Below are 144,179 nucleotides of genomic sequence, written 5' to 3' on the forward strand. Positions count from 1 at the left end.
GTAATGGGGGGAGCAAATATGGTCAAACACATTACACACATGCATGAAATTATCACTTAAACACACGTTAGACTCACTAACCATCTTGGAACTGGCAGGTCTTTTTCTTTTTTAAATTAAACTTACAGTTTCTTAGTCCTTAATATGGTGAGTTTTTTTTTTTTTTAAATCTCTGTTGTGTTTATGTGTATGTGTTCAAGTAAGCATGCAGGTCAGAAGACAGCTTCCAGTGCTGGTCTTTTTGAGACATACAAACATACACATAAATAATCTTAAAAAAATAAATCTGGGCCGGGCGGTGGTGGCGCATGCCTTTAACCCCAGCACTCGGGAGGCAGAGCCAGGCGGATCTCTGTGAGTTCGAGGCCAGCCTGGGCTACCAAGTGAGTTCCAGGAAAGGCGCAAAGCTACACAGAGAAACCCTGTCTCAGAAAAACCAAAAAAAAAAAAAAAAATAAAATAAAATAAAAAAATAAAAAAATAAATAAATCTGGTTGCTGGAGAGATGGCTGGTTCCAGAAGACCTGGGTTCAGTTCCCAGCACCTGCATGGCAGTTTACAACTGTCTGTACATCCAGTTCCAGAGGATCTGTTATCCTCACACAGATATACATGCAGGCAAAACATCACTGCCCATAAAATAAATACATAAATAATAAATCTGGTCAGCATGAATGAATATAGCTTTATTTTAGTAAAGATATGACAAAATTATCCCAAGTTGTAAAGTTCATAAATGACAGTCATTTCAGAAAAACATGCACATGAAATGCACTTCAATGTTCTAAATATGTGTATTTACTCACCATTGCTTAACATGTAATATTAAATGGTACCAAGAACTGCACTTGGACGATACTCAGTACTGAACTAAACATATGTTTGCATCATTCAGAATTGTAATCCACCCACAAAAAATGCCTAAAAAGTAGCCAGCATCATCTTTCCCTTTAAATGTTAGGGCCACCTCTTTTGTAATTTTCATTTACCTTTACAACTAAAACTTTTCAAATGAAAGAATTATGCTAAATAAACCTACAGATTTTCCACAGGATTTACTTTTCTTCCACAGTATATATATTATATATATAAAATATATTATGTCTCTCCTGTAACCTTAGTCACACATGATTTCCTTTTTCCTTTGAGACACAGTCTCATGAATTCCTGGCTGACTTTGAGTTCACTACACATTCCAAGCATGGCCCTGAACTTCTGATCCTCTTGTCGCTACCTCTGAGTATTACAATTTCAGGCATATGGCATGGTGCTTGGTTGTGCAGTGCTGGAGAACAGACCCAGGGCTTCATGCATGCTAGGCAAACACTACCCACTGAGCTACATCTCCAGGCCCTCATAGAACTTTTTAAATGCAATTCTGATTTTTAAAAATTTTTTTTGGACTTTCTATGTTGTATTTAAAAAAGAAACAAAAAACAAGCACTTCTAAGTTTTCCTAGAAAATAAATGATCCACATGTAAAAATCATGTCTCAAATATTTTACACATTTACATTTCACTGCAAATCCTCTAAAATAGAGCTATATGCCACTTCTCTGGTAAGGCATCATCACAGTACATAAATAGCCCACCAGTAAAGTCTTTCCTAAATTAACATAGATTATATCATGACTTTGGATGACAGACATATTACTTTGCCAAAAGGTCTACTAGTATTATGTTTAAGGGGTTTTTGGAAAGAAATTATCTTATTGAGTTAGAAACAAATTAGCCTTTCTTGGTTTTGTGTCACATGATATCATAGTAGTGAAAAAAGTACGCTCTTGGGAAAATGTTGTCTAGTAAGTCTCCTCACCAGTGAGGGCTGGGGATGCAGCTGAGAAACAAGAGCACCTGTGTAGCACCCACAAGCTCTGGGTTTCACACCACACAAAAAAGTATAAATGTCCAGTTGCTGACCCAACTTTATATAATGACTAAATCACTTTTCTTAACATTTATGGGCTCTGCATCAGTATGAATTTCCTATCATATGAGAGATGAGTCCAAAATAAAAGATTTTCTACATTCCTTGGATATCTGAGGTTCTTTGCCTGTATACACTCCTAAAGTTATGAATCTGAAAGGCATTTCCACATTCTTTGTCTCTTTTGAGTATGTACTTTCTATCAGTTAAATTTGGAATAATGAGCAAGTATTTCCACACTCCTTGAATTCACAGTTTTCTTAGCCAGCAATTTACAGATGTCTATTAAATTCTGAACCATGAAGAAAGGTCTTTCCATGTCCTTATATCCAGTTTCCTCTCGTGAATATTCTCACTTTGACCAAGATATGAACCCAGGAAAGTCTTTCCACATTGCTTACACTTGTAGGGTTTTCTACTACCATGGACTAACATGGATAATGTAGCGAGTCTTCTGTTCCACCAGCCAGCTCCCAAATCACAACATAGAGACTTATTAATTATGAAAGCTCAGCTGATAGCTTAGGCTTGTTTCTAACTAGCTCTTATAACTTAAATTAATCCCTATCTTTTAATCTCCTTCCTGCCTCATGGCTTTATTGCCTCATCTCCGTAGAGGCCATCCTGCTTGCTTTCCATCTGGCTGGACTCCACCCTTCTTCTTCCCAGCATTCTCTCGACCTCAAAAATCCTGCCTAGCTATTGGCTGTTTAGCTTTTTATTAAACCAATCACAGTGACATATCTTCACACAGATAGTGGCTTGAGTTACAGATGAAGGCTTTCCCAAATCTCAGGCATAGATTTCCTACCAATGTGGACATTCTAATGCTGGGTAAGATTTGAGACACAAAAATAGGCTTTTCCAAGTGTTCTGCCTTAACTTGATTTCTCATCATTATAAATCTTCTGAAACTGATTGAGCTGAGCCATGAGTAGAATCTTTCCAACACTCTTTAAATTTATAAGATTGTTTACCAGTGTGAACTCCCTCATGTTTAATAACATCTGACTGCCAGCCGAAGGCTTTTCTACATTCATTGCATCCTTGGACTGTTGGACACTGTGAATTCTCTGATGTTTAATGAGGTGTGACTGCTGAATAAAGGTCTTCCCACACTCATTACATTCATAGGGCCTCTCACCAGTGTGAATCCTCTGATGCCGAGCAAGGTCTGAGGCAGAAGCAAATGCTTTCCAGCATTCCTGACATTTATAGGGCTTCTCACCGGTATGTAGTCTCTGGTGTCGCGTAAGTTCTGAACTGTATCTAAAGGCCTTTGGACATTCCTTGCACTGAAAACGTTTCTCCCTAATGTGAACTGTCTTAAGATCTGGGTCACTTGAATGCCAACTGAAGTCCTTGCCATTCTCTTTATATTCATTGGTTGTCTCGCCAGGTTGAAATTGAGTAAGTTCTGAACCACAAAGAATGGTCTCTGCATATTCCTTATCTTGCCAGAATTTCTCACCAGTATGAATTAAAGAATGCTGAGGATGTTCTAAACCAGAACTAAAGTCCTTGTCACCTCCATTGAATTCGTGTGATTTCTTACTATGACTTTTCTGATGTTGAGTTAGGTGTGCACCACGAGTGAAAGCTTTTCCACACTCCTTACATACATAAGGCTTTACACCGGTGTGAACTCTCTGATGGCGGCCAAGGTCTGATCTGCAAATAAACCCCTTCCCGCATTCCTTACACTTATAGGGCTTTTCACCAGTGTGAATCTTCTGATGGCGAGCCAGATCTGAGGGACAACGAAAGGCCTTCTCACAGTCCTTGCATTTAAAAAGTTTCTCCCTGTTATGAATTTTCTTAAGACTGCTGACAATGGAGCGCAGACTAAAGGCCTTGCCGCACTCTTTGCATTCGTATATTTTCTTACCAGCGTGAATAGTCTGGTACTGAGTAAGTTCTGAGTCTGGAAAAAACGTCTTCCCATTTTCCTTATCTTCAAAGAACTTCTCACCAATGTAAATTAACTGTCGTTGAGTATGATCTAAGGCAAAACTAAAAGAGTTCTTACATTCTTTACATTTATGCAACTTATCACCAGTATGAATTTTCCTGTGTTGACTTAATTGTGACCCACATGTGAAAGCTTTCCCACACTCCTTGCATACGTAAGGTTTTTCACCAGTGTGGATTCTCTGATGTTTAATGAGGTGTGACTGCTGAATAAAAGCCTTTCCACACTCATTACATTCATAGGGTTTCTCACCAGTGTGAATTCTCTCATGGCGAGTGAGGTCTGAGCCGCAACTGAAAGCCTTTCCACATTCCCTACACTGATAGGGCTTCTCACCAGTATGAATCCTGTGATGTCGAGTAAGGTCTGAGCTGTAATTAAAGTACTTTCCACACTCCTTACATTCGTAAGATTTCTCACCAGTATGAATCCGAACGTGGACACTGAGTAGTGAATGAAATCTAAAGGCTTTCCCACATTCCTTACATTTAAAAGGCTTTTCCCCAGTGTGAATTCTCTTGTGACCAGTAAGACTAGACCGAAAACTAAAAGCCTTGCCACATTCTTCACACTGAAATGTTTTCTTTCCAGTGTGAACTGCACGATACCGAGTAAGTTTAGAACCAGGAGGAAAGGTTTTCCCACATTTTTTATCTTCCTCGAGTTTCTCACCCATGTGAATTAACTGAAGCTGAGTGGGGTCTGAGGCAAAACTAAAGGATTTTTCAGATTTAAATTTATTTGGTTTCTCTTCTGTATTCAGTCTTGGGCACTGATTAAAAGCTGTGAGCTGATTCAAAGAGGGCAATTTTTCGTAGGTAAGTGCCATTTGCTTAAAGCATTCCTCTTGATTCTCCTTTTGGGTTGGAAGCTGAACTCTGCCTTCCCAATCAGCTCTAGGACACGAACCTTCAAGGCTGTGGTTTGCATCAGTTTCCATTACTTCCCACTGGGATAACTGTCTTGCACATGCGCTAGATTTTGGTAGAACCTTCAACTGCCACACAGAATCTATATCTGAAAGACAATAACATAAATATATACTGTTTTACTATCCATAAAGAAAAAAAAAGTCCTCAAAACAAAATCTGGACAATATTAAAAAGACAAAAAATAAACAGAAATTTCAGAGAGCTAATTTTAAAGAGGGGGGGTGTCTAGACAGGACTAAGATTTTATAAAAACCAGGGGCCAAGGAGCACAAACAGGATAATCAAGAATAAGAACAGTGTAACACAGCTCATTGTTTAGTTTCTCCTGTCTCCACTTGAATGATTCCACAGGCTGCTTCCTTCATGGCTTTTAAAAATGTATGCATTTATTTTGTGTGTATGATGTTTGCCTGCATGTATGTCTGTGGACCATGTGTGTGCCTGTACCCAAGGAGGGCAGAAGTTCAAGAGATCCCCTAGGATTGGAGTTAGGCAGCTGTGAGCCACCATGTGGGTGCTGGGAATCAAACCTGGGACCCCTTTAAGAGCAGCCATTGAACCACCTTTTCGGCCCCTTCATGGCTTTTTGTACAATAGGAGACACAAGCATACTCAGGCTGGCTCAGTCAAAAACAGATTTATTTTTAATTTATTATTATTATTATTACTGTGTATGGAGAGAATCAGAGACAGAGACAGACAGACAAACTGTGGGCACATGTGGCACTCATTGTATGTAGGTGTGACTGTAGGCATGCACATGCCGCTGCAGACATTTGGAAGTCCGTGTGTGTGTGTGTGTGTGTGTGTGTGTGTGTGTGTGTGTGTGTAACGAACATGCCACCGTAGACATGTTTAGGAGCCATTCTCCTCTCCCACCATGGGTTTCAGGGACTGGATGCCAGTCCTCAGAAATGCAGAGCAAGAAGCTCTTGTCCTGGTACATCATCCCCACAAGGCACCTGGCGGAGGAGTACTGGGTGACTGACGAAGGCCATCCTCGTCCACAGAGAAGGAAATGGAGAAGCAGACAAGCCGGGGCTTGTCCTGGCCATGCATTCTCCAGGTTGTCTCCCTTTGGCCCTAACCTCTTTGCAGGTAGTTCCTCTAAGTGGCCCAAACTGTTTTTTCTCACTATTCCAACATTTAACCACCAGCCTAACAGGTTCTTTTCATGCATGACGGACTATGCAAAACTTTGTGGGTATGTTCTTGTCACAGAGAATACAAGGTTTATTAATATGTCCTCTCTCTTAACACTAGTGAATCCGCGCTGACGTTAGAAAACTGGAAAACAAGGAAGGAGAAAGTAGATCAAGTGAGGTGATTCAAGAGGGCTGCATGGGTGGCCCATGAAGGAAGGAAATCTTTTCAAGTAGCTGAAATGAATGATACATTTGCAAGTTTTTAGAGGATGGGGGATTTATAAATCCCTAAATGGAAAAAGGTAAGGAGACAGCAAGAGATGGGAAGGCACTGGACCTGCGTCATTCACAGAAGAGCGGCCACTAGAGAGAAGGACGGCACTGCACCTGCTGTCACACGGGGACAGACGAGATGAAGGGTAGGAGCGGACTCTGAGCGAAGGTGATGCAGGAAAGGCCGCACATGCTTCGTGCTTTATCAGCCAGGGAAAGGATGCTCGGGACCGGTGTTAGAGCCGCCGCCACCTCCCTGCTGGATGACTGCCCACTCGCTGTTACTCACCTGGGCAAAAGCCTCTGGTCTCACTGCCCAAATCCACGTAGGCATCTTGCTCTTCTTCCAACACAGGGAGCACACGTGGTTGATAAATGCAAAGTCCTGCAGGTAAGATAAGAGATAGGAAGCAACCACACGAGTAAGAATTCCCAAGTTCTCATCTGGTGGGACAATCACAAGAGCCGCAAGAAAAAAGGACGCTCACTTCAGGAGGAGGAAGAACAGGGGTCCCCGTGATGACTGTCATCTTGCAGAAAACACAACCCATTTTCCCAGAAGAAACACAGGTCAGAAACCCCCTTGACATTTGAAAAACAAGTCAATACTTGACAATAAAGCACCCAGGAATGTCTAGGGTTAAACTGAGCCTTACCTACTGCGACAAGGTGGTTGTAGTTCTCCAACATCACATCTCTGTATAAATGCCTCTGTTCCAGATTTAGACACTCCCATTCTTCTGGAGAGAAATCTACAGCCACATCGCTGAACGTCATTACCTGCCATACAATTACCCCAATGTCAATGGTACAATTGAACAAATGATTTAGATGGAAGGGAAAAGCTGGCGAAGGGCAGAGCAGGGGATGAGATGACGGCGAGGCAAACCAGAGTTGGCAGTTTGTGGTACGGGGAGAAGGCAGTGGAACTGTGACCAATCAAGCTGAGTGCCACAGGCTCTTAAAAACTATTGCTCTGGGGACTGGAGAGATGGCTCAGTGGTCAGCAGTGCTTGCTGCACTTCTAAAGGACCTGAGCTTGGTTCTGAGCACCCATACTGGGCACCCATACTGCCCATAGCTCCAGGAAATCCGACACCCTCTTCTAGCCTCCACTGGCATCTATATACACATGATATTCACAGAAGTACACACACACACACACACACACACACACACACACACGTTAAAAAATAAATTGTAGAGCCTGGCGGTGGTGGTGCACGCCTTTAATCCCAGCACTTGGGAAGCAGAGGCAGGCAGATCTCTGCGAGTTCGAGGCCAGCCTGGTCTACAGAGTGAGATCCAGGATAGGCTCCAAAGCTACAAAGAGAAACCCAGTCTCAAAAAACAAAAAAATTAAAAAAAAAAAATTGTAAAAACAAACTACTGCTTGGTCACAGCATCCCTATAGGCTTCATATGAGGAACACCAGCACAAAAGGGTGGTAGCCCGAAGACATCCCAGGAGTTTATGGCAGACATCATGGAGAGAATACACCTGTTTGAAGTCCCAAACTCTAGATACATGTAAAACATGAGAAAATGCAGGTGTTTTATGGACTGTCCATTTTGTTGTTTGTTTTTAGTGTAGGGTACTTTTAGTGGAACTTCCTATCAGTTTAAATTGACAGAATTTAGGGATATATTTCCCAAGTCCTGTTTTTTTTTTTTTTTTTCTAAGCAGAGTGTGTTGTTCCATGTAAGCAACTGCCAATCAGCTAGCTGCTTGCTGATCCCCAGGTCTCTGCACACTCAGTGTTTCTGCCATGACCTCTAAATGCACTGGTAAGCGCCGTACACTGAGACGGGCCTCATCCTGACCGCAACGCTCCAGTCTGTACACAGAGCAAGTGCGAACGTTCATATGCCGACTCCTCCCGCCACCGTTCTGCCTATGGGTTTGAAGTGACACTCTAGGATGTCCTCTCTAGAGGCACTCCTCCTGATTAGATATTCTCTTAGGTCTAAAACACAAGGGCTGCTGACTGCCATGTGGGAGAGATAGCAGTCGAGGGGAGAGTGCCATGCAGGGAAGGCCCTAGACTGCTCCACAGCATCACTACCACCCGGAATTGACTTGGCTGAGTGTGTGATATTTTGTTTGTGCTCTATCTAACAAATAAGGCTTGCCTGGAGATCAGAGTGCGGAACCAGCCACTAGTTAACCATAGAGGCCGGGCAGTGGTGACACACACCTTTAATCCTAGCACTAGGGAGGTAGAGACAGTAATATAAGGCCAGCGGAGACAGGAGCTCGGCCTCTTTCAGGCTGAGGAGATGGCGAGGTAAGAGGTGGCTGTGGCTTTCTCCTTTGTCTCTCTGATCTTTCAGTGTTTACCCCAATATCTGGCTCCGGGTTTTTATTATTAAGACCAGTTAGGATGCTCACTATAGTTAAGTAGTTTGAGAACAAGGGACAAAAACATTCCTATGAGAAGAAATAATTATTTTTGAGAATACAAACTCACATGGGCCATGACTGAAAACTTGTGAATGTGACCAGTCCTCTTCTTGATTCCTATCGTTATGAAGGCAACTCCTAAGGAAACAGAGCACAGGGAAGAGAATCATGAGATGCCTGACTTTCCAGAGACCTTGCAAACGGATGAAAAAAAGACCACATTCTTCCCCGGAGGAAGGCAAGAGGGAGTGTGATGAAATGCTGGCCCTACCAAAAATCAAGAGAACCCCAACTAAAACAGGATGGAGTTATAATCGAATTAGTTGTGTCAAAAATCATTCCATAGCTGGGCAGTGGTGGTGCACACCTTTAACCCCAGTACTCAGGAGACAAAGGCAGGTGGATATCTGTGTTCCAGGTCAGCCTGGTCTACAGAGGTAGTTCTAGGACAGCCAGAGGCACACAGAGAAACCATGTCTCAAAAAACAAACAACAACAACAAAAATCATTCCATAGATCAGGATATAAGACAAAGTTATTCTAATTGAATCTAAATGTCTCCAATAACTCTACAAAGCTGGAGTTAGAAATCTTCAAAGGCAATGGAACTCTCCCTTCTGGAAGCCCATCAGAGCTACCTGGACTCCGCTGTGTGTCCAGGACAACGTCTCCCATTTTCACCGTGTCTAACAAACCTACTGAATCATTTTCATCTAGAGCATCTAAGAAGGGTCACACTGTAAAACTGAAGACAGTTTTGAGGCTCTCACAAGCCTCAGGAAACACCATGCAGTGGGACAAGTGTTATCAGGGCATCTGCAGAACCCAGCACACAGTCCAGCTCCACTGCCAGCCCCCATTAACCTCTAATCTCTGACACAGTCCTAACAAGTGTGCTCTACAGCCTGGGCCTCAGACCTCATCTCTGCAGAGAGAAATAACTGCTCTATTAAAACCTTATTTGTACTTTATATAAATGAGTATTTTGCCTGCATGAACATCAGTGCACCGCATGTGTGCCTGGTGCTCCCTGAGGCCAGGAGAGGGATAGGGAGACTTGAGACTAATTATTACACAGTTTGAAGGAGGAACAATTCGAATCCTGCATTCCTCCTGAAACCGTGTAGAGGAATCAGAAATACACAGAACCTGTGTGGACACTCCAGCAATGAGAAGAGGAGTGGGCCAAACACTGAACGCAAGATTCTAACAGAAATGATATGACACCTGGGTTTCTGTGAGTTCTAGGCCAGCCAGGACTCCATAGTCAGACACTGTCAAAAAGAAAAAAAAGGAAAGGAAAGGAAAGGAAAAAGGAAAGGAAAGGAAAGGAAAAAGGAAAGGAAAGGAAAGGAAAGGAAAGGAAAGGAAAGGAAAGGAAAGGAAAGGAAAGGAAAGGAAAGGAAAGGAAAGGAAAGGAAAGGAAAGGAAAGGAAAGGAAAAAAAGATGTAAGGGAGATTCAAGGTAGCAAAAGAAATACATTGTGAGACTGTTAAGTGTATACCAGTACCTAGCTGTCTAAATAAATATCATGAAAGGGCATGATGGCCTGGGGGAAATGGCACAAAAATCATCAATACCAAAACATTACCTAATAAAAGCATTAGATTAGAAAACATGAAGAGTGGATGCGCTGGAGAGGTGCCTGGGGGTTAAGAGCACTGTTGCTCTTGAGAAGACCTGCACCCACATGATGGTACACAGCATCCGTAATTCCAGTTCCTCTGTGAGGAACCAGACATGCTCGTGGTATACATTAACAGGCAAAATGCTCATGCACATAAAGTTATAAAAAATTTAAAAACCATGAAGAGTTGTTCTAAAAAGATCAACTGTCAGTAACAGAAAGGAAATTCAAGTTTTAATTAGACTTTTCCATCCTGAAAAACTTAAGGGTTTTTTTTTTTTTTAGCATATTTGTAGAAAAAGAAATGAGAGATTCAATGACTATCTAGCCAATCTATTATTCCTTTTAAATTAATAAATAACTTATTTTGGCTTTTTGAGACAGGGTTTCATTATGAAGCCCTGGCGGGCCTAGACCTTATTAAGTAGATCAGGCTAGCCTCAAACTCACAGAACTCACTTGTTCCTGCCTCCAGAGTACTGGGATCAAGGGCTGGTGCCACCACACTCAGCTCATCAATTTTTAAAGATACAAAGAGTAACCAGGAGTGGACATACCCCTGTAATCCAGAATTTAAGAGACTGAAGCAGGAGGATCACTATGGGCTCAAGGCCAGCCTGGGCTACTTAGGAAGATCCAGTCTTAAGGGGGGGGGGAAGCAAGCAAAAGGGGTGTGTGTGTGTGTGTGTGTGTGTGTGTGTGTATGTGTGTGTAATGCTATAAGAACTTTGAGAATATTCACAAAAGTCCTTTCTGAAAAAAAATACTAGAGGTCATACAGAAACAAACAGGAAAAAAAAATCAGCAAAATAACTGCAATGGACTGGATACATTTAAATGTGATTCTAAATAAAAAGCAAGGTGGGAGTTAGGGTGGCCAGCATCCTGAATGTCCAACACTGTGTGCTAGCCTCCTTTATTCAACAGAATGGACTTCTGAATGAGTAAGACACTGTGGGGTGGGAAATGTAATTCAGTGTGTGGCGTGCTTGCCCAGAATTCACCAAGTTCTTAGCACCGCCCAGAATAACTGCTGTTCTACCTCTCAGCTAACACTGACAGAGAAAAGCTTAGAGTGTTTCCACGGTCTTCAATTCTCTCCTCATTTTGTGTTGCCCCCACTTCAACTACCTTTTAACACTGAAATTGCTTTCATATTTGTTGCTAAGCAAGGCAGGGTAGACTGGGAGTTTTCCTACCCAGTCAGCCAACCACTGATTGGTTCTTTCTGCAAAAAGAGTAAACATGCCTTGTTATAATATTTGAACGAAGCACGCCCACAAGAACCCACGGCAGCGATCTTCATCTTTTTGAACACGTGCAGCATGACCCTGAACTGAGCATTCCTGGAAAGGGGTCTCATCGTTCCTTCATGAACTATGACCCCAGAGCACTTTCCTACAGGTATTCAAATAGGTTCCCAGGAGAGACTCACCACACTTTTCCAAGGAATAAGCCCAGCATTTTCCTCCATCTTCTGCAAATAAAGGTTTCTCTGCTTTAGAAAATGGTACTCTACTTGCAACTTTATTTAAGATTTTACTTTTAAAAATGTTTACGTGTATCTGGGGGAGGGGGTATGTAAACTTGAACGCTGGTAGCCAGAGGCCATTGGGCATCTCGGAGCCTCTGAACCTGGAGGAGATTGTGAGCCTCCTGAATGTGAGCTAGGAACTGAACTTAAGTCCTCTGCAAGAACAGAAAATGCTTTTAACCGCTGAACCATTTCTCCAGTTTTTATTTCCTTTTTTAAAAAAAGGATTTATGCGTGGCATGTGTGCAGTGTGTGTGCACATGAGTGCAGGTGCTGGGGCAGGAAGGTCCATGTAGCTGGAGTTACAAGCAAGAGCGGCCGACATCAGTGCTAAGAACCAAACTCAGATCCTCTGCAATAGTAGTGTGCACCCTGAAGTCCCGAGCCTCTCCTGTCCCCTTCTCCACTCTTATCCTAGTTGTATTTAGGCCATTTCGCTCGCCAAGATGTGAACTCACTTCCTTCAGTTCCACCCTCGCTTTTAGAAATTACAATGTCTATTATTAAACACAACGTTCATTCTTGGCGGTGCCAGGGCTGCGGCTCTATCCTGTTTACACACACTGTCGGGTACGTTTAAACTGTCCACTGAATATGACCATCGCTTTCCGGAAGCTCCGGTACGAACCCCAACTCTGCCAGCCCGGAACACCACCACATCCTCTTCAGAACTCCGCGCTCCGTAGGAAAGCCCTTCACCCCTGAACTCGATTTCCATGGACATTCTGATTCCAGGCCCTAAACTGACACTATGCCCCACACATCCTGACATCCCTAGGAATTCGGGTCTGAAGCCAATTGGGTCGGAACTCGAGGAAGTTCCTTGTTAACAGTGCACTCTGGGAAATGTAGTCCAACGCTGTATGGTCTTTAACAAAAGACTAGACCACAACTATCAATTTACAGGCCCTAGCTTTAAACTCCATTACTTCCATTGGCAGAGAACATCCCTCACACAACGCCAACAACTGATCACGAGAGCTTCAGAAATTTCAGGTCACGCAGAGACGGCCTACATACTGCTCTTCCTCAGCTATGCCAACGATGCCCCCTGCCATCTTAGGACAGCTATGGCCACGGGTGTGATGGCTCCTGGGAAATGTAGTCCACAGCCTAGGAAGCCAGAGAAACCGGCCTCTGAAAGATGGCCAATAAATGAGGGACACTGACAGACACATGGGTTCCTGCTACAAGATCTTGTAAAACAGCATCATGCTAGAGGTGAGGTTGGACTGTCTCTACTCCAGCTGGTTGACTCACTACCTCTTACCACACTAGCACCTGCCTGCGTTAGGATAAAAGATAGAAATGGTTTTAGTTGGTGCCCATCCCACGCGAAAATCCTATCTTGAACTCGGGTTTAGTATTCTCAAACAAACAGAAATACCTCAGTCCCATCTTCCAGGCAATCTTTTCAAAATTGTTGTTGTTTGTTTGTTAGTTTGTTTATTTATGTGTATGGGTTTTTTGCCTGTATGTGTGTCCATGCACGTGGACAGGGCATCAGATCCACTGGAACTGGGGTTACAGACAATTATGAGCCGCCATGAAGGTGGTGTGATTCAAACCTAGTTTGCAGGAGCAGCAAGTGTTCTTAACTGCTGAGCCATCTCTCCGTCCCCTTCAATTATCCTTAAAGCATTGTTTTAAAGGCCTGATCACGGTTACATTGTTATTACCTGGCATATTGATGCCATCCTTTTCTGCTTAAGTCCTCACAGAGGAGGAATGGTGACCAAAAGCTCACATCAATTAAAAGAGCAGGGCTTATAAGGAAGTCTTTTAGGCATTTCAGTGGTGTCAGGCCCTCAATTATGTCTGCGCTATGTATGGTTCTCATTTGGCTACTTCGATAAGAATCTCCTTCACTGTTTAGCCCCCCACCAGTCTCTTGTTCGAACTAGATTCCACCCAGTTTGGTGCAGTTATAATCCACCCGAGAGAGGATGGTGCAACACCTGGATTTTAATTGAGACACCAACAGATGTGCAGGGCGTGGTGGTAGTCTCCTATAACCCTGGCACTTAGAAAATGGAGATGTGAGGATCCAGGAGTTCAGAGCTGGACTCTGATCTATCCTGTTGGAGGCCAGCATAAGCTACAGACCATCTCAAAAACAAAAACCCCCACCTGACAACTGTGCCTGAGCTTGGATCTTTAATCATGTTACTATATATATATATATATATGTGTGTGTGTGTGTGTGTGTGTGTGTGTGTGTGTGTGTGTATGTACACAGTATATAGTTTGTATATGTATATACACATATATAGTTTATATTTATATACAGTTTATATATATACATATATATACACACACACACACACATTTTTATATATGAGGGCCCCCACCTGTAATCTCAGCACTGGCAGATAGTCTCTGGTCAGCATGGTTTGCACAGCAAGTTCTAGCCTAGCTAGGGCTACACAGAGAGGCCATGTCTCAAAAAGGAAAGGTGGGAGTGTTATAGCGTTAAAATTTCTGAATACTTCCGAGGAGGACAAGAGACGGCATTTTGCTTTCAAAGTCTGGATTACATGGCCGCCCATCGCTGTAGCTGCGCTCCCCCGTTCCTCCGCACTGTTACTTTAATCGTGCCGGATGATGCTCTCTGTAATAAATGCAGTCACCTCGCTGGGGAGGGCGTGGTGGTTCACTCCTGGTATCTCAGTCTTTAAGAGGGAGAGGGATTGCCTCCTGAAGGGTGACCAGGGCTAAACAGCAATGTTCTGTCCAAACAAACCCAAAACAACAGAAACCACTTGGAAGTGGAGGTAGGAGGAAGGACCCGGAGTTCAGGTCAACCTTGGTTATAAAGAGACTAGGAGGCCGGCTCAAAAGCCAAACAACAACGACAAACTTCACCTGTGTCTCAAGAACTCTCTAAAGGGAACACATCTGCTTGGAGGATCCTGGGCATAACGTTCCCCCTTCCACGTACATACACAAAAGCATCCCCGCGGACAAAACAAAACACACTGTGTTTAAAAAGTCCTAATGCCCGTGGATTGCCTGCGCACAATTATCTCGGGGAAAAATAAAAATGCTAATTAGTTATTATCAGCTGTTCCTTTTCCTCCCATAATGTAGAGGAAGAAACACAATTACTAATCGTAATTTGAAAAGAAAATGAGATTTAGGAGGCTTCAGATTTCTCTATAATCTCAGCCACTCGGGCAGTGATCCATGCAGTGACCAAGACACAAGTAAGCATTCCATGCACATGCAGTGTTCCCTCCCCGCAACAGCACGCTCCACTCACAAACCGCCCAGCTCGACCGCAGCTCCTCCCGCACATTTTTCTTACCTCGCAGTTTCTCTGCCGTTCAGCTCTCCCCGGACCCAGTCGCACACGTAATCTCCCCATGATCTCTCTCACACCCACTCAGGCCTGCCATTGCGGAATCTGTCACCTACAGGACGAGGCTGGCTTCCTCTTGGTCAAACTGCCCCGCCTGGTTTGGTTTCAGAACCCGGAGTCCCACATTCGCTTCGGATTCCGAACAGCCTCCCCGGTCAGATTTCCGCCTGGGGATTGGATAACTCAGCCCACGCTAGCCGCGCCCATCCGGTCTCTGGTACGGTCTTGGACTACATTTCCCAGAAGACCCCGTAGTCCCGTAAATCGCCACTAGAGTGGAGGTTCCCTGAAAATTCACGGCTCTGAGACAGGGCTGGGTCCAAGAAAGATTGGGGTAGACCAGTTAAACCTGCAAGGACAATTTCGTTTAAGTGGGTGAAGGAGCTAAGCCTGATGACCTGAGTTCGATCCCCGGGGACACACGGTTCTTGAAGGCGAGAAGTGATTCCTGCAAGTTGTCTGCTGAACGCCACACGCCTGCCCACATGCACACACGCAAAAATAAACAAATTTTGTTTGTTTGTTTTTAAGAAGGAGTATTGCAACAAGTTTAGCACAGTAGGTCACGCCTTTAATTCCAGCAGTCGGGAAGCGGAGGCAGGAGGAGCGCTACGAATTGAAGGCCAGTCTGGGCTGTCTCTAACAAATAAGTATTGCCAATAGTCAACTGAGGAATTACGGCCGACCAGCAGGATGAGGACAGAGTGCTTGGTAAAGCATTGGACAAACTTTTTCAATAGGAGGGGTTCTTACCAAGGACTCCGCTAACCTCGGGTTGACAACGGCCGGGGAGGAGGACTAATAGAAATGAGGGTTGAGAGGAGCCTGAGCAAAGTTTGGTCTAGGGAGCCCTTGTCAGCAAGGATTTCCTCTCGACTCCGATAAACAGCTGGACACTTTGTGCGGGTTGTCTGAGCCGCAGCTTTGAGCACAGACTTCTGCCCCCTGCAGCTTCCTGGACTACATTTCCCAGAGGCCCCTGGGCTTTGTACTTCCCTCTCCTGAGAAGCTCTTTGGAGGAGTGGGCAAGATACCCCAGCTAGGTTTGGGGAGAACTTGATTAGCCTCTTTAGGGATAACGAGGCGCCTTGGTGCCAAGTGTCTGGATGGTCAGCCTGTGCGGAGCATGGAGGGAGCAAGCTGACTCAGGGAGATCGTGGGACGTGTAGGATCGTCACCGTGTGTCTGGGTGACAGTGGAGGGACTGTGAAGGCGGCAAGGATTGCTTGATTGGCGATTGATGATCACGTCCTTTGTGTGTGAGTGGAGTTTGACAGGTCCCTTGAGTGTACATTCCCTGGACTTATGTGAGCACTGGCAGATTCTGAGAAAGGGTGAGGTGCCTCCCCGGAGAAGTGTGACTTCCTACTTTTGGTGGGGTGTGGGGGCAGGGGTCTCCGTGCGAACTCTGCTGTTGTGACTCTGCCTGCGGCCTGGTATGTGCCAAGGCTTGCGTCGGGGGTGGATTGTATTTTCGTTTGAGGCGCCTGTGTGTCCCCGTAGTGTGAGTGTGATTGATTGGAGAGTCGGGTAAGGGTCTTCCTTGTGCCTTTGTGACTCGAGCCATGGGAGACTTGGGACAGATTCTGTCCTGAACTAGTCACCCTACTTAGTCTGATGCTCGGTCTGCATTGGAAGCCCCTAGACTTCTCTGATTTCTTTTTGTATGTGATGGGTTGCTGTGGATTATGCTCATTGTTAATAAAACGCTGATTGGCTGGTGGCAGAAATTATAGGCTGGTGGTCAGACTGAGGATGGAGCTGGGAGCTGGCTGATGGGACAGAGAAAACCGTGCTACAAATGGTGTTCAATGTGGGGACATGTACTTCCACATAAGACCTGAGAAAGCTTTTTAAAAAAGGTTACAAACACACAAAAATGGTGCCAAACATGGCTTCCTAGTCCCACAGCCTCTCATGCAGGCTGCAGTACAGAGATGCTTTCCTGTCACTGCCTGCAGGCAGCAGGCAATGAGCTAAGCTGATGGTTGTAGTCAAAAGTTTTCTCCGGTCCTGCCTGGCCACAGTCCCATAACCACTTATAAAATAATCACTCAGAGGCTTAATATTATTTACAAACTGTATGGCCTTTGGCAGGCTTCTTGCTAGCTAGCTCTTATATCTTAAATTAACCCATTTCTACAACATCTGTTGTACCACATGTTCCATGGCTTTACTGGTCTGCTGGCATTGCTCCCTGGGCAGCAGGTTGGTGTCTCTCTAGACTCTGCCTTTCTCTTTCCTGTCTCTCCCTTTGGATTTCCCAGCTGCCTCTAAGCTGTCTTGCCATAGGCCAAAGCAGCTTATTTATTAACCAATGGGAACAACATTTATTGCCAGTATACAGAAATACATTCCACAGCAGATGGTGGTTTAAGATTTTGCTCATGCAGACAGAAAAGGTTACAGATATGCAGTAGGGTAGGTTCAGATGGAAAAAACTCCAAACAGGTTGCAGTGTGTTTAACAATGTATGTAGGCTTAAGAAAAAAGAAAGAGTATAGACAGCCATAAAAATAAATAAATAAATAAATAAATTGAAAATAATAGCATAAAGTCTTTTAAAAAGAGTAAAGTAAAAAAAGAATAAGCCACATAGACATGTGAAATACACAGGGAGTCTGGATCCTGTATGTTATTGTGTTGTCTATGAAATATTTTTGGTTGCTGATAAGCAAACAGCAGCTGTTGGGAGACATGGGATTGTGAAAGGGACTGTTGAAATGAACCAGCATAGAAACTTTAAGGTTGCCTTAACTTTAAAATGGAACTAAAAAAAATGTTTTGCTTTGGAGAAGAGGTTATGCTTTTGTTTCCACAGGAAATGAAAGGCTGTGGATTTGTTCAAGGTTGATAGAGATCAGATTTGATAGGGGAAGACCCCTGAAAATCCTCATTACTGATATAAAAAAAAAAAACCAGGCAGGGCGGTGGTGGCGCACGCCTTTAATCCCAGCACTCGTGAGGCAGAGGCAGGCGGATCTCTGTGAGTTCGAGGCCAGCCTGGGCTACCAAGTGAGTTCCAGGAAAGGCGCAAAGCTACACAGAGAAACCCTGTCTCAAAAAACCAAAAAAAAAAAAAAAAAAAAAAAAAAAAAAAAAAAAAAAACAACCTAAAATAACTACAAGTTAGGTGACATATATTTTACCTGCTTAAGCATAAAACAAACAATATAGATATCAGGCTTGTTTGATCCAGGGCTGCAAGAAATTAGCTTGAAGAGTCTCCTTGAAGGGCTGTGAGAAAGTCCTGATTAGCCCACAGGAAGGAACACACTATCTAGCTAGACACAGTGTCGGACCTGCCGACAGTCAGCTGGGTAGCTGGGTAGAGGCGTGCGGATTGAAGAGACAATGAAGAAGACAGAAAAGTGTCGAGAGGTCTGCTGGTCAATGCCACACAGCCCTGAGTTTATTTCACAGCCAGCTTATACACATTTTGAAGGACAGAGGTAGAACAATGCACAGCACAGGCATTCAACCACTATCTATCCTGCCTTGCACCAAGGAGCAGGCAGTTTCATTTTCTATCTCAATGTACCTCTGGAAGGCATCAACAGCTTGCATCTAGCCAGATAGTGTGTTCCCTCTTATGGGCTAATCAGAACTTTCTCACAGCCCTTCAAGGAGACTCTGTGGGCTAATCAGAACTTTCTCACAGCCCTTCAAGGAGACTCTGTGAGCTAATCAGAACTTTCTCACAGCCTTGGAGCAAACAAGCTTGAACTCTATTGACTCAGAATAGACTTCAGATTCAAACTGGGAAACTGAGTCAGCTGTGGGCTCCCATAGTTCCTCCTTTTTTATTTATTTAAAACTCCCCGGAGTCTCTCAGATGACCGTGCATGTCCTAGGTGTTTCCTTATCACACTCCAATCTTACCCATCATGGGAGCATGAATTTCATCATTCACGTCCTGTCTTAGGTTGAAAGGAGGCAAAGAAAACTTACCCGTCTTTGGCTACCAGCCTCTGATAAATCATAGGAATGTGAGTGGTATTACTTAATAGAGTTCCGAGCCCAATCTCCAGAATGAGTTCAAAATCAGCTTGAAAATCATAGGCAAACAGATTATGCCTACTAAGACACATGTTCCAATAGCTGCAATACTACGTAAGAGTGAAATAAATGATGACCATGATGGGATAGCCCCTTTAAATTGTTCTAAAATATCTTCTGCTGTTTTAGGTGCACAAAATCCAAATTAGCCTTTTTCATTTCTATAATCTTTTGATATAATTTAGCCAAATCTAAGGATTCATTAGAATCATGCCAGATTCCTTTAAGATGTGCCTTAACTTTTTCCCATCCAATAGCACGTTCATTATACACAGAAGATGTAACACAGATCCATTCATAATTAGCATGACATTTCAAATGTACTCTAGTTTTCAGGTTTGGAGCTCATCTCCCAGAAACTGTACTACATCATAAAAAGCATTCAATTTATCTTCTTAAATCTCTAATATCATAGAAACATTCATAGACAATTCATTAACAAACCCTGTTGTCTGGATGAATTGAGACAAAGGCATTGAAGCAACAATAATAGTAGCAAGCATAGTAACAAGAGCTGCAATTCCTGCTATAACTAATCCAGCAACATGTTTCTGTCTGCTTAAAGATTTCTTGATTTCCTCAATTACTTGTAACCCTTTTTCATCAAACCATGGATCACTCATATATATTGGCAATGTTATAAAAGAAGGTCTTTTAAGCACTATTACATGAGTATGATTATCCATTAGAGAAATACAATTAGTCAAAATACAATTAAGACATGATACATAGAACCATTCATAAAAAGATTTGCTTCACCAATTAAAAGAACATAGAATATTTTTACACACGCTAAAACAGTTCCTTTCAAAGGACAGTTTCAAGCAACTGGAAGGTTCTGCCACTATTCCCATCACAGCAATACGTTTCTAAGCAAAAGTTTGTGGAGATCCAGTACTGGAATACCAAATTCCAGCTGACAGTCTTTTGTCCCAAGATTCTGCTGTAGACACTGTATAAGAGTCACTATAATTGTCCTGATTACCAGACCAATCAAGACTATATTGCTGTGTCCATGTGATATTATACTTTAAAGGAATAATGCCAGTACATCATCTCCATAATGAAGTTCTGTTAGACTCTCCAGGTTCTTTTGTGAATGGATGAAATCATTGAGGGGGTGAAATATTACTTATCCAGTCATCTTGAGGAAGCAATCCAAGACATCCCTCCAAAGTAATATTTTTTGCAAAACATACAGGAATCCCTTTACCAATATCCAATATAAGAAAATTGTGAGTAATCTGGAACTCTTGGGTGGCAGGTAGATCTAAAAGCTTGGTATCTTGCAACCACAATTTCTTTTCCTTTCCAAGTTGCAGGATGTAAATTTGATGTATCAGGAACATAGGCCCAATAGGTTTCACTCTGGCATCTCTGGATGGTCATCAGCAACATCAGGATCAGCATCTCTCTGCCCCATACACCACAACAATCTTTCAGGCAACCAATGAGTTTCATTTTCATTCTGTGAGAAAACATAAAATGCCCTCATCCCCATATTAAACAGGGTCGGGGTCCTTCCATAAGTCAGTACAAGTATCTTTACATTTAACTTGAGAAAATTTTGTCGTGGTGCCTTCATGCCAAACATGATCAGGCCCTCTGGATAAGTGAGACAGTTGATTAGCTTGATCTGTTTGGGAGGCATCCAGGCAGTGGGACTGGGACCTGTCCTCAGTGCATGTGTTGGCTATTTGGAACCTGGGGCTTATACAGGGACACTTGGCTCAGCCTGGGAGGAGGGGACTGGACCTGTCTGGACTGAATCTACCAAGTTGAACTCAATCCTCAGGGGAGTCTTTGCCCTGGAGGAGATGGGAATAGGGAGTGGGCTGGGGGGAAGGCTGGGGGGGTGCAGGAGGGTGGAGAACAAGGGAATCCGTGGCTGATATGTAAAATTAAATTAAATTCTAAAATAAACATTTAAAAAAAGTATGGATTGTTGAGTCTACTTTTGAACAACCACTAGTTTCAAATATTTTACATTGGTATGGACTTTTGTATATTGATACAAATTTAAGCTTATTTTTGTTAGAACATACTGTACATACATTTCTATTCTTGTTTAAGTTATTGCACCTATGCAGCTCAATTAACAATATAATATAAATTTCTAGTCCTTGAAAGTTATTATTACACACTATTTAGGGTAATAAAGAAATGCAGGTTATTGGTTAGTCACCTATAACAATCAAACATGTAGTCATGTTAGGTATGTTTTCAAGGTCAAACAGAGATATATCTTAGATGGTCTTCAAACACTTCAAAGACCTATAGAATGTGGCATTTAAAATGTTTGTTAACATAGGAATTTTCATGAAAATGAGACATGTCTACTCATGGCAGCACCAATTTACTTCAGGGAAGATGATGGGCATCAAAGAAATTCCATATGGAGTTTGCTTTCAATGTGGCAAAATTAGCCATTTGGGCAATAAACTGTACTTGTCTTGACTGCTGATATTATGCTGTACAAACTGGACAAGCAGGACACAAAGGAAAAAGACTGTTGAACTTTGCCAAGATAAGGCAGGACAGTCCTTTGAAATTCCTGCTTCATAGAAGAATCTGACAGACATTCTATAGGACACACAGGAAAGTGACTGCTAAACTTTGCCAAAACAAGACAGGACAGTCCTTCAAAATTCCTGCTTCACAGAAAAGTCTGTTAGATATTCTAGGCCTGTAGGCCAAAGATTGGATGCCCCAATGTTGCAGAGGAATCTTGGGGTGACTATCCAGGCAGCCAGATGTCTCTGTAGTTTCTTAGTTTTGGAAGTGGCTTGCACTGCACTTTCTGCTTACCCAGGTAATAATATCCTTCTGGTGTCTTTGATGAAATTGAAGACCAGATATTATAGTTTTCCCTAGTTATGATAAATGATAAATTAAGTACAAAACTTTAGAGTCATCAAGAGAGGATAAATAATGGAATATTTTATCTAAATTTTCCAAATACAAATGGACTAGACATTGTAAATGTAATTCTTACTTGATAATTGTTTTTATTGTATATAATTTTACTTCATTGAAGTTAAAACCTTTCCTTTTTATTTAGAGAAAAAGGTTGTGGAATAATCTTTTTGTACACTGTGAAGACAGCAATTTGATTGGTTTAATAAAAAGCTGAATGGCCAATAGCTAGACAGAATTTCCAGGCACAGAAGATGCTGGGAAGAAGGGAGGAGTCATGAGGAGACACAGAGGAAGCATGACATGTAGAAAATGAGGTAACAAGCCATGAGCCATGTGGGAGCACATAAATTAAAAGAAATTGGTTAGTTTAAGTAATACGAACTAGTTAGAAACAAGCCTAAGCTATAGGCTGAGCTTTCATAATTAATAATAAATCTCTGTGTCATTACTGGGGAGTCAATGGTCCTGACAAAAACCAAATGGTGGTGGTGCATGACTTTAATCCCAGCACTCGGGAGGCAGGGGCAGGTGGATCTCTGTGAGTTCATGGCCAGCCTGGTCTACAGAGAAAGATGCAGGACAGGCACCAAAACAACACAGAGAAACTCTGTCTCGAAAAAACAAAGCAAACAAACAAACAAAATAGTTTGACTACATATTAGCCTAAAGGAGGGCACTGAGCCCCTAGGCTGGATTAAAACTAAACAAAAGACATTACAAAAGGAGTTTTAACCTAAACTTTGGGGCCATAAATGACCTGTGACATACCTGTCTAAATGATTGGACCCTCTAACTATAGATGGCCCACCTGTCTGAGAGCTGATATGGCCATTGCTAGTCTAATGAGAAATAAAAAAGTTAACTCAAGTTCAAAATCTTATACTCACAGCATCCCATGCCACTGAGGCCCTTCTCTGAGGAACACCAGTATTGTGATATTTTATTTGTATTAAAATGTTATTTGTATGTTAATAAATAAAGTTGCCTGGGGGTCAGAGCTATTAAGCAAGCCATAAGAAAGCAGGGAAATGGTGGCATATGCTTGTAATCCTAGTACTTGGTAGGTAAGTCTCTGTGTGTTCAGGGATACAGCCAGCATTGGATACACACGCCTTTACCAACCATAGAAGACCTGGAGGTCTATACAGACAGGCCGTGATGAGGCAGTCACATATTTGGATTTACAACCAATGAGAAGGCAGAACAGAAACTCTATATAAAGACTTTAACACAGGAAGTAGCTCTGGTTCGGAGAGGTAGGACCACCGCAGGAGGAAGGGTAAGGTTTTAGCTCTTAGCTCTGACCTCTTGGCTTTCTTCTTTGCATTGGTTCTGTGTTACTTACTTAATAAGATGGTTGGTTACATCTACACACCAGAATGCTGGTTGTTTAATGACTATGTAACCCAGTAGCAGGCCCTACTCCTGCACCACCCTCAAGTCTGGTTTGAGAATTCCACCACCACCAAACCTGCTGCTCTCTTGCCTGGTGACAACCCACAGGTGCTCATCCATTACATCATGAGATGAAAGATGAAGCCATGCATGTGGGAGCTGCAGTAGTTGCTTTAAATGAAATGATTTGGGCCCAAGCCAGGTTCCTCAGCCCAGAGAACAGAACTGATTGATCTGACCCAGGCTCTTAGGTGGGGAAAGGAAAAGTCCACCACCATATACATGGACCACTAGTTGTTATGCTTTTCCTACCAGGCATGTCCACGATATGTTCTAGAGAGAGAGGGCTTCTCAGTGCTGGGAAAAAGGACATTGAAAAATCTTGGCCTTCCTAGAGGCTACTTGGCTTCCCCTACAAATTGCTGTCTTCCATTGCTTGGCTGATGACCTGGCTATTGACAAATGGCCCTAAGACCAGTGGTATTCTGATGACATATCACAACCTCATACTGCCTAAGACTCCATGGTAAATAAGAAATGGACAGCTCAAACCCACAGGTTGATGGAGAACACCTGTAAATAGGCATTTCTCTCCTCTCTGCCTGGTCACAAATACCTAGACGCTGCTTCCCAAATTACCACACAGAGGCTTATATTACTTATAAATGCCCAGTCAATAGCTCAGGCTTATTAATAACAAGCTCTTACATTTTAAGTTAACCCATATTCATTATTTACTCTCTACTTCATGGTGGTACCTTTATTAACATGACACATTCATCTGCTCCTTTGCATCTGACTGGTGACTCCTCACTCTGCCCTCCTTCCCATCATCCTTAGTTTGGTTGCCCCACCTATACTTCCTGCCTGGCTACTGGCCAATCAGTGTTTCCTTAAACCAAATTGAGCGACAAATCTTTACAGTGTATAAGAGGATTATTCCACAGCAAACACCAGAGGGAAAGATCATTCTCCCAGAAACAACTAGCAGGACTCTAGTAACTGACGTTCATCAGGATACTCATCTGGGGTTCACAAAACATTCTGAGTTGATCAGACCAAGGTATGTTATACCTAAACTGGATAGCCTAGTACAGGATGTCTCAGCCAGATGCCAGGTTTGTGTTCAAATGAATCCTAAATTGTGGTGATATTTTATTTGTGCACCCCAATAAAGCTTATCTGGAGATCAGAAGAAAAAGCCAGTCACTATATTAAACATAGAAGTCAGGCACATGGTAGCACATGCCTTTAATCCTAGCATTCAAGAGGCAGAGTTTCATTCAGATTTCTGTGAGTTTAAGGCCACACTGGGAACAGAGACAGGTGTGGTGGCACATGTCTTTAATTCCCAGCATTAGTTAATCATAGAGGTCTGGAGGTCTGTATAGACAGACAGGAAGTGATAGAGCTGGGCAGAAAAAGGAAGTGACATAGCTGGGTTGAGAGAAGAAGTGAGATGGCAGGGCACAGAAAGGATATACGTGTGACTGTACAGGACGAGGCTCTCTCTAGAGGCTGAGGAGTTGGTAAGGTGAGGTTGGCTATGCCTTGTCCTATTCCTCTGATCTTCCAGTTTTCACCCCAATATCTGGCTCTGGATTTTTTATTAATAAGACCATTTAGCAATTCATCTTACACTAAACAGAGTCCTTACCTAGGAAGGAGTCTGAATAAGAGGCCAACACCCTGGCAAACTCTGGGAAACTGACTTCTCCAAGATCTGGCCCGCTGGGAGAGGATAAAAGCACTTGCTAATCTTTATAAATACCTTTTCTGGCTGGGTAAAAAACTTCCCCACCTGTAATAAGACTGCTCAAATAATAACTTAAAACACTCTTCCAGTGCCTGATTTGGCCTCCCCCTAGCAATGTGGTCCAACAATGGCCCAGCTTTCATTTCATTTCATTTCATTTCATTTCATTTCAATTGAAAGCCTCTCAATTAACAGCTAAAGATTTAGAAATAGATCGAAAACTTCATTGTGCATATAGATCTCAGACCTTCTAGGTAAATAGGAAGAATGAATAGGACATCAAAGGAAACTCTAAGAAAATTCTCATCAAAGTCCAGCAAAGGGTGGATAGATCTCCTTCCTTTGCTTTGCTTCAGCCCACTGCACCCCATACAGGGATGGATTTACCTCCTATAAGATTATGTTTGAAAGACTTCTTCTAATAAGTCTTTTTCTGTTCCACTAGCTAGCTCACAAATAATGACACAAAGACTTATTAATTATGAAAGTACTGCCTAAGCTTAAGCTTGTCCCATTAGCTCTTATAACTTAAATTAACCCATATTTTTATTAATCTATATTCTACCATGTGGCTTTACCTCTCTCCCATTCTGTGTGTCCAACTTGTTCTGCATCTCCATGGCATCTCTGCCTCTCTTTTTCCCAGAGTCCTCCTGGCATCTCCCATGCACCTAGATTCTTCCTCCTCTTCCTTTCTCTCCCCAGAAATCCTGCTAGTACCTCCTGCCTAGCTATTGACTGTTCAGCTTTTTATTACACCAATCGCAGCAATAAATCTTCACACACCGTGTACAAATATCCCACTTCTCCCACTGTCTCCAGACTCAGAGACCAACAGCTGGCAGAACTTTCTAACCATTCCCTTTTCAAATCACTATAGGCCCTATGGTCTTCCATAAAGGCTAGATATTCATTGGACCATCTGAGAGACCCAGCTGACCTCTGAATCCACTGCCAGTTTCCCATTGTTCAAGTCTATTGATACTCTCTGGGTCAAGCAGGTAGCCAAAAAGGATGCTGAAACTAACCTAGAAAGGACCCTACATGGTGATTCTCTCCATTCCTACAGCTGTGAAAGTAGCTGGCATTACACCCTGGTTCTAACACATCCAGGTCAAGAAAATGGAAGCCACAGATGATAATACCAAGTAGACTGTCTCTGAATTATGGACCCATTAAAATGAAGGTTTCATTGGGCCCAGGCCATTCCACTCTGCATCTCTACCTCCTCCTGAGTCTTATGTTTGGTTCGAGTACATTGTCCAGCACCCACAGCCCTCAGGACATGACCTGAGAACTGAGGAAGACATACAGGGAAGGATTCAGCTAGTGTGACTACCGACCAGCAACCCACATTCCATATTGACCTTTGCTCACTGATTCCCACTTTAAATATCTGGTTATATTGGAGCAGGAAAAGATATGGGAGTTTATATTCTGAGGTAGGAATACAGAGTTTACAATTCTCTGCATGCCCAGCAGCTGGGCCCTTAGTTGCCAGAAACAAGAGACTTTCAATTACAAAAAATTGGGCTTGTGAAACAGAGGCTTCCTGGAAACAAACAATTGAATATATAGAGAAAGTTCCCTCCCAAGAAATACCCAATAAGAAAATATAACCCAATAGCCATAAAATTAAAAATCTGGAAGCTCCAAAAGAAAGATTCTGGCCTTTGGAAACAGGGAAACCCTGGAGAATCAGACTCTTTTCCACAGGAAGGGACCCTGGGGATAGAGTTAATCATTCTCAGCCAGAAATCAGCCAGGATTGTTGGTTATGCTTAGACACCTGGCCCTCATACTAACCAGATTGTCAGCCCATTGACTGACAAAACTCACTGTGACTGGAGGCAGCCCAAATTAATATTACAGGACTTACCAGGGGCTAAAACTTGCTTAATACCCAAAACTTTAACCTAGGCATTTCCCCTTATTCTGATATGGACATGATATGATATGATATGATATGATATGATATGATATGATATGATATGATATGATATGATATTCATATGGACAACAGCATTATTACTGGGCCCCAGAGACAATTTAGGGTGCATGTACTAATGGTTTGACTAGATGTGCCTCTTCTCATGTTTTCCAAACTAAGTAGATGGGTTGACCAGGAGCTAGAGGTATTAAGTTTCCATTTCTGAATTAAAACAACAGTTAGATTTCCTTACAGAAATGGTCCAACAAAATCAGGGAGGCTTAGATTTAACTTCTCATGAGATAAAGGAAACTATGTCTAGCTTTGGGAGAAAGCTGTTGTTCTATGCTAATTGAACAGGAGTAATTAGAGAAAATTTTCCATGGTTGGAAAAAAAACATCAAAAAGAGCAAGAGACATAGCCGGGCATTAGTGGTGCACACCTTTAATCCCAGCACTTGGGAGGCAGAGGCAGGTGGATCTCTGTGAGTTCAAGGCCAGCCTGGTCTACAAAGCAAGTTCCAGGAAAGGCGCAAAGCTACACAGAGAAACCCTGTCTCGAAAAACAAAACAAAACAAACAAATAAACAAAAAAAGAGCAAAAGAAATGGATCAGATAATTGGTACCAGTCTCTGTTCTCTTGGTCCCCTTGGCTAACTACTCTGTTAGTAGCAATGACTGGGCCTTTAATTTTCATTTTGATTTGATTAACAGAAGGGAGGGCCCTGCATCTTAAACTATATGGCCAATTGTGTATTAACTCAGTAAAATTAATGGTCCTTAGAACCAACTACATCTCTGTAGAACAGGATGAGCCCATGATTTGACTCACTCACTAAGACCAGTGGGGAATGTAACATAACCCCAGACCTCAGCACACTGGCTCCATGATGGAAGTACCATTCAGGCCATACAATTCAGCACATAGACAACACCACCTGCCAAAATGGAAATAAAGACCTAATCCATAAAAGTCCATAGTTCTAGGAAAGTCTCTAAATGTACTAACCTTGTTTTTTGGCTTCTGTTGTTATGGTTCTGGCTAACTGTGCTTGTTAACTGAAGTATGTCAACTCAGGATATGGTTTTTGTGCTTAAAACCTCATCCCAAGAAAGGCTCAGTGATACGCTAGGATCCCAAGCATCCAGTGTAGTCACTGGTTGGCTAATAAAGACTTTTGTTATTGGTTGTTTACTCTTTACTCTTTGGTTCTTTGGGGGTCCACCACACCCAGCTCACAAATAAATACACATAGAGCCTTATTCTTTCTTATGAATGCCCAGCCTTAGCTTGGCTTGTTCTTATCCAGTTTTTCTTAACTTAAATTATCCCATCTACCTTTTGCCTCTGGGTCTTTATCTTTCTCTATTTCTGTATACCTTTACTTGTAATGCCATGGCTTGCTGTGTAGCTGGGTGGCTGTCCCCTGATGTCCTTCTCCTTTTTTTGCTCCTCTATCATTTCTCTCTTTTTCTCCTTCTATTTATGCTTGCTGCCTATCAGCCCTGCTTATCCTTTCTCCTGCCTTGCTATTGGCTGTTCAGCTCTTTATTAGACCAGTCAAGTGTTTTAGAAAGGCAAAGTAACACAGATTTAGAGTTAAACAAATCAACATAAAAGAATGCAACACATCTTTGCATCATTAAACAAATGTTCCACAGCATAAACAAATGTAACACATCTTAAAATAATATTTCACATCAGACTTTTTATTGGCTTAAACTCATGTCTGAGCAGCTTTCTTTGGTGGATACCCCACAACAGTCTGAATGTAATTATGTGTACTGTGTGTATGCCTGGTGGCTGTGGAATCCAGAAAAGGGTGTTGGATCACCTGGAACTGGAGTCACAGATGATTGTGAGCCTCCACGTGGGTGCTGGGAACCAAACCTGGGTCCTCTGCTAAAGAAACCAATGCTCTTCAATGCAGAGCCATCTCTCCAGCCTCCCCACACTTTTTCATTTTTAAAAATTTTGGTTTGTTTGTTTTTAATTATGTGTATATTCATGCATCTTGTATGTGAGTTTGTGGGTAGGTTTGTGCATATGAGTACAGTGTCCTCAAAGCCCAAAAGAAGAAATCAGATTGTCCTGGACCTAGAGTCTCAGGTAGTTCCAAGCTGCCTGATAAGGATGCTAGGAACCAAACTCCTGTCCTCTGCAAGAGCAGTCTATACCACAAGCATACCAACAGCTCATGCTGTTACACCCAGCCTATTGTATACCATAAGTATTGTACAATACTTATGAGTTCCAAAAACTTAGTTAAATCACCATATTGTTGCTTGGTCCTAATAGGGAAGGGAGTAAGATGCAGTGTCAATGACAGACACCAGGAGTCAGTCGAAGGTGAACAGCAGACTCATTTGTTCAGTAATGGGGAAGACCTTATAAACCCTCCTCCTAGCACCCAGGCTGTGTCCCAATCTAGTGACATTGCGTGGTCATCCCTCATTGACTGGGCATGATCAGGAATTCTGACAGTTCCTGTTGCTAGGCCCTCAGGCAGACTCCAGGTTGACTCATAAGGAAGTACATTATGTGCATGTTTTAGCAACTGGTTTGAGCCAATTTCCTCGACCCTATGGGCCTATCCTACTACATAGCCACCTTTTATTTTATTATGTGGGTGCTTAGTGGGAGTCAACGTTCTTTGCTCTGGCCTTGTTGACCCCACCTCAGGGTGGGGGGTGCTCAGCAACTAGACTGTGCCTGTCTTAGGTTGGCTTGCCAAACTCTTACCCATCATTGACTATCAACCCTCAGAGCATCCATCCCTAGGGAGATACCCTGAGTGGGGAGGAATTTTAGAAAGCCAGGTATTCTTAACCTCCTGTGGAGGGCTATGTGTTGGATGTCTAAGAGCATTAACACCTATAGAGTCACCTTAGTGGTCACCCGTTGTTGTGAGATGTGTTGTAGGAGACACTTAAAAAGGAGAAAAATTAAAAGCACTACGCTGCCAATCAAAACATAATTGTGAATCCAGGAGAGATCAACCAGCCTTTTTATATTATGCCAAACCTTTTCAAGAATAAAGAGTCAAAGGCCATAATCTCTGCGCTTGTCTGAATTAATTGGAAAATTTCGTGTGTTAGCTATAATGAATAACAGCTGACCATGGGCCCTTAATACATTTAGCTAGCTCCTGGCCTGCTGAACTAACATTCTTCGTCTCAAAAGGCATCATACAAAGTGAGGAAAAACGAGGGTCCACAAGTCTTCAGCTTTTAGAGGGGCAATGAGAGCAAGAAAGGGGAGTATATACATTGCCCACCCTGGGTTATTTTCTCCTTGGTAGAATCAAGCTGATCTGTGTCCAGGTGCACATCTCTTGCTGGAACCCATATTGGCATAGTGGCACTCTGAGGATAAACACAAGCATACCCTCTTCCATGTGTTAGCAGTGGGGCTGGTGACTGCCATTGGAGGTAGATAGGATCTTTCCATCTCACCAGGGGTAGGGATGTGTTCCTTGGCAGAGACACCCAGTGTTTGTAGGCTGGGCTGAGCCTCTTGCCATCAAAACTGAGACAGTTCATATGGAAATAATGGATCAAAAGAACATCTCTGAGGACATTAACTAAAGTTCAAGAAACATATAACTGGCAAATAGTGGGGCTGTTCTTCATTTCTTGGGGCAAAACAGTCCATTGATATCTCTTAGCTGGTTTATGCATATTAGGTTCCTACACAGTAAAGGCAAAATGATCTTGATCCTGTGGCACCAGAGGAATTTGAAAAAAGCAATCCTTAATATCTGAAACTAATATATAATAAGATGGAGGAATAGTGCTAGGGTGGGGGAGGCCTGAATGTGTAAACCCCATTTTTCCATTAAATCTTTAACTATATGAATACCCTTCAGGAGGCAGTACCATCCCCATTTCTTGGAATAACAAATATGGGGTATTGTGTTTACTTGTGGATGGTTCTGTGGGCCCCATCTTTAGCTGTTCTGCAGCTAATTCCTTTGGGATTGAAGCTTGGGTTCAATTATAGGCCACTGTCCCACCCATACTTCTTTTTTTCTTTTTTTAAAAATCTAATTTAATTTAATTTTACAATATAATTTAATTCTATGGATTCCCTTGTTCTCCCCCCTCCTGCCACCCTCCCCTTCCCCCCAGGCCACCCCCATTCCCATCTCCTCCAGGGCAAAGACTCCCCTGAGGACTGAGATCAACCTGGTAGACTCAGTCCAGGCAGGTCCAGTCCCCTTCTCCCAGACTGAGCCAAGCAACCCTGCATAAGCCCCAGGTTTCAAACAGCCAACTCATGCACTGAGCACAGGACCTGGTCCCACTGCCTGGATGCCTCCCAAACAGATCAAGCCAATCAACTGTCTCACCTATTCAAAGGGCCTGATCCAGTTGGCGGCCCCTCAGCCACTGGTTCATAGTTCATGTGTTTCCATTCATTTGGTTATTTGTCCCTGAGCTTTATCCAACCTTGGTCTCAACAATTCTCGCTCATATAAACCCTCTTCTTTCTCACCATTGGACTCCTGGAACTCCACCCGGGGCCTGGCCGTGGATCTCTGCATCCAGTTCCCTCAGTCATTTGATGGGGTTTCTAGCATGACAATTAGGGTGTTTGGCCATCCTATCACCAGAATAGGTCAGTTCAGGCTGTCTCTCGACCATTGCCAGCAGTCTATTGTGGGGGCATCTTTGTGGATTTCTGTGGGCCTCTCTAGCACTTTGTTTCTTCCTATTCTCATGTGGTCTTCATTTACCATGGTCTCCTATTCCTTGTTCTCCCACTCTGTTCTTGATCCAGCTGGGATCTGCTGCTCCCCCAAGCTCTCTTTCCCTCGGCCCTCTCCCTTCATTACCCCCACTCATGTCCAGGCTGTTCATATAGATCTCATCCATTTCTCTATCACTGGGAGATCCCCATGTCTTTCTTGGGGTCCTGTTTTCCAGGTGGCCTCCCTGGTGTTTTGAGTAGCAGTCTAGTCATCCTTGTTCCACATCTAGTATCCTCCTATGAGTGAGTACATACCATGTTTGTCTTTCTGACTCTGGGTTACCTCACTCAGGATGATTTCTTCTAGATCCATCCATTTGCCTGCAAACCTCATGATGTCATTGTTTTTCTCTGCTGAGTAGTATTCCATTGTGTATATGTACCACATTTTGTTTATCCATTCTTCAGTTGAAGGGCATCTAGGTTGTTTCCAGGTTCTGGCTATTACAAACAATGCTGATATGAACATAGCTGAGCAAGTGCCCTTGTGGTATGATTGAGCATTCCTTGGGTATATGCCCAAGAGTGTTATAGCTGGATCTTGGGGGAGATTGAGTCCCAATTTTCTAAGAAAGCGCCATATTGATTTCCAAATTGGTTGTACAAGCTTGCATTCCCACCAGCAGTGGAGGAGAGTTCCCCTAGCTCCACATCCTCTCCAGCATAAGGTGTCTTCAGTGTTTTTGATCTTAGCCATTTTGACAGGCATAAGGTGGTATCTCAGAGTTGTTTTGATTTGCATTTCCCTGATAATTAGGGATGTTAAGTAATTCCTTAAATTTCTTTCAGCCATTTGAGTTTCCTCTGTTGAGAATTCTCTGTTTAGTTCTATAGCCCATTTCTTAATTGAACTGTTGGGCATTTTGATGTCTAATTTCTTGAGTTCCTTATATATTCTGGATATCAGTCCTCTGTCAGATGTGGGGTTGGTGAAGATCTTTTCCCATTCTGTAGGCTGTCGCTTTGCCTTGTTGACCGTATCCTTTGCTCTACAAACGCTTCTCAGTTTCAAGAGGTCCCATTGATTTATTGTTTCTCTCAGTGTCTGAGCTACTGGTGTTATATTTAGGAAGTGTTCTCCTATGCCAATGTGTTAAAGACTACTTCCTACTTTCTCTTCTAGCAGGTTCAGAGTAGCTGGATTTATGTTGAGGTCTCCACCCATACTTCTTGATCCAAGATCCACATCAATGGAATGGGGCTAGGGGGCTCAGTCACAGTGGATCTTATGGGGAACAGTGGCCCTTAGAATTGGGGGTGTAGACTTCATGCAGAGTCTCAGACTGCAAGACCCGCCTTTTCATGGACCTCAATGCCATCCAAAAAGACCCTGTCATCTGTAGTTAGGACAATACCCATGTCCTCAAAAATATCTCTGCCCCACAGGTTCCTAGGTACAGTGGAAGTGATAGGGTGAATGGCTCCCCAATTGCCATCAAGGTCCTTCCAATGGACTGGACAGGTGGTCATCTAGAATCTTGTTGACCTTCCACACCACTGATGGGGGGCCAGGTTTAAACTTCCAATGAGGGAAGTGGAGCACCTCAGTCTCTGTTAAAATGGTGGTGTCAGCACCCATGTCAACCAAGCCTTTGATAGCTAGATAGACATCAAGATAGACAGTCAGCATCAGGGAATATGGAAAAATGGGCATTGTCTAATAGATTTTTGGATTACCAGAGCCTTCTCTTATTGGCAGGGCTGAGGAGCACCCTGCCTGGAGTTTAAACACCAGGGCTGGTGTTTCAGCGTGCTTCAACCTGCAATTCTTTGCACAATGAAATTCCTTATTGCATCTGGGGCATTGGGTCCTAGGTTTTGCCTGGTATGGTGATATTTTATTTGTGCTGAAATGTGATTTTATTTGTATGTTAATAAATAAAAGTGCCTGGGGGTCAGAGCTAATAGCAAGCCATTTAGCAAAAGTCTGGCAGTGGTAGCACACGCTCTTAATCCCAATCACATGACAGGCAGATCTCTGTGTGTTCAAGGACACAGCCAGCATGGAGACACATGCCTTTAATCTCAATACCAACCATAGAAGACCTGGAGGTCTGTATAGACAGGCAGTGAGGAGGAGGTCATGTGGTTGGGTTTACAACCAATGAAAAGGCAGAACAGAAAGTCAATAAAAAGACAGACACAGGAAGTAGGTCTCTTTCTCAGGGGGAGGACATCAGTAGCAGTAGGTGGTAAGAAGGCAGTCTTGGTCTCAGCTCTTAGCTACTGCTCTCTGATCTCTGGGGCTTTTTGCATTTGGCTCGGTGTTTCTTATTTAATAAAACCATTCAGAATTATATCTACAGCCCAGGGGCAGTCATGCCACAAATGACCTGGTTTGCCATATCCCCAGCAAATTCTGTCCACCCGGGGAGCTTTGGGAGTGTCGTTAGCATGCTGCTGTCAGTGAGGAGAGTGTCCAGGGAGGTGGCAACAGTGGGGATGGGACTGGTGCTGGGGTCGAGATCTCTGGGGGCCTGCACCCATTTGTGTATGTCCTCATTCTTCACAGCTGCAACCACATTACAGGTTTGCGTACTGAGCTCCTCTCAAGTCAGCTGTTCAATCAACATAGCTCTCGTGGGACCCACATCAACTCTGCACTCTACTGTCTCATTGACACAGGCCAGGAAGTCAGTGAAGAAATCCCCTGGCTGTTGGATAAGATTGTGAAAGTAAGCTGAGGGGTTCTGGGGAGTACAGGCTCTGGGGGCCTTGAGGGCCAGGTCCAAGGCCTGTTGAAAATAGGCATTCAAGCCAATCTGTGCCTGGTATACAGTATGGACATATTCCCCATGTCCTGTGAGCATGTCATAGGTCACCAGGACATTAAGTAAGATATTTGTCCAGGCTTCAGATTCTGCCTGATCATCACAGGCTGATCTCCAACTGAGAAAGACTGCAGGCTCCAATACATTTTAAGCAAATGGTACAATCAAAATAAGTTTGTAACTGCATGGACCTGCTGAAAGCAGAGGGCATCTGGGCCTGCCTCATTGGCTGCCTTCTAGATGAGGGAGAGTTCAGCTATGTGGGTGGGAATCCAGGGCTGGGCATAGGCATTTGGGCCCACGTTGACTGGGGAGGCTTCTCTGGGCCTACGGACTGACAGTGGTGCAGGCTGTAAGGGTTGCAAGACACCTGGCACCACGGGAGAGTAGCCACCTCCTGAGGCAGATAGGTGCTGGGGTAGATCACCCGAATATCTCAGCAGAGGCATAGCCACCCACGGTGGTGGTGGAGCAGGGGGAAGCAGCGCATGACTTAATGACAGCTGCATTCCCCTTGACAGATACCTCGGGGCCCAAAATGTCTGTCTCCTCATCAGATATTGTGGAGATATCCCACATGGAAGGGGTGGGGTGATAAAAAGATTATCCATCTTTTAGAGGGAAACTGCAAGCAAACAACAGTCAGAGAGAGGATGACAGTCAACAGGGGTGGAAATTTGTGTCAGACCCTTATGTCTTGTGCTGTGTCTTCTGTGGTTTTTAGGCTATGGCCATATGCCCACATGGTGTCACGGGACAAGGGACAGTGTTTGGGAGCCAAGCCTTCCTTCCACCTGGAGGGGGAGCAGTCCTTATGTGGAGGTGCCGGGTGAACTGAAACAGAAAAAAAAAATGCCTTCCTAACAGGACAGGCAGACAAACATGACAGACAACACAAAAGAAGGAAAGAAATGGGGGTCCCAATGCTTACCTGCCAAAGGGACCAAAAGAACACAACACTTCTCACCAAAACACACTGTCTTGGGGGCACTGTCCAGTGCTGTGAGTGAAGGGAGAGAGATTATCAGAACTTTCACTGGGAAAGAAAAAGTAACAGGAGCCCCACATTCAGGTGCCAGATGTTGCTTGGTCCTAATGGTTCCCTCAGGGGAGGGAGGGAGAAAGCATGGTGTCAATGATACAGAAACTGGGAGTCAGGTGAAGGCAAACAGCAGACTCGTTTATTCAGTAACAGGGAAGGCCTTATATACCCTCCTCCTAGCATCCAGGCTGTGTCCCAATCTAGTGACACCATATAAGTGGAGCCACTGATCCATCAGGGTTGCAGGACCAGGACTCGGGAGCCTGCTGTTCCTGGCAGCCCTAAGCAGGGGCAGAAGTAGAGTTTATAAACACAAAACCACTGGGCAGTGGTGGTGCACACCTTTAATTCCAGCACTCAGGAGGCAGAAGCAGTTTGAGGCCAGCCTGATCTACAGAGTGAGTTCCAGGACAGCCAGGGCTACACAGAGAAATGCTGTCTTGAGAAAACCATAAATAAATAAATAAATTAATAAAGAAAGAAAGAAAGAAAGAAAGAAAGAAAGAAAGAAAGAAAGAAAGAAAGAAAGAAAGAAAGAAAGAAAGAAAGAACCATAAGCGTACCTGTGCCAAGTTACAGTTACAGTTTTCACCAATCAGGATTCGGGAATTAAGGGCTTTCCTTATAAGTTCCATTGTCAACAGGCAAAGAATGTTCAACCAATTAGATTCACTTCTTTTTTGTCCTTAGGTTTCATTGTTAGGAATAAGCATTATGTTTCAAGGATTGTTACTTTGATGGGTAGTTGATTAGCTTCTGGACAGTTCCCAGGGGAACTCCAGTGGGACTTGAACTTTGTTTCACCCTACATGTAAAATGGTCTGAAGTCTAAATGACAGTACTTAGGACAAGGAGTTTTTGCCTACTCCCTTCAATGCCAATAATCCCAGTCCTCAGGAGGCAGAGGCAGGTGAACTCTGTGAGTTCAAGATCAGCCTGATCTACAGAACAAGTTGCAGGCCATCTGGAGCTACATTGTGAGGCCTGTGTCCAAAAATAAATTAAAAACAGAAGAAAGAATAAGAAACAAAGGAAGGACAACAAAAGGGAAAAGAAAGAGCAGTGCATACTGTGAGCTGCTGAGCCATCTTTCCCGCTGAGGGAATGAAGACCTTTGAAGGCTCTGAGCTTTCCAGGGGTAGGAGCAGGAGTGAGCATCTCTCAAGGCTTTTACAGAACTGACAGAAGAGTTTGGTTGCGGTACAGATTGTTACAGGTTACTCTTTATGACTTTAATTTTATTATTTATTTTCTTGTATTACGTGTGTGTGTGTGTGTGTGTGTGTGTGTGTGTGTGTGTGTGTGTGTACATGTATGAGCATGTGAGTATAGTGCCTATGGAGACCAGAAGAGGGCACGGGATCCCCTGGAGCTAGAGTTGTAGGTGGCTGTGGGCCACCCAACATGGGTGCTGAGAACCACAGTTGGGTCCTTTGCAATAATGGTATATGCCATATCTCTAGCACCCCCTCTTTAAATTTTTACTTGGAGGGATATTTTTTGAGACAGTGTCTCACTGTGTAGCTTGGGCTAGCCTGAAACTTGCTGTGTAAACCAAAATGCCCTCAGAATCACAGAGATCTCCCTGTCCTTGTCTCCCAAGCTCTGGAATTGAAGCTGGGAGCCATCATACCTGGCTATTTGTTTGAGATCTAGTCTTACACTATAGCCCAGATTGGACCAGAACTCACAGTAATTCTATTTCTACCTCTCAAATGCTGGGATTACAAAGATGAGTCACTATATTCAGCCTAGTTTTAACTTTAAAGCCATGGGAATGCTTCACATTTAAAAAATATCATGGAGGGATGGTGGCACACGCCTTTAATCCCAGCACTCAGGAGGTAGAAGAAGGTGGAGCTCTGTGAGTTGGAGGCTAGCCTGGTCTACAGATGGTGAGATCCAGGACAGCCTGGGCTGCACAGAGAAGCCTGTCTCACATCTGCACAGCATGTGCTGTTGCCACCACAGAGCCGTCCATCTCCCCAGGCCTCAGCTACAGTTTTAGTGATTTTTTTGTACTGTTTGCAATGCCTATGTGTAAGTGTGGGTGTGTGCACTCCACGGCAAAGGTCAAAGGACAGCTTGCAGATCAGTTGTCTCCTTCTAAGGGGGTTCACGCTGTCAGACTTACTAGATTCGTGCTTTTGTCTGATGAACCATCTTATTGGCCCTTCCGGGAATATTTAAGAACAGTGATGCAAAGCAAACCAGCTTTGTTGAGGATTATTAGTGAAGCTGACTTTCCATTGCAGCACTTCATGCATCTTCTAGAGCAATGACTGTATTATAAGAGAATCAAAAATTTTGCCATAAAGGTACAAGAATAAAGTTTAAGATGGAGACAATAAATCTGAAGTATTAATATGAACTCATTGTCATTTCCTAAGTTAAAAACTTTTAGTTGTGCAACAACCATACAGAGAAGTGAAGAACCTGTGTACAGTGTAAATTCTCACAAATGAATACCTCTGTCCTCAGCACCCAACCCAAGTGACAAGACATTGCTGTCCTCAGAACCTCCGTGCTTTTTCTATCAGTAATGCTCCTGGGCAGCTCACCTCACCCCAACCACGACCCTTCCTTCTAATTGCATAGAAAGGGTATTGCTTTTCCTACTTATTATACAGGGAATCATAGATATGGTTGTTTGGTTTTTTATGACAGGGTCTCTAGCCTGGTGGTGGCACATGCCTTTAATCCCAGCACTCAGGAGGCAGAGGCAGGTGGATCTCTGTGAGTTCGAGGACAGCCTGGGCTACAGAGAGAGTTCCAGGATAGCCAGGGCTGTCTTGAAAAAACAAAAGACAGAATCTCATGTAGTCCAGGCTGGCCTTGGGCTTGCTCTGCGGCTAAGGCTGGCCTTGGAGTCCTGATCTTCCTACCTCCACCTTTCAAGTCCTGGGATTTTAGGTATGTGCCGCTCTGCCACATATGCAGAACTTCCTGCATACTAGATGAGCACTCTACCAACATGTTTTCTATCTGCTTATTTTGCTCAGAATTATGCTTTGGGGATGTATTTGTATCATTGCCCAGGCACGGGTTTTTCCTTAGGGTTCAAACTTCTAATTGCTCCAGAAAAGCATAAGACCAATGTGCAGACCCTGGAACCGACTGCCATACCCCAGGAGCAGACTTGTATGTGCATTGATGGTATAAGGTCCACCTTCCCACTACTACAGTCTTCTATTTCACTTGTGCAGTTTTTAGTAATTGCTAATATCCTACACACTCCCGGGCATTGAGTGACAAAGCGCACTTGTGATAACTAGGTTAAGTAGTCAAATAAATCTGAATTATTTCATTGTTTTGATTAGGTTTAAAAAGTACTATTTTTAATACATATTACTTAATATTCTAATTTAACTCTAGTACCCTTTAAAAACTGCACCACCCAGTGGCCAAGTTTGGAAATGCATGCCTGTAATCTTAGCACTGAGGAGGCTGAGGCTGAAATACAGTGAGTTTGAGGCAGAACAGTGAGAACAGTGAGAAAGGAAGGAAGGAAGGCAGAAAAGAAAGAAAGAAAGAAAAAGAAAGAGAGAGAGAGAGAGAGAAAGGGAGGGAGGGAGGGAAGGAGGGAGGGAAGAAGGAAGGAAGGAAGGAAGGAAGGAAGGAAGGAAGGAAGGAAGGAAGGAAGAGCACTAACAGTATGTTTCCTGTAAATTTGTCTTAAATACTATGAAGTTTCAATTTTATTTGAGAAGTTTTGGATTACCATACCTTGCAGACCCCAGTATGCAAACGGACTAGCTGGGAGTAAAGACATTTGAGTTTGGTTCTATTTTACATTTCCGGTAGGAAGATCACTCGTGTGACGCAGTATAGAGAAACAGCTCCCGAGAGCAGTCACAGGGAAATCATGTGTCTGACATCACCACCCATTAAACAGTCTTTATTACTTTTAAGAAAGTAATTTTTAAAATGTTCATAAGTTTGCAAACATAATTCACTTCACTCTTAAATATGTAGAAAGTTTTAAAAACACAAAAAGGATTGTGAAGACCTGGGCTAGATTATACTTTTTTAACTTAGTCTTTTTTTAATTGGTGGTGGTGGCCTCATTTTGTAGTCCTGGCTGGTCTGGAACTTGTTATGTACGCTAGGTTGGCTTGAACTAAGATCTACCTGCCTCTGCTTCCCAGGATGGAGTTTTGTGTTTATATGCATGTGTCTATTCGAGAGGCCAGAGGTGGACTTGACATTAGCTGCCTACCTTACTTTTTTTGAGCAGGGTCTTTCGATAACCTGGGTTCAGCTAGACTGGCTACCCAGTAGACCCCACAGGTCCTTTCATCTCCACATCCTCAGAGCTGACATCACAGCATGCTTGCCTCATCCCCGAGTGCATCTGGAGGGGCCAGGAACTAAGACTTCAAAGTCTTGTACTTTAAATTAAATCTTGTTTTAATTTGGAGGGGCCACAATACCTGGACTTTAAGCATGTTGCTAGTGACACCGTATTAAATCATGTAGGTTTAGTCCATGGATTTCCAGATTTAGTTCAGGTGACTGCTTTCCTCTACAAACTTCCTGTCTTGTTTCATATGTTCACGCAACTCATGATCTAAGAAATCCCAGTGCATCTGACCTACGTCTTTCAAGTCTTTTTCAATATTCAAAAAGCACTACCTCTCTTAATGTCACTTTGCTGGTTGAAAACCAAGTAGACTCATCCACATTTTAGGTTCGCTGCTTCTTATTTTACCAGGTAATCTGTTCTCTTCCTTATTTTCTCTAAATTGGAAGTTAGGGCTGTATGGGTTAGAGGTTCAGTGCTTAGTTAGTGTCAATGTTGTAGTTTGTCACTCTAGAAGGCACAGAATTCTTTATTATTCTACATTGGTTCAGATGCTGCCAGGCTGACCTACTCACTACCAAGTTCAAGACAGTCTACCACTCAATGGTCTTAACCCCTAGCCCAGTGGTTCTCAGCCTTCCTAACACTACGACCCTTTAATACAATTCCTCATGGTGTGGTGACTCCCAACCATACAATTATTTTTGTTACCACTTCATAACTGTCATTTGGCTACTGAATTGTTTGACCCCCAGGGGTTGTGACACACAGGTTGAAAACCACTGCTCTAGAGTTGCTATTATATGTTCTGGCTGAAATTCTCTAAGAACTGTACCTCAACAACTTTCACTAGCTCTGAGATACAACTTATACAGACAGTTCTTTTTATTTATTGATTTTAAAAATGAGTTGGTGCCCTGGATATGCGCTCGGGTATACAGTATAGATAGCTTTCATACATCCACTCCTTCCGTGAAATTCCATTCTAGAGAGAATTTCCTAAAGTTTAACACCTTTTCCTCTGACTGAAATCTTGTATGCCATTACTTGTGAGCACGAAGCAAAAAAGGATTAAAACCTTTTTCTTCTAGAATTTTCTAATGACCCTTAACACATTTGCAAAGGAAGGATTCTTAAAAGAATCCTTAAGAATCCTTGTGAATTCGCTGATGGTAGGTGAGGTGTGAGTGTTGTCTGAAGGCCTTCTTACACTCTGTACATTTGTACGGTTTCTCTCCAGAGTGGATCCTCTGATGCTGAATAAGTGACGAATGGAGCCGAAAGGCCTTCCCACACTCCTTGCAGTCATAAGGCTTCTCCCCCGTGTGGATGCTCTGATGCTGAGTGAGCTGTGAGAGCAGGCGGAATGTTTTCCCACACTCCATACATTTATAGGGCTTCTCACCGAAATGAATGCTCTGGTGCTGAGTGAGCTGTGAGAAGAGTCGGAAGGCCTTCCCACAGTCCTTGCAGTCATACGGCTTATCCCCAACGTGAATACCTTGGTGGGAAATGAGCTCCGAGTAACGGCGGAAGAACTTGTGACACGCCTTACACTCGTAAGGTTTCTCGCCAGTGTGGATTCTCTGGTGGAGCGTGAGGTGATAACCCCGACTGAAGGTCTTCCCACACTCCTTACAGTCAAAGGGCTTCTCACCCGTGTGGATCCTCTCATGGAGGGTGAGCTGCTGCCGCACCCGGAAGGCCTTCCCGCACTCCTTACAGCTGTACGGCTTCTCTCCTGTGTGCAGTTTGTGATGCAGCCGAAGGCCAGTGCTGCACAGGAAAGCCTGACCGCACTCCGTACACTTGTAGCACACACCAGCACTGTTGAGCCTCTGATGCCGGGTAAGATGCGCATACTGCCGGAAGGTCTTCCCACACTGCTTGCACTCATAGGGCTTCTCGCCCGTGTGGATCCTCTGGTGGAGACTAAGCTGTCCTCGAACTCTGAATGCCTTCCCACACTCTTTACATTCATACGGCTTCTCGCCAATATGACTTCTCTGATGTCCTCGGAGGTCTGAGCTACAGGTGAAGATCTCTGCGCATTTCTTACATTCATAGGGTTTATCAGATGTGTGAATTCGCTGATGTCGACTGAGGTGGGCGCACTGTCTGAAGGCTTTTCCACATTCTTTACATTCATAGGGTTTCTCACCGGTATGGATTCTCTGATGGAAAGTAAGTTGTTGGCGGACCCTGAAAGCCTTTCCACACTCCCCACATTCATAGGGCTTTTCTCTGTTATGATTTTTCTTATAGAGACCAACAGATGAGCGTTTTCTATACATAGGTCTTTTTCCAGGGGTAATTTTTGTCACTTCTCTGAAATATACCCTGTGAGAACCCTCTTGTTCTTTAAACATTTTATATTCAAATTCTTTTCCAAAAAAGGAGTCTCCGAGGCCACGCCTTTTAATTCTTTCCATTATTTCCCATGGAGATAAATTAATTTCATAAGGATTCTTTTCTTCAAATAACACTTTACTGCTATATCTGGTTTCCAGATCTGAAAACAAACACACATACATAATTGAAAATAAAAAGGGTGTGGTGCACTCAACACACAGGAGACAGGCAGGGGGGTCTCAGTGAGTTCAGGGACAGCATAGCCTATATAGTGAGTTCCAACCAGGCTACCTGATGAGACCTATCTTCAAAATATTACTAATATTATATAATATATGATATATTATGCTATTATTATTATTGTTATTATTATTATTTGGCATTGTGAACAGTCTCAAGCAGGGCCTCCGTTGTAGATCAACAGTCAGACTCTGCTACAAAGGAGTTAGCATTATTTGTTCCCAAATTTGACTACTTGAATTCAGATTCCTGCAAGCAACTGAAGCTACTTAAGGAGAGCCTCGTCTATGAAACCCAAGTTAAATGTTTTGGAATCACTAGTTACATGTGCATATTGCATTGCGGAGAAGTAAGATCAGTTAAGAAGCCACTAAAGAGGGATGAGAAACAGGCACCAGGGATTCTGCAGCTGGGGCTGTGGTAGAGCGCCTGGGTGGCATGTGAGGCCCTGGCTTCCATCCCCAGCACCATCACAACCAGCGCAAAGAAACAAAACCAAAACTGCCTTTATGAATAAAGCACACTTTATGTATCGCAAGGCATCGCACCTGAGTGAACTGACACTCAAGCTATCCCATCTTTAGCCAGCCAGAGCCTCTTCAGATTGGTTCTGTTTTCGTGGTCACTCTCCCTTACTTCACTCTGGTCCCTAAACCTCATTCCAATCCTCCATATCTTTATCCTAGTCACGTTTCTTCTAATACTGATAAGGTTTTTCCCCCAAAGTCTCACTGTGTAGCCCTGGCTAGCCTGAAACTTGCTATTAGACCAGGTTGGCCTTGAAATCCCAAAGATCCACCTGCCTCCTAAGAACTGGGACTAAAGAAGTAAACCACAATACCTAGTCATTTCAGAATATTAATAAGCCATTTATTTTTTTGTTTTATCTGGTTGTGTAGTTAACCAAGGCCATGGTTAAACAGATGCTCAATCACTGAGCATGCTCAACCCCTAACACAAGCATGTACTTGTTTATTTTTTAACTTTTACATTCATTTTGCCTATATGTATGTCTGTGCACCATGTGCACGTAGTGCCCTTGGAAGCCAGAAAAGGGCACCATGTCCCCTGGAATGGGAGTTACAGATGGTTGTGAACCATGGTGTAAGTGCCAGAAACAAAACCCAGATCCTGTGTATTAACTGTCAATGCTCTCAACAGCTGAGCCATCTTTCTAACCCCCATTTTTTATATGACTTCATTACAAATATAAATTCCATGAAATGAAAACAGTAGTTACATATATAAAAACTGAAATACAAAGTGGGTGTGGTGGTGCACACCTGTAGTCCCAGACTGGAGACGATCTGAAACAGGGGGGAGAGGAATTCACAGTCAGCCTCGTTGGATTATAAGGCTTCATCTTAGAAAAGAAAACTTAGACTGTTGAGGTGGCTCGGCAGTTAAGGGCACTTGGCTGCTCAAGAGGACCAGAGTTCAAGTCCCAACACTTGAACTCTGTGGGTGGTTCATGACCACCTGTAACTTCAGTCTCCAGGGGATCTGATGCCCTCTTCAGGCCTCAGTGGACACCAGGCAAGCACGTGGTGCAGGCACAAACACACCAGCAAAGCAACTATACAAGTGAAATACAATTAATTTGGAAGGTTCTTAAGGAGAGGGGGTTAAACCACAAGATTATCTACAAAGAAATTATATATAAGGCACAGGAAAAATCATGCTCACTAGACAAGAAAGCCTTCCTGTGTGGAAAAGGCAGGGAAATGAGAGAAGAAACCAATGGCAATTTGGCGTGGAGGAAATGCCATTGGTGACTCATTCTGAAAAGATCTAAGTTTTCTTTCCAAGTTTCATGTCTCTTCCTCATCAGCATCTAAGGGTGCATCCTCCATCCTTCCCCATCAGTATCTAAGGGTGCATCCTCCATCTTTCTTCATCAGCATCTAAGGGTGCATCCTCCATCCTTCCTCATCAGCATCTAAGGGTGCATTCTCCATCCTTCCCCATCAGCATCTAAGGGTGCATTCTCCATCCTTCCCCATCAGCATCTAAGGGTGCATCCTCCATCCTTCCCCATCAGCATCTAAGGGTGCATCCTCCATCCTTCCCCATCAGCATCTAAGGGTGCATCCTCCAGCCTTCCCCATCAGCATCTAAGGGTGCATTCTCCATCCTTCCCCATCAGCATCCAAGGATGCATCCTCCATCCTTCCCCATCAGCATCCAAGGATGCATCCTCCATCCTTCCCCATCAGCATCTAAGGGTGCATCCTCCATCCTTCCCCATCAGCATCTAAGGGTGCATCCTCCATCCTTCCCCATCAGCATCTAAGGGTGCATCCTCTAGCCTTCCCCATCAGCATCTCAGGGATGTATCTGTTATGGAATATGCCTTTACACTGTGTGAAGAAATGTCACTGTGATTGGTTTAATAAAAAAGGGAGATGGCCTACAGCTAGGCAGGATTTTCAAGGCAGAAAGAATGCTGGGAAGAAGAAGGGCAGAGATGCCAGGAGTTGCCAGCCAAAAACAGAGGAAGCAGGCTGGGCAATACAGAGTAAAGGCAACCAAGCCACATAAAAGAATATAGATTAAAGATATGGGTTAATGTAAGTTATAAGAACTAGTTAGGAGCAAGCCTAAGCTATTGGCTAAGCTTTCACATTATTAATGAGTCTCTGTGTCATTTTTTGTGAGTTGGTGGCCCAAAAAGAAAAGTCTGTCTACATGCACCCTCTAATCTTCTCCATCATCAGCACCTCAGAGCCGCATCCTCCAACCAGCAGGTGTGCGTCAGTCACACATTGCCTTTGCCTGACGAGTGCTCACTCACCTTGGCTCCACCTTCTCCTCTCATCCCTCACAATCATCCAGGGCTCTTTCCCTTGTTCCAGCAGGGTGATCACATCTGGCTTAGAGATGGAGCATCCTGCTTGGAAGAACAGAACAGAATCCATGTAAAGAATGAATCTATTTGCCAGGTGGGGTGATACATGGCTGTGACCCTAGTACTTAGGAGCAGGAAGGAGGATCAGGGGTGTAGTGTACACATGGAATGCAAGGTAAAGTACAGGAGACTTTCTGTGTGGGGTAGGGGAGCACACAGAGTTTTGTTATTATTATTATTATTATTATTATTATTATTATTATTATTAGGTTTTTGAGACAGGGTTTCTCTGTGTAGCCCTAGCTGTTCTGGAACTCGCTTTGTAGACCAGGCTGGCCCCAAACTCAGAGATCTACCTGCCTCTGCCTCCCGAATGCTGGGATTAAAGGCATGTGCCACCACCACCCAGCTGTTTTAGTTTTTTTAACTTTTATTTTTATGTGTTTGGGTGTTTTGCCTGCATGTATGTCCATGTCCCGTGTGCATGTAGTGCTCTCAGAGGCCATAAGAGAGTGTTGGATGACCTAGAACTGGAGTTGCAAATGGTTGTGAGATACCCTGTGGATGCTGGGAACCAAACCTATGTGTTCTGCAAAAGCAGCCAGTGTTCTTAACTTATGAGCCATCTGTCCAGGATAAAAAGAGATCCTTTAGTTAATTCTTCCAAACAAAGATGGCTATCAGGGTAGAAAAACATTAGAACTTGAATTCTTTTAATATCAAGGGTAGAGGCATGGTTTTATTTTCATCTAAACTCATACAACTCCATCCTTTTAAAACTTATTTTTTAATTTTAATTATGTATTTGAACTATGTGGGATCATAAAAGCATTTCACAGAGGTGCCCATTCTGTTACCTTGCACTGTGGGAAAATGGTCTTCGGTGAACTTACCCAGTGACACCAGATGGCTGTAGTTCTCCAACATCACATCTTTGTACAGATCCCTCTCATAGGAATTCAGGCATTCCCACTCTTCCTGAGAAAAGTTCACAGTCACATCTCTGAACATCACTTCACTCTGAAATGACAAGCCCATGTACTATGTGTAAGATAAAATGGGATAAAATGTACTGGAGGGTGTCTAAGTTACTGTTCTGTAGCTGTGAAGAAACACCATGACCAAGCCAACTCTTATAAAAGAAAGTATTTAAATGGGGGCTTCCTTGTAGTTTTAGAAGGTTAGTCTATGATCATCATGGAAGCAGACAGGCATGGCTCTAGAGCAGTAGCTGAGAGCTTTACATCCTGACACACAAGCAGCAGGCAGAGAGAGACAGACAGACAGACAGAAAAATACACACACACACACACACACACACACACACACACACACACGAGAGAGAGAGAGAGAGAGAGAGAGAGAGAGAGAGAGAGAAAGAGAGAGATATTCACTCAGACACACTCATATACAATAGAATTTAAAAATTTCAAAAATAAAATAGGTAACTGTGCCTTTCATATCGTCTTTCGCTATGTCAGTAATGGAAAGAGTTAAATTACAGGGAGTCACTGCTCACAATGTAACTGTGGGAGCAGTGATGCTGTAAGGAGGGGGTTTCTGATTTTCAGGGGTTCATATCAAATAAGCTCCGATTGGTCAGTGCACCCTGGGATGGAGATGGAGAGAAGGGTACCGAGTAGACTCCTCCCCAGTGTAACAGGAGACTGGGGGGCAGCTGTAGGGTCAGATTCTGTTAGGACGTTTCAAAATAACCAATGAGAGTTTGTACAACCGGACAGGATGAAAAGGACGGGGCAGCTGAGAGCGTCCACTGGGTAAAGGCGGTCAAGCCAGTGCCTTGAATTCCATCTTCAGGACACGCGTGGTGGAAGGAGAACTGGATCCTGCAAGTTACCCTTTTACCTCCACAGACACCTGTGGCACGCGCCCCCTCCCCCCAACAAAATGAATAAACATAAATAAATAAGTGCACGAGCTTTATCCCTGGGACCCACATGGGAAGCTGAGGATTTGGGGTCCACTCTCAGGACACACAAAGTAGGAGAGAACCAACTCCAAAAGTTGTCCTCTGAAGGTCATGTGTGTGCCATAGCATGCTTATGCCCGTATGTGCAAGCACACACACGCAGCATAAATAGATAGTGTAATCTTTTTTTAAAGACAGAATTTCAGATACAGAGAAACCAACTTACATGAGCCATGATTCTAGAATTGCAAGAACTGGCTTGTTCCTCCCTCCTCGAGGATCATGCCCTGGAGAAGCAGTTCACAGGGACTGGAGCTGGAGGGAGAGTTGCAAGATGAGATCAAAACCGCCCCAGAGCTTCCAAATTTTAAAAACCAGAGGATCTCTTCTGACATGCACCCCGGTTTTCCAACACACGAAGAGTGAGAGGTGGGAGGCAGCTTACACAGAAATACGTCCTCCTCCAAACTAGAGGAAAATCAGCTGCAAAGCATGGCAGTTGAGACTTCAGTATGCACCCGGGTCATCATGCACTGCACTAAAAGAGGAAACCTCTGATCAGGTCTCCGCTCACTGAAAATGTAGGGGAATTCTCAGACCCAGAGCAATGAGTAATTCATTCTTTTGCAGGGTCTCATTGTACCCCAGGCTGGCAACCCAATGTCAGGCAGCGGAAGATGACCTTGACCGGCTTATCCTCCTGCCTCTACCTCCCAAATCCTGAGATCACAGGCGTGTGCTATCACGTCTTCTGGCTTCACCCCCACGCTTTTCTGAACTTGGTCAGGGCCCCCTTCCCTTCCACGCTTCAGGGGACCCGGCTGACCCCACCCGCACGTACCACAGCAAGCGACAGGGAGACTGGAGACAGCCCACAGTCACCCGTGTCGGAGTTTGCTGCTTCGGACACAGCCTGTGCAGTGGAGCCCCAGGTTACCACCCCTGGGGCTGCCGGGCCTCTAGTTCCGAGGTGTCCCACGGCTCTCAGCTCCCCGAGGCCTGCCCCGCATCTGAGGTCCCCGCGTCCTGCACAGGGTGTCCCCAGGGTGCCAATCGCCCCCCTCACCCCCACCCCCGACTTCCCTCTAGGTCCTCATCTACAGCCAGACCGGGGTTTAGGTGCAGCGCGGCAACATGATAGGCTGCACCCACGGATGGCCACCCGAGTCCAGGGGACCGCTGAGCGGGCCCGGCCCTCGAGTCCCGGAGTAGACCACAGGCCGCGCGGGAGCCCGGCTCACCCAGCTGACGGACCCACCGGAGGGCGGGTCGCGAGTGCGCAGACACCGCAGCGACCGGTGACCTGGGCCTCAGCGCTGCAGCGGTGGCACAGACGTGCTACTGAGGGTGATAGTGAGGGTTCTGGGGTTCTTTCTGGTCTCAAACCAGAAAGTCCCGGGCGCCGCCTGCCTCTTTCATGCAGTTCTGGGCTCCCCGCCCTGCCGAGGCTGCGAGCCCCGCCCCCAGCTCCTGGACGGGGCGCGCGGGGGGGGGGGGGGGGGCGCTGTGAGGCAGTGCGCAGGCGCACAAGGGACCCGCGGAGTGAGAGAGGCATAGTGGCATCCTGCACCCGCAGTGACAGAGGGAGTTCCACGCCTGGATCCAGGGATGGGCCAAAATGGCCTAGAGTCCGGACTCTGGCGTTGAACAAACTGACACCTGATGCTTCGAGGTCCAGCGTGGAGCGCTTGATGAATAATGGACATTGGTGGTTTTTTTTTTTTTTTTTTTTTTTTTTTTTTTTTTTTTTTTTTTTTTTTAACTACAGCCCAGGCTGGCCTGAAACTCGTGATTTCTTTCATTCGGCCTCAGTTCCTCTGGTATTACAAGTAAAAGAAAGCACACTGGGTTACTGGCTAGTTTGTCTGATCGGTTTCTAACACTGTTTTGTTGTTGTTGTTTGTCTTTTTTGTTTTTTGGGGTTTGTTTTGTTTTTTTGTAGACAGGGTTTCTCTGTGTTGTTTTGGTGCCTGTCCTGGATCTCACTCTGTAGACCAGGCTGGCCTCGAACTCACAGAGATCCGCCTGGCTCTGCCTCCCAGAGTGCTGGGACTAAAGGTGTGCGTCACCACTGCCCGGCTTGTTTGTTTTTTAAACATTGTGGCATTAAATATTTCAGAGGGCTGGGAGGTGACTCAGTGTTTAAGAGCCCACTGCTCTTCCAGAGGACCCAAGTTCAGGTCCCAGCACCCAAATGGTGGCTCACAACTGTCTCTAACTCCAAACCCAGGAGAGCCAATGCCCTCCTCTGGTTTCTGTAGGGACTAGGCAATTCTCGTTGGACACATGCATACATAATAATGCAAGCAAAATACTCACACACACACACAAAACGTAAAAAACAAAACACATTTCAGCTTCATGATGTACTTTCAATATGTTCACCAAAAGTATGGAAAGCAGACAATTTATATTCATTCACTTTGTGTAGGGTGTGTGTGTGTGTGTGTGTGTGTGTGTGTGTGTGTGTGTGTGTGTGTCCATGTATGTGCCCTGGCACATATGTGCAGGTCAAACAACTTGAGAAAGTTTAAGGCAGGATTGTGAGTTGAGGTTAGCCTGGGCTGGTGAATTCCAGCCTGGGCTACATACAAAGCACGACCCAGTATGAAGGGGTCAAACAAACACAACACAGCTGTTGACAGATCACTAGCAGTGGGCCAGGTCAATGGCAGGACGCTTGCATAGCCTGCAAAAGGCTAGATGGTCCAATCCCCAACGTGAAAGAAGAAAAAAGAAATCTATGCTAGTGATGATGCAGGTTTATAATTTAAATAACTCCAGAAGCAGAGGCTGAGGCCAGAGAATTACAAGTTCAAGGTCTGTATTGGCAACTTTGTGCAACTGTCTCAAAAAATAAACAAAAACCCCACAAACCTAAAAGTGGTACAGACAATATGTAGCCAGTATTCACATTCAACTGCTGACAAGATCTGTGTATTTGCTGTTGATCTTCGCCCAGGCTGGCCTCTACCTCCACTGATCCTGCTTCAGTGTCCTAGGTAGTTAAAGGCATGTACCACTGCACCTACCGTTTTCTCTTGGGTCTAGGGAAGGTTGACACACAGGGCTTTGTGCATACCCAGCAGATCATTGCCACTGAGGTCTTCTCATCTGCTTGGTGATGACAGCTCAGTAAGCTTTAGATGACCCCCTGCCACCCCCCACCCGGCACACACGTTCTAGCTTCCCACCTTAGCTTGTGACCCTCTGGATCCACTTGATCCAGAGTGCTGGGAGTACAGGTGTGCACCACCATGTGGTTCACAAAGCGACGGGGAATCAACCCATGGTTTTGTGCATGCTAAGCAAGCAAGCGAGTTCCACCTCTGACTTTCATCTCTAGTCACTGGTGAGCTTTTCCTCTGTCTCTGGCGTTTTTGAGACAGGGTTTCACTGTGTACCCTGGCTGTCCTGGAACTCACTCTGTAATGCAGCTGCCTCTGCCTCCAAGTCCTGGGACTAAAGGCGTACACTACAACCACCAGCTGCTCTTCTTTTCTTAGGACTAGGGAAATACTGGCCGGACTCAGTTTGACTCAGTACTTTGTATGTATTATTCATAGCATGTGATGAGAATGTATAGCTGATAAAATACGCTGTTTCACAAGCTGCTTGTGAATGACAGATGTATATACAATCTGATCTTTCTTCTTATGCATAAAATAGTGGAATGGAATCTGTCTTGTGAATGTAAAAGTTTACTAAGATGCAGGGCTCTAGGAGATGGCCTTCTGTTGCTGTGATATGTCTGACAAGAAGCAACTTAGGAGAGAAAAGGATTTATTCAGCTTACAAATCCAGGTTACAGTCCATCATTATTATGGGGGATTCAAAGCAGGAACTTCAAGCATCACATCCACACAAAAACTGTGAGAATAATTGCATAGATTTTTTACTTGCTTGCTAGCTTTCTTCATTTTTAGATAGTTCAGCACCCAGCCTATGGCATGGTGCCACCCACAGTGGGCTGGGTCGTTCTACACCAATTAACCAACATGACAATCCACCAGACATATCTATTGGCCAACCTGATCTTAATAATTCCTCAGTAAGACTCTCCTCCAAGATGATTCTAAGTGTCAAGTTGACAGTTAAAACTAACCATACTTAAGACATGTAAGCACAAAACCAACTTTTAAGGCTTCTCCTCCATCCAGAGATCATGGAGATTTCTGAGGGCATGATCCCAAGGTTATTCAGTTCTGGAGTAAGAAATTCTTCATTGAAAAATTTTGTATTTCTGAAGGACATAACTTAAGGATGGTTGTAATAGCCCATTTCTGAAACCTCAGCATTCAGGAGTGAAACAGGAAGATCATTTAGTCCAAGGACAGCCTGGTTGTCTTTGTCTATTACTTTCTACCTTTCTTTTTGAGGCAGGATCTCTCCTTATATATGGAGCTTGCTGATTCAGCTAGACTCGCTGGCTAAGATCTGCCTATCTCCACTCCTCTTCTTCCTCCCTCCCCTACAATGGAGTCACAGAAGCATACTGCTTCTTGGTATTGTATGTGAGTGCTGGGGATCAAAACCCAGGTCTGCATACTTGTATGCCAAGCACTTTACTAACAATTGCCCCAAGTGCCCCAAAAAGAGGAGAATTTAAACCATAATAATGGTCAAATATTTATTATGTTCAATAACACATTTTAAGCCACTTCCCATTGGGCATGGTGGTACATGTTTGTAATTAACCTGAGGCACAAGTTCAAGGTCATCCTCTGCTACATAGAGAGCTTACCAAGTACCAAAACATCTTATTAAGCAATTTTATGTTTAGAGACAGGTTCTTACTATGTAGTCCTGGCTATCCTGGAACTCACTGTGTAGACCAGGCTGGCCTTGAACTCCGAAGATCCACTTGCCTCTGATTATAATGCAAGAAGAGATAGGAAGATCATCAGGCCATAAAAGTCAAGAAACAGATCCAAGATGGGTGAGGTGGTCTACACTGGTCATCGCAACACTCTAGAGGTAAGGAAGGAGGGCGGCCGAGGTTCCGGGTCAGACAGGACTACAATGCAAGGCCCGATTTCAAAAGGAAAGAGGGAACTGAAGAAATGGCTCAGTGCATGAGAGCATGACCTGCTCTTGCAAAGGACCCCAGTTCGGTTTCTGGTTCCTAACACCCCTGTGCACCACCGTAACTCCACCACAGGCAATCCGACGCCTCCGACCCACAGAAGTCTCCAAAGTACCAGCACTCACACGTACAGGTCACATACACAGAATTAAACTTTTTTTTTTAAAGACAGAGTCTCACTATGTAGTCCTGGCTGTCCTGGAACTCTATGTAGGCCAAGCTGTCCTCAGACTCACAGAGATCCTCCTGCCTCTGCATTCTGAGTTCTGGGATTAAAGGTGTGTGCACCATGCCCAGCTAAAATTAATTTTTAAAAAGATGAGAAGGGAGCAGAGGAGAGGAAAGGGGGAAATAAATCAGCTAGACAAGAGGTCCAACCGGATGTGGGCATGCACCTGTAATTCCAGCATATGGGAAGCTGATGGGAGGGCCAGGGGGTGAAGGCCAGCCTGAGAAGACTTATCTCAAAATAAAAACAAAATTTAAGGCAAGGGAATAAGTCCAAAAATATAGGAACACAGCTTATGAATTTGTTCTTAAAACTGATAGGACCGAGTGTTGAGACAGCTAAGTCACCATCCACGAAGAGGAACACTATGCCCTGCCTAACTCGGCACAACCAAGGCTGCACGGCCCAGTATTTACACTTTAATCATAAACCACAAGAGGAGAGCATGGGATTTGTGAAAATATACTGGAATGGAAAAAATGATTTACATGCATTAACACCCAAGCAGATACCTTCCAATCATGAATTGGTTGAGTTTACAAATCCAAATCTGACATTTAAGAAAGGCAAAACAAAACAAAACAAAAAAAACCCTAATATAGCCATAAAGTAGAGAAAAGGGTTGTAAGTCTTACACAGCCAGTAGGAAAACAATCATTCAACAGAAAATAGTATTAAGACATTCCACAGAAAATGTAGTATTTGGAAATAGGAAAATATGGCATTAACTGCAAATTACATATAGCAGAAGGTGCAAATTAAAACTGTCATAACACACTTCACTTAACAGCCTGGCAAAACAAAGCTTTAACAAACAAAAAAGTGTCAGCAAAGGTATAGGAAGGGATGCTATACAACATCCAAGAAGGAACCAAACGCTATTGGCCATTGTAAACGTACATGGACTCCAAAGTAGCAAATCCAACTCAGGGATGGGTTTAATTTATATCTGCATATAGAAGCTAATATGTACAAGATAGTCATCTCATTCTATATTTCAAAGGAGAGAAGGGACTGATTCAGTTAACTGAAGGCCAAAAAATAACACTACATAGATAAGGACTATGAATGAGGAAGCTAGTCTTTATTTTCTAATATATTCCACTTTCTATACTTAGAAGTACTAAAGGACTTATTAGTCAATAATGTATAAGATTTAGTTTCAATGTTGAGGGGAAGGAGTCTCACTATGTAGCCAAGGCTGCCCATGGCCTTACACTCCTGAGTGCTAAATGCAGGCCTTAGTAACTATGCCTCTCAATCCCCCATACCTCTGCTTCCCCCTACCCCCAGACAGAGAGGGTCTCATTATGTAGACCAGGCTGACCTGGAACTCAAGAGATCATCGGGCCTCTGCATCCTGAAGGCTAGGATTAAAAATGTGCGATACCACACTTGGCCTCAAGAATTCCTTAACAGCTAGAGAGCACCCCAGAATATGTCAATTGTTTAACAAGTTATGACCATGTTTGCCTCCTGCTGAATTGCTGTTTCTAACCTATTACTACTTCTTTCATTTTTTAAAATTCTCTAGCATCTTGAGACAATGAATTCCTCACTGACCTCAGTTTTCTGGTAACACTTCCTACTACACACTACAACCGTCACATTCCATAAATTATCCAAGGGGAAATATTTCCCCCTCAACTCCATTAAGTGTTAATTAGTGGTTATTCTGAAGTTATTTAAAAGTATATTTCCAAATATATGGAAGGACATCCCTAGGCCTATGCAAGAAGGCATTGTGTATAATTTGAACTGACTGATACTTATTCAGACTGAAGTTGAAGACACAGAAAATAATTTCTTAAATAAAAGAGTATCTTGTAAATTCGGAGTCCACATATGTCTGTTAGATCTTTCAATGATATTTGTCCAAATGTTGCTGATTTTGCTCGAGACAGGCATGTTAAAAATCCAAGCTTTCTCTTTGTAGTTTGATTAACCTTTGCTTTTTATTTATGGAGGTCATGTTATTAGTTACATACAAATAAAAATATTCAGATCCTTTTAATGAAATCAGTCTTTGAACATTGTCATTTTTTTCTTACTTTTTTGGTAAATCATTTCTGTTGTTTCTTCTTGAACTTTTCCTTGTATGATTTCTTTGGTTAATATCTCAATAGCATGGGCTTCTCTCACCATCCTTTAATCTCAATCTTTTTGTAGCATTATCTTTCTTTCTCATTTATTTACTTTCTATTTATTTTTGAGATGGAGTTGCTCTCTGTACCCCCAAGCTAATCTGAAACAGCAATCTTCTCTTCACCTCCCGAGGGATCCAATTCCAGATATGTCCCACACCAACCCAGTCCTTCAACTACAGTAATCAGCCTATTCAAACCGGTTTGGAATTACTGATACACTTACTTTATGTCTACCACTCTACCTCACAACTTCCCACGGGCTACTTCTATGCTCACTGTCTTTGTTTGCTGTCTTATTTTAATTACTGGTTGTTTCTATAGCTACCTTCTCTAATGATTCTAGCATACGACAGGGTCTCATGTGGCCCAGTTTGGTCTTGAACAGTCCTAGTTTTCCAACATCCACCTTCCCAGTGCTGGGATTACACAGTCATACAAAAACAGGTAACTTTTTTCTCATTAAAAAGGTTACTTAACCTTATAAAAAGGATGGGCTGGCGAAGACATTATGTTGACAATCTGTTTCAAATTTCCTTGCTATCTGGTAGGCCAGCACCTGGGAAGTTACAGCAGGACTACGAGACTGAGGCTAGCCTAGGCCACATGAGGCCCTATCCCCCAAAAAACTTTACTTCCCTCTTGAACACTACCACATGCTTCATTTAAGGTAACACAACACATTTTTCTATTCCTTAAGAGTATACTGGCTTTATTCTAGAGGTTTGTGAATCAATCAGAAAAATTTATATATATTCACACAAAATTTACTCTAAACATTTCAAATTTAACTCATATAACACTGAACAAATTATTTTATAGCAATAAGATTTTCTAGCTGTACGCATTGGCAGGTCTGTAATCCCAGCTATCTGAGAGGCTAATATATGGGGACCATGAGTTCAAGGCCTGCCTAGGCAATTTAGCAAGACCATGTCTCAGGGAAAAAGTGGCAGAACACGTGCTTGGCAGGCTTACAGCTCTGAACTCAAGCCAGTGTGGCAGCACAGACTTCTAATCCAGCACTCAATGGATGGAGCAGGACTGCCACCAGGTTAAGAGAGACCCTGTCTCAAAACAAAACCCACCCAAACCAACTGAATATATTTCTGCTTGAAAATGTTCTACCTCCTTCCCGTTAGCACTGATTGCTGTATCTTCAAATGTCCTTCAAATGTCTCCTTAGGACCTGGAAAATCTAGTCTATGTTTCAGATGCTTTGGGAAAAGCTTTCAAAGTTGTTATCCATTTTATTGCTTCTTAAAAACTTATTTAAATTCATTGATCAATTATTGTATATAATATGTATTTCTGCTGTCAACTCTAGGATTTGTTCTTTTTTCCAATTGAATATTTGATAGCATTTAGGCAAATGAATCTCATCAGGTTTTAGTATATAGAGCTGCTTATCTTTCACACTGAAGCAAACTGCTGCATTTTTCATGTAAGCCGAGTCATATAGTGATAGTTAGAGATTACAAATTGTTCTAATTCACATCCTGTGTAAATATGACTATCCTGAGTAAGAAAACATACACTGTTTCTGCTGTGGAGGACACTCTGATCTCACCTTTACTGAGTTCATGCCGTCTCGCCAGAGTCAACTGTCTGGTTCAACTGAAGCTGAAGTGATTATCTGCTCATGTTCCAATCATTTTCATTCCAGAACTCGTTATGAAAGCTTTGATATGGATCAAGCTGACAGGAGATGTCTTTAATAAAATGCAGATGAGCATTCCAAAAATAATAACGAAGACTATCATAAATATGATTCCTAATATTTCCTAATCATTCCTCCTTGCTAGTGACTATGCCAAAGGTCCCTTTTACTAAGTTCACTCAATCCTCACAATAACCTCACTTACTACTGGCTAAAAAGGCAGCAGTCTGAAGCAGAGCTGAAGTTAACTGATAATAAAATACAGGTAAATACTGGCAAATGATGCATGGGATAGCTTCTACACTGAGAATGTCCACACTGTTCTCTATGTGGCAATTTCTATAGTTACAACTAAATGTAACCCTTTTACTGGTAATTAGTATTTCTATTCATAATTTAATTTTTATTTTTCCTATGTAAATTAATATTGAATAAACTAGATTATAAAGAAAAAAAAGGGACAACCATCAGATGGTCTTCTCTTACAAACTCTTATTCTGTAATAGCTGAAAAAAGCGAGGGCTTCCTGTTCTAATCATCACAGTATAAATTACACAACTTTAAGTACGATGTGAGGGGTTCCACACACCTCACTTCCAGGCTTTTCTCAGCAGGGTCTGGGTAGCTGAGGGACACAAAAGGTGTTTCCCATATTTCTGATCTTATCAACACTTTTCTTCCATATGTATGTGAAGATGTTGAATAAGGGCTGTTCAATAAACAAAGGACAGTATTCAAATACACAAGATTTCTCCCACTGTGTGTATTCTCTGGTGCTTCTTGACCTGTAAGAGCCGAGTAAAGGCCTGTCCGCACTCCTTACACTCATAGGGCTTCTCACCGGTGTGGATCCTCTGGTGCTGGGTAAGATGGGACCTCTGCCTAAAGGCTTTGCTGCACTGCTGGCACTGAAAGGGCTTCTCACCAGTGTGGATCCTCTGGTGTAGAATTAGAGTTTTACAATCAATGAAAGCCTTCCCACATTCCTTACATTCATAAGGCCTCTCCCCAGTGTGAATTCTCTGATGTCTGTTAAAGTATGAAGGACAAGCGAAGGCCTTGCCACACTCCTTACATTCGTACGGTTTCTCACCAGTGTGAACTCGCTGGTGCTGGATGAGATGTGCTTTCTGCCTAAAGGCCTTCATACATTCCTGGCACTCATAGGGCTTCTCATTAGTGTGAGTTCTATAGTGTTTCATGAATGCTGAGTGACAGAGAAAGGCCTTCTCACAATAGTTACACTCGTAAGGTTTTTCACCAGTGTGAATTTTCTGGTGATCATTCAAGTTGGAAGCCCAAGTAAAAGTCTTTCCACATAAGTTACACTCGTAGGGTTTCTCACCACTGTGGATTCTTTGATGTCTGGTGAGATTTGCACTCTTGTTAAAGGCCTTCTGACATTTGTGACACTCGTAAGGCTTCTCATTGGTGTGCGTTCTCTGATGTTGAAAAAACGTCGAGAAGTAGAGGAAGGCCTTCCCACAATGTTTGCATTCATAGGGCTTCTCGTCCGTGTGGACTCTCTGGTGCTGGACGAGCAGGGAGCAGTTAGTGAAGGCTTTCCCACATTCTTTGCACTCACAGGGCTTTTCACCAGTGTGAAAGCGATTATGCTGAACGAGGTAAGCATGCTTTTCAAAGATCTTGCCACAGATCTCACACTGATAGGGCTTCTTATTGATCTGATATGGGGCAAGTTGGAAGTCATACGCAAATCCTCTGCTACACTCCTTCAATTCATCACATTTCTCGCCAGCAAAATCCTGCTGATGCTTCATCTGATCTGTGTAATAGATAAAGGTGTTCTCGTACACTTCATTGTCATTGGTAGGAATTTTTACCTGCTGAGTAATAGTTTCACCTGCTTCCTGTTCATTGTGTTTTGTTTCAGAGTGAGTCATTTCACTTAGAGCAATGGGTGTAGGCTGAATGAATTCAGTTGACATCTTTTCCAACGGGGCTGTCACTCTCTGTAAATATTCCTCTGTAGATTCCGGTTGTGTCTCAAGTTTCCAATCATTTCCAAAACAGGATTCCTCAAGGCAAGAATTACCAACTCTTTCTATTATTTTCCATTTAAATGATTCCTTTCTAAAGATGCCACTCTCTAGAGATAAATTCTTAGTTTCATTTACAGACAGCAAATCTGAAAGGAAATAAGTACATAGTTAGTACTAGAAGACACGAAACATCTATGTTAGAAATGGGTGGCTGATGGCACATTACTTTAATCCTAGCACTGGGGAGGCAGAGGCAGGAGGATCTCTGTGAGTTTAAGGCCAGCCTGGTCTACAAAGAACATTCTAGGACAGCCAGGACTGTTACACAGAGAAAAACTCTGTCTCGAAAAACAAAAAAAACAAAAAAAAAAAAAAGATTTTTAAAGTAAGATATATATATAAAAACATTGTTTTGCCTACATGTGTATCTGTGCACCACATGTGATCACCCTGCCTACAGAGGCCAGAAGGCAGCTTCAGGTCCCCAGGATTTGGGAGTTACAGAGTTGTGAGCTGCCATAGGGGTGGTGGGAATTGAACCGGATCCTCTGAAAGAGAAGCCAGTATTCTTAGTTGCTCAGCCATCTCTCCAGGCCCAAAATGAGATCTTAAAATATGTGCTGCAAAGCAAGAGAACTGGACTTCAGATCCTCAGAGCTCACACAGCCACCAAGAAGGCATGGAGGTTTGCTTTTTATTCCAGTCTCAAACGGCAGAGAGACAGGGAAGCTGTCTCCCAGGGCAAGTTGGCTAGGAAGACTAGGGTTTGATTGAGAGAGGCTGCCTCAAAAAGGAAGACTAAAAGAAAAGCAGAGTCATCAACAAAGAGCGACAACATTAACCTCTGGCCTGCGCGTGCGCACGCACACACACACACACACACACACACACACACACACACACACACACTACATATACACGAAGAGGAAAAAAAAGAAGCAAATGGGGCAGATAAGATGAATAAGTGAATAAAGGTGCTTGCTGTGAAAACCTGACAATCTGAGTTCAGTCCCAGATCCCACAGCTGAAGAGCAGAACACACTCTTAAAGCTGTCCTCTGAGCCTAAAGTGTACACAACACTGTTAAGTCTCAAGCCCTGGAACAAATGACAGAGGGGAGCATTTAACCTATCAAAGTGGACCTGGCAACTGCTAGGGAGAGGGGAAGAAGTTCCAGGAAGGGCTGAGAGGAGCCCTGAGGGAGCAGGGGGTGAGTGTCTGGTAACAGGAATTTCAATCAAATTCCAAATGGAGCATCCCAGGTAGACAGACTTGTCAGAGAGAGATGTCCCAAACCACAGACAGGCGTCCCTTCCACGAGACGGGGGCCCGGTAGGGCGAGAGGAGCTTCCTGACACACCGGTGCAGTAAAGCAGACAGAGCAGGCAGCTCTGTGGTGACACTCACCCAGTAGAAGGGGGAGACGAGTGGTTAGCGCAGGGAGAGGGGGAAACAGCTGGAGAGGGGCAAGTGTCTGAGTAATAGGACTGCCCACGTGGTGGGGCCCCGAAAGGCGTAGCAGGGAGAGAAGACACTTACCGAGTAGACAAGGAGACAAGGAGAGACAAATGGTCAGGTAAGGTGGAGGGGAAAGCGGCCCAAGAGGCGGACTCTGGACTCAAGTTTGGTAGGTGGCAGAAGCCAGCAGAAACAAATGATCAGTACATACCCCAGGAGAGTCAGATCCTGGAGAACCAGAACCAGCTGGGTTCAGAGAGGCTGAGTGCCCTGAAAGGGAGCTCATTTAGGCAACTCTTGGGTTTCGGCACCAGATGAATGAAAAAAAGAAATAAAAAGGAAAGGAAAGGCAAGGACGTGACTACTCCTAGGTGTGGTGGAAGAGAAGTGTATTACAGGTATGTGGGAGAGCACAGCCAGAGGCAGAGACATCTGGGAGAGTCCAGAGTGGACGTGACCAGACTGAGCTGGACCATGTGGGGAGAGGGGGAGAGGAAGAGAGAGGAGAGAGGAGACCCAGGTGCAGCAGCCAGGAGGGCAGAGTACCAAAGGGGGAGGGGAACCAACATGTCTGGACTATATGGGCAGGAGAGTTCAGGGTAGAGGGCAGGGCATGCCAGCCATACCCTGTAACAGGTAGACACTGAGGGATGCTGGGAGAACCTGGAGGCCAGGTCCACTTTGATATGTTAAATAGGCGCCTTAGCCTTTTGTCCCAAGGTTTGAGACTTAACACCCTCAAATAAAACAAAATAATAAGAATTTTAAAAATTAAATGGCATAGGTAACCTTGGAATGGTTACATTAATACCAGGTAAAATAGACTTTGTGATAATCTACACTGTCAAAGATAATTTTATCACAATGATAAACGGTCATATTCATCTGTTTGGCAATCACAATTGTGTAATTTTGTAATAACAAAGCCTCAAAACTCCTAAGGGAAGACAGAACCAAGAAAGAAATGATAATCGTACAACACAACTGCAGATGTTACAACCACGTCCAATACCTCACAGAGCCAGACCCTCCAAACAGTCAATGGAGACAACGAAACTATAAATAGTACTGTGCACCAGAGCACCGCTGCCTAAGGTCTATAAAGCTGAGTGGGGCCGGTGGGATGATGGCACACGCAGCAGGCTAAGGGGATGCCGCCAAGCCTGAAGACCCGGGGTGACCACATGGTGCAAGGAGAGAACTCACTCCCACTGACTGTGCACACACACAGATGCTCTAAATAAAAGTCCACAGAGAAGAGAAAGGAAAGAAAAAGAAAGAGCAAGCTGCTGATACTCTTCCTTCTCACACTATTTCTTCCAAAACACTGCTCTCACAGCAGAACTTTCTGTACACTGGACCAGAGGACGGTCACCTCCACTCTATGACTAGTCTGGGCTTCCCCCAAAGCACTCCAGCTGCGCTAACATCCTTACACACCTGGATACCATCCTGCTTGCTCCACCATCCACGGCTCTTTGCCTTGCTCCAGCAGTGAAATTACTGACGGCTTAGAAATGGCAAGTCCTACCCAAAGAAAGAGAATGTTAAAAACAAATACAGAAACAAGCAGTTGAGAAGCAAAAACATTTGCTATAGAATCAGTTAAACCTAAAACAAACTTCAGATCTTCAGGATGATAGTGATTTAAAATAAATACATAAGCTGCTGTATTTAGGAAGCACTTGACTAAATAATTGTTGCTTGCAGAAATCACTGATGAAAATTAAAATCAGCAGGGAAGTGTGTTCACGGTGTATCAAAGGACTGTTTGTAAATGTGCACAGTGTAAAAAGGAAGCTGTTTACCAACTGTGAGCGGCGGCTTGGGGAAGGAGAAAAGGTTCCACAGTTAAGCCTGCGTGTGGTAGACTTCACTCTCCCACAGATGGTCTTCCCTACCCCTTTCCCTCAGGGAAAGCACCTTCTGAATTTTAAGAAACAGACGGCCTTACCCAGTGACACAAAGTTCCCATAGGTCTCCAACATCACATCTCTGTACAAAGATCTCTGGCGAGGGTCCAGGCACTCCCACTCCTCTCTACAGAACTCCACAGCCACATCCCTGAACACCACCAACTCCTGCAAGGACAACACGCAGGTGAGAGCAAAGAAAATCATTTCAGGCAAATGTCAAGACTCCTTTTTCATGGTTTTCCAGGGCAAGGCATGTCCCCTCCCAAGACTAGTATGCCTGAGTGAGGCCTTGGGCTGTGCCAGCTTGACCTCTAGGAGGCTGGAAAGTCAACAAAGATGAACTGTAGCCACATCGGGTGTTTCCAGCAAAACCCTCAGATGAAAATGTATTTGCCAAGTGTCACTTGTTGGCCACACTTGCTACATGTTGTCTCATATGGTGGCTGGGAGAATTAAGCATATCTCTGGACTTCTACCAGGATGACACAAATGTAGAGTCTAGAATTTGCCTTTGGCAAATTTCTCTTTCCTATTCTGCATTCTTTTGGAGTAAATTCACAAGAATAAGGATAACTGCTTCTTAGTCCTGCAAATTGAACCAAAGAATCACTCCAGTCTACCCAGACAAGCAGCTCACTCCCATAATCCCAGCACGGGGAAGGATGGCTAGAAATTCAGGACTAGCCTGAGGTCTTAGTTAGGGTTAATATTACTGTGAGGAAACATCACAACCAAAAGCAACCTGAGGAGGAAGGTATGCATTCCCCTTGTGCTTCCCGGCAACTGTACATCACTGAGAGAAGTCAGGAAAGGAACTTAAACAGGACGGGAACCCAGAGGCAGAAGCAGATGCAAAGGTCATGGAGGGGTGCTGCTCACTGGCTTGCTCCCCATGGCTTGCTCAGATGACTCCAGCTTGTGACAAACTAACATAAACACTAACCAGGACATCTAGGCTACACAAGCTGCAGAGCAGCCTGGGCTACAGAATGACACCCAATCCCAAGTAGGAAAACACAAGAAACCCAAAGCCCCAGATGAGGTATCTTAATTGAGGTTAAAGGAGAATGCACGGGAAATCCGGCTGTACACTGGGGCCCGCAGAGGCTCAGAGGCAGAGAAGGTAACTGTTTCAGTAGAACCAGCTGCCCAGAAGGATGAAGCCATTTGTTACTGAGGCCACCTGTTTTGGGAACATGACACACTCAAGTGGAAGCCTGAAAACTATTCTGTGGGTGTCTTGGTTATGATTAAAATAGTAATAGGGACACATCAGATAGCAATGGGCATCCTCCCGGGACAAGAGACACCGACGACATTTAGAAGTAAAACAGCACTGCACCCACAGGAGAACCGAACGCAGGGTGAATGGCTGGCTCCCTTCTTCCTTCTGTGTCTGTCCCTCTACTCAGGGTCGCTAGCATAGCTCCGCAAGCAGGCATGCCGATCACACTCTGCAAGCAGGCATGCCGATCACAGCTCCGCAAGCAGGCATGCCGATCACAGCTCCGCAAGCAGGCACGCCGATCACACTCTGCAAGCAGGCACGCCGATCACAGCTCCGCAAGCAGGCATGCCGATCACAGCTCCGCAAGCAGGCACGCCGATCACACTCTGCAAGCAGGCACGCCGATCACAGCTCCGCAAGCAGGCACGCCGATCACAGCTCCGCAAGCAGGCATGCCGATCACAGCTCCGCAAGCAGGCACGCCGATCACAGCTCCGCAAGCAGGCACGCCATCACAGCTCTGCAAGCAGGCATGCTGCAAGCAGGCACGCTGATCACAGCTCCGCAAGCAGGCATGCCGATCACAGCTCTGCAAGCAGGCACGCCGATCACAGCTCCGCAAGCAGGCACGCTAATCATAGCTCCGCAAGCAGGCACGCCATCACAGCTCTGCAAGCAGGCACGCCAATCACAGCTCTGCAAGCAGGCATGCCGATCACAGCTCCGCAAGCAGGCACGCTGATCACAGCTCTGCAAGCAGGCATGCTGCAAGCAGGCACGCTGATCACAGCTCCGCAAGCAGGCATGCCGATCACAGCTCTGCAAGCAGGCACGCCCATCACTCAAGACGAAACCGGTGACACCTTCCTTGCCTATCTCCTTAACTTCTAAAACTGAAGCACACAAGTGGGTATAGGCATCGTACTGTCAACGTTTTTGTGTATCTCTGTCTCCAGAACACCTAAAAGGAATCTAAAGGTCTCAGGTTCTGGTCCTAAAACTGCATTCACCTTGGACTTCAGGAATAGAATAGCCTCAAGGGTTGCCCCCTGCCCTCAAATGTGGCCAACTGTCCCTAAGGGTAGGGCCCGATCAGGAGCAAAAGTAAACAGCTGCTGAGAATAAATCTGTCCCCTGCAACCATGAGGTCCTGCCCACCAGCTTGCAGAAACTGAGAGAAGGGACAAGGACTGATCAGACCACACCCTGATCAGGACTGCTTAATTATGCACACCTCTCCCTACTCCCATTCTTCCTAGTTAACCCTAAAAGCTCAGTGCCTCAGAGATAGCCTGAGGGTATCTCTAAAGGTACCCTTTATCTCTGCACTGCCCACAAAATCACCTTCTCTCAGCTTTTCAGTGTTATTCATCCTCTATCTATTTTAATTTTTAAAATTCTGTATGTGTGTATGCTGAAGTCAAAAGACCACTTACTCAGATGATTTAGAAAGGGGAGGCAAGCTGGGTTGTGGTGGCGCACACCTTTAACCCCAGCACTCAGGAGGCAGAGGCAGGTGGAGCTCTGTGAGTTCGAGGCCAGCCTGGTCTACAGAGAGAGTTTCAGGGCAGCCAGGACTACACAGAGAAACCCTGTCTAGAGAAACTAAAAAAAATTTAAATAACACATAAATTTTAAAAGAAGCATTTTTTGTTTTCTAGGTGGAAAGTTATTAAGCAGAAAAGAAAAGACAATGGGTTTCTGATGGAAATAATGAATAAAAAATAAAGAATAAATTATATGTCTGTTCTAGGGGGAGTATCAAAGGATGTGCAACCAATAAATGAGGTGGGAGCAGAAAGTTCATGAGTTCAAGTTCATCCTTGGCTCTAAACCAAGTTCAAAGCCAGCCTGAGCTACATGAGACCCTGACTAAAAAAAACAAACAATAATAATCATAGCCAGGTTTTAATCCGAGCCTCTGGGGAGGCAGAAGCAGGCAGATCTCTGCGGATTAAAGGCCAGAGTGGTCTACATAGCAAGTTGCAGACTACATAATAAGACTCTGTCCCATTAAATAAGTAAACACAGTAAAAATATACAGACCTGCGGATTTAAAAGCAAAAGCACTTTTCTTTATTTGCAAATATCTACCAACATTTTTCTTATGTGTTTTTCTTTTTTTTTTTTTGAGACAGGATCTCACACAGTGAGCTTGGAACCTACTAGGTGGCCTAGGATGGGCTTGAACTTGCAGCAATCCCGAATAATTTTGTATTTCCCCTATTTCTGACTCATAGGCGACTGAGTACACGACACAATAATAATCTCATCTGGTATATCCTATGTGTCAGCACTTGTTAACGACCTTACACCCATCAATTCACTCAGAACAAATCTGAAGTAAGTGCTAGTATTTCTGCCACTTTCAGAGAAGGAAACTGAGGAAAAGAAAAAAGAAGTACGTGCATGAACACAGACGTAGCGAGATTCCTTACATGGCCCAGAAATGCATGAGTGAAAAAACAAAACAAAACAAAACAAAAAAACCAAAACATACAGCCTCTTGTAGTTCACACATACTGAAGAAACAGAATCCTACTGGCAAACCTCAGCCTCACATGGTTACCATGACAACACGGTGACAATTCCATTTCAGGAATCAGCAACCAGAAGACAGATGACGGAAGAACTTTTACCTCACCTTGAACACAGTGTTGACATCCACAATAGCCATGCTTCTCTGTTCTGGGCACTTTGGGAAAACTGCAGAACTGGAGAAGGAAGATGGAGTTAGAAGAAACTAGGTTAAACATCCAAGACCAAAACCACAATTGAGACTGTTATGCTCCTGAGGGACACTCATAGGGAGGATGACAGATCCTCATTCCTTCCATTTGTAAGGCCTGTTACCCACCCAGGAAGTCCTTCCTACCTCATTAACAGGGTAAGGAATGTGTCTTTCTCATAGCCCCTTATCACAAGGGTAGACTCTACCAGCTACGGGAGTAATGTCCCAGGAGGTTCCTAGAGACAAACCTGCCATTTATCTGTAGCATGCATAGAAAAATCTTCTTATGAACATGAAGAGATACTCTTTTTTCTTTTTTTAATGATATGGTCTCACTAAGTAGACCAGGCTGGTCTCCAACTCAGAGATCTGCTTTCCTCTGCCTCTCAAGTACTAGAATGAAATGTGTGCACTACCAGGACCCTTTAATTTTCTTCTTTCCTTTTCTTTTCTTTCTTTTCTTTCTTTCTTTCTTTCTCTCTCTCTCTCTCTCTCTCTCTCTTTCTTTCTTTCTTTCTTTCTTAAGACAGGGTCTCACTGTGTAGCCCTGGCTGGCCTCAATTCGATATGCAGACCAGGCTGGCCTTAAACTCAAAGATCTGCCTGCCTTTCACTCCTGAGTACTGGGATTAAAGGTGTCCACCACCACATTCAGCCTGTAATTTTTTTTTTAAAGATTTATTCATTTATTAGGTATACAGCATGTATGACTGCAGGCCAGAAGAGGGCACCAGATCTCATTACAGATGGTTGTGAGCCACCATGTGGTTGCTGGGAAATGAACTCAGGACCTCTGGAAGAGCAGCCAGTGCTCTTAACCTCTGAGCCATCTCTCCAGCCCCAGCCTTTAATTTTTTAAAAACACTATGTCCATAACGCCCAAGGCCCCTTCCAGTACCCAGTAAAATGCCTGCTGTTTTTTCTCGGGTGACTTGAGTTTCCCCCAAACAGATGCTGTTTATTCCCTTGTCTTCAACCCTTCCCCACCCCAATAAAACGTGCCGTAGAGTCCATGCTCAGAATTGATTTTTAAAAGATTAATTTATTTTATGTTTATTGGTGTTTTGCTTGTACATATGTCTGTCTACTACATGTATGCCTGGTACCTTGAGAGGTTAGAAGAGGGAACAGGACACCCTGGAACTGAGTTATGGATAGCTATGAACTGCCATATAGGTGCTGGGCATTGAACCCAGATCTTCTGGAAGAGCAGCCACTTAACCACTGAACCATCACTCTAGCCCATAAGATTTATTTATTTATGTATTTTATGTACATGAGTGCTCTGTCTTCATGTACATCAGAAGAGAGCATCAGACCCACTAATCCATTATAGGGTTGTGAGCCACCATGCAGTTGCTGGGAATTGAACCTAGGTCCTTTGGAAGAACAACCAGTGCTCTTAACAGCTGAGCCATCTCTCAAGCCCCAGTTTCTATTTTCTACATTCACTAGGCTACTTCAGAAGACTTGGATAGTTGAGACCTAGGAGGGGTTCTCAGCACAGTTTTTTCCCCAGAGTTCCCAAAGGAACCAGAAGGGAATCCCTGTTCCTGGTGACTCTTCCTGACATGGGATCCTCCCTCCATATCTAAGACTGACCAAGAACTTTGTGTGAAGAACAGTAGCAGAAATCTTGCCTAATGCTGAAAGGCCCAGGCTCAGTCCAGCAATACAAAAAAAATATATTAAAACTGTGGCCTCAGGCTAGTCACTATTCAATATTACCATCAGTGATGGGTTCAATAATCTCTAAAATGTTCCCTACCACACATCCATCCCTACATCTCATCCCATTATTAATTACCCTCCAGCCCTACCTCACCCCACAAATCCCTGTCTCATCCCACACTCTCTTTTACTAGGACAGCAGAAAGAGCTCTCCGTGGCATGAAGAGAACCTTTTCTGTGATTTCCTCCACCTCTCACGCAAATAAAAAAGAGGAACTTGATCTGGCTGGAAACCTTAAACAAAAAGCAAGGTTCATTTCAGGAACTTCAAATAATTTCTGCAGGAACTGGTGAGGTACAGTAGTAAAGTCCATTTATTTCCATTTAAGCTGCTCTAACAAAAATATCAGAGGCTAGGCAGCTTACAGACAGCAAATCTGTTTCTCAGTTATGGAGGCAGAGAAGTCCCCATCTCAGCACTGACAGATTTGGTGTCTCTTGTAAACCTATTTCCTGGTCCACATTTGGAGACTCTGTTCTGTGCTCTCATCTAGAGGAAAGAGGCAGCTCCAGGGAACCAGGGCACTAATCCCATGCAATTACCTTTAAAAAAAAATCCCTACCTTGTAAATCCACCACATTGATAGCTATCTTATTGTAACTATATTGTAACTATCTTATTGTAACTAACTTATCGACACACTATAAACTGAAGTGGAGAGATGGGCGAACAACATGAGTCCCAGTGTGCTCATGTGTCTCCTGTCGTAAAGGCTCCGAGCTGAGGTTTTCTTTTCAGAACTGATGTGGATTACCCTGAATCCTGAACTCCAAATTCTGACTTCTCTGATGGTAGTCAACCGAGCCTTACAGTTTCTCTAGACTTTTCATATCTGTTGTTTGTTCCCTAAACAAGACTAACCCGCCTGCTCTGAGGGTGTGACCCAAAAGTAGGAGTTCCACAGTAACGAGTCTTTTCAAATATAGTTTCTCCACCCTCATAGATTTCCGAGACAGGATTTCACTATGCAGCCCACCTGGAACTCTCTGTGTGCCTATGGTTGTCCTCCAAGTCGCTGTCTTCCAGCTTCCGCAGCTGGAGTGCTGAGATCAGGGAAGTGGGTCAGCCCATCTGACTTCCGACTATATTTAAAAGTCACGCTGTTGGTAAACTGATCTATCTTGTGCACAGAAATCCTTATCACCTCCAATATTTAGCTCTCTTTTTTTCCAATTTTTCAAGTAAATTTGACATCAAGGAAGGAGTAGACGTTATTTCCCCCCACTTTGCGGTGGGAGACTAGAGGATCCGGTAACCACCTACCACCCACGTTCTGGTGACCTCGCGCACGCTCGCTCTCACCCTTCCGTACAATCCACACCCTCCAAAACCCTTTTCCCTATGAAGTCACACTCGCCTCGCCGTAGTCCCTGCGGAGGAGACCTCTTGCGCCTCCAGCGCCATCCCGGAAACCGGGTGGGTCCCCTAGAGCCAGCCGGCAGCCAGCGACCAACAAATAAAGGCCTTAAGGCCCCATACCCAAAATGCCTAGAACCAGGGCAAGACTCACCTCAAAAGTATAACTGCGACCCCACGGGCTACGAACTCAGAGGACCAGCGAATACCAACCAGGACAGCACCCGGTTAGGTCGGGTAGGGCACTGAGACGATCCGGAACAACCTCTCTCCAGCCACTTCCGCCATGTGTCTCAGCTTTTAAAGTGAACTACATTTCCCAGAAGGCCGTGCTTCTCCAGACTCCCCAGGAGAGTTTCAACGCCGGAGAGTGGAAGTAGAGAATGTTGGAACGAGAGAACATACGATTAGCCTTCTAAGGGAGAACTTCTCACGGATCCGGGGCTAGAATCCTCTGTTTTTTTTAGGTGATTCAGCTCTGCGGTGGGGTGGAGATTTTTATTCCAGAATCAGGAGTGCGGCAAGGACCGGATCAAATGACCCCGCTCAGGACTACATTTCCCAGAGGCCATCGCAGCCCGTTTCTCCTTGAAGAACTCAGCCTGCACTTGACCCTGGGTTGTCATGTGGGAGTTCTGTAGGGCTTCCCAGGTGTGGAGTACCACGTCTGGGGGACAACGGGATAAGGCCTTTATACTGGGGATGACTGGATGGGCAAAGATCGCCTTGTCTTCACTGGAACACAATCTGCCTATGCTTGAGAGTCACTAATTGAAATGTGCTGCTTTGCCAGACCTGGGCATGCATGCCCGTAGTCCCAGCATTCAGGAGGTAGAGACAGAATAAGGAGTTTCAGGGCCAGCATGGTTACATAGCGAGTCTGAAACCAAGGTTACTTAAGAACCTGTGTCTAGAAAAGGAAAATAGTGACTAAAGAGATGACTCAGCACTTAAGAGCACTTTCTGTTCTTCCAGAAGACCTGAGTTCGGTTCCAAGCACTCATGTTGAGCCAATCATGAACATTTATGTTGGATTAAACTTTATGGAGGGTTGTTTTTGCTTGTTTGTTTTTGAAACATTTGTCTCACTGATATAATGAAAACTCAATGTTGATCATGCTGGCCTCAAAGCCTGAAATCCCCATGTCTCTGCCTCCTGTTTGCTGTGATTAAAATCATTCATCACCACATCCAGCTAAGTTTTGGTGGTTTATGTTATTGTTTGGTTTTGTTGTCGTTACTGAGACAGAGTCGTACTAGGTATCCTTGGCTAGTGTTCTGGCCTGGAGCTTGCTATGTAAATCAGGGTGGCTTCTAACTCACAGAGATCCTCCTGCCTCAGCATCCCAAGTCCTGGAATTAAAGGCACATGACACCATGCCCTGCTGACTTTCAGTTTTGGGGAGACAAGATCTTGCCTGGAATTTACACCAGTTGTCTCAGCCTCCTGAGTGCTGGGATTATAGGTGTGAGCCACCACACCTTTATGTTTTTCAATGGACTTGTTAGTATTCTGATGCGCCTTTTGGGAACCCATCCAGGGTCCTGATGCCATCCTACATTCCCTTTAAGGAAAAACTCCTCCCCCCTTCACTCAAGCTCTCTCTCCCCCTTCTCACCAGGGATAGCACACACCTCTCTCTCTGTCCTTTCTCCCCCTCTCTCCCCCCTCTCCCTCTCTCTTCCTTCCTCTCTCCTCCTCTTCCTCCCTCTTCCTCCCCCTCTCTCCCCGCCCCTTTCCTCTCCCTGTGGATGTCCCATCCACTGTGTGGTTAACTTTCCTTGGGGCCACACTGCCCCACTTACCCACTGAGGGGTACCTTGGCACAAGGCCTCTGGCACACGATTTCACAACTTTAACACTTGTAACATTTTACCTATTTTTTTTTTTTTTTTTTTTTTTTTTTTTTTTTTTTTTGGTTTTTCGAGACAGGGTTTCTCTGTGTAGCTTTGCGCCTTTCCTGGAGCTCACTTGGTAGCCCAGGCTGGCCTCGAACTCACAGAGATCCGCCTGGCTCTGCCTCCCGAGTGCTGGGATTAAAGGCGTGCGCCACCAACGCCCGGCCTCATTTTACCTATTTTTATTTTTTTCTCTTGCTTTGTGAGGCAGGATCTGCAGCCCAGGCTGGCCTTGATGTTGCTGTCTTTCTGCCTCACTATTCCCATCGTTTCTATTACAGGCCTGACATCCAACTTAAATTTTGGAATGGGAGCTGTTCTATGACTATAATAACATCTAATTCGTATCATATCTAAAAATAATGACTTTTAAGTGTTTTAATAACTGTACCTCTTTCTGGTGGTCCTAGGAATCTAGTGTAATACTGAAATCGTAATGGTGGGCACTTGTGTGCCATTCCTACAACCCCAGGGAAATAAGGAGTAGGAATTAGGGATGTGCTCAGCAGTAGAGAACATGACCACTGTAGTTTCAACCCCCAGCACCTCCAAAGACAAGAAGTGAGGCGTAATGGCCTACTCCCATGACCCTATTGACTGGGAGGATATGTTGGAGTATTGCCCCAGGTTGGAGGCCAGCCTAGGTAGCCTGAGTTAAAACATGAGACAACATTAAAAAATAAAAAAAAAAGCTACTAGAAAAATTAAAACTAAAGCCACCCCTGGGGACACTAGAGCAGCCACTCCGCCAAAAGAGATAAGATCTAGTCCAGGGCACTGGTCTGTATGACCAGATCACTCCCTAAGCTGAGAGGAATCTTATTCACAAGACCTACTGGCAGCTGGAAATCAGATTCTGTTTCTTAGATGTCTAGGATCACTGGACTTTTCTGAACCTCCTGGGACCCTCAGGCACATGCTCTCTTTAGACATCTGCCCTGGGGGAATTCTCCATGAACCTGCTTAGGGCAGATATGTGGCAGGCAAGAATGAGTGAATGTAGGAAAAAAAAGGCCAAGGAAAAACACCCTGACCCTGAGGAGACCTGAGACCCGGGTCAAGAAAAAACATCCTAACCCTCACTTGACTCCAGGACCAGGGCTTAAAAATCCCACCAATCCCCGAGCTTGCCCAAGAAACCCTATAAAAGCTCTTACCCTGTTCAGTTTGCTGCTGCTTCCCACCCTAGGCAGCCACCTCCTAGATTCTGACTTCCCAATAAATCTCTTGAGTGAGGTTTGTTATGTGGTGTGACATTACCCCCAGAGAAGAGCCCAGCAGCAACAACTTTGGCCAAAGCAGAGCAGAACTGTAACGCTTTCCCTGGGGAATCTTTTGAAGGGGAAAAAATCAGTAGCCCTCTTGAGAGTTGGCCTCCATCTGAAGGTATCTGCTGACCAGAGATTGAACTCATGTGAAAACAGGGCTGGAACAATAAATCTAAATGTATATATCTGGAATTCAGCAAACAGGATGTAGGGAGAAAAAAAAAATTGTCTTTGTAGATACCCTGCATCCTGTCAGCCATTAGTAGTTTCATGCCTACAGTTCAGCCTGTAACTTCAAAGAACTACCTTATCCCTAGCTCCCTCACTCAATCCTAAGATATGTAACCCACTGCATGTAAACTTTTCCTATATAAACCCCTTGTAATGAATGCTTGGGGTTTCCTTTCTCACTCGCTGCAATGGAGTGTTGGATGAAGTCCCTGCCCAGACTTGGCTTGAATAAAGAAACCTTTTGCTTTTGCATCAGAAATCAGCTCCTTGGTGGTCTTGTTGAGGGGCACTCACGACAAGAGCACTTTCCCCTAGGGGAGCAGAGTTCTTACACTCCTAGGGACCTGAACAGAGCTCTTCTGCCTAGTGTAGCAGAGTTGGAGCAGAGTTGTTACATCTGCATTGGGGAATGCTTGCAGAGACTTTGTGAGGTCTGTGCCTGGTAGGGAATGTATGGGAGCATGCGTGCCTGTATGCATGGGGGTTGAAAGAGAGGGGGAGAAGAAAGAGGGGAAAACAGAGGGTTGGGGAAAGAGGGCTGTGACTGTGAGAGACTGGGATGTGTCTCCTGAATGGGAAGTTCGTTGAGAAGCTGTGACCGGTGAGCTCCTGGCTGTGCATGGCATCACGAGAAGTGAGGTACATGTCCTTAACGTTTGCTTGGATCACTATAGTTGTGTGTGTCGATAACCCACTGTAGATTCCCTGTTGTTTTTCTTCACAACAGCTTGGGACTGACACTGAAAGTCGCTAGATGATCCCTAGATGAGGTTTTTCAAGAGGAAGACATTGCCTTGTGTTGTGGAATATTACTTTAACTCGGTAAAAAATGTTACATTTGTTATGTTGTCTCTGTTTAATGATGTAAAGACGTGTTGCTTGCCAACGCACCTGATTGGTCTAATAAAGAGTTGAACAGCCAGTAGCTAGGCAGGAGGACAGGTGGGGCTGGCAGGCAGAGAGAACAAATAGGAGGATAAGAGGGGGAGGAAGAAGGAGAAAGAGAGGGAGATGCCAGGGGCCAGACAGACAGACCAACATGGAAAAAGCAGGAAAGTAATACATACAGAAGGAAAGAAAGGTAAAAAGCCAGTACGTGTCTTAGAATCCCTGTTCTGTAAACTTGAATACAATGTCCAGCTCCACTCTGCTTTTTTGTTCACCAAATTCAGGTCCTTGGGAGAAGCAATATTCATCACTAACTGATGATTGTGACTCCCAGAAGGTGGTGCAGTGGTGTGCCTATGACTTGCTGATTGAACCATCTCTTAAGCCCCTAAAGTGTGGGGTTTTTTTTTTTTCTGTTTTTTATTGTTAAGAAGGATCTCTCTATGTACCACTCAGGCCTCAGGCTCTCCATATTTTAGATCAGTGGTTCTCAACCTTCCTAATGCTGCAACCCTTTAATACAGTTCCTCATGTTGTGGTGACCCCCACAACTGTAAAATTATTTTTGTTGCTACTTCATAACTGCAATTTTGCTACTGTTATGGTTCATAATGTAAATGTCTGCGTTTTCTTTTCTTTTTTTTTTTTTTGAGACAGGGTTTCTCTGTGTAGCTTTGCGCCTTTCCTGGGACTCACTTGGTAGCCCAGGCTGGCCTCGAACTCACAGAGATCCACCTGGCTCTGCCTCCCGAGTGCTGGGATTAAAGGCGTGCGCCACCACCGCCCGGCTATGTCTGCGTTTTCTGATGGTCTTCGGCAACTCCTGTAGAAGGATCACATTCCTACACACAAAGGGGTTTCGACCCACAGGTTGAGAACCACTGCTTTAGGCTTTCCAGTGTTACAATTATAGATATGAACTACTGTCTCAACTTTAAACCTACTAGTTATTTATATTATAAGAATTTGGACACCTGCCCAACTCAGCCCCAGTTGCCGGCCAGCAGGCAGAGCTCCTGCAGGAAGGCCCCCCATTCACCAAGACCCCTCAGCAGCGGACCCTGCAATCTTCACACCCTGGCCCCATTTCCATCTGCCCGAGACCCCAGCCACTTCCTGAGGCCTGGAAACCAACCCCCAGCTCTATTCGGGCCTAGAGCTCTCATCAGGCCTAGAGAGAGAGCTCTCATTGGACAGAGGGCTGTCAATGGACCAAGAATAACCTCAGCAGACAGGAAATCTGCCAGCCCTCACTAGACCAAGAGTGGCTTTCTGAGAAGTAGAATCTGCCACCTCTCATTGAACCAAGAGAGGCTTCCTGAAACACAGAATCTGTCAGCTCTGACTGGACCAAGAGTCCTGAGAAGAGCAAGAAAGCATCTGTGAATCACAGAATCAACTAGCTTGGGTTGACCCAAGAGCAGCTCCCTGAGACACAGAATCTGTCTGCTCCAATTGAACCAAGAACTAAGATTAGACCCAAAAGGGCCCCCTGAGACACAGACACAAAAGGCAAAGAGTGAACCAACAGCAACTCACTCAGACACAGGCACCTCTTATACCCATTAGAGGAGGAGATGGGCAGACGTCAAGGCAGAAGTACATACAACAACATAAAGAGCAATACAGCATCACCAGAACCTAGCCCTCCTCCAACAGCAAGACCTGAGCATCACAAGGTGGAAGAAGCAGAAGAAAGCGGCCTTAAGAATAGCATCATGAAAATGCTAGAGGCCTTTCAAGAGAAAATAAAAAATGAAACTGAGGAAAAGATAAACAAAAAAGTGGAAGAAATCAATAAAGAAATGGTGAAAAAGACAAACAAAAAATTGGAAGAAATAGAAGAAAAGACAAATAAAAAGTTGGAAGAAAGCAATAAATCCCTTAAAGAAAACCATGAAAACGCAATTAGACAGGTGAGGGAAACAGTTCAAGACCTGAAAAAGGAAATAGAAACAACGGAGAAGCTGGGTGGTGGTGGTGGTGGTGATGGTGGTAGTGGTGGTGGTGGTGGTGGTGGTGGTGGTGGTACACGCCTTGAATCCCAGTACTTGGGAGGCAGAGGCAGGCAGATTTCTGTGAGTTCAGAAAGCTACACAGAGAAACCCTGTCTCAGGGAACCAAAAAAGAAAAAAGAAAAAAGAAAAAAAAAAGAAAGAAAGAAACAATGAAGAAGACCAAACAGAGGGAATGCTGGAAATAGAAAATCTGAGTAATCGAACAGGAAACACAGATACAAGCATAACCAACAGAATACAAGATGGAAGAGAGGATCTCTGGTATAGAGGATACAATAGAGGAAATGGATTCATCAGTCAAGGAAGATACCAAAGCCAAAAAAGTCATAACACAAAATGTCCAAGAAATCTGGGACACCATGAAAAGACCAAACATAAGAATAATAAGGATAGAGGAAGGAAAAGAATACCAACTCAAAGGCACAGAAAATATATTCAACAAGATCATAGAAGAAAACTTTCCCAACTTAAAGAAGAAAATACTTATTAAGATACAAGAAGCCTATAGAACACCAAACAGACTTGACCCCCCCCAAAAAAAGTCCCCTTGCCACATAATAATTAAATAACTAAATCTACAGAATAAAGAAAGAATATTAAGAGCAGCAAAGGAAAAAGGCCAAGTGACTTATAAAGGCAAACCCATCAGAATAACATCCGATTTCTCAATGGAGACTTTGAAAGCCAGAAGGACCTGGGCAGATATAATGCACACACTAAGAGTTCATGGATGCCAGCTTAGACTAATATACCCAGCAAATTTTTCAATCATCATAGACAGAGTGAACAAGACATTCCAAGACAAAACCAGATTTAAACAATACCTATCCACAAATCCAGCCCTACAGAAAGCACTAGAAGGAAAATTCCAACCTAAGGAAGTCAGATACATCCATAAAAAACACAGGCAATAGATAACCCCACAGCAGTAAACCCCAAAGAAGAGAAGTAGACACACATTACCACCAAAAGATAACAGGAACTAACAATCACTGGTCATTAATATCCCTTAATATCAATGGACTTAATTCACCTATAAAAAGACACAGGCTAACAGAATGGATACGAAAGCAGGAGCCATTTTTCTGCTGCATACAAGAAACAAACCTCAATTTCAAAGACAGACACTACCTCAGAATAAAACGCTGGGAAAAGTCTTTCCAATCAAAAGTCTTAAGAAGCAAGCTGGTGTAGCCATCCTAATGTACAGCAAAATAGACTTCAAACTAAAATCAATCAAAAGAGATCAAGAAGGACATTATACTCATCCCCAGAAAGATCCGCCAAGATGAAGTTTCAATTCTGAACATTTATGCCCCAAACACAAAGGCACCACATATGTAAAAGAAACATTACTAAAGCTTAAATCACACATTAATAGTGAGAGACTTCAACACCCCACTCTCACCACTGGAGTGATCTGCAAAATCAAAACTTAACAGAGGAATAAGGAACTTAACTGATGTTATGACTCAAATGGACTTAACAGATATCTACAGACCATTCCATCCTAACAAAAAATAATATACCTTCTCAGCACCCCATGGAACCTTCTCTAAAATTGACCACATACTTGGCCACAAAGCAAATCTCAACAGATACAAAAAAGTTGGAATAGCCTTCTGTGTTCTATCAGACCACCATGGGTTAAAGTTAGATTTCAACAACAACAAAAACTACAGAAAGCCTACAATCTCATGCAAACTGAATAATGCTCAACTGAATCACCAATGGGTTAAGGAAGAAATAAAGAAAGAAATGAAAGACTTCCTAGAGATCAATGAAAATGAATACACCACATACACAAACTTATGGGATGCTATGGAAGCAGTGCTAAGAGGAAAATTCATAGCACTAAATGCCCACATAAAGAAGCTAGAGAAATCTCACACTAGTGACTTAACAGTACATCTGAAAGCCCTAGAACAAGAAGAAGCAAAGTCACCCAGGAGGAATAGACGCCAGGAAATAATCAAATTGAGAACTGAAATCAATAAAATAGTAACAAAGAGAACTGCTGTGAATATCACTCTGTATAGATAAAATGCTGATTGGCCAGTAGCCAGACAGAAAGTATAGGCAGGACAAGCGAAGAGAATTCTGGGAACAGGAAGGCTGAGTCAGGAGATGCTGCCAGCTGCCACTGCCGCCATGACAAGCAACATGTAAAGATACCGGTAAGCCACAAGCATTGTGGCAACTTATAGATTAATAAAGATGGGTTAATTTAAGATATAAGAGGCAGGCGGCATCCAGCAGAGACATACAGGCCCGGTGGCGGCGGCCCGCAAAGGTAGACAGGCCTGGCGGCGCCAACAGGCAGAGGCAGGAAGGCCCGGCGGCAGCCCGACAAGTAAAGAGGCCCGGCGGCAGCGGTCCGCAGAGGCAGGTAGGCCTGGTGGCGGCCTGCAGGCCCAGCACAGGCAGACAAGCCCGGTGCGGAGGCAGGCAGGCCCAGCAGGTGGAGGCCGAAACACAGTTGCAATAAAGACCAGAAACTGAGCTATTACCTGCTTAAGGGCTAGTGAAAACAAGCTCTTAATCAAGAGCTTGGAACCGGGACGCCTTTAACCCCAACACCCGGGGAAGAAGCTATCTCTGTGGGATGGAACCAGAACGAATCTGAACACTCTGTCTGAGGCCAACCCAGGGCCCAGCTGCTGATCCTGTGAAACTCAACAACTTGGAGGTGTTGGTGAGACTACCCTGCTCAGCTGAAATCCATCTGGGAGAGGATTCAGATCCCTACAGTTTGAACTCTGAAGAAACAAGATCAGCTGAGGAGTTGATGAATGAACAAGACGTGACCTGGGAACACAGAAGAAGGCGCTGCCCAGCCACCAAACCAGATCACCAGAATCATAAATATATACTTCACAGACTGAGATCAGCTGCTCCTGAAGAAACAGCCCAACAGCAGCAATTTAACCAAGAACTCCTAGTGAACCAAGACTAAAAATTAGAACAAGAGAGGCACTCTCAGACACAGACACCACCTGCACCGAGCATAGGAAGAGATGAGTAGACGCCAGTGCAAAAATACAGGCAACAACATAAAGACCTATATGGCAACATCAGAATGTAGTGATTCTACACCTGCAAGACCTGAACATACCAAGACAGAAGAAACAGAAGAAATCAATCCTAAAAATGACTTTAAGAAGATGATAGAGGCCCTTAAAGAAGAAATAAAAAAAAAATCCCTTAAAGAGGAAATAAAAAAATCCCTTAAAGAGGAAAAGAAAAACTCCCTTAAAGAGGAAATAAAAACTTCCCTTAAAGAGGAAATGAAAAACTCCATTAAAGAGGAAATAAAAACTTCCCTTAAAGAGGAAATGAAAAACTCCATTAAAGAGGAAATAAAAAAACTCCCTTAAAGAAATGGAAGAAAAATGAACAAAAATGGGAAGAAATCAAAGAAAGCCAAGAAAAAGCAATTAAGCAGATGAAAGAAACATTCCAAGATCTGAAAAATGAATTTGAGACAATAAAGAAAACACATGCTGAGGGAATGCTGGAAATAGAAATCCTGACAAAACGAACAGGAACTACAGATGCAAGCATAACCAACCTATTGCAAGAGATGGAACAGAGAATCTCTGACACTGAAGACACAATAGAGAAAATAGATTCATCAGTCAAAGAAAACACTAAAGACAAAAAAGTCGTAACACAAAAAGTCCAAGAAATCTGGGACACCATGAAAAGACCAAACCATAGAATAATAGGGATAGAAGAAGGAGAAGAATACCAACTCAAAGGCACAAAAAATATATTCAACAAAATCATAGAAGAAAACTTTCCTAACTTAAAGAAAGAAATACCTATGAAGATACAAGAAGCTTACAGAACACCGAATAGTCTGGGTCCAAAAACAAAAGTCCCCTTGCCACATAATAATCAAAACACTAAACACACAGAACAAAGAAAAAATATTAAGAGGCACAAAGGAAAAAGACCAAGTAACATATAAGGCAAACCCATCAGAATAACACCAGACATCTCAATAGAGACTATGAAAGCTAGAAGGTCCTGGACAAATGTTATACAGACACTAAGAGACCACGGATGCCAACCTAGACTATTATACCCAGCAAAACTCTCAATCACCATAGGCGGAGTAAACAAAATATTCCAGGATAAAACCATATTTAATCAATACCTGTCCACAAACCTAGCTCTACAGAAAGAAGGGAAAATCCAACCCAAAGAAGCTAAACACATCCATGAAAAATCAAGCAATAGATAATCCCACACCAACATACACCAAAGAAGGACAACACAACACAACCACAAAAAATAACAGGAATTAACAATCACTGGTCATTAATATCCATCAAGATCAATGGTCTTAACTCACCTATAAAAAGACACAGGCTAACAGAATGGATAAGAAAACAGGACCCATCCATCTGCTGCATACAACAAACACACCTTAACTTCAAAGACAGACACTACCTCCGAGTAAAGGGCTGGGAAAAGGCTTTCCAAGCAAATGGACCTAAGAAACAAGCTGGTGTAGCTATCCTAATATCTAATAAAATAGACTTCAAACTAAAATCAATCAAAAGAGATCAGGATGGACATTACATATTTATCACGGGAAAAAATCCACCAAGATGAAGTCTCGATTCTAAACAATTATGCTCCAAATAAAAAAGCACCCACATTCATAAAAGAATACACTACTAAATAAAACACTACTAAAGTTTAAAACACACATCAAACCCCACACATTAGTAGTGGGAGATTTTAACACACCACTCTCATCAAAAGACAGATCTACCAGACGGAAACTTAACAAAGAAATAAAGGACCTAACAGATGTTATGACTCAAATGGACTTAATAGATATCTACAGAACATTCCATCCTAACACAAAAGAATATACCTTCTTCTCAGCACCCCATGGAACCTTCTCAAAAATTGACCACATGCTTGGCCACAAAACAAATCTCAACAGACACAAAAAAAATTGGAATAACCTCCTGTATCTTATCAGACCACCATGCCTTAAAGTTAGACCTCAACAACAACAAAAATTATAGAAAACCCACAAACTCATGGAAACTGAATAATGCCCACCTGAAACATCAATGGGTCAAGGAAGAAAGAAAGAAGGAAATTAAAGATTTCCTAGAATTCAATGAAAATGAAAGTACAACATACCCAAACTTAGGGGACACTATGAAAGCAGTGCTGAGAGGAAAATTCATAGCTCTAAATGCACACATAAAGAAGATGGAGAAATCCCATACCAATGAATTAACAGCACAACTGAAAGCTCTAGAACAAAAGAAACAAACTCACCCAGGAGAAATAGATGCCAGGAAATAATCAAATTGAGGGCTGAAATCAACGAAATAGAAAACAAGAGAACAATACAAAAAATCAATGAAAAAAGAGCTGGTTCTTTGAAAAAATCAACAAGATAGACAAACCCCTAGCCAAATTAACCAAAAGGCACAGAGAGAGCACCCAAACTAACAAAATCAGAAATGAAAAGGAAGACATAACAACAGACAATGAGGAAATCCAGAGAATCATCAGATCATACTTCAAAAACCTGTACTCCACAAAAATGGAAAACCAGGAAGAAATGGACAATTTTCTGGATAAATACCACATACCAAAGTTAAATCAAGACCAGATAAACCATTTAAATAGACCAATAACCCCTAAAGAAATAGAAACAGTCACCAAAAGTCTCCCAACCAAAAAAAGCCCAGGACCACATGGTTTCAGTGCAGAATTCTACCACACTTTCAAAGAAGAACTAATACCAATACTCTTCAAAGTATTCCACACAATAGAAACAGAAGGAACACTACCAAACTCTTTTTATGAGGCTACAATTACCCTGATACCCAAACCACACAAAGATGCAATAAAGAAAGAGAACTACAGACCAATCTCCCTCATGAACATTGATGCAAAAATACATGCTCAGCTATGTTCATAGCAGCACTATTTGTAATAGCCAGAACCTGGAAACAACCTAGATGCCCGTCAACGGACGAATGGATGAAAAAATGTAGTACATATACACAATGGATTACTACTCAGCAGAGAAAAACAATTAAAGCATGAAATTTGCAGGCAAATGGATGGAACTAGAAAAAATCATCCTGAGTGAGGTAATCCAAACCCAGAAAGACAGTCATAGTATGTACTCACTCATAAGTGGATTCTAGATATAAAATAAAGAACAATCAGACTACAACCCACAGAACCATGGAGGTTATATATATAGCATGGAGGTCCCTAGGACGACTGTGGCTTATAATAAATTTCAGTTTTACTAAAAAAAAGATATAAGAACAGTTAACAAGAAGCCTGCCATGGTCATACAGTTTGTAAGCAATATAAGTCTCTGTGTGTTTACTTGGTTGGGTCTGAGCGGCTGCAGGACTGGTGGGTGAAAGAGATTTGTCCTGACTGTGGGACAGGCAGGACTAGAAAAAACTTCAACTACAGAGAACAATACAAAAAATCAATGAAACAAAGAGTTGGTTCTTTGAGAAAATCAACAAGATAGACAAGCCCTTATCCAAACTAACCAAAAGACAGAGAGAGAGAGCATTCAAGTTAGCAAAATGAGAAATGAAAAGGGAGACATAACAACTAACATTGAGGAAATCCAGAGAACCATCTGGTCATACTTCAAAAACCTGTACTCCACACAACTGGAAAATCTAAAAGAAATAGATAATTTTCTGGATAGGTACCACATACCTAAGTTAAATCAAGACCAGATTAACTATTTAAATAGACCAATAACCCCTAAGGAAATAGAAACAGTCATTAAAATTCTTCCAACCAAAAAAGCGCAGGACCAGATGGTTTCAGTGCAGAATTCTACCAGATCTTCAAAGAAAAGATAATACCAATACTCTTTAAATTGTTCCACACAATAGAAACAGAAGGAACATTACCAAACTTCTTCTATGAGGCTGCAATTACCCTGATTCCCAAACCAAACAAAGATGCAACAAAGAAAGAGAACTACAGACCAATCTCCCTCATGAACACTGATGCAAAAATACTCAATTAAATACTGGCAAACAGACTCCAAGAACACATCAAAACAATTATCCACCATGATCAAGTAGACTTCATCCCAGGGATGCAAGGGTGGTTCAACATATGAAAGTCTGTCAATGTAATACACCATATAAACAAACTGAAAGAAGAAAACCACATGATTATCTCACTAGATGCTGAAAAGGCCTTTGATAAAATCCAACACCATTTCATGATAAAGGTCTTGGAGAGATCAGGAATACAGGGAACATACCTAAACATAATAAAGGCAATTTACAGCAAGCCAACAGCCAACTTGGAAGCATCAAAGTAATTGGAGAGAAACTCAAAGCTATTCCACTAAAATCAGGAAGAAGACAAGGCTGTCTCCTCTCCCCATACTTATTCAATATTGTACTTGAAGTTCTAGCCAGAGCAATAAGACAACATAGGGAGATCAAGGGGATACAAATTGTAAAGGAAGAAATCAAGCTTTCACTATTTGCAGATGACATGATACTATACATAAGTGACCACAAAAATTTGACCAAGGAACTCATACAGCTTATAAACACCTTCAGCAATGTAGCAGGATACAAACTTAACTCAAAAAAATCAGTAGCCCTCCTAAATACAAATGACAAACAGGCTGAGAAGGAAATCAGAGATACATCACCCTTTACAATAGCCACAAATGATATAAAATACATTGAGGTAACTCTAAACAAGCAAAGGACCTGTATGACAAGAACTTTAAATCCCTGAAGAAAGAAATTGAAGAAGATGTCAGAAAATGGAAAGATCTTCCATGCTCATAGATAGGTAGGATTAACATGGTAAAAATGGCAATCTTACTAAAAGCAATTTACAGATTCAATGCAATCCCCATCAAAATCCCAACACAATTTTCACAGACCTAGAAAGAACAATTCTCAATTTCATATGGAAAAACAAAAAACCCAGGATAGCCAAAAGAATCATGTACAATAAAACAACCTCTGGAGGCATCACAAACCCTGACTTTAAGCTCTACTGTAGAGCTACTGTAATAAAAACAGCTTGGTACTGGCATAAAAACTGACATGTGGACCAATGGAATAGAACTGAAGACCCTGACATTAATCTGCACACCTATGAGCATATGATTTTCGACAAAGAAGCCAAAACTATACAATAGAAAAAAGAAAGTATCTTCAACAAATGGTGCTGCCATACTGGATGTCAACATGTAAAAGACTGCAAATCTTTTTTTTTTTTTTTTTTTGCAAATCTGTCACCGTGCACAAAACTTAACTCCAAATGGATCAAAGACCTCAACATAAATTCAGTTACTCTGAACCTGATAGAAGAGAAAATAGGAAGTGGTCTTGAATGCATTGGCACTGGAGATCACTTCCTAAATATAACACCAGTAGCACAGACACTGACAGAAACAATTAATAAATGGGACCTCTTGAAATTGAGAAGCTTTTGTAGGGCAAAGGAGACAGTCAACAAGACAAAATATGACTGGCTATAGAATGGGAAAAGATCTTCACCAACCCCACATCTGACAGAGGGCTGATATCTAGAACATATAAAAAACTCAAGAAATTAGACATCAAAATACCCACCAGTCCAATTAACAAATGGGCTATAGAGCTAAACAGAGAATTCTCAACAGAAAAAGCTCAAATGGCTGAAAGAAAGTTAAGAAAATGCTCAACATCCTTAGTCATCTGGGAAATGTAAATCAAAACAACTATGAGATACCATCTTACACCTGTCAGAATGGTTAAGATCAAAAACACTGAAGACAGCTTATATTGGAGAGGATGTGGAGCAAGGGGAACATTCCTCCACTGTTGGTGGGAATGCAAACTTGTACAGCCACTTTGGAAATCTATATGGCGCTTTCTTAGAAAATTGGGAATCAATCTCCCCCAAGACCCAGCTATACCACTCTTGGGCATATACCCAAGGAATGCTCAATCATACCACAAGGACACTGCTCAACTATGTTCATAGCAGCATTATTTGTAATAGCCAAAAGCTAGATGCCCTTCAACTGAAGAATGGATAAATAAAATGTGGTACATATACACAATGGAGTACTACTTGGCAGAGAAAAACAATGACATCATGAGGTTTGCAGGCAAATGGATGGATCTAAAAAAAAATCATCCTGAGTGAGGTAACCCAGACTCAGAAACACAAACATGGTATGTACTCACTCATAGGTGGATACTAGATACTAAAACAAAGGATGACTAGACTGCTACTCACAACTCCAGGGAGGCTACCTAGTAAAAAGGATCCTAAGAAAGACACAAGGATCGCCCAATGACAGAGAAATGGATGAGATCTACATGAGCAAACTGGGAGTGGGGGGGGGGTTAGTGAAGGGCAAGGGTTGAGGGAAAGAGAGCTTAGGGGAGCGGGAGGTTCCAGCTGGATCAGGAGCAGAGTGGGAGAATGGGGAGCAAGATACCATGATGAATGAAGACCACAGGGGAATAGGAAGATGCAGAGTGCTAGAGAGGTCCCCAGAAATCCACAAAGATACCTCCACTGTAGACTACTGGCAATGGTCGAGAGAGTGCCTGAGCTGACCTGCTCTGGTGATCAGATGGCCGAACACCCTGGCTGTCATGATAGAACTCTCATCCAGTGTCTGATGGATGTGGATGCAGAGATCCATGGCTGAGCCCCAGGTGCAGTTCTGGGTGTCCAGTTGGCAAGAGAGAGGAGGGATTGTATAAGCGAGAGATATTGAGACCATGATTGGAAAAAGCACAGGGACAAATAGCCAAACTAGTGGAAACCCATAAACTGTGAACCAATGGCTGAGGAACCCCCATGGGACTGGAGCAGGCCCTCTGGATAAGTGAGACAGTTGATTAGCTTGAACTGTTTGGGAGGCCCCCCAGAGAGTGGAGCTGGGACCTGTCCTTGGTGCATGGGCTAGCTTTTTGGAGCCTGGGGCCTATGCTGGGACACTTTGCTCAGCCTTGGTGTAGGGAGGAGGGGACTGGACTTTCCTTGGCTGAGTCTGCCAGGCTGTGCTGACTCCCCAGGGGAGACCTTGCCTTGGAGGAGGTGGGAATGGGGGATGGATTGGAGGGGGAGGGCTGGGAGGTGGGAGGACAGAGAACAGGGGAATCTATGGCTGATATGTGAAATTAAGTTAATTATAAAATAAAAATATTAAATATAAAAAAGAATTAGGGTCCCATAACCTGTACTACATAGAGAATTCAAAGCCACTGTGGGCTACATGAGACCCTGTGTAAATCACAAAACAACAGAAAACAATGCATTCCCCAGAGAATGGAATTTTTAAAATAATTTTTATTACTTTAAGTGTATGTGTGTGTGAGAGAGAGACAAAGACAGAGAGACAGAGAGGAAGAAGAGAAGAGAGGAAGAGGAGAAGGGAGGAGGGGGAAAGGGGACAAGAGGATGCCCAGTCCCTTGGAACTAGAGTTATAGACATTTGTGAACCACCAGTGCTAAGAATATTAAGTAATTGTTTACTCAATATTTTATATGGATAGCTGTTTACTTTATTTAAAATTTTTTATATAAAATATATAAACATAAATATATCTTTAAAATATAAAACATGTTTTATATTTTATATTCATACTGATGAGAAGCCTTTCAGATGTAAATGTGGGAAGACCTTTAAACAAAGTTCACACCTCACTGCACACCAGAGTAGTCACATAGATGAAAAGAAATCTATAAATGTAAGGAATGTGGAAAGGCCTTTAAAATGTATGGATACTTTACTCAACACCAGATATTGCACACTAGTAGAAAACCTTTCACATGTAAATAATTTTTTACTCCTGTTTCCAACCTTGCTCAAAATAAAGGAACCCATGATGGTGAGAAACCTCACATAAGTCATCAGTGTGGGAGATCCTTCAGATATGGCTTAGCCTTTAAGTACATCAGTAAGTCATCAGTGTATTAGCTCTTTCTTGTCACACTTTCTTTGGACTTTCAGATGCCAAATAATGACATGGAAACATCTTATTGATTATGAAAGCTTGGCCTTAGTTTAGGTTTGTCCCACTAGCTCTTATAACTTAAATTAACCTGTTTCTATTAATCTACATTCTGCCACATGGCTTGTTACATCTCCACACTGTACATCCAGCATTCTCAGTGTCTCACTGATGTCTCCTGAATGCCTAGATTTTAACCCTGAATTCTTCTCTATCTCTGGAAGTCCCACCTATTCTCTCCTGCCTAGCTGTTGACCCCTCAGCTCTTTATTAAACCAATCAGAATGCAAAGACACATCTTCACAGTGTACAAAAACATTATTCTACAACACATCAGTATGGGAGATTTTTCAGGTATGGCTCAGCTTTAAAGTCCATGAAGGAATTCATGCAACTGTGAAAATCTAAGCATAGATGGAATGTGAGAAAGCCTTTTGGCATGGCTCAATTTTTTTTTAAACATCAGACAACATTGATAAGAAATAACTAGTGACTATACTGTAGCACATGAGTACATTGCAGTTCACACATTAGAAAGCTTCCACTGTCAATCCCAGTCCTGCTTTAATGATATTGGGCTAGTCCATTGCAAATTAGGAATTAAATAGGAATCCCAATTTCATTATGCTTCTTGTTAGAACATCCAGAAATGAAATTTTTTTTATTTTTTAAGTAAAATAATGTTTTATTTGTCATATTCTGTGTTATTAATTGCAGGTAAACAGGTGAGAACCAAACTTTCACAGGCATTTAATCACTGGCTGAAAGTTCCAGAAGACAAACTACAGGTATCTAGGCAGAAATGAAAATTTTTATACTCAATTTCTAATTCAAGGAATGAAGTCAAAGAAAATTCCTACACTAGACATCAATGCCTGTGTTTTAGATTGCCTTATCTTAGGGTTTCTATTGATGTGAAGAGACACCATGACCATGGCAACTCCTATAATGGAAAAATGTAGCACGAATCCTCTTTGGTCTTATAATAAAAACCCAGAGCCAGATATCATGGTAAAAGCTGAAAAATCAGAGAAGCAGAGCAAGCCACAGCTATTACCTCTTACCTCACCAACTCCTCAGCCTGACAGAGCCTCTGCAAGAGCACGAATTCCTGTCTCCTACCACCTTATATTCCTTTCTCTGTCCAGCCATATCACTTCCTGTCTCAACCTTCCTAGTGCTAGGATTAAAGGTGTATGATCATACATGCTGGGATTAAAGGTGTGTGCCATTACTGCATGGCTCTCTCTCTCTTTTAGGCCGGATTAATCTCATGTAGCCCAGTGTGGCCTTGAACTCACAGAAATCCAGAAGAATCTCTGGCTCTGCCTCCCAAGTGGTAGGATTAAAGGTATGTGCCACCACTGTGTGACCTCTGTGATTAACTCTGTAGCTGGCTCTATCCTCTAATCTTCAAGCAAGCTTTATTTCTTAGATTACAAATATATCACCACAGAAAAATATTTAATTGAGTGACTTACAGTTCACAAATTCAGTCCATTATCATCATGGTGGGACATGGCAGCATGTAGGCAGACATGGTGCTGGAGAGGTAGCTGAGAGTTCTTACATCTTGTCCTGAAGATACTTGGCATGACTTGAACATATATTAGATCTCAAAGCCCACCCCAATAATGACACACTTCCTCAAACAAGGCCATATCTACTCCAACAAAGCCATACCTCCTAATAGTGCCACTACCTATGAGCTTATGAGAGGCAATTTCATTCAAACTAACACATGAAAGAATGATAAACAATGCTGGTGGTGGCACTGGTTACTGTGTGGAAAGGTCACGGTCACAACAGAACCCTGTGTTAGTTTTCAGAGCTTTATTAGGAGGGAAAGGGAGGGAGAGAGGAGAGGCAGGTCTGGAGAGAGAGAAAGATGGAGGGGTGGGGGGAGAGGGGAGCAGAGCAGAGCAGGGAGGGAGTGGGGTCTACGTCCAGCTTTTTAAGGTGCATACATAGTCGCCAGTGCACACTGATTATGTAAGATGCAAGACCTTTGCTTATCTCCTAAACTGCGCATGTGTGGTCATGCAGCTGGAGTAAGGGCAGAATCCTAACATTCCTGACTTTTTGCTCATTATAAAAAGTGAGTGAATAGGAATAGGGGCGTCATTTCTCCCAGAAAAACTGTTTGCAGCTGACTTGGTGGGCGTCAGTTGGCTCTTGGGGCAGATAGGAAGGGAACTTCTGAAGTAGATCTGACCTGTCCAGATGGATTTAAGCTGGCTTTTGGAGCTTGGGAAAAAATTTGAACATATTAAGAAGCAGCCATGAGAAAATTAGTGACCATTGAAGTATTTAGTACTCGGCTTATATTGGTTAGTGTTAATGAGAGAGACAGAGAGATTGGAACATTTTTAACCTGAGATAAGCTTTATCAGAGACAGATTTTTTTTTGTTTTTGTTTTTCAAGACAGGTTTTCTCTGTGTAGTTTTGGTGCCTGTTCTGGATCTCACTCTGTAGACCAGGCTGGCCTCAAACTCAAAGAGATCTGCCTGGCTCTGCCTCCTGAGTGCTACGATTAAAGGTGTGCACCACCGCTGCCTGGCAGACAGATTATTTTAAGGTACCTGTTTCCTTTACTAGTTTAGCATCCAGAAGACACAGGTGATCAATTGTTGAGAGCATTTAACAGTGATAGATGGTTATATTAAAGTCTGTTTTTGTAGAGCCCAAACACTTTTGGGTCTGGGGGTGTAAATACCTTTTAGCTGTTACAGTTTCTTACTTAATGATCCCTGGACTACAGTTCTGTGGGGGTCCCGAGCAGTTAATTAGAAGAGGGAACTGGGAAGAGAAAAGCTTGTGGGGTGAGAACTCATTCTTTTGGAATTAGGGACAAGGCAGAGAGCAGGGCCCTGTCTCTGTACACGAGGAGGAGAAGCACTGTGACAGGTCTGGAGTGAGGCGCATGGAGGGAGCAATGAAATGAAAGCTCCTATCTTAGCTGGAAAATCTTTTCTCATTAAGTAACCCTGAAAGTACAATTAAGTCTGGTGAGGTGGGTGAGGCTGTCCTCCCTACCCCAACAATAGGGAAGCGAGGAGAGGTGAGACCCCAAAACTCCCAGGACTGAGTTAGTAGCTCTGGTGGTTGAGAAGAAAAGAAATGGATCGCTTCCATACTGCATTCTGGGTTCCCTGCGAACGAGCCTGTGGCCAAGCCTAGGTCTGCTGGAGGTCTTAGCTTGATGCTCCCTTGCCCATTGGTGCCTGGGTGCAGTCAGCTGACCAGTTGTCTTTCTAGGTGGCATCTGAACAAGGCTCAGTTGATGGCCTGGCAGCGCATGCACTAGCTCCCATGGCTTTCCCCCCACCCCCGCTCTCAAAACACAGACCCAGTGGCTTTGTGCCAGCACTTGGCAATTTTGTTGTCCAGCATTTTTATCTCTCCCCTGGTACACCATAAATGCCACAGATGAAACTTCCTCCTATGGGGTCAGGAGCCTTGCTCTCCAGATGCTTAAGTTTTAGTCCTTATGTTGGGGAGGTCTGGGAGACAAGAGATGGAGATGGATTTTACTCTGTGTCTTGATTTTTTTTTTTATGTCTGCTGGCTTGAGGACAGTTTTAGGAAGACCCACCAGGAGGCAGGCTATAAACTGATCTCTGGCTAAAGAGCCATCCTGATTACTGTAAACTTATTTGCATGGATCCTAGCCTGCTTCCAGACCCGTCTGTGCTTCTCAGGGCAGCTTGAGAATGAGTGAGAGGAGTTAAGGTGGAGTTGAGGTGATAGCCCCATACTGGAGAGCCTGCCCCATACTGGAGAGCCTGCCCCATACTGGAGAGCCTGCCCAATACCCAAGAGCAGAAAGCAGAGCACAGAGCAGAAAATAGATAAGATAAGGTTATTTGGAGTCAGAGATTCCTTAGGTTTAGGAATGCTCGTGGTCAGGAGAAAGAGAGTCAGAAAGGGAGGGCTTTAGTGCTTTAGAGCTTGGGTAAAAGTGTAGGGGTAAGGTAACTCTTTTCATTTGCCCGTTCGCTGGCACAAGTTAGATAATTCCTGTGAAGCTGTTATGTGGCCAAATTTACTGGTATCTGGGGATATTTAAGGCATTTTTCAGAGGAGGAATAGAACCACGAGAAGCCCCTATGTCTCATGGCTGCAGTGCTGAGAGAGAAAAATAAAAAATTAAAATAACAAACGGGATCCCAGGCTCCTATTTCAAGTGTCCTTGAGAATAGGCAGTCTATGGACCGGTATTAACAGCACAAATTACCCAGTCTTTGTCATGAAAAGGGCAGGGGCTGGGGTGTACGTTCCAGAGGACCCCCTGGGAGTCCAGACAGCATGAAATACTTCATCAAGATTGAGTGTGTCATGGTTCACAGCCGAGGACCCCCAGAGGTCCGACATAAAGAATATAGCTCAGGCTTCAGTCGCAGGAAGTAGCAGGGGAAAAACCAGTCTGGTTGATGGGGGTAATGTGCAGGGCCAGCAACTGGGCAAATGAAAAAGCAGATCGCACAGTTGCAGGTCCTCGGTATGGGTTTCCAACAACGCTCAGCCCCAGACACGGAGTGAGCAGAATTTCCTATCCGAGTCACAGCACCAATGGAAGGATGATAAACGGTGCTGGTGGCTGCCACTGGTTACTGTGTGGAAAGGTCACGGTCACAACAGAACCCAGTGTTAGTTTTCAGAGCTTTATTAGGAGGGAAAGGGAGGGAGAGAGGAGAGCCAGGTCTGGAAAGAGAGAAAGATGGAGGGGTGGGGGGAGAGGGGAGCAGAGTAGAACAGGGAGGGAGTGGGGTCTGTGTTCGGCTTTTTAAGACTCATACGTTGTCGCCAGTGCACATTGATGATGTAAGACGCAAGACCTTTTGCTTAACTGCTGAGCTGCGCATGTGTAGTCATGCAGCTGGAGTAAGGGCAGAATCCTAACAACACATACCTCAAATCTTTTTTTTTTTCAAGACAGGGTTTCTCTGTGTAGCCCTGGCTGTGCTGGATCTCACTCTGTAGACCAGACTGGCCTCGAACTCACAGAAATCTACCTGCCTCTGCCTCCCAAGTGCTGGGATTAAAGGCATGTGCCACCACTGCCTGGCAGCTCAAATCGTAAATATTCACAACAAACATCTCTCCTAGGTTCTGAAGACTAGAAGTTCAGGAGTACTGAGTTTTCCATGAGGTTTTAATCACCTGAAGTGCTGTTGGATATGTGTTGTGTGCACCCTGCCCAACAAATGTTTATGTGTTAGGAGCTTGGTCCCCAGTTTGTTAGTGTCAAATCTTTTGAGAGGTGGAGCTTAGAGATTTTTGCTTAGCTGAGGTGTGTCCTTGGAAACCATTGAGTAATCTGAAAAAGTAGAATCCTAGTCCCTTTGGTTTCTTATATAATGTAATCTCTTTCTTCCACACAATATGCTTCCAGTCTTGTGATGCTATTGATCATGAAGGTGTCGCAGAGCTGGACCAATGCCAGGGTTGTGTCTTGAACTTCTGAAATTGTGAGCTCAATAAACTTCTATATAAAAGTGGTACGCCTTGGGTATTTCATTGTAGTAGTAAGGAGGAACTTCAAGGGTGGGCATTGGAGCTGAAAATGAAGGCCATTTTGGAGGCTTCCTAAGCATGTTTTACCTATGGTAGGAATCTGGATAGTTATACTCAAAGTGCCAGCAGAGATGATTTTAAAATGTTTCAAAACTCTACCTTTCAAAGCTGAAGGCTGCCGACCCCCCCAGTTTGTGTTTTTTGTTTGTTTGTTTTTGAGACAAGGTCTGGCTATGTAATGCTAGCTGGCCTGAAACTTGCAGAGCCAACTGCCTCTGTCTCCTGAGATTAAGGGTGTGTGCCACCAGACCTAGTTCCCGTCTTTTTAAATATTCATGTGGTCACTTGTCTCTCATGAACACACTATTCGGATAACTTTCTCCTAAAGTGCATGTCTATTAGGTACTTATAGGCCCACTAAGATTGACTCTTCCTGGGCTGCTGACAAGCCTTGTGACAGAGAAACGTTACTGCTTGTTGATTCTCCTGTGTCATACTGATCTTTCTTATGGTGTGGGTACCTACCAGAGAGGATTGCTCAGACACAGGTCTAAGCCAATAGAAAGTCTTTATCAGCCAGACAGCAACTACACTGGGTGTTCAGGATCCCAGTGGAGCCCCCAGCCTTTCTCAGCGTGAGCTTTTACGCACAATACCATGTTCTGGTTTGACACACTTCAGTTAACAAGAGAGTTATGTGGTAGTACTTTTTCCATCAGCCACCAGCTCATAAATAACAACACAGAAACTTATTATTAATTATGAAAGCTTGGCCTTTAGCTTAGACTTGTCTTGTCAACTTGCTCTTGTAACTTAACCCATTTATAGTAACCTGCATTCTGTCACATGGCGTTACCTCTCTTCTGTCTTGTACCTCCTGTTTCCTCTCCTTCTAGCTCCTGGTGTTCCTCATGCACCTAGATTTCTCCTCCTCTACCTTTCTCCCCTTAAAGTTCTGCCTATACTTGCTGCCTAGCTATTGACCACTCAGCCTTTTGTTATACCAATCACAGCAATACATCTTCACTCTGTATACAAATATCCCACAGTACAGCTATCCAGAAGAGGAACTACAGAGGCCAAAAAAAGCAAGGTTAGTACATTTAAAGATTTCCCAGAACTATGCGCTTTGATGGATTAAGTCTTTATTTTCATTTTGGCAGGTGGTGCTGTCTATGTGCTGAGTTTTATGGCCTGAATAGTACTTCTAACATGGAGTCAGTTGTGCTAAGGTCTGGTGGCCTACCTAGTTCTGTGGCCCTGCTAAACTGAGATCTTTACAAAAGTTTTTGTTTGTTTGTATGGCACTAGGAATGAAGCTAGGTCATGGATGCTAGGCAAGTGCTTTATCACTGAGCTACATCCTCAGCCCTTAACAAAGGGATTTTAGTGTCCATTCTATCTGTTCCGTGGGCACAGATCACCTGCAATGGGAGCACAAGAGACTTAAGTCTTTACCTGCTCTGCCTCTAAAATAGTCACCATGCACCCAGTTCTCCCCATCCCCCAACTCCAGGCCTAGACAGTGAACCCAGAGGGAATATAGAGACATAGTTGAAGAGGTTTAGAATTAATGATAATTTAGTGCTCATCCCTAAACAGGACATTTAAACTACTGCCTCTAAGACTCAGGAAACAAAGAGGGAAAAAATAATATGAGGCATAAGGTAGAAAGATTGGCAATACTATTTTCTTTTTCTTTTCTTTCTTTCTTTTTTTCAAGATAGGGTTTCTCTGTAGCTTTGGTACCTGTCCTGGATCTCACTCTGTAGACCAGGCTGACCTCGAACTCACAGAGATACACCTGAGTCTGCCTCCCAACTTCTGGGATTAAAGGTGTGGGCCACCACCACCTGGCAGCAATACTATTTTCTGAGCATGACACAGCCATTGCAGACATGAGCTCGCAAGCAACTGCAGTTGACTGCACAAGACTATACCAAGTAACAGCTAATCATAAATGGAGGGACACACACACACACAACTGTAACTGTAGAGGGCATAAGCTCACAGATAAGCACTAGGGAAACCAGGAATGATAAGCATGCAGGCTTGTCTCTTCAATGGAAGGAATGTGTATGTTGTGGAATAATCTTTTTGTTCACTGTGAGGATGTGTCACTCTGACTGATTCGGTGGAGGGCTGATGGACAATAGCTAGGCAGGATTTCCATGCAGAGGGGATGCTATGAGAATAAAGCAGAGATGCCAAGCGATGCAGAGCAAGCAGGATGGGCAGGACAGAGATGAGGGAATAAAGCTGGGAGACAGAAAGTAAATTTATAGTAGTGGGCTAATTTAAGTTTTAAGACCTGGTTAGAAACAAGCCTGAGCTGAGGCCAAGCTTTCATAGTTAATGTAAGTCTCTGTGTCACTTTTTGTGAGCTGGTGTCCCAAAGAAAAGCCCAACTACATATGGTGCCCAGCAGGAAGCAGTCTAGAGAACATAACACCCACATTCCTAAGAGTGGGGTGGATGGTTTTTGGTCAGTTGATGGGTTATGGATGTTTGTTACCATTTAGAAGGGTTGGTTACAAATTAGTCATGGTCAGGGAGAAAGCTAAACAAAAGAGATTAGATTCAGGGATCTATTTCTGAAGGGAAAAGGGGAGATACAGTCTAGAAATGATGGGATGAAAGGGTAGATTGCTAAGACTTCTTTTGAGCAACCGCTAGTCTCAAATATTTTACATTGGTATGGATTTTTGTAATTGATACAAATTTAGAGTTATTTTTGTTATACTGTATATATGTTTCTACTCTTAAGGTATTGTATAGCTCATTTTAAAAAGGTTGTGTAAAGTTTTAGTCTTTGAAACCTATTTATGATATTAAAAAATACAGGTTAATAGTTGGTGTTGGTCATCTAAAACAATCAAACATAGTTATGTTGGGCATATTTTCAAGGTCCAACAGATATATTTGCATAGGCCAAGGATAAATGTTCCAATATTACAGAGGAAACTTTGGTGACTGTCCAGGCAGCCAGCTCTTCCTGTCATTTCTCTTAGTTTTGGAAGTTGCTTGCTCTGCACTTCCTGTTTACTCAGGTAATATTACATCCTTCTTGGGTCTCTGATGGAGTTGAAGACTAGATAATTATAGTTATAGTTTTCCTTAGTCTTGATAGAAGTAGTACGTTTCCTTTCTATTTAGACAATACCTGATAATTGTTCTTATTGTATAAAGTTTTATTATGTTAGACTTAAAACCTTTCCTTTTTATTTAGAAAAAAAGGAGCACTGTTGTAGAATAATCTTTTTGTACACTGTGAGGATGTGTCACTCTGATTGGCTTAGTGGAGAGCTGAATGACCAATAGCTAGGCAAAATTTTCATGCAGAGGGGGAAAAAGACAGAGATTCCAGGAGACACAGAGAAAGCAGGATGGGCAGAACGGAGATGAGTTAATAAAGCCATGAGGTAGAAAGTAATAGAAATGGGTTAATTTAAGTTATAAGAGCTAGTTAAAAATAAGAATAAGCTAAGACCAAGCTTTCATAATGAATATAAATCTTGTCATCATTTTTTGCAAACTGGCCACCCAAGGAAAAGCCCAACTGTGTTACAGCTCTGGAAGAAAAGGTATCCTGACTGTCAGAAGCCAGGCTAGACCTATGGTTCAGAAGGGAAAGGTATCCTGGCTGTCAGAAGCCAGGCTATACCTGTAGGTATTACAGCTCTGAAGGGAAAGGTATCTTGGCTGTCAGAAGCCAGGCTATATCTGTAGGTGTTGTTACAGCTCTGAAAAGAAAGGTATCCTGGCTGCCAGAAGTCAGGTTATACCTACAGCTTAGAAGGGAAAGTTATCCTGGCCATTGGTAGCCAGGTGATACCTATAACTCTGAAGGGAAAGGTATTCCGGTGGTCGGAAGCCAGGTGATATCTACAACTCTGTTCTGGTGGGGGATGGTTTCCTAGTAGGAATGTAGCGGTTCTGCTCCTGCTCCAGTGAAAATTGCTACTTCTCTGCTCTGCTCTACTCCAATGAAAGAAGGTCTTTACCCAAACTTCATTCAAGAGATTTATTGGGAGGGAGGAATCCAGGAGACTGGCTGCCTCTACCAGGGTGGAAAAAGGCAGCTCCCAACTGAACAGGTACAGGGCTTATATAGGGCTTCTTAGGGGCAGAGTTTTTCCAGAATGAAGACTTTCAGGGTAGGAATTGGTCAGGTTTCAATCCCTGAGCTTGGGAAGCTCAGAGATTGGCTGGATTTTGTGCTAAGGGATTGGTTCGTTTCATGTTCAGAAATTGGTTGGTTTTCATGCTGAGTTGGTCAGGGGCAGAGTGTGTTTCTTTGGGTCTGGTTTCAGGGTCAAAGTGTGTTTCTTTCTTCCACTGGCCCTTTGGTATATATATATATATATATATATATATATATATATATATATATATATATATATATATATATATATATATATATATATTTAATGCCAAATGCTGTTTATTGAAGGAGGGAAGAGGTCTTAAATACAGGCTTACAGCACAATGGGAGGGCAGAAGTTCGCTACCGATGTTTTACAGTCTTGCATCTAAGCTGCTAACTATGGAAGACCAGAAGTTACTTCAAGAAGAAATAGGTCTAACTAGAAAAGAAAAGAAACAACTTACCACAGCTAGCACAGTGGAGACCCTGGCAACAAAAGTAGCTACCACGGTTAGTTAATCTTTCATTCTATTGGGCAAGATAAATTTAATTCAATAGATATATACATTTCGATTGGCTTTGAAAATCATAAATTTATAAACTCAAGTTCCATTTGCTTTTGGGATACCATCTTACAAGGACTCCAATTTGCAGTAAGGCTCGTTAAGGAAGGGAATGGCTCAGTTACCTTTAGCCTACTGGCTATGGGTGGGATAGGACCTCTGTTGGTCTTTTCCACACAGATTGCAAGCCCAGTGCCACTTTGAGATCTTTGGCAGCAGTTAACTCTGCAGCTCACACATGATTGAGCCTGTATGATAATGAGTATTTAGAGATGGGTAATGTCTGGAGGGTGCTCACCAACCTAAGACAGAGCACCTATGTGGCCTGGACAGGCGTCTCCGTGATGGGTAAGGTGACCTGCTGACGTCCCATGCAACCTAAGTCAGAAGCTCATTTTTTAGTAAAAGGGGGACTTGTAGGGTCCTGGCCCCGTTTTGGATAACTGTTGCCTTGCTTGCTGACCTTGACCTTGATATCCTCCCTATGCTAATTCCCTGCCAGGTTCCACCCTTCTAAATGCTTAAGGGAAGTTCCTTGTCTGTGTATCAAACATAATGGGCATTAACAGCTTAGATGCAAGATTGTAAAACATTGGTAGCAAACTTCTGCCCTCCCATTGTGCTGTAAGCCTGTATTTAAGACCTCCTCCCTCCTTCAATAAATAGCATTTGGCATTAAATAAAAAAAAATTAAAAAAAAAAAAGAATGGTCACCTAAGTAAAGTTCTCGAGTCCATGCTATAGACAGTCACAAAGACAGGCTGCACGTAGCAAAAGCATGTTTTTCCATCAAGGCATATGATTGAATGACAGCAACAAGCAATGGTGGTCAGAAGTCAACTCACTCCTATCCCCTACAAACACAAAAACACATCCAAGAACAATTCTGTATTTTGAAGAAACTGAGGTCACAAGACTCTTGTTTGCTTTGCTTTTGCTTTTTCAAAGGTGTTTGTTTGTTTGTTTATTTGTTTTTGGAGTGTTCTCACAAACACTCAGAATTCTCACATGGCTCCTGGACTGTGTTACAACAGGTTCCTATTCAGCTAATAAGGTCACCCATTTGGTAGTTGAGCACTCCCCTTGGAAACTGAAGTTGGCATAACAAAATAGAACAGTTTTGTAAATAAGCCGAGGGGCATGCCTCCACACCAAATAAGGAAAAGCAAAGTAAATAAGTAAACAATAAAACTAAAACACCAGTGCTGGACTCCACTAACATCCATAAAGCACTGGCCAGTGCTTGCCTCTGAAGAACCTGCATTTGTGAAGAGTAGCTAACTCTCCTTGTGCTGTTGTTTAGAGCACTGGGCAAGAGAGACAAAGTGTACTTTAAGTAATACATTTCTGAGATCTCAGTTTTCCTTCAGTTCATTTATGACAATATCAAATATTTCTTAGGGGATAAAGAGAGACCCACATCATAGGGGAGGGATCAGAAATGTCCTTGGGAGAATTACCAAGTGAATGGAAAACCTCAGAGGTTCAGATTTCTCAAGACTTTCTGAAATGGGATGACAGCGTCTGATCACTGTTTCCCAAGCCACTTCCTGTTCCACCAAGGCCACTCATATTCTGTTCCAGTACATCTTTTTTGTGCCTGATGGGCTGAGAATGGGCACTATGGATTTGCAGTTCTCCACAGTAACAGGGCACCCCTGTTACTATGTCTGTTACTATTTTACAATGTTACTATGTCTGTTACTATGTTACTATGTCACTGTGTCACTGTGTCTGGCTCTCATCTTTCCCCGTTGGCAGGATTGATGTAGTGTTTGTCATCTTGAGATATGTGGGAGCCCAGCTGGGAGACCAGCTCCCATAGTGTACCCCAGAGTACTCTTGAGGAGTGAGGGATAAGAGATTTAGGTAGAAGGATAGAGGAGACAGAAAGAGACAGAAACACAGGATAGCCTCAGGAGGGCCTGGATCATTACCCATCAGCCCCTTCTGTTTTTTCTCAAGGGCTTTTTATAGGAATGCCAAGGGGTGGAGCAAAAGACCTCCCCCTAGCACAGCCAAGTGCAGTCCCTTCCAAACACCTGGTAACCACACACGTGGTCAAGCAATCCTCTAATGCAGCCCTGCTGGGTAAAGCAAGCTCAGATCTCATTAGGGAACCTTTGTGGGCCTCCATAGATACACACAATGGATTTATCTGGAAACTATAAAAATAACAACAGTCAGGCTCTATCCCAAAGGTGCTCCATATATAGTTTTTGGAAGAATAAGACCCAAGTCTTGTTTGTTTAAACCTGGTTTACTTTGTGGAACTATATTGTGAAAAAAAAATTGAAAAAGTCAAAGCTTTGCAACTGAGCTTTGGGTCCCCTGTGTCCAATAATATAGTTAGAGTCTTGGAGGGAACTTGTCCCTTGGTTCTGCCTGACACCCACAGCAGCCCATGTTGATACCTTTTCTAAGTAGTCTGGTTCTTTGCTTTTACTGGTAAATTAATCTCCCTAAATATCTTCTGGCTTCTCGGAGACACTAAAGGAGGACTTGATTGTGTGGGGTGACTCCATGGATAATGAATGGACTCTTTCTTCCCCTAGGACACTAAGTTGTACAAGGCTATTCTCAGTCATGATCTTATAAACAATCAATCATATGGAACCCAATTTGGACAGTGGATTTTTTTGTCTCCAAATTAGTTGAACTGTGTGTTTCAGACTCCTCCATTGTTGGAATTCTATGTTGCAGTTCAACTTTTTCAAAATGAGAGTATAAAAAATAGACAAGATAACAGAAGATGGAGTAACAGCTCTTCAGAGTCAAGGCAGGACTGTGCACATCAGAGAGGGAAAGAAGTTCAAATGTAAATATAGAGCACACTGCAGGAAAACTTTTGTCTTCATTTCAGCTTTATGTAACTAAATTATAATTCATGATGTAATCTGCTATGTAAAAGATAGGACTAATAAAGATTTGTGCAAAACAAATTCATAAAAGAGGAACATGGATTGGTGCTGTATGATATGCAGCTTTTGGTGTGAATGAATTGTGCAGTTTCCTTGAGATAGTGAGGACTTGGTACCCTTTGTGCATTATACCCACAGTGCATCCATTTAGAATGAATGGAAGCTGTGCTTCTCTTTTCAAAGTGAATGGATATGGTTTTAATGATTCACATTTACAGAAAAATCCAGCAGAAATATAGAATACAGAATAGAATCTAAATACCATTTATGATAGAATTAAACTGAAATCTTGGTGAAAATATTTAGATTTGCCATATAAATTTAATAATTTTTTTTTTTTTTTTGGTTTTTCGAGACAGGGTTCTCTGTGTAGCTTTGTGCCTTTCCTGGAACTCACTTGGTAGCCCAGGCTGGCCTCAAACTCACAAAGATCCGCCTGCCTCTGCCTCCTGAGTGCTGGGATTAAAGGTGTGCACCACCACCGCCCGGCTAAATTTAATAATATTTTTAAAAACTATCAACAATTGAGCATAGTATTATAGGTCTGTAATCAAAGCACTTGTTGGAGGATTGTTACAAGTCTGAGGCCAGCATAGGCGTCAGGTCAATACCATGTCAGCCAGAGGCAAATAGACATGCAGTCTCAAAAAATTCTTTAAAGTATATCCTTTGTCAAATTGGTTTGACGTGTGTGTGTGTGTGTGTGTGTGTGTGTGTGTGTGTGTGTGTGTGTGAATGTGTGTGTAAATTCACTCTCCACCTTAGTTTTTGAGATAGGCTGTCTCACTAAATCTGAAGCTTATAAGTTGCTCAGACTACCTGGCCATCCAGCCCCAGGCCCTTCCTATCTCCACACCCTGCCCAGTACTGGGGTTACATATTTTTTTTCTATTTGGATGCTGGGGATTCAAACTCAGTTTTTCATGTTAACATAGAAAGCAACACAAAGGGTGTAAGGCAGGGATGCCCCAACCCCTGCAATAAACAGGACAGTCTTCTCACCAAAGAGCTGTCCCTAGTGCTGTTCGAAAATTCCTGTTGAAGGATTTTCAAGGGTGTTGTCATCATGTTTTACAGATAAGATGCCAGTAAAACGCTTGCCAGTTGCCCAAGTGAAGGCATGTGTGAAGCACAGACTGAGCCATACTTTTGGATAAGGAACACTCTGTCAGTTAAATGTAGTACATAATTGTTTGTAAGTTGGACTGGAGAGACAAGGTCCAAATAGGAATATGGCAGTCACAGAGCTAGTGAGTTTCTGCAGTGCATTACTGCCTCCTCTTTGCTGGAAATTTTTTTCTTGCAATATTAAGGACTGAACTAAGGTCTTATTATGATAGGCAAGTGCTCTACCACTAAACCACACCCTGAGCTCTCTGTGTAATAACTTTTAAGTATTTTTCAGGCTGACTCAGAACTCACTTTGCACTCCAGACTGGTCTTGAACTCCTGTTCCCCTGATGTAGCCTCCTGAGTCATTGGTATTATAGGCTTCTGCCACTGGGTTCAGTTCTATTTATTACAATTTATGGTATATTTAATCACTTTCTTTTTCAGGCTTATATTCATTTGAAATCTATTTCTTGATTACCTGTTGTTTGCCATGTAAAACGCTATAGTTTATTTATAGACCCTACAGCCATAACAGTGGCTCCGCCTCCAGAGAACAGCAGTCTCCTCATACAGGGAAAGGCTGGTCCAGTTTTGCAGACTCATATGATGGGTGAATCTGGTGAAAAGTTAAATTTTATAATAAGGCTTGGATTTGACAGTGTTCTAGGATTTGTGGTGTTGATCAAGGAAGAATGTGCTTGTGAAAATTTTTATAATTAAAAATTAATAAAATGAAACATTAATTTGAGAAAAACAATTGTTATCTGTGCTTTTAAACATGAACATGCTTTGCTTTTGTTAACAATTTTCTACTATTTTCCAAACATATTACCATAAAATTCAAACATATAGAATAGTTAAATGCTTGTATAATGAGCACAAGATTCCCACCTAGATTCCACAATTAATGTTTTCCTCTATTTACCTTATCACATATCCTTGCCTCTATCTACCTGTATTTAGTTACTTTTCCATTGCTATGATAAAAGACCGTGGCCAAGGCAAGTTGGAGAAGAAAGAGTTTCTTTGGGTTTACTGTTCACAGACGGCCAGAGTCCATGATAGTGGGGAAGCATGGCAGCTGGAGGCAGGCATGGTGGCAGGACAGCATTGAGAGCTCACATCTGGAATTGAAAGTTCGAAGCAGATGGCAAAGTGGAAGGGGTAGGGGGATTTTCTGAAAGCTGACCCCAGGGACATATATCCTCCAGCAAGGCTGTACCCCCAGACCTCCCCAAATACTGCTACCAGCTGGAAACAAAGTATTCAAATACGGGAGCCACAGGGACATTCTCCTGGAAACCCTCTGCTACCGTCTGTCCCAGTTTCACTCTGGTGCTGTCATAAAGCCCTCTGACCAAAAGCAACTTGGGAAGGAAAGGGTTTATTATATCTTATACTTCCAGGTTATTGTTCATTACTGAGGGGAGTCAGGGCAGAATCTCAAGGCAGCAATCTGGTGACAAAAACCATAGAAGAATGCTGCTTGCAGGTTTATGCTCTGGCTCATATTTATATAGTTTTCTTATGTTGTCCAAGACAATCTGCAGAGGAAATGGACCTGCTGACTGTGGGATGGGCTTTCCTACATGGATGAAGAGAATCAAGACAGTACCTCTGTCTTAGGATTTCTACTGCTGTGAAGAGACACCACGACCACAGCAACTCTTATAAAGGAAAATCATTTAATTGGGGCTGGCTTATACAGTTCAGAGACTTAGTCCATTATCGTCATGGCAAGTGGCAATGGTGGCACGCAGGCAGACATGGTGCTGGAGAGGGAGCTGAGAGTTCTACATCTTGATCCATAGGCAGCAGAAGCAACTGTGTGTCAAACTGAGCATAGCTTGAACAAAGAAGACCTCAAAGCCCATCCCCACCCACAGTGACACATTTCCTCCAGCCTGGGCCATACCTGTTCCAACAAAGTCACACCTTCTGATAGTGCCACTCCCTACGGGAGCCATTTTCTTTCAATCCACACCATCATAGACATGGCAACAGATCACTGTGATAAAGATAATTGCTCAATTGAGATATGTTAAAGGTGGCTCTAGGTGTGACAGTATCTTAAGTCACTTTTATATTGCTATGGCAAAACACCATGACCAAGGCAATTTACAAAAGAAAATATTTAATTTGGCTTATGGTTGCTCTGAGTTAGAGTCCATGATGATTGGAACAAAGGCACAGTGAGAGAACAGCAGCTGAGAGCTCACATCTTGATCTGTGGTGATATATTGTGTACCCCAATAAAGTTTGCCAGAGGATCAGAGGACAGAGTCAGCCACCAGATTAGATATAGAGGCCAGACAGTGGTGGCACACATCCTTAATCCTATCACTCGGGAGGCACAGATCTGTCTGGATCTCTGTGAGCTCAAGGCCATACTGGAAACAGAGCCAGGCAGTGGTGGCACACACCTTTAATCCCAGTACTGGGAAGCACACACGCCTTTAATCCCAGGAAGTGACAGCAGGGCAGAGAAAGGTATATAAAGGAAACAGGAACTAAGGCAGTTCAGCTGAGACCCTTTCAGGTGAGGACTCAGGATTTCAGTCAGAGGATTTGTGGAGTTGATGAGGACCTAGGTCCTGTGCTCAGGAAAATCTGGTCTACTTTACACTACTTTCTATTATACCTAAGCCTATACTTCACAAAAACTCTTATGACTTACTCATCTTTAGATGATAGATAGATAGAGACATACATACATACATACATACATACATAGATGATAAATAGATACATGATAGATAGATACATACATACATAAATAGATAAATAGATGATAGATAGATGATAGATAGATAGATAGATAGATAGATAGATAGATAGATAGATAGATGATAGATAGATAGATGATAGACTTGCTGCAGCATAACTTTAGCCCCTCGGGCTATTTTTAAAATAGCGGTCTACTATTACCCTGTTCTATATTTACAATTTTACTCCCCAAAAAGAAAATCACTGCATCCCTATTAATTATCCGAGCATGCCCACTTAACCTGCGGTGTTCCTTCTCTTTATCCTCTGTACCCAAGCCCCACTTTGGGGCACCATATGTAGGAGTCCAGTTCCGACCTGTCGAAGGGTTCTTGAGAGGAGGAGAGAGGAATGGGGAAGTATTAGATAGAAATATAGACCTAAAGTAAATTTAAAAAAAACAAACAAAAGGTATATATATATGAAACCAAGGTAAATTATGTTCCTTTAATGGAGGGTAAAAAATATGCTAGTAGATGGGAGAGGGAGGAGTGGAAACGATATAAATAAGGTACTCATGTGTGAAATTATCAAGAAGTTTTTAATTTATAAAAAATGTTTTAGTAGTTAGAAATAAATATTGAAGGGTTAAAAAAAAAGAAACATAGACCTAGATGACAAGAAAGACAGAGACACAGGACAGCTTCGGGAGGGCCCTGGGTCAATACCCAGTCACCTAGAGTTTTATTCTAATGGGCTTTTTATACACTACCGAGGGGAGAGGCAAAAAAGGCTTCCCCTTTCAAGATCAAAGCACAACATACAGCGAAGTGTAGACCCTTCAAAACACCTGGTAGCCACACCCTTGGTCAAATCATCCTATTATGCAGCCCTTCTGGGTAAAGCAAGCTCAGATTGTCTGACCTCAAGGCCTTGCTAGGGAGTCTCTGGGTGCCCACAGAGAACAAATTCAGGTATTTGTGTTTGTACAGCAAGCACTTTGCTGACTGAGCCATTTCCAGCTCCACTGTTTATAGTTTTGAAGAGTATGGGATACTTATCATTGACTGTTCTACCTCCTGAATTTTAAATAATTTCCTTGTGGGTCATTGTTATGGTTTGAATAGGAAGTGCTGCTCATAGGCTTGTATATCTATTTATGTTTGAAATAAGGTCTCTCTATGTAGGCCTGGTTATCCCAGCCTCAAACTCACAGAAATATGCCTACCTCTGCCTCCTGAGTGCTGGAATTAAAGGTATGCACCACTATGCCTAGCTTCAAATATTGAATACATGGTCACCAGACCTCCCACATGTGAGGTAACACTTAAGTTGATCCCAAGCCATTTGTATTGCTTTTCTGTCACTAGTCCCAGTAACTCTGAGTTCAAGAGGATTAATTTAGCTGATACTGTCTAAATTAAACCATATCTAATGTATGTACCTCATATACTTGGATTGTACTCACCCTACTACCATGCCCTTGCTTGCCTTCACCCTTAGTACCCTTTCTCTTCCAAAATAGCCTCCCTCTAATATCAGATTTTTTGCTTTTTTAGTTCTAGAAGCTGCATATGAGAAAATATGTAATATTTGTCTTTCTGAATCTGGCTTATTTCATTTAACATTGCGAGCTCTGGTTCTATCCATGTTCTTGAAAATTATTTTTTTATTTATGGTTGATTAAAATTTCATTTTATTTAGATACTATGCTTTCTTTATCCATTCATTTGTGGACAAGATGCCTAGGTGGATTCTTTATCTTAGTTATCATGCACAGTGCTGCAGTATATTTGTGGGTGCAGGTATCTGTTGTATGCTTAGATGCCTGTGTACCCAAAACTGACATAGCTAGATCAAAATCTGAAACTTAATAAAATTATTTTTTATGTATAGATGTTTTGCCTGCATTTATATCTGTGCACCGCATGTGTGCCTGATGCCCGATTAGATCAGAAGAGGGCACTGAATCCCCTGGAACTGGAATTACAGATAGTTGTGAGCTGCCATGTGAGTATTGGGAATCAAACACAGGACCTTTGCAAGAACAGCAAGTGCTCTTAATTATCGAGCCATCTCTCAAGCCCCCAAAATCTGAAACTTTTTGATCACCAACATAATGATATAAGTATAAAATTCCACACCTGACCTCATGTGACAGGTTAGAGTCTATATTGAAAATTCAGTCATGGAAAAAATATACAGTCATGGCACTGGCTGCTCTTTCAGTGACCCAGGTTTGGTTCCCAGTACCCACATGGCAGCTCACAACCATCCATGACTCTAATTCCAGAGAATCTGACATCCTCTATGACTTCTACTGGTACCAGGCACACATTGTTATACATACACACACGCAGGCAAACATGCATGCCCAGAAAATAAAAATAAACCTTTAAAGCAGTCTTACAGTCTAATATATCCCTAGATAAGACTTAAATAACGGAATTACATCCACTCAAAATTTCCCAGCTCATTGTTAAATGAATTCATTCATATACTTAACATGTTTATGTGAGTAGCTCCTGAAATTGAAAGCCAGATGATTCTCCTTTTTTAAATTAAACATAGAAAATCAAAATATAGCCAGATGTAGTACACATCTGTAATTGAAGAATTTAAGAGGTAGAGGTGGGGGACTGCCACAAGTTCAAAGCCAATTTTGACTGCATAGTAAGTCTGGCAGTGCCCTATGTCAACAAAAGAATACGGCAAAAATCTGTCTTATAGGAACTGTGCTGTGCATGCCTCCGAGGTAGGCCTCAATATCACCATTTTTACTCGGAGGAAGGCAAAACAAAGATCAAAGACCTAGTAGCTGCCAGAGCAAGATCTAGACTACAGGTTCTTCTGGCTGTCAAGTTGGTTCTGGAATCCATTGTTTTGGGTTGGAGAGATGGCTCTTACAGAGCACTCAAGTGTGGTCCCAGTGTTCACGTCCAGCAGCTCAGAACCATCTACAACTCCAGCTCCAGGGGATTCAACACCCTCTCCTGGCATCTATGGGTACCTACACACACATGGCACATGCACACACACACACACACATGCATGCACATAAATAAACCATTAAACTACTATTTCATTCTATACCCCCATTATGTAGGCAAGAACAGCAAGGCTTAGAGATGTTTAGGAAGTTAGTCAAGGTGCAAGTTTGTGGAGAGACAAAATTAATGGGCTGTCTCTGATTTTTCTATTAATGCTGCATAAATAAATTTCCCAGAGCCCCTAAGGACAATAAATATTAATCAGAGGGAGGGCGAGAAACATGCTAGGACAGACTTAAAGGAAGCAGATACTAGCTCCTGCCCACAGAGGAATGTATGCGCTCCATTAACTGAGAAACAATTGTTCCCCTTAATATAAAAGGTAACCATTTCCACTGGCCACTTTCCTGGAGATTCTAGGCTTGAAGAAAAAGAAAGCAGAGTATTTGTTAAGAATGAGGAACTGGCATTTTATTTCGTACATGGTAGCTGAGTGGAGGTGGGTCCTAGTACAGCCCACTCCTCGACATGGGGAACAAGTCAAGAGGCTTAAAATCTGTGTCCCAGGCTCGTTTCCAGAACGATTTCAGAGTCCTGATAGCAGGCCCTGTTAGTGAGGATGAAGGGGAACGGGGGGCAGTTTTTTGACCAAGTAAGGATTGACTTGAGGTAAGCTTTTCCAGGCGAGTTCTAGGAACCCATACTGGGCAATTCCCACAGGTTGGACGGTATCCACATTGTTCTTCCCAGAGAGGGGTATCACATTCCAGAATTTAAGGGAACCTGCAGGGGCACCAGAGCCACGGCAAAACAGATGGTAGAACAGCCGCTCTCCGGGCACTAGCTTCACGGCCTTGAGAGTCTCTTTGGAGACAAACTCTTGGGACTGGGTCTGTTTTCTCAGTAGCAGGTCCTGCAGCAGCCTCTGGATTCGGGGGGACTTAATCTGGTACAGGTCCATGAGCTGGTAAAACTTTTCCATCCAAGTAGTCATGTCTTTGGCATACCGCTGCTGTAGCATCTGCAAAACATGGTAGAGCGCCACAAACGTCTCCCACGAAGGCAGCGCTTCTCTTTTTTCTGAGATAGGCTTTGTCTTCTCCAATTTGGCCAATATGGGAAACCTGCCTTTTCTCTTAAGAGCCTTGAGTTCCTTTTGATACATCAGGGCCAAAGTTTGTCTGTCTACAGATGCATGGGCCCCTGTGAGGATGTCTCTTTGGTCAGGATAAAAGTGTCGCATCTCAACGTCTTTGAGGGTGTCTGATAACTGCTGCATACGGGCGCTTCTGTGTGACTTATCTAAAAGCTGCCAATGTACAGCCTTTGAGTCTGTAGTCCTACTGGGGATCAGTGATGACACTGGTCCAGGGATAGGTACTATCTTCCTTGCCCTTGAATCTGGGAAGTCCTTGAACATTAAAGCCAGGGCGTTTCTATCCATAAAGGGATAGGCAGCTCCAAGACCATCCCTTCTGGTTGGATAAAGGTGCTCTGTGTCCTTGACAGCAGAGGGATCCCAGCTGAAGGCTTCTGGGGTTTGAGTTTGGGTGGTTGAAATGACCATTGGTTCAGGGATAGAGGATGATGTCTGCCACCGCTCTTCTTTTCTTTTAAACGGAGGGATCACTTTTAAGTGCAGGGGACTAAAAACGTCTTTACGGGGTTGTGATAGACCTGTTCGGTCTACATCTAGGTGCTGAACAATGGTCTTCAGATTGGAAAGCTGTATCCCCTCCCAGTAACTGGGTGAGCAGAAGTCTCTGAGGAGTTGGTGCAGTCGATGGAAACTCTCCCTGGAAAGCTGTTCTCCTGCTTCAAGCCTCCCAAAGGCATCAGTTACCCAGCCCTCATGGGAGATGCTTGCTCCTGCATAGGCTGTGCTTTTATATCTTCCAGGAAACTTTTCAGGAGAGGCCAGGGCAGGAGGTACAACCCGGTCCTTAGTGTCCTCCAGTGGAACAAGCCAACTCGACTTGTCACCTTTAGGTGTCTGTGGTTGTAGGGTAATGGGTAATTCCAACTCTGGTCTCTGGAGCCACTCTGGGATTTGAATCTCTAAGCTAGTTCCTGTGACTTGTAAAAAATCCTTTCTGTCTTTTCCCAAGATCACAATCTCTTGTCTTCCCCGTGAGCTTGTCCTGGGGGGTACCTCAAGAAATTGAGTAGCCCATCTTCCCTTCAGCTCCCTCAGGAATATTTCCTCTTTCTCCCCTGGGGGCACCTGGTGTGGAATTACTAAGTGGCTTTTGTCTGTTAATGTAGAATCTCTCTTTCCATCAAGCAAGCCTTCTTTCTTAAAAAGTATTTTCTGTCCAACTATACCCTCCCTCTCCTCAGCAAGAGCTTCAATTTTCCACCACGGTTTGGGAAAGGCTGCTTTCGATTTCAACACTCTTTCCTTTTTTAAAATCAAGGTGTCTTTAAGTCTCTTCTTTTTCTCCTTCCTCTCCTCTTCTTCCTCCTCCTCTTCCTCCTCACTCAGGCTCTCTTCCTCCTCCTCACTCAGGCTCTCTTCCTCACTGAGACTCAATTCCTCTTCACTGAGGCTCTCCTCTTCACTGAGACTCAATTCCTCCTCACTAGGGCTTTTTTCTCTCAGGCTTTCCTCACTTGGGCTTTTTTCTCTCAGCCTTTTTTCTCTCAGCCTTTTTTCTCTCAGCCTTTTTTCTCTCAGCCTTTCCTCACTTGGGCTTTTTTCTCTCAGCCTTTTTTCTCTCAGGCTTTTTTCTCTCAGCCTTTCCTCACTTGGGCTTTTTTCTCTCATGCTTTTTTCTCTCAGGCTTTCCTCACTTGGGCTTTTTTCTCTCAGCCTTTTTTCTCTCAGGCTTTTTTCTCTCTGGCTTTTTTCTGTCAGGCTTTCCTCACCTGGGCTTTTTTCTCTCATGCTTTTTTCTCTCAGCCTTTTTTCTCTCTGGCTTTTTTCTCTCAGCCTTTTTTCTCTCAGGCTTTCCTCACTTGGGCTTTTTTCTCTTAGGCCTTTTTCTCTCAGGCTTTCCTCACTTGGGCTTTTTTCTCTCAGCCTTTTTTCTCTCAGCCTTTTTTCTCTCAGCCTTTTTTCTCTCAGCCTTTTTTCTCTCAGGCTTTCCTCACTTGGGCTTTTTTCTCTCAGGTCTTTTTCTCTCAGGCTTTCCTCACTTGGGCTTTTTTCTCTTGGGCTTTTTTCTCTCAGCCTTTTTTCTCTCAGGTCTTTTTCTCTCAGCCTTTCCTCACTTGGGCTTTTTGCTCTCAGCCTTTTTTCTCTCAGCTTTTTTTCTCTCAGGTCTTTTTCTCTCAGCCTTTCCTCACTTGGGCTTTTTGCTCTCAGCCTTTTTTCTCTCAGCCTTTTTTCTTTCAGGTCTTTTTCTCTCAGGCTTTCCTCACTTGGGCTTTTTTCTCTCTGGCTTTTTTCTCTCAGCCTTTTTTCTCTCAGGCTTTCCTCACTTGGACTTTTTTCTCTCAGCCTTTTTTCTCTCAGGCTTTCCTCACCTGGGCTTTTTTCTCTTGGGCTTTTTTCTCTCAGCCTTTTATCTCTCAGCCTTTTTTCTCTTGGGCTTTTTTCTCTGAGCCTTTTTTCTCTCAGGCTTTCCTCACTTGGGCTTTTTTCTCTTGGGCTTTTTTCTCTTGGGCCTTTTTCTCTTGGGCCTTTTTCTCTTGGGCTTTTTTCTCTCAGGCTTTTTTCTCTCAGGCTTTTCTCACTCAAACTTTTTTCACTCAAGCTTGCTTCACTCAAGCTTTTTTCTCTCAGGCTTTTCTCACTTGGGCTCTCTTCTTCCACACTAAGAACACCCTTCTCATCTTCCCTGGCCTTGTCCTCCTCCCCAACATGCCCCAACTCTTCTTGGATGAGATGTCCCTCCTCTTCTTCATCTAGGCCCTCCTGTGCACTCAGCTTCTTTTTCTTCTCAGCCAACCTCTTTTCCATTTTCCTTTTTTGGATCAGCCTCCTTTTCCTTTGTTCCTCAGTCAAGTGCTGTAAGTCCTCTTCACTCAAACTGACCTTTCTCTTCAGGTACCTCCTTTTCTTTTTCTTGGGCTCAGCCTCCTCTTCCTCTTCGCCTTCCTCTATCCTCTCCTTTTCCTTCTCCTCCTTAGGCACCCCTGCACTTTCTGGATAAGTTAAGCCTTTCTCCATTTTCTCCTCAGCCCATTCCTCAAAGAGGCAACATCTGACATTGTCCAGCAGCCACTTCAGCTGCATCTTTCCTGGCTTTCTCTCTTCAATGTGCTTGCTGAGCTCTGCTAGCTGCTTTTGCTTTAAGAGCTGTCCCTCCTGGAGCCTCGTCAGCAGTGTCTCTACCTGGGCTCTATCCAGGGAAATCATCTCCTGGTTCTTCCTTAAGAACTTGCAGTCCTCCTCCAACTGGGCTTTCTCGATCAGCCTGTCACCTTCTCGCTTTCTCTCTTTCCCGGCCTGCTTCCTCTCTTCAGTTTTTACCCCCTGTTTCTTAAGAACTTCCCATCCTCGGCCAATAACTCTCATACCAGGGAGCATATGCTCTTCTGCTAGTATGTTTGTCTCCCCCAAAGGCATTGAACCTGCTTCTCTAAGTATCCCAGCCAGGTCCCTCAGCAGTTGCGTCTCTTTCGCCTCTAGTTTTTTCTTGGCACCAGCTTCCATCTCTTTAGGAAGACCCCCACTTTCCACAGCCTGCTCCTTAACTGCCTGCTTTCTTTCCTCTCTGCCTTTTTTCTTATCCTTAACAACATGCCCCCGCTTCATCCTAAAGATATCGGTTAATTTCCTCTCTCCCTGGAACAATTTATCTTGTTTTTTCTTAATTTGTTCTTCTTTTAAGGTTACTTCTGTCTTTTCCTTTCCTAGCCCCATTCTTTCCTTGGCTTTAGCCTGATTTTCCTGTCTCTTTTCCCAGTCTTCTGGGGTCAATATCACTTCCTCTTTTTCCTGGAACCGGCTCTCGAGTTCACCAGCCTGAGGACTCTCCTTTTGTAGCATCACTTTCTCTTCTTCTGGAACCAATTGTTTTTTCTGTTCAATCTCTTTCTCCTCCTCCTGGAACTGACTCTCCTCTTTCTCACTCTGTAGAACTGGTTTCTCTTTTTTCTTGGTTCTCTCTTTTCTTCCTTCAGTTGCTTTCTCCCTTTTCTTTGCCTGTTTCTTTTTTTCTGCAAGCCATTTTTCCTGTATTGTCTCGTCTTCCGGGACTACCATTAATCTCTCCCTTGGCCGCTGTGTTATTTTCACAGGCTCAGGCTCTTCTTCCTCTTTCAGAGTCAGTTGACTTCTTATAATGAATAATCTTTCTTTTTCAGCTCTCCATTTCTCTTCTTCTTTGGCTGCTTCTTTCTGTTTCCTCATTTCCTCCTCTTCCTCCTCTTCCTCCCCTTCCTCCTCTTCCCCTCCCTCTTCCTCCCCCTCCTCCTCCCCCTTCTCCTCTTCCTTTGCTAGCCCCATTTTCTCTTTTTCCCAGAATGCTCTCCTGTCTCCTTCAGTTATCCTTGTATCTTTCAGGGCCCTTCTCTTTCTCCGGTAAGCTTTTCTTCTCCCTTTCCAGGTGGGCCTAACTTTCTTCATTTTTTCGAATTCTCCCTTCTCTCCTAGGTCCAGTCTCTCTCTTTCCTGAGCTAAATGTTTTTTCTCCATGGCTTCCTCTTCCTCTTCCTGCTCTTGTCCCAACTCCTGCTCTGGCCACTCTTCCCACTGTTGTTCATCCTCTTCCCTGACTAGTCTATCAGCTTCTTTTTCTTCTTCTGTAGGCCAATCTTGTGTTTGAGCCAATATATCCTCTTGCTCTGTCAGGCTCTCCCTTTCCAATGCTTCCTCACTTCCTTCCTCAGATGTTTCCTCACTTCCTTCCTCAGATGTTTCCTCACTTTCTTCCTCAGATGTTTCCTCACTTTCTTCCTCAAATGTTTCCTCCTCTTCTGGAGAATATGTTTCCTCCTCACCCTCCTCAGTTCTCTGTTTCTTCTCTTCCTGAGGCTGTAGCCTCCTTTCCTCAACTTGTTCCTCTACATCTGGGATCAGTTGCTTTTCTTCCCCAGGCTCTTCCTCTTCCTTCTCTTCCTCTCCCTGCTTCCTCTTTCTGTGCTTCCTCTCTCTGCGCTTTCTCAGTTGCCTGGCCCTCATGTTCTCCTCATGGGCTTCCATAATCTTTTGCCCATCCCACTTTTTCTTTTCCAGGGCCATCGTTCCTTCTTCTGAGACTGCTTCCTTTTCTTCTTTATGTAGCTTCTTCTCGTGTCTAGGCAGTTCCTTTTCTTCAAGAGCTAACTTCACGTCTTCTGTACTGAACACTTTTTGGGGGAATTCATACATTTCTTTGTCCAGCATCATTGTCTTTTCTGGATGGGTTGGTTTCTTCTCATCCATGATCAGTTTTGTCTTCTTTTCTTTTCTAAGTTGTTTCTTTTCTTTTCTAGTTAGACCTATTTCTTCTTGAAGTAACTTCTGGTCTTCCATAGTTATCAGCTTTTGAGGGGCAGCAGGTGTCTCTTCATCACGTATTAGTGTCTCCTCTGGTTGGGCTATTTCTTCTTGAAGTAACTTCTGGTCTTCCATAGTTAAGAGCTTTTGAGGGGCAGCAGGTGTCTCTTCATCAAGTGTTAATGTCTCCTCTGGGTGGGCTATTTCTTCTTGAAGTGACTTCTGGTCTTCCATAGTTAACAGCTTTTGAGGGGCAGCAGGTGTCTCTTCATCACGTATTAGTGTCTCCTCTGGGTGGGCTGGTTCCTTCTCATCTGGGATTAATTTTATTTTTTCCTTTTTTGTTTCCTCCGGCTTTATCAATCTCATTTTCTCTTCAAGCTTTATCAACTCCTCTTTGTCTCCAACTCTTTCTCCTTTCTGTTTGCCTGGTTTCGTGACCATTGCCTTACTTTTCTTTTTCTCCAAGGGCCAATGACTGTCTGAGACATCCATCATCTTTTTCTTGCCTTTTGGAGAAGATATCTTGTGTTTCTTCAGAAAGCTTATGTCCTTTTGAACTGGCACTGGCACTTCCTCCTTGATAGCTTTTTTAGCCACCTTTCTTCTAGGGACAGATGGTTCCTGCACAACTGCCTTAGGTTCTGATGGCATGGTTCGTGAGACCCTTCTCTCAGGACATATGTCTTGGAAGAGAGCCAAGCTGGGTTTGTCGGTGAGCACCACCTCAGCCAAATCCTGCAGTTCTTTACCCAGGTCCCTTTCCGTGTCTGGATAAGAACTCGCTATTCTTGAAGTGAGAAGGTTGCAGATATCCTCTCGCCAAGACTTCCTGTCTAATCGGCTCATACGCCCGGGGGTCCCCGCCAACCCATGACTCAACTTTTCATATGTCTTCATTGTGTCTTTTTCTGGCTCAGTAGGTGGTAGGAGTCCCTTTTGGACTTCTTTCTTGGGTGTTTCAGCAGCCATCTCTGAAAGACCTTCTTTCAGCTCCTGCTGTGCTACTTTTTCTTTTCTCACTGCTTGTTTCAAAAGCGTTTTAAGGTAAGTTTCTCTTTGCTTAATGGTTGCTTCTCTATCTGTGGCTCCCAGGATGTCCAGGACCTCTTTGACTGCCTTCATCACTACTTCCTGTTTTTCCGTGGTTTGCTCAGAGCTGAGCTCTGGCATTAAGAAAGCATCCTGGATTTCATCTTGAAGGAGTTTCCTAGCCCTTCTTTGTTCAATTGATATCACCGAAGGTCCCTTTTGCAAATCTGCCTTTTTTCTCTTGGACACTTTCATTGTTTTTCTAACTGTGAGATATTGGGAGAAAAATAGTAAGAAAATGTAGCGGTTGTGAGACATTCTGTGATGGTTCAGTGAACTTTGATTAGAGTAATAAAGGCAAGGGGACAAGGCTTTAGAATTTACCAATGCTTACACTCCCCCTACACACCCCAAACAGGGTTTCTCTGTATAATCTTGGCTGTCCTGGAACTTACCCTATAGACCAGGCTGGCCTTGAACTCACAGAGATCAGCCTGCCTCTGCCTCCTGAGTGCTGAGATTGAAGATGTGCACCACTACTTCCCGGCAATGCTCACACTTTTATCCAGGTTCAATATCCTAAAGACAGCTTTGGTAATTGCCGCCGGGTAGACCTTTCTCAAAAATACTGCTTCCTGTGACCAGCCCCTCCCACTTCACTGTTCCCACTTTTTATGTACCTTTGCCTTATTGGCCCTGCCTTAGTAAGTCTGGCCTCAAGGAGGTCCCACACATCATCACCCCATACATACCAATCTTTCTGGTCTTTTCTTGAACACGTTTCTTTCTTTTCTTCAGTCCATCAATCTTTTCAGATTCTGACAAAGGTATAAATGCTTGTTCTGCGACTGTCTCAAGTTCCTCAAGGGTCACCGAATCAAAGGAAAAACGGAGTGAACTGCCTCTGTGCGACAAGGTCAGGTCTTCATTTAACCGCTCCTTCACATGAGAGATCAAGTAATCTATGTCGCTAGCTTGAATACTCAGCAGATGGCTTAGAGAGATATCATCAACTATTTCTTGCCTACAAAATAATGAGGAAAGGAAGACAACACTGAGCAAGGGACAAGACAAAATTTAAAGAGGGACAGAGCTGGTGGTGGTGGCAGTGGCTGCAGTGGTAGAGGCAGTGCACACCTTTAATCCAGCACTCAGGAGGCAGAGGTAGTCGGGTCTCTGTGAGTTCAAGGCCAGCCTGGTCTACATAGCGAGATCCTGCTCAAAGGGAAGGAAGGAAGGAAGGAAGGAAGGAAGGAAGGAAGGAAGGAAGGAAGGGGGAGGGAGGAGGGAGGGAGGGAAGGAGGAGGGAGGGAGGGAGGGAGGGAGGGAGGGAGGGAGGAAGGAAGGAAGGAAGAGATGAAAGAAGAGAGGGAGGGAAGAAGAGAGGGAGGGAGGGAGGGAAGGAAGGAAAGGGAAAAAAGTGATGGGAGAGATGATTCAATATTTCAGTGTTAAGTGCACTGGCTGTTCTTCCAGAAGACCTGAGTTTGGTTCCCTGAACCCACATGGTGGCTTACAATGCCTGTGACTCCAGCTCCAGGGGATCAATGCCTCCTGCTGGTCTCTGCAGGCACTGCACACACATGGTACATATACATACATGCAGGTAAAACACACATAAAAAAATAAATCTTTAAAAACATTTTGTTTTGGTTTTTTGAAACAAGGTTTCTCAGTATAACAGCCCTGGCTGTCCAGGAACTCTCTCTGTAGACCAGGCTGGCCTTGAACTCATAGAGATCCATCTACTTCTGCCTCCCAAGTGCTGCACTTAAAGGCATGTGCCACCACCAGCTGACCTGAAAACATTTTTAGAATAAACAAGAGAAAGAGAACCAGGCTGGCCTTGAACTCACAGGAAATTAAAGGAAATAGAAGAGGAAATAAAGGAGAAGGAAAATTATAAAGCACAATGGAAGAGGCAGGGATAAAGTCATTTAAAGCAGACTAGACCAAAGTAGAACATAGAGAAAGAAGAAAGAGGAGTAAATGGAAAGAAAAATATCCTTTTGGCCCCAGAAGAAATCTGGAAAAGAGATCTTTTTAACCCTTGAAGCCACCCAGGCAAAGCAGTAAAAGAAAAGAGAAGAATGCAGAGTTGATTGTTTTGTTGGTGGTGGTTTGTTTTGTTTTGTTTTAATTTTTAGAAGGTCTTGCTATGTGGTACAGGCTGGACTAAAAGTAACCCAGTTTGGCCTCAAATGTGATCCTTCTGCTCAGGCTCTTAATTGCAGTACCATATCTGGCTTAAGAGAGTTCCAGTAATTTATAATTTATTGTTGTGGTTGCATTTCTTTGGTTGGTTGCAAAGGTTTTTTTGGGGAGAAGGGTTTTTTGGGTTTTTTTTTTTTTTTTGAGACAAGGTCTCATGAACTCCAGATCCTCCTGCCTGTGCCTGCCAAGTGTTGGGATTCCAAGCATGGTTTAGGAGTTCAAGTTTGAATGCCTGTTCCTTCATAATTCCTGACAGCAGGAGTGTGATAAGGCTCACCTCAGACAACTGAAGTATAACCTAATGCTTGGGGTGTAGTCCATAACCAGTCCAAAGGGTGGATGGAGTAGTGCAGAAAACCACATAAGACTTCCTCTGGAGAAAATGCTTACTGGTGTCTGTCAGACTCACACCCTCAAACTTCAACATGCCATAGAGCAGGCCCTTCCATGATCTCTGGGTTTCTGAGGCTTAAGCCTTTATTGGTGGTACCCACCATTCTCTTTCTCCACCACCACCCCCTCAATCTTTGGCTCTTTTTGAGGTGGTATCTTGATGTCAAATTCTTTATCCAGCTGCTTGAGCCTCCCAAAGGCAGGATTACAAAGCACTACCCCCATGCCCAGCTTGAGTAATTCATCTTGAAATGTGAATAAACAAAGGTAATCAAAAGCACTGGCTGCTTTTATAGATGACCTGGCTTCAGTTTCTAGCACCCACATGGTGGCTCACAACCATCTAGAAAATGTAGTTCCAGAGGGTTAGACACCCTTTTCTGGCCTCCATAGGCACCAAGCATTCATGTGATACACACACATTAATGCATGAAAAGCACTCATATGCCGGGAGGTGGTGGTGCACACCTTTAATCCCAGCACTCGGGGTGCAGAGGCAGGCAGATCTCTGTGAGTTTGAGGCCAGCCTTGTCTACAAAGCAAGTTCCAGGAAAGGCGCAAAGCTACACAGAGAGACTCTGTCTCAAAAAACTCAAAAAAAAAAATCATGTGATACACACACATACATGCGTGAAAAGCACTCATACACATAAATAAATCTTTGAAAGAATAAGGCTGCCCGTCTGACAGTGATTGAGGAGTATCCAGAGGGCTTGATGTCATTTGCCTACAAGATTTCATTCATGAATTTGCCTTCCCAAGTTGGTATTTTCAAGAGCTCCCCTGGTTTTTCTGCTTTTCCCAGATCTCTGTGACCCATCATGTCACCAGGAATGAGTGGGCTTCCTCAAGGAGAGGGGCTAATCTAGCTGTCAGGGTAAATGCATCTATTTGTCCATCCAAATCCAGATTTTTTTTCTGAAAGCACAATACATTGAGAGTGTGTATTTTGGTTTTTGGAATTATCTATCTTTAGAGAAAAAAATGATTATTTATTACATTTTTTCCTGTATGTACCTGTGTCATGGTGCATGTGTGGAGGTCAAGAAACAACTTTGGGGAGTCGGTTCTCAACTTCCACCATGTGGGTCCTTGTGTACAGTTCCTCAGGCTTGTCAGGAGCCACCTTTACCTCTGAGTCATCTCACCAGCTGTGGTGGTTTGAAAGACAATGGCCCCAAAGGGAATGGCACTATTAGAAGGTGTGGCCTTGTTGGAGGAAGTGTGTCACTGTAGAGGTGGGCTTTGAGGTCTCCTATGCTCAAGATACCACCCGTTGCCTGCACAAGATGTAGAACTCTCAGCTACCTCTCCAGCACCATGTCTGCCTGCACAACGCCATGTCCCACCATGATAACAAACTGAATCTCTGAACTATAAGCCACCCCAATTAAATATTTTCAATTATAAGAGTTGCCATGGTCATGGTGTCTCTTTACAGCAATAGAAACTCTAAGACACCAGCCCAAATTTTTATTATCTATCTGTCTGTCTGTCTGTCTGTCCGTCCGTCCGTCCATCCATCCATCCATCCATCCATCCATCTATCTATCCATTTATCTACCTACCTATCTACCTACTATCTTTTTATTTTTGTCTTCAGAAAGTAGAGGGAAAGGGAAAATGGTAGGTTATGATCTGTGAGGCACCACACACGATAGTGCAGTTCCAGAGTGACGTTTCACTGCATGCCACCACTGCCTCTGAAATCAACACATACCATGAAGGAGTCATCTTATGTGGTCATATCTTCTATCTTGGGGGTTAATATCAGCAAGCGAGTAATGAAAGTACAAGTCTAAGGCTCCCTAAGACACTTGAGCCATTGGATGCCCTTGAAACTGGGAATTCCCAGAGTCTTGTTTTAAAGATTTGAACTACAGTTACAGAGAAGAGCATAGAGTTCTTGTGTTCTTGCACAATACAAAACCTTGCACCGTGCAGGGTTTCTAATGTGGTGGACTGTGTCCTAACTGCTCATTGTTGGTTTTGCACATGCTCAGACTTGCCTACCTCTGAAAGGTAGCTGATGGCATTCATGTCCTTGCCTGCAACAAATTCAGTCCTTTTTTTCTAGCTCAGAAGTTAAGAAAAGAAGTCCATGAAAACATGCATATTCAGATTTTTGCTTGGCATTTCCAGGTGTTTGTAGACCCCTTCTTGTATTCAGAGTTCCAGTGCTGATTAGCATTGAATAACAAAGCCCTGATCTAGCTTGTCGTATCTGGTTCTATGACCTATAGAAGACTGAAGCTTGTCCTGTAAACGGTTTCCTGTTAAGAAGAGAGTGACAAGGGGATGCTGAAGAGATGATTCAGCAGTTAAGGACACTTACTGCTTTTGCAAGGGACCTGGGTTTGGTTCCCAGCTTCCCTGCGATGGTTCACAACCACCTGTGACTTCAGTTCAGTTCACCCTTGTAGTGTAGAAGAGCCAGCCAAAGAAACACACCCTGCCCCTGAAACCAGAGCCAAAGAAACACACCCTGCCCCTGAAACCAGAGCCAGCCAAAGAAATACACCCTGCCCCTGAAACCAGAGCCAAAGAAACACACCCTGCCCCTGAAACCAGAGCCAGCCAAAGAAATACACCCTGCCCCTGAAACCAGAGCCAGTGAAAGAAACACACCCTGCCCCTGAAACCAGAACCAAAGAAACACACCCTGCCCCTGAAACCAGAGCCAGCCAAAGAAATACACCCTGCCCCTGAAACCAGAGCCAGTGAAAGAAACACACCCTGCCCCTGAAACCAGAGCCAGTGAAAGAAACACACCCAGCCCCTGAAACCAGAGCCAGTGAAAGAAACACACCCTGCCCCTGAAACCAGAGCCAAAGAAACACACCCTGCCCCTGAAACCAGAGCCAGTGAAAGAAACACACCCTGCCCCTGAAACCAGAGCCAAAGAAACACACCCTGGCCCCAAGACCAGAGCCAGTGAAAGAAACACACCCTGCCCCTGAAACCAGAGGCAGCCAAAGAAACACACCCTGCCCCTGAAATCAGAGCCAGTGAAAGAAACACACCCAGCCCCTGTAACCAGAGCCAGTGAAAGAAACACACCCTGCCCCTGAAACCAGAGCCAAAGAAACACACTTTGGCTCTGAAACCAGAGATAAAGAAACACAGTCTGCCCTTGACCAACTGAGCATGAAACCAACCAATCCCTCAGCAGGAAAATCAATCAATCTCTGAGCACAAAACCAACTAATCCCTGAGCACAAAATCCAGTCAATCTCTGAGCTTGTCCAAGCACAGGCATTAAAATCCAACCAATTCTCACCCTGAAAACCTTCACCTTGGAAAAACCCCAACCCTAAAGAGCCTGATATAAGTCCTGCACCTGTTCAGTTGAGAGCTGCCTTTTACACCCTGGCAGAGGCAGCCACTCTGATTCCTCCTTCCCAGTAAATCTCTTGAATGAGTTTTGGGTGAAGACCTTTTGCCGGAGTGGAGCAGAGCAGAGAGGTAACAACTTTCGCTGAAGCAGGAGCAGAATTGCTACATCCCTGAGAGGGAACCCCTTAGCAGAGTGGAGTTGTAACTCTTGGACACGGGGGAGATGGAGGAGGGGGGTCATCCCTCACCAGAACAGAGCTGTAGGTATTGTGTGGCTTCCAACAGCCAGGATACCTTTCCCTTCAGAGCTGTAGGTACAGCCTGGTTTCCAACGGCCAGGATACTTTTCCCTTCAGAGCTGGAACACTTACAGGTATAGCCTGACTTCTGATAGCCGGGATACCTTTCCCTCCAGAGCTGTAGCATTACAACCCTCCTTTGACCTCCGTGGGCAGCAGGTATACACACACACACACACACACACACACACACACACACACACACACACACACCGTGTACATACATAAATGCAAGCTCTATCATTGGAGGTTCCACCGAGATTTTGGGGTAACCCCAGACCCCCCACTCTGCCAGTTGGAGGTAAAAACGAGCTCGATCTATGTTTTATGTTATTGTGTTCTTGTCCTTTGTCTGGTTTTGGCATCTGTATTCTGTACCTGCACAGGTGCACAGGACCTGTTATCCAGGACCTGTGAGGGGAGCAGATGTGCTCATACATCCCCGGTTCCCCACTCTGGAGGTCATCTGGAGGAAGGAGACAGACCCAGTGTCTCTCCTTCCCAGGGGGAGGAGGAGGGAGGGAGGCTGTTCGCAGCCACTCACATTTGAATTTGTACTTTCGGTTTGTTGCCAAATCAACCACTGCGCAGACTGTGTCTGTCCATTTTGTGTTTTATCTGTCTTTGTCTGTCTGTACCGCTTTTTCCCTCTCCATGGGGCAACAACTAACTACCCCCCTAAGTCTGACTTTAGATAACTGGAGAGATGTCCTCGCCCGGGCTCACAACGCCTCTCTGGATGTCAAGAAAAAGAAATGGATCACCTTCTGTTCCTCGGAATGGCCGGCCTTTGGGGTTGGCTGGCCGGGGGATGGGACTTTTAACACTGATATCATTTCGCAGGTGGAGGCTCGGATCTTTGACCAAGGACCACACGGACACCCAGATCGAGTGCCTTATATTTCGGTCTGGGAGAGTTTAGCCAGAGAACCACCTGTCTGGGTGAAGCTGTTCCTCACCGCTTCACCTGCCCCAGCAACGCTGGGGCCCAGACCCCCACCTCTCCCTTCTCAAAGCCCCCCGACCATTTCCCAGTTCTACCTCCTCCCTTTACCCTCTTAAGGAAATCCAGCGTGAAGAATCTAAAGAAAAGAAACCCCTGGTCTTTCCAGAGGACCAGGGAGATCTACTCATGATGGAATCACCTCCCCCCACCCTATGCTGATCCATCGACACAAGGAAAGGAATCCTCTAAAATGGCTGCAGAGGCGAACTCTCCCAGCAGAAAACACTCTCCCTGCCGGGATCCCTCCCCTCCCGCTAGCAGCCGCCTCCACTCCCGCCATGATAGGACTGGGAGGCGGGAGACACTGGGACATCACAGGTTTTTCCCCTCTGCTCGGGGGCGGGCAAACCCAATACTGGCACGGACTAACCAAACTCCCCTATTGCTTCCTTGCTCTCTCTCTGACCAGAGCGCAGGTGGCAGGCAACTGAAAGCTCGGCAATGAGTCCTGCAGGCAACGGCTGCACAGCTGCTACTTCGGGGACCCAGGGCACCGCTAAGAGGGCTAGGCAGCCTGTGAGCATCACGGGGCCTGGATGCAGCGGGTTCAGGGGCCCCAGCTCACTCAGAAAGCTGTGGCATAGAGGCTTGGCTGCATGGGAACTGGGCATTGCCGTGTGCTAGGGCTGGCTGTGAGCACTGTGGGGCCCAGATATGGCCGGCAGGTTCTGACTGGGCTCCCATGTGGACACAGGGCAGAGCTGGCAGGAGCCAGCTGGAGCCTCGAGGAGCTCAGAGTGTGGGGGCTGGTGGAGAACTAACTGCCCTTCCAGGGTCACAGCTGAGGAGGAGTGGCCTACAGGTCTGTGGGCCCAGCCAGGGCATGGAATCACTTTCAGTCTGCCGCTCTCATGTACTTGAAAATCTGAGATTAACAGCAATTTTTTGTCCCCATGGTGCATGCCTTCCTATCCTCTTCATCTCCTATGCTTTTGGGTGGGGCTCCCAAGACCTGCCCTGGGGCTAAAACTTGATCAGGGTCTGGCTTCAAGAATAGAATGTCACTCCCTATATGAGGCTAACCAACAGTTTCTTGTCTGTGGTACAGTGTTGATGCAAATTTAGATTTATTCTTGTTATGATATATGCATGTATTTCTGTTCTTGTTTAAAATATTGTAACTTTACAATATATTCTAGATTACTGAGGGGAATCACAAGAAAGACTTTGGTATGGAAGGTTATAGAAGGTCAGTAAACTGTTTGTTATGGTTTCTTATACCTGCAAATACTGAATTTGAAGGTTAATTCTGGTTGGTTTTCATCTTTAAAATGGCTAATGATTCTGCAAACTGCTTATGTGTGTATATGGACAGGTATGTGACTTGGAAATGTAAGCAAGCTTTAACTGTATGTATGTATGTAACTTGGATCCAACTATATGTATGTATGCAAATGCAAATAATTATTATTTTTAAAAAGGTACTTTATTATTGATATTACAGAAGACATTTGAGCTTCAACTTAAAAGCATTGTTTTTAATAGTCATGAGTAATCAAGTTTCTTTTTAATTGTAGTCAGGGTGAATAAGTACTGATATAATATTACAGGGATAAGTTTACTCATTTACTCTGTCCCTTGCATATGTTTTCAGGGTTGAGCTTGAAACAAGTAATTAGAAACAAAGTTTGTCTATTCAGATACCTGGACAGCCCTCATAATTCAGAGATCTGCAAAATATGGCATTTAAATGTTGATCTAAAAGCTTATTATATCAGACAGACTCCCAGATCCTAGCAGTGACCCAAGGTCTCCAAAGAAGATTACATATGAGGCACCACAACGTCTCTGCCTGGATTATGACAACGCTGACCACAGGGCAAGATGCCCCAATGCAACGCCTGCCACCAGGACCCAGCCCAGACTGTGGACAAGCAGTAGGACACTAAAATTGATTGCACCCTTTTGCCTGGTCAAGGTCAGTCTTCTGTGTCCCTATTCCACAGGAAAAATACTCTGCCTTATGGTCCTGATGGTGGAAGAAGATTGATGCTGTTCTGACTGGTGTCTCCAATGCTATGGAGACCTGGGTAGGGATTGGTCCCTGTAATTTATGAGATTGGAAGCTTCTTGGTCTGCACTCAGATATATCCTTCTCAGATCTCTGACAGTACTGATGGCTAGGCTAGCTCTAACTTTGTCAGCATGGCAGCATCAGACAACCAGATCCTTCTACAAGGCCATAGCTAGCTTATTAGCTCACTTTTAAGAAAATGTTCTAAGATATAAAAGTTTAAATAAGTCATAAAGGTTCAGATATGAGTCTAAAATAAGATATGTTTCAGATTACTCTTGTGTTCTATGGTTCAGAGCTTAACATTTAGGAGTCCTGATGAGTTGGTAGAGCAATGACTACTTACTGTTCAGTCACAAGCTCAACATTTTAGATTTTGTTTTAGATGTCATCTACCTAAAAGTGCTTCTCACCAGGCCAAAAATCTCTGTCCAATTTATACCTGGATTTCTGGACAGAAAAAAAAATGTCCAAATCTGTAGTTCTTATTGGGACTCAAAGATATGAGTCCACTTCTGCTGTTTTACCTGCTTTGTCTACAATATGGATTTCAGTACAGATTGGTAATACTAATGTATCTAAACCTTTTATGTCATTTTGTAAGTAGGACTCAAAGGATCAAAAGAGTCATAAAAACCTAGACCCACTTCACAGAGGTTGAAATGACCCCAGATGAATATTCCTAAAGATGATATTTTCCTCTCCTGGTCTTGGGACTACTACTTTTCCCATTACTAAGGGTATGGACCTAAGGGTTCCAAATAAGTTAATAAATTTTAATGTCTGTTCCTAGTTTAAATTTGTCTCAACAGATTTCTACTTGGCTGGCAGACACCGCCAAGTTTCAGTTGCTGACTCCACTGCTCCAGACAACTGTGGGCTCCGGACTTGCTAAAGTCTAACATGGACCAGCCCAGCTAACATGATTTTTCTCTTCTGACAAATGCCCCCTGCCCAGTCTTTGACTAGCTTTTCAGCCTTTTGTGGGGGACCCTGACAACGGTGCCCCAATGCCAGCTCAAAGAAGTTCCAGAAGAGAATACATAGTCCCATGTTCCCTGTTCAGAAAAGGCTGAAATGCTGGGTCAAAAGAAAACTCCCTGGCATAGAGACAAGATGGCTAACTATACATGGACTATGCATGGCCATTACAGGCCATGAGTTACTAGAATAGGCCATGAGTTACTAAATTCCAGAAACCAGGAAGTGTAATACCATAATTTTAAGATTAAAATTTGCCAAAAGGAAATGGGGGAATGAAAGACCCTAACTCTTCAGGCTTACACCCCCCAAGCCCCAGGAGAATGAGGAACAAAAAAAGCTAGTTCCAAGAGCAACCTGACTCAGCAATTACTCAACTACCCCCCTGCCACAATGTAACAATATTTCTATTAAGAAATGCTCTCAACTGTGACTGGGATAATTGCAAGTGTTCCAGGAAGGACCACTGTAACCTTTGTGTAAACTTCACTCCCACCCTGATACCCACCCCCTTGAGGTTTTGGGAAGAATGTGCATGTGGATGTGACTGTACCCACTTTGTGATCACTCTGTGATCAGACCATGATCTTATGAAATTAGCCTCTGGACATAAATCAATCAAAACGAAATTGTATGGGAATTGTAATCTTGTGGCTTTTGTGGGTTTTCCTTTAAAAGCACCTGTGTGGCTGCAGTGTGATGCGACTCTTGCCCTCAGGACAAGAGTTGCCCAACTGTACAGCCACTTCAATAAGCCTCATGCTGTTTGCATCAACTGGACCAGAGTCTGGGTTCTTGGGGCGCCCACTTGAGATGGTAGACCCCTATATTTTAGGGTCTATCAGTTCAAAAGTGGAAATGTTAAATGAAGGGGTAACAAACTTATCTGGGATTGACATGTTAAATAGAATTATTAGTTTGGTAATTCATATTTTATCTTTTAAAAAATGGTTTGATATCTGTACCAAATATGAAAAATTGACTGATAAGATACAAGCCTTAGAAAGACCTACTAATGAAACTAATAAAAATGTTTACAGAGACAGAGGACTTTAGAGCAGAACCTACTATAAAAGTGCATGATGAAACTGAAGAGGAACGGCCCAAGGTTATTAGAAAACCAACCTTAGTTTATCCAGTTACCATACAAGAACAATCACCAGATGATAGACACCCAAGGCTATGCAGAAGTTAGCTGAAATCCTGTAGAAATGTTAGATTTGAGGAGATTTAAGGAAGCATTTGTTTCATATGGTATACATTCACCCTTTGTGAAGCAAATGTTAAATTCATGGACAACTCGGAATAGAATTATCCCCCAAGACAATATTGGAACTGGTCCTCAGTTACAATGGAGAACATGGTGGAAAGAGGAACCTAGGGTCATAGGACAATGAAATAGAGCTAAAGGAATTGGTATTTCCCAGGACCAGTTTCTCAGTGGAGACCAGAATGCTGATTTGCAGAGACAGTTTAGATTTGATGGTCACACCTTGGCCCTATGCTGTAACACGGCTTCAAATGCTTGGGACAAGGTTAAAGAATCAGGAAAGTGGACCAAGTCATTAACTAAAATTATACAAGACCCCAAAGAAGCTTTCACTGATTTTTTTTTTGCAAAGATTGACTTCAGCTATAAATAGAATAATATCAGATCCAGAAGTTAGACAAATATTAATTGAATCTTTGGCTTTTGAAAATGCTAATTCAAAATGCAAAAGGGTGATTAGACTTTTAAAGTCAAGATCAGCACCCATAGATGAGTGGAACCAAAATACAGCTGATATTGGATCTCACACTTATGACAGGAGAAGTGATTTCTAAATATTTTAAGAAAAATGAAAAGGTCAGATGTTTTATTTGTAGTAAACAAGGTCATCTGAAAAGGGATGATAGGCAAGGCATTCCAAGAAACAACTTTTTTTTCTAGAAATAATTCAAACAGGAGACCCCAGCCTCCTGGAGTATGCAGAAGGTACGGCAAAGGCCAGCATTGTACTAATGAATGCAGATCAACAATGGACAAGCAAGGTAAACCTTTAACATTGGGAAATGCTCTGGGGGGCCTCTCACACGCCCTCATGTCAAATTTGATTCAATCACTTCCTGTTATCATGGGAGAAACTCTTCCACAGAGCAATTAAAGGACCTAATGCCTGTTGTTAAAAACCAATACTGAGCCTGGCAGCAGTGGGGCACGCCTTTAATCCCATCACTCAGGAGGGAGAGCCAGGCAGATCTCTGTGAGTTTGAAGCCAGCCTGGTCTACAGAGTGAGATCCAGGACAGCAATCAAAACTACACAGAGAAACCCTGCCTCAAAAAATAAACAACCAATACTGTTCTAGATAACAGAAAAGCTCCAATAGATAAAATTTTCAGGAGAGACCATAAAACAAGTATTTTGGTAAACTTCTATAAATGATCAAAGACCAAAACTAAAAATATGAATAAATGGCAGCTGGCTGCCATTGTAATTGAAGGTTTGGTTGATAGAGGCATGGATGTAACAATCATTTCACCAAAATCTTGGCATCCAGATTGGCCTCTTCAGAAGGTAAGTATTCAGCCTATAGGGGCTGGAAATTTATCTCAAGTAAAACAAAGTCCAAGATGGGTCCAATGTATAGGGTCAGAAGAAAAGGTAGATAAATTAAAGCCATATGTGGGACATGGTTTGTTACAATAGAAAACACAGATTAACACACTCCAATCTCAGAATCAAACCATAAAATAAAGGATACTTCAGAGAGAAACATCAAAAGTTATTATCAAAAACAGTCACCAACCTTTCAGGTTGTACATAGCAGTGCACAACCATTGTTGAGCTTTCAAAGATACCAACAGCCCTACCTTTAACATGGTTAACTGACACTAGGTGGTGGTGCACGCCGTTAATCCCAGTACTCGAAGGCAGAGGCAGGCAGATCTTTGTGATTTCAAGGCCAGTTTGGTCTACAGAGCAAGTTCTAGGACAGCTAGGGTTACACAGAGCAATACTGTTTTGACAAAACAAAACAAAACAAAAAAAACAGTTAACTGACAAACCTGTCTGGGTAGAACAATGGACTTTAACATCAGAAAAATTATAGGCATTAGAACAGCTGATACAGGAGCAGCTAAATGCTGAACATATTGAAGAATCGACCAGTCCTTGGAATTCTTCTGTATTTGTCATTAAAAAGAAATCTGGAAAATGGAGAATAGTAACAGATCTAAGAACTATTATTGAGGTGATTCAGCCAATGGGCTCTTTACAGCCTGGAATTCCCTTGCCTTCTCTATTGCATAAAGAATGGTCTATTATAGTGATTGATTTAAAAGACTGCCTTTTTACTATACCTTTACAAGAACAGAAAAGAAAAAAAACTTACCTTCACAGTGCCTACTTATAATAATTCCCAGCCTGTGAAAAGGTATCAATGGAATGTTCTTCCACAATAGATGTTAAACAGCCCCACTTTGTGCCAATATTTTATATAACAGCCACTGGAATTAATTTGTAAAAAGTCTCCTCACTCTATAATTTACTGTTATATAGATGATATCTTCCTAGCTGATTCAGACACAGATACCTTAAAAAAATGTTTGAAGAAGTAAAGAAAATTTTGCCTTATTGGGAATTACAAACTGCTCCTGAATAAATACAAAGAGGAGATTCTATTAATAATCTAGGGTATGATAGGTTTACAAAAAATTCAACCACAGAAAGTATAAATCAGGAGAGATCTTAATGATTTTTAAAAATTGCTGGGAGATATAAACTGGCTACATCTCACAATTGGATTAACAATTCAAGAACTAAGTAATTTATTTCAAACCTTACATGATGATATGGACCTAAATGGTCCAAGAAAACTATCAGCTGAGGCTAAGAGAGAATCGGCTTTGGTAGGAGAGAGATTACAGGCTGCACATGTGGGTCACTTGGCTCCAGAGCCTGATTGTATCTTGGTCTTACTACCTTCTGTGCATTCTGCTACACAAATTCTTATGCAGAGAGAAGATAATATCTTAGAATGGATATTTTTACCATAAAAACAGAGTAAAAAATTAAAGAACCATATAAAAAAGGTTTCTGAATTGACTCTGAAAGGAAAATTGAAACTTCATCAATGAACAGAAATAGACTGATCAGAAATTGTGGTACCTTTTACTAATGTTAAAATTGCTTCATTGTGGGCAGAAAATGAACATTGGGAAATAGCTTGCAGTAATTAGTAATTTTGGGAGAGAGATTAGCAACAAATATTCCAAAAGTAAGAGATTTCAGTTTATAAAGAGAACTAATTGGATCCTCCTCACATTGTACAGGGAACATCAATTTCTGGAGCCCCTACATTCTATATTGATACAAACAAATTAGAAAAGGCAGGTTATAAGTCAGGAAATTTAAGTAAAGTAGCTCAAAGCACTAATGATTCTGTTCAAAAGTCAGAATTAAATGCTATACTCATGGTATTATTACATTTTCCAGAATCTTAACATAATGAACATAGTTACTGACCCTGAATATGCAGAAAGAATTGTTTTAAATATTGAAATCACTGAACTTATTCCAGATGATTTGGAATTAACTTTGTTATTTATTCAATTGTAAGAAATAATCAAAAATAAAAATTTTTCTCTTGTATATAACACATATCAGATTCCACATGGGTCTACCAGGCCCTCTAGTACAAGGTAATAATGAAATTGATCAGATATTGGTAGCAAATATGCTAGAAATCTCAGAATTTCATAAGGAACATCATGTTAATAGCAAAGTTTTGAAGAAAGATTTTTCCATCACCTGGCAACAAGCCAAGGAAATTATAAGGAAATGTCCTACTTGTTCTTTGTATAACCAAACTCTACTACTTCCAGGATGTAACCCAAAGGGTACTCAAATAAATGAAATTTGGCAAATTGATGTGTTTCATTTTGTGGAGTTTGGAAAATTAATGTGCACCATACCATAGATACATATTCAGGATTTCAAGGGGCAACTGCTTTGAATTCTGAAAAGGACGATTACACATTTTTTAGAAGTTGTGGCCATTATGGGGCTATCTATACAAATTAAGACTGATAATGCTCCAGTATATGTTTTTAGTAAAATGAAACAGTTTTTGCATATTACAACATAAAGCATATTACAGATATACCACATAACACTACTGGACAAGCAGTTATAGAAAGATTTAATTGCACTTTAAAATATATGATTAATAAACAAAAAGGGGTAATAAAGACTCCCAGAGGTAGATTGCACAATGCTTAATTAACTTTAAAATTTTTAAATGCTAATGAGAAAGGAACAACAGCTGCAAAGAGACACTAGGTAGTAGAAAAAAACTGCTGAATTAAATCAGCCTATATACTTTAAAGATGTGTTGACCTCAGAATGTAAACCAGGATATGTGTTACATTGGGGAGGAGGTTTTGCTTTTGTTTCTACGGAAGAAGAAAAGCTATGGATACCATAATGATTGATAAAGATTAAATTCAAACAGGAGAGACCTCTTGAATAGGAGAGGCAGTAGTTCATCAAACAACTCCGTCATTCAGTCCAAACTAACTTATGAGACTAACAAATGCCTTTCATTTGATCAGCTATAACATACTAAAAAAGGGAACTCCCCAAAGTTAGGGTTGGGGCAAGGTTTTGTTTTTGTCTTTCCAGAAGAATAAAAGAATCCAACTAAGGAAACTAAAGACCACTAGACAAATGAGATATTTGAAGGATGAATCATCAAGAGAAAATGTCCCAAGAAAAAGAATAAATTGGCCTAATGGTATAGCACACTTCCAACAGGATAAAATTTCATAGATCTTCTAAAATGTTTGTTTTTGCTATTCTCTACAGACATATAAGGCAAATGGTTTTGTTGTAGTCACAGTTCAATTAAAAATTAAAACTAGGACTGGAGAGATGGCTCAGAGGTTAAGAGCATTGGCTGTTCTTCCAGAGGTCCTGAGTTCAATTCCCAGCAACCACATGGTGGCTCACAACTATCTGTAATGAGATCTGGTGCCCTCTTCTGGCCTGCAGGCATACATGCAGACAGAACACTGTATACATAATAAATAAATAAATTTTAAAAAATTAAAACTAGCATTGGAGCTAGAGTGTGATTCTCTCTTTCTCTAAACTCAAGCATGCTTGTTAAAGAAAAATCCAAAACCTCTATCTCATGTCAGATGAGGTACCTGGTATGGGACAGAAGGAAACCAAAATTAATGGACTGTTCTATTGCCACTAATCTCATAATCCTTTGGTTTTATTTTGATTCTTTAACACTTTTCTTATGGTATAAATATTATCTCAAAATGTATGAGATTATATGTATATATACTTTCTGTCATGATATTAATGGTCATATAGAGTATTAAATAATTCTAGAAACAGGCTTCATCTAGCTTCCTATACATGATTTCAGGATTGAGTCTGAAGCAGGTAACTAAGAACTAAGTGTGTGTACCTCAAATGTACTTAACAAATTGTGGTCCTTTAAACTCTCAGAGATCTACTACATATGACATTAAAATGTTTAAGTTTTCTTAAATTAACCATGATCATTCCTGGCAGTGACCTTTGAGGTCTCTAAGAAGAATATGGAGCCTGCAATGACAAATCCACCAGAACTGCAATAACATCATTAATCTGGCAAACACCACCCAAAAATTAGCTTTGGATTACAAATGTCTCATGACAACTTCAAAGCAGTTAGCTAAGATGGTCCAGCCTCAGACTACTCCAGTCAGGACTTCAAAGAAGCCCTGAACTTTCACATCACATTGAGACTGGACAATAGCTAGCTCTCCCAGGACTTGATTGTTATCTTAATCTTCTCAGGGTCTCCTAAAGATACCATCTCCCCGAGACAAAAAGAAATAATTTTAAGAACACAACATCCATGTTCCCAAGAGGTGGGATAGGTAGTTTTGGTTGGTCAGTGGGTTATGGATGTTTATCATCATTTTGGGGGGTTGGCTGCAAGTTGTTATTGGTCATGGTCAAGAATGAAACTAAGCAAAGGAACTTAGATTAAGGGATCTCTTTCTAAAAAGATAAAAAAAAAAAGGGGGGGTGATAGGAATGACAGGATAAAAGCTCAGATTATTGAATCTACTATTAAACTAAAAAGCAACTATTAATATCAAATATTTTACATTGGCATGAATTTTTGTATATTGATACAAATTTAAAGTTATTTTTGTTACAATATTCTGTATATTTATTTCTACTCTTGTTTAAGATATTTTTGTATATTGATACAAATTTAAGAGTATTTTTGTTAGGACATACTGTATGTAAGTTTCTACTTTTATTTAAGGTATTGTACCTATGCAGCTCATTTTAAAGTGTAAAGTTCTAGTCCTTGAAAGCTATTTGGGATAATAAAGAAAGACAGGCTAGTAGTTAGTAATCTATAACAATCAAACTTAAAGTCGTGGTAGGTATGTTTTCAAGGTCAAACAGATATATTTTAGATAGTCTTCAAACACTTATAGGTCTACAGAATCTGGCATTTAAGATGTTTTAATGACATAAGGGTTTTCATGACCGTGAGACACGTCTGCAGCACCAATTTACTTCAGAAAAGGATGGCGGGCACTGAAGAAGCTCCATATGTAGTTTGGTTTTTTTGTGGCAAAGTTAGCCACTGGGCAAGAAACTTCTCTTGTCCCAACTGCTGATAATATGCCCTCTAAACTGGAAAAGCAGGACACAAAAGAAGGTAACTGCCAAACTTTGCCAAGACAAGGCAGGACAGTTCTTAAATTCCTGCCTCACAGAAAAGTCTGTCAGATATTCTAGGCCTGTAGGCTGAAGATGGATGCCCCCAACATTGCAGAGGAACCTTGTTTGACTGCCCAGGCAGCCAGATGTCTCTGTGTTTCTGTAGTTTTGGAAGTTGTTTGCTTTGCATTTCCTGTTTACTCAAGCAATGTGAAAAGTCTCTGATGTGGTTGAAAACTAGATAGTTATAGTTACAATTTTCCTTGTTACCAAATTCAGAAAAGAAACTCACAAGAGTTGTAAAGAGTATGTAACGTGTATAAGGTTGAGAGACATAAAAGCTTAAGTTGTTATCTAAGAAAATATTTTAAGGTCTAAAAAGATATTTCTAGGTTTAGTAATACAAGTTATGACAGAAAGTAAATTAGGTAAAAAGAAAACTTTGGACTCATCAAGATTGTACAGATAATAGAGTATTTTCTCTGAATTTGCCAAATACAAATGTACTGGACAATGTGAATGTTAATTCTTACTTGATAATTGTTCTTATTGTATACAGCTTTACTTTGTTAAAGTTAAGATCTTTCCCTTTTAATTAGACAATATCTGATACTTGTTCTTATTGTATATAGTTTTACTTTGTTAAATAAGAAAGTTAAAACCTTTTCTTTTTATTTAGACAGAAAGAGGAACGCTGCAGGAAATCTTTTTGCACTGACACTCCCAGACTGCTAATAAAGTTTACCTTAAATTAGAGGGCATAGTCAGCAATTGGCTGGCTGGAATTGGCCATAAGGATTTTAGAGGACCCAGATAGGGGGCACAGGAAGATATAGGGAGTGACTTGGAGAGATTCTCAGCACTTTCCATCTGAGCAGACCGCGGGGAAACAGTTGTGGAGCAGGGGAGTAGAAGACAATCAAAGGAGTTGAGAAATGGGGCAAAAGGCAGTCAGGTTCTGGAAATGAAGAGGAATCAGCAAAAGGGAAGCTCACATTCAACTTACTGTATTTCTTGGAGGGTATCTCGCCGTCTTAGCTGGTGTAACAGCATGGACTTGGTCTGGATGCCAGTGTATCTCGACATAAGGTATAAGACCCTAGTCCGCACAATCTTCTCACTGTCCATCAACCCTGTAGTCATTGGAAGGATAAAAACGTGGCTTATGAAGCCCAGCCTCTCTAGCATCTCCCAGGCTAGCTCACGGATACCGGAGTTGTAATGGGTTATATCCTTGAGCAGGCGGCAGGCTGTCTCAATACGCATCTTTGAAGGGATTTGGTAATTGGCAAAAATCTGTATCAGAGCACCAAAATACTTCTTATATTTTTCTGTAGAACAATAAACTGTGAGGTTGAGAATGGTCTCTACCAAATTTTCTATAAGGCCATCACTAAATCTTCTTCCTGTCCAGCTTTTATTGGACATGCTTTCAAGGATACCATAGGATTGTCTTTTGTCCTCCTGGTACACATCCCGCCGTTTTTTCCTTAACAGTTCCATATCTCCTAGACTCACAGATGACAGTGACCGGGATCTTAATGGTTCAGGTGTATCCTTATCCTTATCTTTGTAGGATAGGCTTAGATCATAGCGCAAGAAAACTGGGGTACCATTAGGCCAAAGGCGGCCACGGATCACTGAGTTAGGGATGTAGCAATCAGGAGCAAAGGGCCATTCCCGCCCTTGGCCAAAGAAGCTTTGGAACATGTGGTAAATGTTCAGCCCATCCCAGCCAGGTAGGTGTAACTGAGCAGGGATGGCATTAGGATACATCTGCTTGGAGTCAGAAGTATCAGCATACTTATCCTCCACAAAGTACAACCCAGGTCTCTCATGAGTCACGACGGAAATATGCCTGCCCTCAACAACGTGGGGCACGGTGTCATCAAAAGCAATGGCCCGTTTGTTGACAAGGGTGTCTAGCCCCTGGAGTTCCCCAACACTTTGTTCCAGGTACATAAATTTGGGTACAAATATCACTTCAAATGAAAAGAAGAAACTAGGAAGGAAGGGCTTCGGGATTTCTTCTACTTCATCTTCGATGTTTAGTGTGTTTAGGTGCATCAGCCGAGTAAGAGGGAGTAACTTTAGGCAGGACACTATGTAGATGCTCTGGTTGAAAGTTAAAAGCAGGTCACCTCGATTGTTGGCAAAGCAGGGTGAACCAAAATGCAGTTCGGAGTCAAACTGAGTTACCAGTTTCCCACGGAAGTCCCAGATCCGGACTGATCCATCAGTGGCTCCTGTGACAAAGAGTTTCAGGGAGAGGCAGACATCAAAGGAAGTGACAGCACATTCGTGCAGGCAGTTTGTCTCTCTCGGCATAAAATTTTCTCTTGATTGTGATGTTAGAAAATCTTTATAGTGCCAGAGAACCCAGCAGGAGTGCTCAGTGATAGCACCTACAGAACCTGGCAAGAGTACCACATGTTTCAAGGGATAAACACAGAGAATTTTACTGACAGGCTCTAGGGTTATGTTCTTCCCTGAACGCACCACCTTTGTGAGGTGTATGTACTTGTCCTTGCCATAGGAACACAGTAAAGGATTTTCTTCAAAACCCTCCGGGGTAGACAAGGCCAGCACTGCCCCGGAGTGGATAGTGTTCTCTGTCCGAATCGGGCAGTACTTAGACAAGATTCTCACAATGCCGCTCTCGTGCCCACAGAATATCAGTCCTTTGTTACTATTGCCCAAATGGGACCTCCCGTAAGCCAGGCATTTTACTTTATCTCTGTAGTTTTCTGAAGTGCACACGATATATTTGGCTGTACAAGGGGAACGTGTGACATCAAACACCAGCACCTCTGGACTGTCTATTGCTACAAAGAGCTCCTCTCTCTCTGAGTGATAGACCCATGCCACAGCCTTATCCATGATAAGCAGAGGCCATGTAACAACCAGGAGGTCTCCTGTTACTGGAGACAAGAAACGCAGTAAACCGTCCTCGGTGGCACACAGGATACGAGTCCAGTTACGGCCACAGGGGACCCTCTGTATCTTCTGCGGAGCAGAGCCGCAGATATTGAAGAGCTTGTAAAAGTGGGGCAGGCGATTCAGTGAGAAAGTAGAGGCACTCTGGCAGAAGAAAGTGTTGTTATCCATAAACTGCAGTTGTTGCAGACCTGTGCCTACGTTCAGCTGCCGCAGCAAGTTCCCGGAAGCAAGGTTCCACTCCTTCAACAAACCCTCTCTCCCTGCCGTGAACAAGGTGTAGGTCTCCGGCCGACTGTTGACGCACATCACCGATGAGGAATGGGCCTTGAAGCTGTGGAGGAAGTTACTGTTTTCTATACCCCAAGCGTGGATCTCTCCGTTCTTGTTTCCAGCGTAGAAGGTGTTCTGTGAAACACAGGTACAGGAGCAGGTGAGGGAGGAGCCGCTGGTTAGCGAAGTAAATGTCTTCACTTCTCTAAGCTGGCCTTGACCTTCCTGGGTAAAGACCCTCACCACACTCTCACACAGAGCCATCAGGAAGCCCAGGGATGAGTTCAGGGACAAGTCCTGTACAAGCTCACGACCACTCACAGGCACTTTTTGAGCCATCTGGAGGCCCTCGCCATTTGCTAAGATAAACCAGGTAACCACAGCTCCCGAAGTACCAGAAAACAGCACCCCAGTTTCTGAGTCATAGCAGAGACAGCTGATGGAGAAACGACAAGGCACTGTGCTCAGAGTGACGAATGCCTGACGGTGGTCTCCGAAGAGCCGCAGGCGCATGTCGTCGCAGTAAGCTATTAACAGGCGATGGGAGCTCGCGTGGACCATTGATTTGATGGGTGGCACTTCAGCCATCATGGGAAATTTCATCTTCTTGACTATCCTTTTCTTTGCTTTATTTTTTTCCTGTATCCATAGTACTGCCTAGAAGAAGGTGGGAAACAGAAGCCTGGTCAAGCGGGAAGAGCATCTCCCGGGAGTACGCTGTAAGGAAAAATGGCTGTCTCCTCTTACAGATAGAGGAAGGATTTGGCTTTGGGGGTTTCCTAGCACTAGATACTGGATTTATGATAGAAGTCCCGAGTCCAAGACCATTTTGTTGGCCTTCAGTCTACTTTATGATGAACATGTATTCTTTGGGCCTGGAAGTCATCAGTGTAAAGGGGTCGATAATCTAGGTCGAACTCCAGCATGGAGCCAGCTATTAAAATGAACTGATTTTCCAGCTGTGGGGGAATAGCCTGTAATCCCAGCACCCAGGATGCTGAGATGGACAACTTCGACCACATAGTGAGTTTGAAGCCAGCCTGAAATACATAGGAAAACCCTGTCTCAATGAATGAATGAGTGAACATATAATATGAATTTATTCAGAGGCATCCCTCTCACTCTGAAACAAGGACATTTTAGGTATGGGACATATAAACTGCATTATGAAGGAAGAAGTAAAATTGAAGTAGCTTTACTTGTATTTGTTTGTCATACTGTTCCAACCAGTTTAAGGCGACGAAATAGTTGGCATCCAGAGAGTAGAAGCACACAAAAAGCTTTTTCTGTAAATGATAAGACTCCTGGTACAGAGTCTGGTGCCGGTCACTCAGGACAATCACATTACGCCTGATGTCTTCCTGAATCTAAAAGAGAAAAATGACAGATGCTAAGAAGTATGAGCAGACACTTGCTCATTAAATAAACACTGAGGGGTTAGTGAACATTGGTTTAGCTCATTGGTGCCTGATATTTTTTTGTCCTGCCAATGGAAGGCATTATTTGGAGACTACCTCTCCCCTAATTAGCCTCAGGCTACAACAGAATTCTTCTGGATTTTTTCTTTCTTTAAAGAAAAACATTATAGAGGCTAGAGAGATGGCTCAGTGGTTAAGAGTACTGGCTGCTCTTCCTGAGGAACCAGGTTCAAGTCCCAGCATCCACATGGCAGCTCACAATTGCCTGGAACTCCAGTTCCAGGGGATCAGACATACATAAAGGCAAAAAACACCAATTCGTATAAAATAAAAACAATTAAAAGAAAAAATTATGGAACATTTCACAAATTTCTGTGTCATCCTTGAGCAGGGGCCATGCTAATCTTCTCTGTGTAGTTCTAGTTACAGTATATGTGCTGCCAAAGAAAGCACCTCTGACTTTCCTTTTTTTAAAGCATTTATTTATTTATATGTATTTAGTGTTCTGCCTACACACCAGAAGAGGAAACAGATCTCATTATAGATGGTATGAGCCACCATGTGGTTGCTGGGAATTGAACTCAGAACCTTAGGAAGAGCAGCCAGTGAACCTCTGAGCCATCTCTCCAGCCCTTCTGGGCTTTTTAACTAAGGTTCCAGAAGGAAATTAAGCCCTACCATCCCCTCATGGAATAAAAGGATTCCTTTAGTTATGTAGCCTTGAAAACTGAGAGGTAGCTACTCAAACCATCTCCTGTTTGCATGTTTCAGATGGGAAAGCCTAGTTGAGAATGGCTAGTTGATTATGTTCATAGTTTTGTTTGTTTTTTATTTTTCAATACTAAAGACTGGATCTAGAGCCTCCTGAATTCTAGGCAGAGCTTTTATCACTGAGCCACATCTCTACTCCCTCACTAATGAATTCTAGACAAGTACTCTATTGCTCAACCATACTGTTTTTTAATTTTAATAATATTTTTAAATTTCATATGTGTGGATATTTTGTGTATGTGCAAACTCATATGTATGTGCAACACCTGTGTGCAATGCCCAAGGAGGCCAGAAGAGGGCATAATCATCTGGAATTGAAGTTAAACAAGATTGTGAGCTACCCGATCGGGTAGTGGGATCCAAACTGGGGTTCCCTAGAAGAGTAGCAAATGCTCTTCATAGCTAAGCCATCTGTCTAGCCCCTGTCTGGCTGGTTTGAAGCAATGTCTCACTATGGAGCCCAGGCTGGAACTTGTAACCATCCTGCCCTAGCCTTATTACAAGCTGCAAAAATGTATAAAGTAGGATTTCAGCTGATTATGACAAAGCTAATACCTGGAAGAAGCCCAGGGCCTTCCAGAGGTCAAGCTGAGGCTCAAGGAGCCTTGGTGATATTTGACTTTTGATTATTAGCCATTTCCTGCTATGAGTTTCTTGTATACTATTGTAGTTTTTCCATCATTTATTAGGCACCATTTCCCCTCTACTACTGGAATATTTAGATGACCTTCTGCACTGACAGCTATGCACAGCCAGAACCCCAGTTCAAGCCTCCCTGTTGTGAGGTCTCTGTAAGACATAAGACCTCTACTCTATTTTCCAGAGAAAAATAAGCTTAAGCAAAACATATCTTAAAATAGACAAGCCCAGGCCAGTTTCATGTTCCCAGATGGTGATATCAGCCCCAGGAACTCGAAAACACAAAGTCAGGATGTTTGACCATCTGGTGCGAGGCTGATTGATCATGAAATATCCCAACTCTGGAGACAGAATGTCTCAACCCTGGAGACAGCTCATAAAAGTCCTGACAAAGCAGCTGAACAGGCAAAAGATAAAGATAAAGGTAACATATAGGTCTGGGAAAATGGAACCAATACTAATTAGGGGGAAAAGGAGGGGAAAGGAATGTGGGGGGATTGTGGTTTTTGCCTTTAAAAGCTAGCTTCACAGAGAAAGGGGGACTCCTCCCTGCCTCGATGTGCCTGGAGATGAGTTCCCTGCCAGCTTGTACTGCACGCTGCCTGCAATAAACCTTGCTGTTGCATTCTGGACATCTCTGGTCTCTGGTGGTCTCTCTGGGGTTGATCTGGGCATAACATTTTGGAGGTTCCACCGAGACCCCACCGGGACGCCCCGAGGGTCCAGAGGTTCATTGGCATCTACCAGTAAGAGTGCTCTGGCCAGGACAATCCCTGCCCCGGAGGGACAAAAGTATCTTATCAGAGAAACCTCTGTACTTTCTAAGAACAGACTTAAGCATCCAAGGCCAAATGAAACATTTGTCTCCTAGGTCAGGCGGATAGCTTTATTTCTTGTGCAATTTAGGGTGACACCCTCCTTTCTTACAGCCTTACCAATAGACTCCTAATTTCTTACCTAACCACTTCTAGGAATGTAGATTGAGCACATAAATTCCCTTCTTGACTAACCAATCATTAGCTCTCAGTTGACCTCCCCCTTTACCACTCCCAGTTTGGGTTGTAAAAGAAAGCCTGATGTCACTGCCTGAGGAAAATTCTTACCTGCCTTTATGACCCCATAAGAATTCAAGCCTGGTGACCTTGCTCTGCCAGAGGATCGCTATTGCTTGGGTTTATAACTGAACACCTCAGAGACTCGGGAGGAACTTAGAGGTATAAGGAGATGGAGAGGAAGATAGGACTGGAGAACTTGAGGACAAGATGGAAGATGAGGAAGAGTCAGATGGTAAGGTACTAGACAGGTAAGAAGGAGAGGAGAAGGACCTAGATGAGGCAGAACTAAGATGAGAGAATTAAGATAGAACTTAGAGGGGACGGCAGATAAAGGTAGAGACAAATCAGACAAGAAAAGATCTAGGCTTGAGTACAGAACTGTAGCTGTGTAGATAGGATCTTATCCCAGAGGAATAAAGTACACGGACAAAGAGCTTGGTGTGATTAGATTCATTTCCCGAAAATAATTCTCGCTATTTGTGAGAAGCTCTTCTGAGCCCCTGGGAAGTATATTATTAAGGCTGGTCCTATAATAATATACAAGACAGCCTCCCAAGCAATGGGATTACAGGTATACCCCACTACACCCAGTTCAATGAGCTCATCTTTTTTTTTTTTTAAGATTTATTTATTTATTATGTATACAGCATGTATGACCAGAAGAGGGCACCAGACCTTATTACAGATGGTTGTGAGCCACCATGTGGTTGCTGGGACTTGAACTCAGGACCTCTGGAAGAGCAGTTGGTGCTCTTAACCTCTAAGCCATTTCTCCAGCCCCGAGCTCATCTTTTTTTAAAAGATTTTTATTAATTCTTAAAAATATGTGTACCAGTGGGCAGTGGTGCCACATGCCTTTAATCCCAGCACTCTGTGAGTTCAAGGACAGCCTGATCTACATAGCTAGTTGCAGGACAGTCAGGGCTACACAGAGAAACCCTGTCTTGAAAAACAAACAAAAATTATGTGCATGTGTGTGTGCCACATGTATGTGGGAACCTTCATGTATGAAGCAGTCATTCATTCATTGAACTATGTCAAGACTGAACTCCAGTGGAACATTCTGCTTCTGTGTGTGAGTAGGTGCACGGGTGTGCTAGAGGCATTGGACCTCTTCAAGCTAGAGTTACAGATAGTTGTGAGCCACAGGTGTGGGTTCTGGGAACTGAACTCCAGTCCTCTGGGAGAAGAGTATGCAATCTTAACTCCTGAGCCATTTTTCCATCCCCTTAATGCTAATGTTCTAATGTAGAAGAGAAAGTTGTTTGGCTATATGAAGGGAGCTCTCCATGGTTGTTCATGTCATACCCATGCCCCATCCTCCCATGGCAAGAAGAGATCATTCCAACAGCCCACCACATGCATAGCTTTCCCACAAATCACCTCTCTGTCATTCAAGATGTAATTTATGATAGATTTCAAATTCTTCCACTCAGGAATAAGTCTAGGTGAGGGCAAAGTCTTAGAAACTTTCCAGTTCTTCTTAGTCATCTTGGAGTAAAGAACCTGGGAAAGATGAGAACATCTGACGTCAGGCTGGAAATTAAGGGAACCGAGAAAAACATAAGTTACAGAGGGAGGAACAAGTATTTATCAATGGGAAAACTCCTCTGTTTATGTGTATGAGCATTTTGCCTCCAAGTATGTGTGTGCACCACATGTATGCCTGGTACCTGGAAGAGGTCAGAAAGGGAACCAGATTCCCTGGAACCAGAGTTACAAATGGCTGTGATCTGCCATGTGGGTGCTGGTAATCCAACCTGGGTTCTCTTCAACAGTTACAAGTGAGGCTGGGAGCTGTGACACATGCCTTTGATCCCATTTAATCCCATTACTTGGGAGACAGAGACAGGCAGATTTCTGTGAGTTCGAGACCAGCCTGGATTACAAAGTGACTTCCAGGACAGCCAGAGCTACATAATGAGATCCTGTGTTGAAACAACAAAAATCAAATCAAGGATTTGAATTTTCCTTTCTCCCCCACCCCCCACCCTTGCCTAAGACAGGGTCTCACTATATAGCCCTGGCTGGTATAGAACTCACTATGTAGACCAGGCTGGCCTTAAACTCATGAAGGCCTACCTGTCTCTGTTTCCTGGGTGCTATGAGCTGTGATTAGATGCATGAGCCACCACATCTAGCAAAAAAAAAAAAAAAAAAAAAAAAAAAAAAGTTGGGTTTTGCCAACTAAAGCAATTCAAAAACTAAAGTCAGATAATGAAAATCAAAAAGGCTTGCTGGGTGGTAGTGGCTCATGCCTTTAATCCTAGCACTCAGGAGGCAGAGGCAAGAGGGTCTCTGTGAGTTCAAGGCCAGCCTGGTCTACAAAGGGAGTTCCAGGACAGCCAGGGCTACACAGAGAAACCTTGTCTCAAAACAAAAAACAGAAAAACAACAACAAAAAGAACAGAAAAAGAAAAAGAAAAAAGAAAGAAAATCGAAAGGCTCTACAATTAAAATTTTTTAATGCATTGTAAAACCAGTGTTCTGGCACTGTGAAAGGGCCATACTGAAATCAAGAGAGAGCAAGAGACGAAACAGAAGCAGAGTCCCACCAATTTACATTTATATCCTCCGGTTCTGCCACTTCACTGTTTCTCTTTTTCCTTTGGATTTCTCAGACCCAATAGTCCTATCTCACAGATAGCAGACATTGTCATGATCTCAGAAGGGCCAATGCCATTCATCACACTTCCTCCTGGCAGTTTCTAATAGTGTACAATACCATAGGCTTCCCATTCACTCCCCATTCCCTCCACACCTTCACCATCCAGAGGACTACATACCCTTAACTCAAGAGACAAACTCCACTTACAGGTTTCCATAGAAGGTGAGTCACCAGCTCCAACATCATAATGCATTGGATTCTCCAAGCCCCCTCCCCCAACCCACACATCTGTGGGGTTCACTGACAGCACCAACTTCCCTAAGAACCTGAAACTTGAACCAGCCAACGTGCCAGTGCTGGGAGGCATGGGGACAGGGAAAAGGATGAGTTTAAGAAGCCAGCATTGGCCAGGCAGTGGTGGTGCACGCCTTTAATCCCAGCACTCGGGAGGCAGAGCCAGGTGGATCTCTGTGAGTTCGAGGCCAGCCTGGGCTACCAAGTGAGCTCCAGGAAAGGTACAAAGCTACACAGAGAAACCCTGTCTCGAAAAACCAAAAAAAAAAAAAAAAAAAAAAAAAGAAGCCAGCATTATATTGCAGTAGAATGGAGGGAAATTTAGAGTAGCCTTTCATGACAGTGGATTTCTGAGGGCTGGTCTTGGGAGTCTTACAGTCTGATGAGAGACCTCTGTTGGAGGTAGGGGCAAGAGCTGTGCATGATTAAACTTTGTGTTTACATGCCTCGACGCTGTTTTAAAGGCCTGTCTGTGCAGCATTGCCTAACTGCCTTAAGGTAGGGCTGATAAAATAATTAACTTCGAATTTTAGATACTAGGACACAGCTTGTTCTAAAAAGAAATCGCGGGCTTGTTCTGAGGGTGTAGCTTAGTTGGTAGGGTGCTTGCCTAGCACAGTCGAAGCCCTGGGTTTGATGGCGTACCGGACACGGTGGTGTACATCAGCAATCTCAGTACTCGGGAGGTGAAGAAGTTCTTCGTTCTCTGCTATTTCGGAAGTTCTAGGCCAACCCAGGATATGTGAGAGTTCGTCTCACAAAACAAAACAAAACCAAGACCCACACAAACAAAAACAACCACAACTAACAGAACAAACAAAAACAACAACAGAAAAAAAAAAACCCACCCAGAACTGCAGTGTTTTCCCCCCTCCCTGAAATTAAATGTTAATTGGTTGCCCTACATTTTTACTTGCTAACCCTATTTCAGCCATATCTCCTTCCTTCCCCAGGAAAGGAAAACCCAGCCACACAATTAGAGGCAGAGCCAGAGAGAAAGATGCCAGGCATGGCAAAGTCACAGTACATGCTGGGACTAAAGGCGTGCACCACCAAGTCTGGCTTCTTGGTTTCCTTTGAAACCCATGACGTGTTCCTTCTCAGTCCCGTGTCCTGCTTCCTTCAGTTCTGTCTGGCCTCTTGCTGTCTGAACTGTCAGTCTTCAATCCCTGTTCTTCTTTCCACCCACGTTCCCCTGGTCATCTCATTCAGTCTTATAAATCCTACATCCCCTTGATAGTCACATTTAACTCCAGTCCAAATATGTCCGCTGGATTGCAGGCAGGCCTGTGGTTTTCATTCCCTCCTAGACTAGCTTGTTTTCTGACAACTTGACACAAGCTAGAGCCATCCAGGAAGAAGGAACCTCAGTTGAGAAAATGCTTCCATCGAATTAGCCTATCGGCAAGTCTATGGGGGCATTTTCTTTTTTGATGGTTGGTGTTGAGAAACGGTTTTATTTCATTTTAGAGTTTACAGTCCATCATGAAGGGGAGGCAAGGCATGAACTCAGGGCAGGAACCTGAATGCAAGACCTGAAGGGGAGGCCATGAGGAATGCTGCTTACTGGCTTGCTCAACCTGCTTTCATAAACAACCCAGGACCAACTGCCCAGTTGTGGTGTGGGCCCCCCACATCAATCATTAATCAAGATCATGCTCGATAGATATGCCTACAGGTCAGTCTGATAGAGGCATTTTCTCAGTTGAGGTTCTTTTCTTCCTGGATGACTAGCTTGTGTCAGGTTGTCAAAAAACTAACCCCGTACACTTTCCTTCCAGAATTGTTCTTTTTCTAATTTCAGTTCAGAAATCTGCCATCAAAAACCCACACCAAGGACAGAATATTTACCCTTACAACATTGTCCCCTTGTCCCCAAAGTGCGGGCAATGTTGCTTTACAGTTTTATCCTACATGTTCCCTTTCCCATCCCAATTTCCCCTTCTAGGAATATACCCTGGAGACACAAATTATAAGTACACAGTAGTTTGTATGTGTAACTGTATTTACAGAAGCATTATTCATAATTACCAGAAAGTAGAAACTGTGGTGGTAATCTAATTGTACTGAAATATGAGTTTGATTGTATGTTAATAAATAAAGTTGCCCGGGGGTCAGAGCTATTAGAGCCATAGACAGAGTGTGGCGGTGGTGGCACACGCCTTTAATCCCATAGATCTCTGTGTGTTCAGGGATACAGCCAGCATTGGAGACATATGCCTTTAAGACCTAGGGGGCTGTACATTCAGACAGTGACGAGGCAGTCACGTGTTTGGGTTTACAACCAATGAGAAGGCAGAATGACTGGAAAATCGACTTACAGACAGGAAGTAGCTCTTTTTCGGGAAGCTGGGACACCGCAGGCGGAAGGGTGAGATTTTAGCTCTGAGCTCTGACCTCTCGGCTTTCTCCTTTACATTGTTTCTGTGTTTCTTATTTAATAAGACGGTTAGTTACATCAACAAGAAACCAGTCAAGTGTTGGATTCATTAAAATGAGGAATGCATAAATGTGATTGTT

General features: G+C 43.2%; 3 protein-coding genes and 1 non-coding gene across 18 annotated transcripts; all 4 read right to left on the reverse strand.

Moving 5' to 3' along the window:
* Positions 1-665: 665 nt before the first annotated feature.
* LOC107399334 (uncharacterized) lies at positions 666-15,442 on the reverse strand. 5 transcript variants are annotated; one of them, XM_042268061.2, is made up of 6 exons: positions 12,443-13,951; positions 11,716-11,757; positions 8,720-8,790; positions 6,906-7,029; positions 6,539-6,634; positions 666-4,916 (listed from the first exon to the last, which is right to left on the reverse strand). In XM_042268061.2, the coding sequence occupies exons 3-6, from the start codon at positions 8,726-8,728 to the stop codon at positions 2,806-2,808; spliced, it is 2,340 nt and encodes a 779-aa protein (XP_042123995.1). In that variant the 5' UTR covers positions 8,729-8,790; positions 11,716-11,757; positions 12,443-13,951; the 3' UTR covers positions 666-2,805. The 5 variants fall into 5 exon arrangements, with proteins under 5 accessions (XP_042123995.1, XP_015856056.1, XP_015856057.1 ...); XM_016000570.3 differs by lacking the exons at positions 11,716-11,757; positions 12,443-13,951 and adding an exon at positions 15,122-15,412; XM_016000571.3 differs by lacking the exon at positions 11,716-11,757 and having other exon boundaries at positions 12,443-13,950.
* A 24,236-nt stretch (positions 15,443-39,678) lies between these two features.
* Positions 39,679-69,310, reverse strand: LOC102911405 (uncharacterized). 11 transcript variants are annotated; one of them, XM_076577835.1, is made up of 6 exons: positions 48,733-48,910; positions 47,920-48,012; positions 47,701-47,789; positions 46,438-46,564; positions 45,491-45,586; positions 39,679-42,616 (listed from the first exon to the last, which is right to left on the reverse strand). In XM_076577835.1, the coding sequence occupies exons 3-6, from the start codon at positions 47,707-47,709 to the stop codon at positions 41,250-41,252; spliced, it is 1,599 nt and encodes a 532-aa protein (XP_076433950.1). In that variant the 5' UTR covers positions 47,710-47,789; positions 47,920-48,012; positions 48,733-48,910; the 3' UTR covers positions 39,679-41,249. The 11 variants fall into 11 exon arrangements, with proteins under 11 accessions (XP_076433950.1, XP_015856061.2, XP_076433949.1 ...); XM_076577834.1 differs by having other exon boundaries at positions 40,959-42,616; positions 48,716-48,923; XM_042268467.2 differs by lacking the exons at positions 45,491-45,586; positions 46,438-46,564; positions 47,701-47,789; positions 47,920-48,012; positions 48,733-48,910 and adding exons at positions 57,400-58,742; positions 61,495-61,581; positions 62,009-62,135; positions 65,843-65,912; positions 69,172-69,310 and having other exon boundaries at positions 41,103-42,314.
* A 37,432-nt stretch (positions 69,311-106,742) lies between these two features.
* Positions 106,743-141,571, reverse strand: LOC143274524 (uncharacterized). The gene is made up of 6 exons (XM_076577851.1): positions 141,544-141,571; positions 140,141-140,263; positions 136,074-136,241; positions 132,671-135,531; positions 114,449-114,720; positions 106,743-113,962 (listed from the first exon to the last, which is right to left on the reverse strand). The coding sequence occupies exons 2-6, from the start codon at positions 140,246-140,248 to the stop codon at positions 106,908-106,910; spliced, it is 10,464 nt and encodes a 3,487-aa protein (XP_076433966.1). The 5' UTR covers positions 140,249-140,263; positions 141,544-141,571; the 3' UTR covers positions 106,743-106,907.
* On the reverse strand, positions 136,639-136,745 carry LOC121826929 (U6 spliceosomal RNA). The gene has a single exon (XR_006069090.2). It is a non-coding gene; the product is annotated as a U6 spliceosomal RNA (small nuclear RNA).
* Positions 141,572-144,179: the final 2,608 nt, after the last annotated feature.

Source organism: Peromyscus maniculatus, chromosome 1, assembly GCF_049852395.1.
Source record: "Peromyscus maniculatus bairdii isolate BWxNUB_F1_BW_parent chromosome 1, HU_Pman_BW_mat_3.1, whole genome shotgun sequence".
NCBI classification, from domain to species: domain Eukaryota; kingdom Metazoa; phylum Chordata; class Mammalia; order Rodentia; family Cricetidae; genus Peromyscus; species Peromyscus maniculatus.

What these genes read in the sequence shown, in the direction of transcription:
- LOC107399334 (XM_042268045.2), bottom strand. Translation starts at nt 11,436, where the DNA reads ATGAAAGCAATTTCAGTGTTAAAAG. An exon ending in AGCAATTTCAGTGTTAAAAG is followed by an intron (nt 8,791 to 11,411) that starts GTAGTTGAAGTG and finishes CTGTTTCCTTAG; the next exon opens with GAGTTGCCTTCATAACGATA. An exon ending in AGTTTTCAGTCATGGCCCAT is followed by an intron (nt 7,030 to 8,719) that starts GTGAGTTTGTAT and finishes ATTGTATGGCAG; the next exon opens with GTAATGACGTTCAGCGATGT.
- LOC102911405 (XM_042268467.2), bottom strand. Translation starts at nt 65,875, where the DNA reads ATGGCTATTGTGGATGTCAACACTGTGTTCAAG. An exon ending in ATGTCAACACTGTGTTCAAG is followed by an intron (nt 62,136 to 65,842) that starts GTGAGGTAAAAG and finishes TTGTCCTTGCAG; the next exon opens with GAGTTGGTGGTGTTCAGGGA. An exon ending in GCAAGCAGGATGGTATCCAG is followed by an intron (nt 58,743 to 61,494) that starts GTGTGTAAGGAT and finishes ATTTCCTTTCAG; the next exon opens with ATTTGCTGTCTGTAAATGAA.
- LOC143274524 (XM_076577851.1), bottom strand. Translation starts at nt 140,248, where the DNA reads ATGACTAAGAAGAACTGGAAAGTTTCTAAGACTTTGCCCTCACCTAGA. An exon ending in GATACCCTCCAAGAAATACA is followed by an intron (nt 114,721 to 132,670) that starts GTAAGTTGAATG and finishes ATTATTTTGTAG; the next exon opens with GCAAGAAATAGTTGATGATA. An exon ending in AGAAAAGACCAGAAAGATTG is followed by an intron (nt 113,963 to 114,448) that starts GTATGTATGGGG and finishes AATATCTCACAG; the next exon opens with TTAGAAAAACAATGAAAGTG.